The 144179-nt window shown below is 44.8% G+C and overlaps 1 protein-coding gene across 2 annotated transcripts; it reads left to right on the plus strand.

The window, feature by feature from the left end:
- Positions 1-23947: 23947 nt before the first annotated feature.
- RNF13 (ring finger protein 13) lies at positions 23948-90044 on the plus strand. Of its 2 annotated transcripts, none has more exons than XM_073674703.1 (10): positions 23948-24106; positions 35369-35488; positions 36004-36084; positions 53005-53133; positions 65361-65448; positions 78824-78914; positions 81324-81429; positions 82628-82721; positions 83343-83423; positions 88882-90044. In XM_073674703.1, exons 2-10 carry the CDS (start codon positions 35381-35383, stop codon positions 89250-89252), a joined length of 1149 nt encoding a protein of 382 aa, XP_073530804.1. In that variant the 5' UTR covers positions 23948-24106; positions 35369-35380; the 3' UTR covers positions 89253-90044. The 2 variants fall into 2 exon arrangements, with proteins under 2 accessions (XP_073530804.1, XP_073530803.1); XM_073674702.1 differs by having other exon boundaries at positions 23949-24120.
- The last annotated feature ends 54135 nt before the right edge of the window (positions 90045-144179 follow it).

Here is a 144179-nt window from a genome sequence, read left to right on the forward strand (position 1 = left end):
TGACGACGTGTGTAGATGTAGATTTAGCAAGGAATTATGTTTGATCTACTCACCTATATCCTCCTCAAACCCTGAACGTGTGAACATAGTCGTGCACCCTGTTACAGTCATCACGAACCTTGTCCACTTTTAAGGGCTCATGGAGATGTTCGTGGATCTCAGTCCGATCACGGACCGCATTGTGCACACTGGTTGTGGGTCTCCTGACCTGAGCATGACAGCTTCATAGAAATACATGAAGCTGTCGTGCTCCGGTGAGCAGACTCACAGCAAGTCCATGCATTGCTGTCCGTGATCGGACTGAGACTCACGGAAGTCTGCATGAGCCACTAGGTAAATCTATATAAGTTTCCTATCAAGAAGTCCTATGCAGAGAGATCTCTTTTACGTGCTGAACCAGGATTCAGTAATTCACTGAGTTATTGTCTAACACTCTAGGATTAAATTCAGAATTTGTTAAATCCAAGGGATTATAAAGTTGTTTGACTTTTTAGCTTTATTATAGTTTTTATTTTATATTGTTGGAAGTCAAGGATATACCATATAGTGTTATGGGACCCCTTGCCAACCTACAATTATTATCTAAAATATAAATTGTACTGTATGGAGGACTATACAGTACAGACCAAAAGTTTGGACACACCTTCTCATTTAAAGTTTTTTCTGTATTTTCATGACTATGAAAATTGTACATTCACACTGAAGGCATCAAAACTATGAATTAACACATGTGGAATTACAGTTATATGAAAAAGTTTGGGCACCCCTATTAATCTTAAGCTTAATGTTTTATAAAAATTGGTGTTTTTGCAACAGCTATTTCAGTTTGATATATGTAATAACTGTTGGGCACAGTAATGTTTCTGCCTTGAAATGAGGTTTATTGTACTAACAGAAAATGTGCAATCTGCATTCAAACAAAATTTGACAGGTGCATAAGTATGGGCACCCCACCAGAAAAGTGACATTAATATTTAGTAGATCCTCCTTTTGCAAAAATAACAGCCTCTAGTCGCTTCCTGTAGCTTTTAATGAGTTCCTGGATCCTGGATGAAGGTATTTTTCACCATTCCTCTTTACAAAACAATTCCAGTTCAGTTAAGTTTGATGGTCGCAGAGCATGGACAGCCCTCTTCAAATGATCCCACAGATGTTCAATGATATTCAGGTCTGGGGACTGGGATGGCCATTCCAGAACATTGTAATTGTTCCTCTGCATGAATGCCTGAGTAGATTTGGAGCGGTGTTTTGGATCATTGTCTTGCTGAAAGATCCATCCCCTGCGTAACTTCAACTTTGTCACTGATTCTTGAACATTATTGTCAAGAATCTGCTGATACTGAGTGGAATCCATGCGTCCCTCAACTTTAACAAGATTCCCGGTGCCGGCATTGACCACACAGCCCCAAAGCATGATGGAACCTCCACCAAATTTTACTGTGGGTAGCAAGTGTTTTTCTTGGAATGCTGTGTTTTTTTGCCACCATGCATAACGCCTTTTTGTATGACCAAACAACTCAATCTTGGTTTCATCAGTCCACAGGACCTTCTTCCAAAAAGAAATTGGCTTCTCCAAATGTGCTTTTGCATACCTCAGCCGACTCTGTTTGTGGCGTGCTTGCAGAAATGGCTTCTTTCGCATCACTCTCCCATACAGCTTCTCCTTGTGCAAAGTGCGTTGTATAGTTGACCGATGCACAGTGACACCATCTGCAGCAAGTTGATGCTGCAGCTCTCTGGAGGTGGTCTGAGGATTGTCCTTGACTGATCTCACCATTCTTCTTCTCTGCCTTTCTGATGTTTTTCTTGGCCTGCCACTTCTGGCCTTAACAAGAACTGTCCCTGTGTTCTTCCATTTCCTTACTATGTTCCTCACAATGGAAACTGACAGGTTAAATCTCTGAGACAGCTTTTTGTATCCTTCCCCTGAACAACTATGTTGAATAATCTTTGTTTTCAGATCATTTGACAGTTGTTTTGAGGAGCCCATGATGCCACTCTTCAGAGGAGATTCAAACAGGAGAACAACTTGCAAGTGGCCACTTTAAGTAGCTTTTCTCATGATTGCATACACCTGGCTATGAAGTTCAATGCTCAAAAAAACAAAAAAGTGCTTTAGTAAGTCAGTAAAAAGTAGGTAGGAGTATTTAAAACAAGAAAATGATAAGGGTGCCCATACTTATGCACCTGTCAAATTTTGTTTGAATGCAGATTGCACATTTTCTGTTAGTACAATAAACCTCATTTCAAGGCAGAAACATTACTGTGTCCAACAGTTATTACATATATCAAACTGAAATAGCTGTTGCAAAAACACCAATTTTTATAAAACATTAAGATTAATAGGGGTGCCCAAACTTTTTCATATAACTGTATATACTTAACAAAAAAGTGTGAAACAACTGAAAATATGTCTTATATTCTAGGTTCTTTAAAGTAGCCACCTTTGCTTTGATGACTGCTTTGCACACTCTTGGCATTCTCTTGATGAGCTTCAAGAGGTAGTCACCGGAAATGGTCTTCCAACAATCTTGAAGGAGTTCCCAGAGATGCTTAGCACTTGTTGGCCCTTTTGCCTTCACTCTGCGGTCCAGCTTACCCCAAGCCATCTCGATTGGGTTCAGGTCTGGTGACTGTGGAGGCCAGGTCATCTGGCGTAGCACCCATCACTCTCCTTCTTGGTCAAATAGCCCTTACACAGCCTGGTGGTGTGTTTGGGGTCATTGTCCTGTTGAAAAATAAATGATGGTCCAACTAAACGCAAACCGGATGGAATAGCATTCCGCTGCAAGATGCTGTGGTAGCCATGCTGGTTCAGTATGCCTTCAATTTTGAATAAAGACACGGTGGTTGGAACCAAAGATCTCAAATTTGGACTCATCAGACCAAAGCACAGATTTCCACTGGTCTAATGTCCATTCCTTGTGTTCTTTAGCCCAAACAAGTCTCTTCTGCTTGTTGCCTGTCCTTAGCAGTGGTTTCCTAGCAGCTATTTTACCATGAAGGCCTGCTGCACAAAGTCTCCTCTTAACAGTTGTTGCAGAGATGTGTCTGCTGCTAGAACTCTGTGTGGCATTGACCTGGTCTCTAATCTGAGCTGCTGTTAACCTGTGATTTCTGAGGCTGGTGACTCGGATAAACTTATCCTCAGAAGCAGAGGTGACTCTTGGTCTTCCTTTCCTGGGGCGGTCCTCATGTGAGCCAGTTTCTTTGTAGCGCTTGAAGGTTTTTGCAACTGCACTTGGGGACACTTTCAAAGTTTGCCCAATTTTTAAGACTGACTGACCTTCATTTCTTAAAGTAATGATGGCCACTCGTTTTTCTTTACTTAGCTGCTTTTTTCTTGCCATAATACAAATTCTAACAGTCTATTCAGTAGGACTATCATCTGTGCATCCAGCAGACTTCTGCACAACACAACTACACAACTGATGGTCCCAACCCCATTTATAAGGCAAGAAATCCCACTTATTAAACCTGACAGGGCACACCTGTGAAGTGAAAACCATTTCCGGTGACTACCTCTTGAAGCTCATCAAGAGAATGCCAAGAGTGTGCAAAGCAGTCATTAAAGCAAAAGGTGGCTACTTTGAAGAACCTAGAATATAAGACATATTTTCAGTTGTTTCACACTTTTTTGTTAAGTAAATAATTCCACATGTGTTAATTCATAGTTTTGATGCCTTCAGTGTGAATATACAATTTTCATAGTCATGAAAATACAGAAAAATCTTTAAATGAGGTGTATCCAAACTTTTGGTCTGTACTGTATGTGGGACCATTATTCTGTATGGAGAACTATGTGGGGTCCATTATACTGTATGGAGGACTATGTGGGACCATTATTCTGTGTGGAGGACTATGTGGGGCCCATTATACTATATGGAGGATTGTTTGGGGCCAGTATACTGTATGGAGGACTATGTGGGACCATTATTCTGTATGAAGGACTATGTGGGGCCCATTATACTGTATGGACGACTATGTGGGGCCCATTATACTGTATGGAGGATTATTTGGGGCCAGTATACTGTATCGAGGACTATGTGGGACCATTATTCTGTATGAAGGACTATGTGGGGCCCATTATACTGTATGGAGGATTATTTGGGGCCATTATTCTGTATGGAGGACTATGTGGGGCCCACTATACTGTATGGAGGACTATGTGGGGCCCATTATACTGTATGGAGGACTATGTGGGGCCCATTATACTGTATGGAGGACTATGTGGGGACAATTAAACTGTGTGGAGGGCTGTGTGGGGATCACAGTTGGGGCCTTATACCGTGTTGGGGGTCACCATACTTTGCTGAGGGAATACAGTAGGGTTATCATATCGTGAGTGTGGAGGAATTCACTGTGGATGTATCATACTGTGTGTCGGGGGCACTTTTATTGCCATCATACTTTATTATCTGAATTATTTATTAATTCAAGGTTTTTATCCTTTGTTATTACATATTTAATTAGGCCATTGGGCCATATGCTTTTAACTGTTCTTACATAAAATATTATATTATTCCAGTATGCGCCATTTGTGATTATGTGTTTATTTTATTCAAATATCTATTAAAATGTACTTCATTTGTAGGACAATCCCTTTAAGTTTGTTTTCATATGAAAAGGTTCATCGTTATATTTGATGTGAAAGAAAAACTTCCTCAATTGTAGACATTTTTTTAATAAATATCAAGGTTGGCCCACGACTTTGTCCAAGTTTTTAATTTTGGTCCTCTGTGTATTTGAATTTGACATTCCTATTGTACAGGATCCGCAGGTCTATATGGGGTCATTGAATTCTATAAGAGTTCCAAAAATTACAGAGCAAGTGTCCGAGACGGGAATACTTCTTTAAAGAGACATAATAGGTGTACTTTATGAATTGCTATCAGAAAGCAGAAGCAAATAAGCTTATCATTGCTCTAATTTGTATCTTTTTTCATTAATCTGAAAACTTTCCCAGGGCGTTACTTTAATCCTCAATCCCATTGACTGTAGGCTGGTATGTGTACATAAATTCTAGCAGTATAGAATAAAAGCGCACAATAGATGATGATAAAATCGGTAACTGAAATGATTTAGCGCACTGTGTGACAAGCTGCTATTTGTTTCCTTGGGCCTTTATCTTAGTAAATGTAGCCTTATCTCCATAGCTAGGAAACCATCCCAAACACTCTTTCTATTGCAGTTTCACATAGCACTAGAGCTATAGTTTCGTAACAGTAAATATTCACTGACAAAAGTGAACGTTTCATTACACTACAGGAACATTACTGAAATTCTACCTTTTAAACTGATGTTTTTATTAATTAGAATCTAAATCAAAAACGGTCCAGCACACCTATTAGTATAAGTGTACCATGCAGTTGCACATGTACGTTGTGACCATTAAACTAATATAAACAAAACCTAAGATAAAAACAAAATAAGCAAATAGCCTGCAGTAAGTAAATAAATAGCAATAGTGCATGAAAATAATATAGGGCACTTAGTTAACATAATTTTGATTAAAAAAAAAATTAAAAAATCATCTTACCACGTCAAGGTGACCCTATTCGTCACAGTCCTAACCTCTAGTATTAAAACCTTACCATATATCAAATGATGTAAATGTGAATAAGGGCAAATATGACCGAGACCCCGACTAATGGACACCCGCCATATTAAACTAAAATAACCTGATCGTGGGCTATCTGCAGTAAGTAAATAAATAGTAACACATGTAAAAAACACTGACCACTCTTGCCAGCGATTCTGCTGTTCCACATCATCACAGCAGCTCTTCTTCTTCTGGGGTGCTGTTGACAGGGCACGACTGCCGACTTCATACCGCTTGGCACCCAGCTCTCCAAAATTAGGCAGCGGGGTGCCGGCTGTCACTCAGCATGATATCAGCAGTCATGCCCCATCAAAAGAGCAGAAGAGACGCCGCTGCTTTGCCGATGTGATGTCAGCAAAAGTCGCTGAATGGCCGGCAGGAACGGACTCTGACAGCTCTGTGCCAGCAGGGATCAGCGCTGGGCACAATAGGTAGGTAGTTAGCAACTACCTGCCTGTTAGTTCTTAGACCCATAGTAAAAGAAGATAAATAGTCCTGGGTTACCCCTTTTAAAAATTTTTTGATCAAAAAAGCATAAAAGGTGTGCCACTGAAACAAGGTGTACCTAATAAGGATGATCCCTGACTCGAGTATTTCACCTTGCTATGTGCCATCCAGGCCTCAAAATAGATGGGGACAGAGAATGACCCTGACTATGCTTATTTAGAGGCTAGTCAACTGCGCAATTGCAGGAGCACAATATATGATCACAGTTTGTTCTGCCCAAACATAGAGATAACATGATGATCAATAAATTGTATTGTGGACATGATAAGCCACACTGGTTGTTGCCCAGAAAAACAAACATAACTGCAAAAAAATGTAATTTTATGTGAAAATGTACTTAATGTAATTGTGGCGCCCAGCTGCGCTTGGTACTACAGATCCTAGAAGAGTGCATTGATGGAATCATCCACAAGAGGCCCCCATAAACATTCACACATATCCACCTTACACCTCAGACCAGCAGAGGGAGCCCGTTAGGGATATAAATAGGGAAGGTGGAGCTAGGCAGTTCAGTCTAGAGTCTGGAGTGGACAGAGAGAGAAGCACGCGGGTAGCTGTGAAGGCAAGCTAGGCCTCCAGTGGTCCTGAAGCCCAGCTAGACTCAGGAGCTCAAGTGAGTGAGCCTAAGGTGTGCCGACGCCTGTAAGAGCGGTGAAGAGCGGCAAGCTGCCGTTAGTGTGAGTAGCCTAGGGAGGGCCCGAGCATGGCCAAAGGCGAGTAGAAAGTGAGTAGCAGTGGGGGCAGAGGAGCTTACCCAGCTCACCCCGAAGCATATACCGGACACCGGGTCCGAGCTTACCGGGATCTCTACGACCCAGTAAGGCATAACCGGAATCCCTGGAGAACTACAGGTCCCAGGATCACCAGAGAGCTGATACGTAACAGAGCCAGGAGACACATAGGCCCCGTAAGCTGGGAGCGTGCACCCCAAGAGAAGGCCCTACCACAACGTCAGCCGGTGCAGGACAGAGACAAAGTTAGGCTTAGCTTCAGGCAGGTCAGAAACTTACTACACAGAGGCAAGAAACAGGAGGCCCTACACCTGCTCATTGGGGAGGATCCTGATATGCACCCTTCACCGGGATGTGCCTGAATTACCACCAGTAAAAGGTACTGAAGTGACTATCGTGTCTGTCCCCGTTCTTGCTCTGACCCGGCTGGGTCTCGCCAGTCCTGCATCCCCCTCTCCATACTCTACCCTGAGGCCTAGCTCCACCTGTGGGGAGCTATACCATCGAGCTGCCTTATCACCGGCCTCAGCGGACTGCCGCAGCGCTGGTGATTCCACCAGAAACCACAGGTGGTGTCACGAACTTTCATAAAATTAACAAACAATCCCTTTTTAAAAGCTGACCCCAGGGTACGGGCCCGGGAGACGACCACCGCGACATCCCCAAAGGCCAGGCAAAGGCCCGGGTACCGAGTCGTCCCCATCCCCCTGGGTGAGTCATAATTTAATAAGAAGAAGAGATTTGGAGCATGCTTCCAAAATTAGTATAGTGAGTATGCAGGGGAACAGACAAGTCTCCAGTGCAGCATGATATCACCAAATAATATCCCGTCAGGCTTGTCAGAGCAAGAAGAGGAAGTTGTACATGTGAACAGACGTTTGTTACTTCCTGAAAAAAGCTGCATAGGAGTGACAAGGAGGGGGTTTTGTGTACTGTTGTCACTGGTATAGGGGCATTGTCATACTTGCCAACTTCTGTGAAGGACCAACAGCAAACATATTGGTCTTATGCCAAACAGACGTCAGCCCAGCCCTCTAATACACACCAGACCTCCCAAAAAAGAGGTTATTACTTTTTGGTAATTTGATTTTCCAGAATTGATGATAGCCTCAATGAGTGAGAGTCCCATCCCTATAGCTGGACAGGAAACCTAGAGCAAATGAGAATAGAACACCCATTCTTTCTTCAGTGGATTAGAGGGTAGTTACCAGTGAAGCTAACCACCTAAATATTCTCCAAAACAGAAATCTTTATCTTCATACAGTAATTAGAGATGGGCGGATCGATCGCCAGGACTCCGGTCCATCAGTCAGGTCAATATTCTATGGTCACTACTGTAGACGGAAGGCTCACAGATCTCTTACCTCCCGGGATCGTCAGCGCAGCTTTTGATTGGCCAGGTGAGCGTGGCGTCATCATTTTAGTGTGACACAGAGATGATGTTGCACCAGCCCGACTAATCAAAAGCTGCGTTGGGGATCCCGGAAGGTAAAAGATTCACGAGGCTCCAATCCAGCGGTCACAGAGCAATCACCTTCCAATTCCCTCACTGTACTGTAGATTATAGTTTCAGTGGGATTTTTGTATTTTCTTTTCTCTTCAGGTATGGCGGACAAATTTTGATTGGAGATGAGCTGGGCGGATCAATTCGCGGGACTCCGGTCCATCTGCCAGGTCAGTGCTCTGTAGCTGCTGGACGGGAGGTTTGTGAATGGCTATGTGGACTGTATCACACTTAATAGAATTAGGTATGCAGCTCAGCGGACTGTATTAGACATGATAGGATTAAGTACATGGCTATATGGACTGATTTACACGTGATGGTAATACATACATGGCTTTGCAGACTTTATAACATATGCTAGGATTAGATACACAGTTCAGCAGACTGTATCACATGATAGGATTAGATACAAGACTATGTGGACGGTATCGCATGATAAGATTAGATACACAGCTCAGCGAACAGGTTTATATGATAGGGTGAGATACATAGCTCAGCAGACTACATAATACATGACAGGTTTAGATACACAGCTCAGTGGACCATATCACATGATATCATTAGATTCATGGCTATGTAACATAGTAACCTAGTTTTAAGGTTGAAGGAAGACTAAGTCCATCTAGTTCAACCCATAGCCTAACATGTTGATCCAGACTATATCACACATGATAGTATTACATACATGGCTCTGCGGACTGTATAACACATGATAGAATTAGATACACATCATAACGGACAATTACTGTGATCTGAGCGGAGCAGTCATGTCATTGGGGCTGCTCTTCTAAGGTGTCAGTAATTACCGATGAGTGCTCAACAGGTCCAAACATTAGGGCTGCGGCGATAACTTCAACCAGTGACGTGTACTCACTGTTGGATGATGTAACTGCTGTAGCATTGGTGTTTGGATCTGAAGAGTGGGCACCAGTTATTACTGTGAGCTCTACACCTCAATTACGTTTTTGCCAGTGAGTGTTCACCATTTCCGGGAACCATGACTGCGACGGTGACTTAATCCATCAGTGAGTACACGTCACTACCACACTGCTGGTGCCTGGACCTGGTGAGCGCTCACCACTGAATACTGTGATCCAAGTGTTGCAATGACATGACGGCTCCACTCAGATCGCAGCAATTACGGGTAACAACTAAGAAATTGTAAATCGGCGCATAAGACCAGCTACAAGAAAATTGTGCCAGGCTCCACCTACAGCTCTGATCTGGGCACGCCCAGGGGTAGATACAGCCACAGTATAGTAGATAGGGTCAGACTCCGACCGCAGTTTCCTATGCCCTGTAGATGCCGCATTTGTGGTAATTAATAAATTAAGCCTAAAAACAGATATTAGAACACACAGAAAAAAAGGTTCTGCTAAATGAGACCAAATACAAAAGATACAATGAGATTTAGAAAATGAAAAACAAACTTTATTAAAGATCCAGAAAGTACAACCAATAACCTAGGATTATCATCATGTTTGCATACAAAACCTGGGCACTTTAAACCCTTAGTGACAGAGCTAAGTTTGACCTTAATGACCATGCCAAACTTTTGACATCTGACCAAGGTCACTTTATGTGGTATTTTTTAACCCTTCAGTTGCTACACAGGAATTAATGCAAAGTGGAATAAAAAAAAATTAAAGTTTTAAAGTTTACCTCCAAAATCTAGCTTTAGCCCCAAATTTCACACTTTCTTACGAGTGCGGCGATACCCCACATATAGTCAAAAAGCTCTGTTTGGACAAATGGCAGGGCTCGAAGCGGAAGGTGTAATATTTAAATTTTGGAACACAAATTTGGCTGAAAGAGATGATGGGCACCATGTCGCATTTGCAGGGCCCCTACAGTGCCTAAACAGCAGAAACCCCCGACAACTGACCCCATTTTGGAAAGTACATCCCTCCAGAATTTATCCAGGGGTAGAATGAGCATTTTAAACCCACAAGTATGACACAGAATTTGATAACATCAGGTCGACATATTGAAAAAGTTCATTTTTTTCACAAAAATGTTGCTCTAGCCGCAAATCTCTCACTTTGCAAGAGGTAACACCAAAGTAGACCCCACAGTTTTTTATCCAGTTCATGAGCGCGCCGATACCCCATATGTAGTCAAAAAATTCTGTTTGGACATACGGCAGGGCTCAGAAGGAAAGGGGTACTATTTGAATTTTGGAACACAAATTGGCTGAAATAGATTGCAGGCGACATGTCAAATTTGCAGGGTCCATAAGGCACCCAAACAGCAGAAACCCCCCACAACTGACCCAATTTTGGAAACTACATCCCTCAATGATTTTATCCAGGGGTATATTGAGCATTTTGAACCCAAAGGTACTACACAGAATTTGATAACATTAGGTTGTCATATTGAATATGTCGTTATTAGTATTAAGCGCAAGTGCTCGTTACTTGAGTTTGCATCGGGTACTTGGGTATGCACAGAGTATCACAGGTGCTCGAGTGACATGCTCGAGTCCCCGCCCCGCATGTTTCGCGGCTGTTAGACACCCGATGCAAACTCGAGTAACGACTCAAGCACTTGTGCTCAACATTAGTCGTCATATAGTCATCATTTTTTATTTTTTTACTTTTGAAATCCATAACCCCAAGCCTAACCCTTAGCCCAAGCCTAACCCTTAGCCCAACCCTAACTCTAATGGTAAAGAATGAAAGAAATAAAAATTCTAAAATAAATAAAAATGAATCTGAGTAAGGGGATAACACAGGAGGGGCATGATTTACCAATTACTGGCTTTTGATCACTGTGTCTATCACATTGATCAAAAGGAACCAATTGTAAAAATCCCTGCTGTTACCAGGTGTCGGCCGACAAATCTCGGCTGGTGCACTGCGCATGAACCCACTTTTTTCGGGAAGAGAAGGCGGACCTGGGAATGGCAGAGGTACCGGGAGGGGGAGCTTGGGGGACATCATTTCTTTCTCCTCTATATCATGTCAGAAGAGAGAGAGAAATGATTTTAATAGCGGGCACACTTTTTTTTTTTTTAATAACGGCGATCACGTGATTGGGAACTGGAGAATCCGGGCCTGACCGTGTTCTCCAGGGTCTCAGCTGGAGTAGCTGAGACCCCAGAGACTTTCTGACTCTGGGGGGCGCTATACCCTTATTCCAGATTGTCGTTTTAAAACGACAATGAGGGAATAAGGCCCAGGGGCGAACACAGACTGTAGTGGGCCCCTGTGCAAGAAATTTTTTGGGGCCCCCCCCCCTGCGCTTCATAAGGCAACAAAGTTATGTAAACATAACCCCCCCATGTGCATCTCTCGCCCCCCCCATGTGCAGCTCTCATCCCCCCCATGTGCAGCTCACCCCCCCCGATGCATCTCTCATCCCCCCCGTGCATCTCTCATCCCCCCCCGTGCATCTCTCATCCCCCCCGTGCATCTCTCACCCTCCCATGTGCATCTCTCACCCCCCATGTGCATCTCTCACCCCTCCATGTGCATCTCTCATCCCCCCCATGTGCATCTCTCATCCCCATGTGCATCTCTCATCCCCCCCATGTGCATCTCTCATCCCCCATGTGCATCTCTCATCCCCCATGTGCATCTCTCATCCCCCCCATGTGCATCTCTCATCCCCCCCATGTGCATCTCTCATCCCCCCCATGTGCATCTCTCATCCCCCATGTGCATCTCTCATCCCCCCCATGTGCATCTCTCATCCCCCCATGTGCATCTCTCATCCCCCCCATGTGCATCTCTCATCCCCCCATGTGCATCTCTCATCCCCCCCATGTGCATCTCTCATCCCCCCCCCATGTGCATCTCTCACCCCCCCCACTCCTAGTTAATTAATTGTATTTAAGAAAAATAAAACTTGTTATACTTACCCCCATGCGATCCCTGCAGAATCCTGGTGCTCGTCCACGTTGCTGCCACCAGGCTCTCCTGACGTTCGGCCATGTGACGGTGCCACATACATAGGCAGCAGCTTTTGTTTTGGCCAAAAGATTTTTAAAGCCGCCACCACGATAAGGTAGACTCTTCTGGCCGGGCCCTACTCTAACCTATTAAAATTTTCTTAAAATATCCAATTCTCTTTTTAGATATATTTTTATTTAGTTTTCTTTAAGGGAATGTGTCATATACATTTTTTTTTAAAATGACCAATAATACCACATACAGGGAATACCGCCACACCATCACCAGACCACATATTACCACAACATAGTGACCGAATAATACCACACAGAAGGGAGAAAAACTGCCACACCATGACCAGACCACATTTTACCACCACATTACTAATATTACCACCACATTACTAATATTACCATAAGTGTCATTATACACAGGAGCTCTATGCATGGTATGTATAATGTAAGTGTCCAGGTAATCTAGTGATCACCAGTGACATTATACACAGGAGCTCTGTATATAGTGTCAGTGTACAGGTAATACAGTGATCACCAGTGATATTATACACAGGAGCTCTGTATATAGTGTACAGGTAATACAGGGATCACCAGTGACATTATACACAGGAGCTCTGTATATATTGTCAGTGTACAGGTAATACAGTGATCACCAGTGACATTATACACAGGAGCTCTGTATATAGTGTCAGTGTACAGGTAATACAGTGATCACCAGTGACATTATACACAGGAGCTCTGTATATAGTGTACAGGTAATACAGTGATCACCAGTGACATTATACACAGGAGCCCGGTACATAGTATATAGTGTAAGTGTACATGTAATGCACTGACTCACTGGTGACGTCTCTAAGTGAAGTCCTTCAGCTACGCTTTTCTCCTTCATCCAGCACAGACCGCCATCACGTCTTCCAGCCAGGACTCGTCTCTGCATAAAATAACACAGTTATCTAGAGCACATTCCCCAACTTCTACATTATGCAGCTGAATACAGACGTGCATCCACCATCAATATATGGTTAGTTATTATGCAACCTACCATTCCAAATATAAATTGTAATCCACCACGGTGCCCCCATTAACTGTAAATAGGCACTTAATATATAATTTAATTAGAACCTCTACTCTATACTTCCTGCTCCCCGCATTCATTATTTACATGCACCCCCTGCCCCAATTCATTATATCATGTCCGTGCTCTCCCCACCCCATCGTCATTTATCATTTACTCTCCCCCACCCCACATTCATTATGTGCAGATCATTATCCCCTACTCCTAATTCCCCCATGTGCAGCTCATTTTCTCCCAATTCCCCCATGTGCAGCTCTCACCCCCCCATGAGCAGCTCTCACCACCCCCCCATGTGCACATCTCTCATCCCCCTCCCCCATCCCCCTCCCACACATGTGCCCCTCTCTCATCCCCCCCATGTGCAGCTCTCACCACCCCCCATGTGCACCTCTCTCACCCCCCCCACATGTGCACATCTCTCATCCCCCTCCCCCACATGTGCCCCTCTCTCATCCCCCTCCCCATCCCCCCCATGTGCATCTCTCATCCCCCCACATGTGCAGCTCTCACCACCCCCTCCATGTGCACCTCTCTCATCCCCCCCACATGTGCACATCTCTCATCCCCCTCTCCCACATGTGCACCTCTCTCATCCCCCCATGTGCATCTCTTATCTCCCCCCATGTGCATCTCTTATCTCCCCCCATGTGCATCTCTTATCCCCCTCCCCCATGTGCATCTCTTATCCCCCCCACATGTGCACCTCTCACCCCCCTCCCCCCACATGTGCACCTCTCTCATCCCCCTCCCCCCACATGTGCACCTCTCTCATCCCCCCCACCCCATGTGCACCTCTCTCACCCCCCCCACCCCATGTGCACCTCTCTCATCCCCCCCCACCCCATGTGCACCTCTCTCATCCCCCCCCACCCCATGTGCATCTCTTATCATCTCCCCCCCATGTGCATCTCTTATCTCCACCCCCCACACACACACGCACATGTGCATCTCCCATTCCCCCCACTCCTAGTAAATTGTATTTTGAAAAAAACAAAACTTGTTATACTTACCCCCATGCGATCCCTGCAGAATCCTGGCGCTCGTCCAAATCGCTGACACCAGGTTCTCCTGACTTCCGGCCATGTGACGGCGCCGTCACATGACCGGAAATCAGGGGAATCATGAAGGTGCTGCCGCAGAAGCGCAACGCAGCGCTGAGATGTCCCAGACCCGGCGCTTAGCATGGGGTCGGGGGCCCCATGAGGAGAGAGACTCACAAGAGGGGGGCCCCCAACGGGGCTCCAAGGGGGCCCCTACCGGCTGGGCCCCATACTGCAGTCATGCCCTGATGGCGGCCCTGCTGGAGGCTGGAGGGGCCCCCTCTCCCTCAGGGCCCCCGTTCAATGAACCGGCTGCACGGGCGGTAGTTCCGCCCCTGATAAGGCCCCTTAGCGGTCGCCGTTTTAATGCGTATCGGCGGTCGTTAAGGGGTTAAGAAACTAAATAAAAAATAGACTTTCCCTAATCTATAGAACAAACAAGTGAACAGGAGGTAAAATTTACCATAAACTAGGGTTAATGCTTCGCCTCCTAAACTGGGTATAAAATATTATAAGTATCCATATAAAAATCTACATATAAGATTCATGTCACAATTGAAAACTGGAAACCATAGAATTCCATAATAACGGAAACATCCAGAAATATACCAAGGTTAGACACCTTTAATTAGAACAATTTTTTGCCCTTGTACAAGTAAGCAATAGTAGAAACCATGATACAGCTGGTAATATACAAAAGCTGGGTATATGTAAATGGCCTGATTCATCAAAGCTTTTACGCCAATATTCTGGCGTAAAAAGCTTTGAAGAGACATATAATTTTGCCGCAACTGGTGGTTGTGCTAAATGTATGCGACTTATGGTGTTGTTACGTCATTTTCGTCCAGCTCTGACAGTGTGGGCAGAGCAGGGTAGGACAGGGACATTACTACCACCACTTGTCAGATTCATGATGAGCTGCGGCATTTGTTATGCCATAAATCTTACTCCAGCAGACACTGGAGTAGGATTTGTGTTGTGTGCACCACTCGTCCTGCACTCCTGATTCATGAAGCTGCATACGCCTCTTCATGAATTAGGAGCATTTGATTCCAGCCCATCCCCTAACCAAGACCAGCTGTTAACCAAATAAATGCTGCTGTCAATCTGTGATAGCAGTATTTAAATAGAATGAGCGCTGCTGCCCACACTCGACTGCTCCCATCGGTGTCCTGTGACACAATCGCTTAGGGCTGATGGATTGCTGGGGGACTAGTAAAGGCTGAGCATCAAAGGAGAATGAGATTTACAAGATATACTGCAATACTGTAGTATTGCAGCATACATTATAAGGATCAAAGGGACTAAAAATAAAGTAAAATATAAATTAAAAAGATTTTTAAAAATATATCTAAAAAAAATAAAATAAAAGAGAAAAGTTCGAATTACTGTCCACTACTGAAAATAAGTAAATAAAAAAATAAATAAACATACTTGATATTACCACATTTATAAAAGTATGATCTATGGTATAAAAATATAAAATTAATTAAACCAATTCGGTAAACAACATAACAAGAAATAAATCATAAGAAATATGTTTTTTTGGTCACTTCTCCACCCTATAAAATGCAATAAAAACAGATCAAATTATCATATATAGCCAAAACCTATATCAATAAAACCTTCACAAAAACAACCCCTGACCAAGCTCCATCATCGATAGTAAAACAAGAATGTTATGGATCTCGGAGTATGATGACACAAACAAAAATATTTTTTTTTTACAAATTCATGAATTTTTTTCTCCACTTAATTAAAAAAAATGTATACAAGTTTGGTTTCGTCATAATCGTACTGATCTGGAGATGATTCAGAGTAACAAAACATAAAAACCATAGAAGAATTGCATTTTTCCCCAATTTCACTGCACTTTGAATTTTTCCCATTCTTCAGAGCTGTTGCTCTCTCACTTTCTCCAGATGTACAGTACAGTTATATGAAAAAGTTTGGGCACCCCTATTAATCTTAAGCTTAATGTTTTATAAAAATTGGTGTTTTTGCAACAGCTATTTCAGTTTGATATATGTAATAACTGTTGGACCCAGTACTGTTTCTGCCTTGAAATGAGGTTTATTGTACTAACAGAAAATGTGCAATCTGCATTCAAACAAAATTTGACAGGTGCATAAGTATGGGCACCTCACCAGAAAAGTGACATTAATATTTAGTAGATCCTCCTTTTGCAAAAATAACAGCCTCTAGTCGCTTCCTGTAGCTTTTAATGAGTTCCTGGATCCTGGATGAAGGTATTTTTGACCATTCCTCTTTACAAAACAATTCCAGTTCAGTTAAGTTTGATGGTCGCAGAGCATGGACAGCCCTCTTCAAATGATCCCAAAGATGTTCAATGATATTCAGGTCTGGGGACTGGGATGGCCATTCCAGAACATTGTAATTGTTCCTCTGCATGAATGCCTGAGTAGATTTGGAGCGGTGTTTTGGATCATTGTCTTGCTGAAAGATCCATCCCCTGCGTAACTTCAACTTTGTCACTGATTCTTGAACATTATTGTCAAGAATCTGCTGATACTGAGTGGAATCCATGCGTCCCTCAACTTTAACAAGATTCCCGATGCCGGCATTGGCCACACAGCCCCAAAGCATGATGGAACCTCCACCAAATTTTACTGTGGGTAGCAAGTGTTTTTCTTGGAATGCTGTGTTTTTTTGCCGCCATGCACGCCTTTTTGTATGACCAAACAACTCAATCTTGGTTTCAATAGTCCACAGGACCTTCTTCCAAAAAGAAATTGGCTTCTCCAAATGTGCTTTTGCATACCTCAGCCAACTCTGTTTGTGGCGTGCTTGCAGAAACGGCTTCTTTCGCATCACTCTCCCATACAGCTTCTCCTTGTGCAAAGTGCGTTGTATAGTTGACCGATGCACAGTGACACCATCTGCAGCAAGTTGATGCTGCAGCTCTCTGGAGGTGGTCTGAGGATTGTCCTTGACTGATCTCACCATTCTTCTTCTCTGCCTTTCTGATGTTTTTCTTGGCCTGCCACTTCTGGCCTTAACAAGAACTGTCCCTGTGTTCTTCCATTTCCTTACTATGTTCCTCACAGTGGAAACTGACAGGTTAAATCTCTGAGACAGCTTTTTGTATCCTTCCCCTGGACAACTATGTTGAATAATTTTCGTTTTCAGATCATTTGACAGTTGTTTTGAGGAGCCCATGATGCCACTCTTCAGAGGAGATTCAAACAGGAGAACAACTTGCAATTGGCCACTTTAAGTAGCTTACACCTGGCTATGAAGTTCAAAGCTCAATGAGGTTACAAAACCAAAAAAAGTGCTTTAGTAAGTCAGTAAAAAGTAGGTAGGAGTATTTAAAACAAGAAAATGATAAGGGTGCCCATACTTATGCACCTGTCATTTTGTTTGAATGCAGATTGCACATTTTCTGTTAGTACAATAAACCTCATTTCAAGGCAGAAACATTACTGTGTCCAACAGTTATTACATATATCAAACTGAAATAGCTGTTGCAAAAACACCAATTTTTATAAAACATTAAGCTTAAGATTAATAGGGGTGCCCAAATTTTTTCATATAACTGTATGATTCACGAGAAGGCTGAGAGAGTGAAGCCAGCGCTGGTTAGCTTCAGGGATTGCGTGACAAAACAATGTCACGCAGTCCCCGGGAGAGCTTGCGCCGACACCGCCGGTGAGTATAAGTTTTATTATTTTACATGAGATAAATATAAGGATTGAGAAGGGGTTATCTGAGTAGTGGACATCCCCTTTAATAGTTCCATTCCAGTCCTCATCTGTACCACATGACCCGCACCATAATTAGTCACCTATGAATCTAACATTGAGGCTCTCATGAGAATGTACTAAAAATGTGACTTCTGGTCCACATAGAAGACATTGTGGCAGATTTATTAAAATTGACCCTTTATATGCCTGTGTAAAATAAAGGATTATTGCAGTAAATTATACAAAGACACACTCCAGCTAATACACTGTCACTGTCACCTCAATGTTGTGTGATGTTACTATCCCAAGCTTACTGTCTCAATACACCCCCTACACCCATAGTGTTACATTTATATTGGGTGGTAACAGTCAGTGACATAGTCCACATTGAAAACTATGGATACTTGAAGTAAATGTAAAAAAAATGTAGAATTGCGCTTTAAAATTCCCAGGTTGCACAGTATCTGCCTCTTCCTCTTCTTATTTCTTCCTCATTTTTATGATAAATGGAAGTAGGTAAGAGGCTGAAGCTTCAGTGGTTTTGCTTTTCAGTACAATTCTACTTTGATACATAAAAAGTATGGAGCCCAGCCTAAAAGTGGGTTTTGCCATTTTAATAACCCCCACGTTACAAAAGTTGTCATTCGGTAGATCTACTCCCCGTGGATGGAACTGCACTGAGTTATTACTGTCTTAGCTCTGACAAAGGGGTAATCTTTATTCGGCCACGTGCACACGTTCAGTATTTGGTCAGTATTTAACATCAGTATTTGTAAGCCAAAACCAGGATAGGGTGGTAAATACAAAAGTGGTGACATGTTTCTATTATATTTTTCCTTTGATTGTTCCACTCTTAGATTTGGCTTATAAATACTGATGTCAAATACTGACCAAATACTGAACATGTGGACGTGGCCTTAGAGTGAATTTGTCATCGGAAAATGACCTATTGTTTAAAGCTAATTTTTATGTTATGAAGATCTGTTGTTAGTTCTCCAAGATGTTTGGAACAACCTCCCAGCTGAGTTACTTCAAAAACTGTGTGCAAGTGACAGGTGTACCTAGAAGAATTGATGCTGTTTCAAATACAAAGTGTCAGTTACCCAATATTGATTTTGATTCATTTTTTGTTCATTCATTTTGCATTTTGTTAATTGAGACCTTATATCTTTGAAAGCATTCTTAATTTACTGCATTTTTTCAAAACTTGTCTAAAACTTTTGCACGGTACTCTACAAATATAGTGATATGTCGAGGTAGGGACAAATAGGAAGATATCCCTTGGGGCTTGAGACCCCAAATCTTTTAAGACCATGGCAAATTCCCTATATATTGCAACTAGCTATTGAACCCGTTCTACACCCGAGTATATGGTCTCCCATGCTGGTATGTGCTGCCCCCCATCTTGGTATTTGTGCTGCCCCCATCCTGTCCCCCCATCCTGGTATACATGGCACCCCTCATCCCTATCCTGGTATGCATGGCACACCTCATCCCCATCCTGGTATGCATGGAACTCATCCCCATCCTGGTATGCATGGCACCCTTCACACCCAATCCTGGTATGCATGGCACCCCTCACCCCCAATCCTGGTATGCATGGCACCCCTCACCCCCAATCCTGGTATGCATGGCACCCCTCACCCCCAATCCTGGTATGCATGGCACCCCTCACCCCCAATCCTGGTATGCATGGCACCCCTCACCCCCAATCCTGGTATACATGGCACCCCTCATCCCTATCCTGGTATGCATGGCACACCTCATCCCCATCCTGGTATGCATGGAACTCATCCCCATCCTGGTATGCATGGCACCCTTCACCCCCAATCCTGGTATGCATGGCACCCCTCACCCCCAATCCTGGTATGCATGGCACCACTCACCCCCAATCCTGGTATGCATGGCACCCTTCACATCCAATCCTGCTATGCATGGCACCCTTCACACCCAATCCTGCTATGCATGACACCCCTCATCCCCAATCCTGGTATACATGGCACCCCTCATCCCCATCCTGGTATGCATGGCACCCTTCACTCCCAATCCTGGAATGCATGGCACCCCTCACCCCCAATCCTGGTATGCATGGCACCCCTCACCCCCAATCCTGGTATGCATTGCACCCCTGATCCTAATCCTGGCATGCATGGCGCCCTTCATCCCTCATCCTGGTATGCATGGCTCCCTCATACCCAATCCTGGTATACATGGCCCCCCTCAGCCTTATCCTGGTATGCGTGGGGCCCCTCACCCCCATGCTGGTATGCACCCCATCCATCATCCCTATCGTGGTATGCATGGCATCCCTCATCCTAATATGAATGGCCCCGTCATCCCCAATCCTGGTATGCATGGCACCCCTCATCCCCAATCCTGGTATGCATGGCACCCCTCATCCCCAATCCTGGTATGCATGGCACCCCTCATCCCCGATCCTGGTATGCATGGCCCCCCTCATCCCCAATCCTGGTATGCATGGCGCCCCTCATCCCCAATCCTGGTATGCATGGCGCCCCTCATCCCCAATCCTGGTATGCATGGCACCCCTCATCCCAATCCTGGTATGCATGGCACCCCATCTCTCATCCTGGTATGCATGGCACCACTCATCCCCCAATCCTGGTATGCATGGCACCCCATCCCTCATCCTGGTAAGTATGGTACCCCTCATCCCTATCCTGGTATGTATGTTACCCCTCATCCTGGTATGCATGGCACCCCATCCCTCATCCTGGTATGTATGGTACCCCTCATCCCTATTCTGGTATGTATGGTACCCCTCATCCTGGTATACATGGCACCACTCATCCCAATTCTGGTATGTATGGCCTCCTCATCCCCCAATCCTGGTATGTATGGCCTCCTCATCCCCCAATCCTGGTATGCATGGCACACCATCCCTCATCCTGGTATGCATTGTACCCCACATCCCTATTCTGGTATGTATGGTACCCCTCATCCTGGTATACATGGCACCACTCATCCCAATTCTGGTATGTATGGCCTCCTCATCCCCCAATCCCGGTATGCATGGCAGCCAATCCCTCATCCTGGTATGCGTGGCGCCCTCATCCCTATCCTGGTATGCATGGCACTCCTCATGAACCAAACCTGGTATGCATGGCACCCCATCCCTTAACCTGGTACGCATGGCACCCCATCCCTTATCCTGGTATGCATGGTACCCCTCATCCCTATTCTGGTATGCATGGTACCCCTCATCCCTATTCTGGCATGCATGGTACCCCTCATCCCTATTCTGGCATGCATGGTACCCCTCATCCCTATTCTGGCATGCACGGTACCCCTCATCCCTATTCTGGCATGCATGGTACCCCTCATCCCCAATGCTGGTATGCATTACACCCCTCATCCCCCAATCCTGGTGTGTATGGCACCCCTCATCCCCAATGCTGGTATGCATGGTCCCCTCACCCCCAATCCTGGTATGTATGGCACCCCTCATCCCCAATCCTGGTATGCATGGTCCCCTCACCACAATCCTGGTATGCATGGTCCCCTCACCCCCAATCCTGGTATACATGGCACCCCTCATCCCCCAATCCTGGTATCCATGGTACCCCTCATCCCCCAATCCTGGTATGCATGGTCCCCTCACCCCCAATCCTGGTATGCATGGTCCCCTCACCCCCAATCCTGGTATGCATGGCACCGCTCAATCCTGGTATGTATAGTACCCCTCACCCCCCAATCCTGGTATGTGTGGCCCCCTCACCTCCCAATTCTGGTATGTGTGGCCCTCTCACCCCCCAATCCTGGTATGTATGGCACCCCTCATCCCTTTCACGCTGCACACATACTAAAAAAAAACACTTATACTCACCTTTCTTCCCTATGCTCCAGCGCTGCTGTGTCCTGTTCTTCCGGAGGCCAGGGGAGGAGTGCGGCGCCGGATTACGTGCGTACCCATACCGCGCAGTCCGGCGCCATTTTGCTGAAGACACACTGCAAATGTGTCTTCAGTAAAATGGCGCTGGATAGTGCTATACACATGCGCCGATTCCGACACCCTCACTCCTGCCCCGGTCTCCGGCGAGAAGAGAGGCGCCGCGCAACGCTTCTCCCAGTCAGGTATGCAAGTATGGCGCCGGAGATTGCAGTATGCGTTCAGTGTCTACGCATACCGCGATCTCCGGTGCCATACACTCCTCTTACCTGTAACGGCTCCATGCTTTCTTCTGTCTAGAGCCAGACTTCGCAGGCATGTCGCGCTTGCGCAGTCTATAAAGACTTCAGGATTTGAAGCAGAAATTTCTGCAGCACTTCTGCATCTCCTTGGCAGGAAAAATGCTGCAGAAAAAACGTGCGCAGAATACGCAGCGCGCTCACCTCACCCTACGCAGAATACGCACCGCGCTTACCTCACCCTACGCAGAATACGCACCGCGCTCACCTCACCCTACGCAGAATACGCAGCGCGCTCACCTCACCCTACGCAGAATACGCAGCGCGCTCACCTCACCCTACGCAGAATACGCAGCGCGCTCACCTCACCCTACGCAGAATACGCAGCGCGCTCACCTCACCCTACGCAGAATACGCAGCGCGCTCACCTCACCCTACGCAGAATACGCAGCGCGCTCACCTCACCCTACGCAGAATACGCAGCGCGCTCACCTCACCCTACGCAGAATATGCAGCGCGCTCACCTCACCCTACGCAGAATACGCACCGCGCTCACCTCACCCTACGCAGAATACGCACCGCGCTCACCTCACCCTACGCAGAATACGCACCGCGCTCACCTCACCCTACGCAGAATACGCACCGCGCTCACCTCACCCTACGCAGAATACGCACCGCGCTCACCTCACCCTACGCAGAATACGCACCGCGCTCACCTCACCCTACGCAGAATACGCACCGCGCTCACCTCACCCTACGCAGAATACGCACCGCGCTCACCTCACCCTACGCAGAATACGCACCGCGCTCACCTCACCCTACGCAGAATACGCAGCGCGCTCACCTCACCCTACGCAGAATACGCAGCGCGCTCACCTCACCCTACGCAGAATACGCACCGCGCTCACCTCACCCTACGCAGAATACGCACCGCGCTCACCTCACCCTACGCAGAATACGCACCGCGCTCACCTCACCCTACGCAGAATACGCAGCGCGCTCACCTCACCCTACGCAGAATACGCACCGCGCTCACCTCACCCTACGCAGAATACGCACCGCGCTCACCTCACCCTACGCAGAATACGCACCGCGCTCACCTCACCCTACGCAGAATACACACCGCGCTCACCTCACCCTACGCAGAATACGCACCGCGCTCACCTCACCCTACGCAGAATCATAGCTGCATCGCGGGTCAATGTAAGCAGCATTGTCGCTACATGGTAATGCACCAAAACAGCCGGGCGTGGGGATTTACAGGTTAATAACTAATCTGTGTAAATTACTTTTCCAATAACTCATTGTGCAAATAAAGAAATCAGCTTTCATTTTCCACAATAAATGTTCCTTTCCGACCACCTAATAATTGGGAGGTTGTGGACCCTGACAATTACCAGTCCCCCGCCCGCTACATCCTGGGCCCCTGGCGGCAGCACAGGTTGCACCAATGATATGTCCGCCCCGATTTGCGAGGACCTGACACCAGTAGCCCGCTCCTCCTCCTTCATCCCTGACGCTCCTCTCTGCCTATACGACCTCGTCAGTGCACGCACTTCTACAACTGCCCCCTAGCGGTCTGGCGCAGTATTTCCAGTCTCCCCTCTGCTGACCCCGCCCCTCCGGCAATCCATGCTGCTCAGTCACGTGCACAACAGGATGTTCCTTAGAGCTAATGTTAACTGACATATGCAACAACCAATTAGAGCTTTGATGTTCCCCTAGCCAGCCAATCGGAGAGGTCGGATTGCGAGTTCTCCCACATCTTGGTTTGCTGTGGGCCGATTAGTGCTGGCTGCGAGGAATGAGCGGTCGACTGCAGCGGGGGTGTCTGCAAGCTGCATGTCTCCGCTGTACTCGGGGCAGCTGCCATAGAGTTAGCAGGTAACTGTCCTGATGTAAGTGGACTTTCTCCTTTCCGTTTCCTGTATGTAGTCCTTGTCTCCAGGAGCGGGTGTGACACTGCGCTGTCACCTGTGTGCCCTCTGTGCTCCTGTCACTGAGTCTCAGCCGCGTTATGTGCTCGCTACTGTGCTATTATTATCCGCTATGGTGACCTGACACTGTGTATGGGGATCACGTGATCATTGTGCTTGCACTGTATGTGTGGGGGTCACATGATCATTGGGCTGATAGAGAGAGAGAGTGTGTGTGAAGGTGGGGGGTGGGTCACATAAGGGGGCAAGTAACTCTTTACATGTGATGGAACTCATATGCTCCAGTGAAAACAGTTGGTTCAAAAGTGTGAATGCCATGCATTGCAAGTGATCCCCCCCCCCCCCCTGCTTGGCGCCCTCTGCTGTACACTCAGGTGGTAGGGGGGGTTGCTTGGTGCCCACCGCTGGAGCCTCCCAGGGGTGAGGGGGTTGCTTGGTGCCCACCGCTGGAGCCTCCCAGGGGTGAGGGGGTTGCTTGGTGCCCACCGCTGGAGCCTCCTGGGGGTGAGGGGTTTGCTTGGTGCCCACAGCTGGACCTCAATACTGTGTATTCCTGAGTATACAATAGACTAATGCTGGTGGACTCCGCTGGCGATCTGATTGCATATGGTGGCCCACTGACTATCCTTTATTGCTATAGGACAGGGGTGGTAACCTTTTTCTGCCAAGGGCCATTTTGATATTTATACAATCCATCGGGCGCTGTACAAATCGTGCTCTAACTCCGCCCACAAAGTACATGTTGCCGCTAACACTGGTGTGAGGACGTAACCTTTCATTGCATGTGCCTCAGGGTTCAGTAGTGAACAATGTGTGCGTGTGCTCACAGAGCAAGAAGAAATAAAAATGCTGGTGGCCATCAAAACACAGCTGCCGGCCCAAGCACTGTGGTCCCTGGGAATCTGCCCGGGGGCCGGATAAAAGGTCTTCGCGGCTGCGGGCCTGAGGTTCCCCTGGTCTAGGACATGAGCAGGTGCCAGCAGTGCCGCTGGTCTCCCCCTCTTCATGAATATAGTTCACGCTCCTTATCTGTCTATTGTCCAGGGTCCTTGTGAGGGTTCTGCTGGTTCCTGTTACCTCAGACCGGTGCTGCTGTATATCTGGTATTGGGCTCACACAGTAAGATGCCATGCGGTGTACATGTATATACTGGGAGCTTCTGCGGCTCTGTTCTCCACACTGTGAAGTACACTTTATACAGGCCTGGCGGATGCCAAGAAGACAATTCTTTTTGGCTGTCATCAGATGCGCCTATGGCTACATTTTCTTGGAGCACAGCTAGACATTGTAAAAATCAGTGAGCTAGCAGCCTAGTATATGCTCGGCCTAAGGCTGGGGCTACACCGCCACTTTGGTAGCGGCCAGGGATTTTCAGTATAATGTAAGTGAATGTGGTCACGTTCATGTCATGGTGGCAGCGACTTACCTGTGCAGCGTAACCACATTTACTGATCTGACACTGTAATGAAGCAGCTCTGTGACTTGTGTGTTCTAGGGGTTAATAATCCTGGGAGTCCGGAGGCAGACGGGAGGGCCCAGGGAACCACAGACAGGGAGGAGAAAGACCCCCCTGTACAGTTCAGCCCCGGTGCACCGAAAACTTCAAATGGTGATTAAAGGGATTTTTCCATGAGCAAAGTTCATTTTAATCAATAGATCTTAGAATGATAATCATTTCCACAATAGGATATGTTTAAAATGTTCCTGTGCTGAGATAATCTTATAAATGTGCCCCTGCTGTGTACTGTGTAATGGCTGTGTCTGACCATACAGGGACATGGTCTGATCATACCACAGCTCCTGGGCACAGGAGGCAAAAGATTATACAGACAGGATCAGCTGTGATCCCGTGCTGTAATATCAGTATACTCTTTTCCTTCCTCCCCTGCCCAGGAGATGTGGTATGATCAGACCATATTCCATACACAGTCAGACACAGCCATTACACAGTACAAAGCAGGGGGCATTTATAGGATTATCTCAGCACAGGGACATTTTATTTAAAGGGAGCCTGTCATGTCCTGTGTAATATCTAAACTGCCCCCATTGCGTTGTTAGTGAAGCAATGTGCATTGCTAACACACTTTTTTTCATTTAAATCGGCGCTAATGTAATGTGTAAAAACCTCTTCATATGTTTATCATACTTGCTCGTTTAGTTATAGGGGGGTGTGATTCCTCGCATTTAGTCATGGTTGGCGCCACCCACGCCACTTGAATTCTGCTCCCGGCTTGCATTCGCGTCACTATGCGGCGCTTGCGCAGTATGTTATGGCGAGCCGCGCTTGTATCTCTGGGAGCAGAATTCAAATGGCGTGTGTGGCGCCAACCATGACTAAATGCGAGGAATCACACGCCTATGACTAAATGCGAGGAATCACACGCCTATGACTAAATGCGAGGAATCACACGCCTATGACTAAATGCGAGGAATCACACGCCTATGACTAAATGCGAGGAATCACACGCCTATGACTAAATGCGAGGAATCACACCCCTATGACTAAATGCGAGGAATCACACCCCTATGACTAAATGAGCAGGTAGGATATAAACATATAAAGTGTTTTTTACACCTTATATTAGCGCAGATTTTATTGAGAAAAAGCGTGTTAGTGATGCACATTGCATCACTAACCACACAATGGGGGCAGTTTAGATACTACAAAGGGCATGACAGGTTCCCTTTAAACACATTTAACATTATTATTATTCCATGATCTGTTGATTACAATGAACTTTGTAATCAATAGTGGTATAAGTGGCCCCAGTGGCATAATACAGGTGAAACCTCTGTGCACGACTGGTGTGATGGCTTATAGCTAGTAGAATGGGTGGATATTGGCTTCCTTTCTCTTGGAAGCCCTGACCACTGGACCTGCTATTTCTGTTCTATGATGGAGGACGGCTGATCTGCAGTGAGTGTCAGGATCCATTATAGTAGGCTTGAAGTCTTGCCAATGTGTGTGTGCAGCACTAAAGCAGAATGTATGCTGTAAGTGGTTCATTATAATGTCGGATGGGTCTGCATTCATGGGGTTACTGTAAGAAGTCCTACTACTTGCCGAGGCAAGCTGTTATCCCAGGAGACGGAAGAGCTGAGTGTATTGTGTAACTGTGGTCTGGATTCCGTGCCCTGTAATATGGGAGGAAATCATCACATTATTATGTTTTCTGCAATCCATATAGTGTGCTAGTAGTATGTGATGCAGTCAAGTGATTACCTGCGAACATATTGCACTTCTCATGGACCCAAAAGATTCTCCTACATCCCTGAAATGTTCTTACTTTTATGTGAATGCCCATCTCTTTTGCTTCATTATGAAGGAATCTATTCGTTGTGCCGTCACTGTTTATGGACGGTACGCTGGTACCAGCTGGTATGTGCCGACATACATAGTTTTTTTATTCTTTGAACTTTATAGGAATGAATAGTCGGCTTTCCTCGTACAGCTGGACACAGCAGAAACAATATTCTAGCTGGTAATTTTTTTTTTTTAACCCCCTGGGTGAGATTTTGGATATAGGATTTGGAGATTGTTACGGAAGAAGACATAGTTTAAGGGTCTAGTTTGCTTTTTCTTTTCTAGTGTTTCACAATGTAAATGCAGTAATTCTTGTTCCATGTTGCAGGTTTGATAATATCTATAGATGGGTTTCTGCCATCAAAATCTTAAGACGATCTTGTGCATTCCTGGGTGTGTCAGTCAGTCTTTGGATCTCGTCTGAATACTGTATTTTTCTGACTTGGGGATGCCGTGGATTCAAGACACACCCGGGTTTACATAAAAGGAGAAACAAACTGGTGGGTGAATTATTATAGAACAGTTTCACAAGATCTGAGTCTTAGGACTTAGACGTCGCCATTACCACTTATTTAAAATTTTTGACTATTTGGACAAAAGGTCAATATCAAGTCAGGCTGAGCTGTTACAGTGGAGTGTTGGATTAGAGCTACAAGGTAATTTTGGGCATAGAGCATGAAGATCGCCATATAATAATTGTCATTGTTGTCGTGTTATGACTCTAACAACGTGACTATCTCTCCTGGATTTGTGAAAACTTGTTAGAGGCCACCTTGCTATCATAGATGACAAATGTATGTTGCATACCTCTGTGTCTCTCTCATGCAATCTACATGTAAATAATTTTTTTTGGGGGGGGGGGAGGAAACTGGAAAAATTGCAATTCAGAAATGGCCGCTGTGTTTAAAATGACCGACTGCCGGCAGGATACGACCACTGTTTGGTGAACCGTTAGTGATTGGCGGTCATTTAATCCTCTGTTTACACAGGCAGACCAAAGTAAACGATGTGCACTGAGCAATCCATCCAGGCTGCCATTGTTCTCCGCAATGTGGGATCTGTTTACACAGGATAATGCTCTGCCGAAAACTATGATCTTTTGCGGTGTGCAAAGATCACTTCACCGGATGAACAAATGCTTTGCTCATTCATCAGGTGATCGGCAGCCTGTTTACACAGCAAAAGAATTGTGAAATGAGCAGCTTTTCAAGAATGACGAAAGTGTGATGATTGTAGTAGTGTCTGCTCCCGCAGTGTCCCTGTGTGAAAATAAGAATAAAATAATAAAATTCTTATACTCGCCTGTCTGGAGATGTGCCGGATCTCTGCTGAGCTCAGTAGCGGTGTTCTGTCACTCACTGAGCGCGGCTCATTCTCCCCGGCTCCTCGGCGTCAGAGGAATACAGCGGGGGACATCTCGAGACACATGAGTATATGGATTTTATTCTTATTTTTACACAGGTGGACACTACGGGAGTAGACTACTACTACCCTCATCACTGTCCCTGCTGGTGCTGATCGCAGCGCCGGCAGGAAACCATGATGAGGGCAGTGTCCATAACTGTAGTGCTGATTCCCAAGCGCCGGTATGTGTCACACGGATGTCATCCGTGTGGGATGTTTTGTGGACCGTGCATTCTCAAAAAACGGACATATCAGCGTGTGGACCACACGGACACACTGTCCGTGATAACACACTGACAAGTGCGCAGACCCATAGATTTGAATGGGTCTATGTGTGTCAGTGTCTCCAGTATGTGTGGAAACTGTCACCACACGTACCGGAAATACTGACATGTGAAAGAGCCCTTAGGCTGCATTTTCATGGTGAGAGGTTCCCTTTAAGAGTTGAAACTCATGACAGCACAATGGTGTTGGAGGTACTATGTGTGCCACAGTTTAGTGCCTCTGTGGCCAACTTCCTCAACACACTCAACTCAAGAAAGAGGATGTTGAGATAGAAAATAAACAATAATTACATTTTCTTGGTTTCTAAAGCTGAAATTAACTGATCACCGTTCACTTTTTTGGATATATGTAATCTACTGCTTACACAGCATTGTCCTATTCCACAGCACTTTACAGACAAAATGTGAATCCTCCGTCCCAGCTGGCTCTCTTCACATGCAGTAAAAAAAGCTGGAGATAGTATGTATAGAGCTGGCCGGATAATAGATTTCACCATCCTGGCCGGCTCTGTATATAATCCTGTTTTTTAACAAAAATTTGTATTGCGTTATCAGACAGTAGACCGGGTCAGCCGGCTTAGTGCTTGTTCACACACTGTTTTTGCTACGTTATTCCTGTTTGGGGGGGGGGATGCAGTTTTACAGTAGCAAGAAAATTAATTTCTAAAATCTCACTCTAATTGCGTTTTTTTTTTATTAACTGCGATGCGGTATTTAAAACTGCAGCATGTCAGTTCTTTCTGCTTTTTTGCTGCACAATTGAATACATAAAAATGCCACATGGAAAAAAAAACATGCATAATGTGCACAGCTGTTTTCCTGCTAACGCGATGCTATTTTAAATGCATAAAAAAAGTTTCTAAAAAGCATTGTGTGAACATACACTTTTACAGCTGAGTAGATCTAGAGGAGAATGCTTGGCTTTGCAGGCTCAGCCACCTGAGATCAGGCACATACACAGCCACATTGCAGGTATTATTACCTACTCCATGGAGAACCAACCTTATCATACATCATAATTATCTTTATAACCATGCTTTTCTTTAATAATAAATGTTAGTGGCACAACCCCTTTAAGACCGGCTTCTCTAATCGATGGAAAGAGCAGTGGAGTATAATGTGATACGTTTATTGGGAAGCTTGAGCATTTGGATCATTTTTTTACATTCTGTTGTGTCTGTGCAAATCGTAAGTAAATGTTGGGGCATTTCTCCCATCCTCCATCTGCTTTATTATAGGGCTGAGGCCAGTAGATGGATCTACAGAGATCATGGGGAGCATACTGAAACGCTCTGCGAAGCAAATGCTGGTGCAAGTCAGAAGCCAGAAAGTGTAATGCTCTGCAGCTAGAAGTGCACACGAGTCAGCCGCCCCTTATAATGTTTAGGGATGAAAGCATATTCATGACTTCTTCTTAGTAAGGAGGACTTCATTAGGAGCAGGAACAGAACAGCTGACTGAGCAGTTATAGACTGGCTGGCATTAGTCAGGGGTTATCACATAGATGAATCAGAAATCTTGTCCCTTTAGCTTTGAGCTGAGCTGTGTGTCGGTGGACATAAATCTGGCGGGGACTCATTCCCATTTATCCAGCTTACACAGGTAGCCTCATAGGCAGGGCTACTGCCCCTTATGTTTTAAAGGGAACCTGTCACCAGTTTTTTTCATGTGTGAACTAAGACTAGCACCTTAATCAGTACCTGTGCTGCATTCCATAAATTGGTATGTAACCCCCTGACTTCCCCCTGTATACTCTCCAAAAACCTTTTGAAACTCCCCCGTGCTCTATGTAAATCCGTCCGGTAATTGTCCGATAGGCATCCTTGCTGAGGCGGCTATCCCTCCTCCTGGCTTCTGATCGCCATCTTCCTGCTCTGATTGACATGGATGACGCCTCCGGCGTAATCCACATAGCTGTGTGGCGCCCCTGCGGGTTCAGTCGCCACAGAGGTACTGCATCTCACCCAGAGGTGTGGTATCTCACTCTCAGGTAAGGCTAGAGTGCTGCCCGGGACCCACTACACTACTCCAGACCAGCAGGAGGGGCAAGATGCGTCTCTCTACTGCTGAGCCCTGTCCCTGGCTGGAGTTGGGGGAACCATGTAGTGGGTGTGGGTGGAGGAAATAAATCAGGGGAGCTCAGTAAGAAGTGATATAAAAAGAGGGTGGAACAATCTAGAAGGGCTAAGACAGATCAGTCTGAGAGGAGAAGTAGAGGGGGCTGGAGCTCTGCTCAGGAGGAGGATGGCCTAGCCAGAGAGGCCCAGGACAGTCTGAGGAGGAGAGGAGCAGAAGGAAGGCTCCAGGAACGAAGAAGGGATCCCAGGGGGGTATGGGTAGTGCTGGAGGCCACCCGTACGCCCGAATCTGCCAGGCTATGGAGGGATCAAGCCGCAGAGGGGACCGGTCCCTAATCAGTGAGAATTACAAAGTTCAACTGGAAACCAGAGGCTTCTGTACTTTCAGGGTGCAGTTGCCACATCCGCACTCAAGTCGCCAAAAAAGGTAACCACATAGGGTACAGGGAACTGCAGGTTGCCCAGAAAGATCTGAGGATACCGGCTTGGGACATTGTTTGGCGAGGCACAGGGCAAGAAGGGTGAGGGCCAGCGCAGGAAAACGGCTGAGAAGGGCATATTGAACGGGGTCCTGTCAGGCACTCTTGAAACATCTGGGAGTTTGCTGAGCCCCTGCCTGGTGAACGCAGCGTGACGTGGGAGGCTGTAATCCGGAAAGTGCAACCTGAGGAACTTAACAACTGTAAGTAAACCTTGAAGACTGCACCCCACTGTCTGTCAATTATTACTGCTGCGCCATCATCCCCTGCACTACACTGCACCATGAGTGCTACTTCCATAACAGCAACATCTACACTGCCCTGGAGCTAAGCTCTACCTGTGGAGAGCTAAACCAACTCTGCTGCATTAACAACCGCTCCAGAGGACCTGCTCCGCAGCGGCGGCTCCCTTTAGCCGCATACCACAGGTGGCGTCACGAACTGTATATAAAAACTATAAATCACCTTTTGATTGACCGCTCTAGGTCACGGACCGGGTCACCACCACTGTGACATCTCCTCTAGCAACGACCGGCCCGGCAACTGCGGGCGGAGCCTGAGGAACAAGTGCGCGTGTGCCGCGCTGCGGGCGGAGCCTGAGGCACAAGTGCGCGGGTGCCCTTATGGTTTAGGCTCTGCCCACAGTAGGGCAGTGCTAAGTGCGCAGGCGTGAGATTTTGCTCGGCTATGTGGATGACGCAGGAGGCGCCTCAGCAAGGACACCTATGGGACCGGCAGGATTTGCATAAAGTATGGGATAGTTTGAAAAGATTTTTGAGGGGGGTATACAGCAGGAGTCAGGGTTATATACCCCTTTATAGAATGCAACCCAGGCGCTGATTAAGGTGCTAGTCTTGGTTCAGACATGAAAATACTAGTGACCAAGGAGAAGTATAAATTCATGAATAAGGGTCTCCTCAGAAAAAAGGAATGACCTATTGTCAGGGTTTGCCATCACTTTATGGCTATAGGGGTATCAACCTCTGAGACCACCCATAGAAAGATGGGGCTGACATAACTCTGCCTTCACTTTTATTTCTGCTCGCCAGTATTGCACCCATCCAGCCTGCACCACTAAAGTAAATGGGACCCCCACCATTTCTGTTCCTAGTACACTGTATATCCTAGTGATGCGCCATCGCTGTGTAATATGGGAGCACCCCATTAAGGCACATAAAGACTAGAGAAGGACATAACAGAGCTTTATCTAATTCATAGGAATAGCCCTGGCTGAGAGCCCTCAACTGCAACTGGTTCAATAATAGAAATTGATTTTACTTTCCAGCATCTTTTCTCTTGGATGCAATGTGTTGGATTCGTAAATTATCATTTAATTATCGGAAGCATGGAGATGTTCCTAACGAGCGCCGGCCTTTGAACATATGGTCAGATGGCTGCTCTTCATTACATTTGCACCGGTGCTGATACTTGGCTTTTCTGGATTTATTCACAAAGGTTGGGCGTTTATATGGCCTCTTCAGTCTCAAGAATCATTGTGTAGCGCCATTAATTCCCCAGCCAGCACTTTACAGACATTATCGGCACTGTGCCCATTGGGGCTCACAATCTAGATTCCCTATCTGTATGTCTTTGGAGGGTGGGAGGAAACCCTCGTAAACACGGGGAGAATGCACTTGTCTTGTGGCACATATAAATTTGTGCAACTTGTTGTTGCATAACTATTAGCGCTGTAATTAATTATAGAAAAAAAAGCCACTTGAATTGAATTCTGACAAGTGAATCTTGTGACCGGTAACAGAAAATAGAACACGTTGACTCAACTTCATAGGAAATCATTAGATGCGATGTTCAATGCAACACCACGATTTCAATGTCGCATGATATGTAGTCCTATTACTGCTGCAATACAGCCATAAGGTTACATCTACTACATCGGTAAGTGACATGGTTGTCAGTGACAATCCACACTGAAAACTTGTGGTAAATGGAAAAGATTTTATAATTTTATTTATATTTTTAAATGTCAGACAGCAATGTCATAGTCTCTTTTCTTATCTTTTATGGGAATGTGTCATCAGAAAAATAACCTAGTGTTCAAAGCAGACTTCATATATTTGTATTCTTAAACATTTTTGAATTTTTATTTTTTTATTTTTCACGTTCTGTATTAAAAAATGTAATATAAAAAATAAAATAAGTCTTGCAATTTTCACACCTTCCACTAGGGCAATTCTATCAATCCACAGGGACATTGGCAGCAATAGGATCTGACTATCTCTTGTATTGATGCATGTAATGAGCATGTGCAGAGGTCACTGAAAGGAAGGGGGCTGAGGTGACATCAGCTAATGTGATTGGATCCTGCATAGTGCTTGTAATCCTACCTCTGATGATCATGAGACATCTGAAAATTCTTCTGTGAAGAACAAGTGTGATTATTATTGTTTTTTAATATAAATTGATATGGGGGAAAAAAAACATTGAAAGAGGTTTTGAAAAATACATTTAACACAAACCTGATTTAAGCGAACAGACTTTTCACCAATCTGCCACATCAGTGGTGTTATTTCCACAGCACTCATATGGCTTTCTTCCAGCTTCATTAAGATCCATCCTGTTTATTGTATGATATACAGAAGAACATCTGATGTTAGCATTTCATAATCTGTGTCTTGGTGCTCTTACATTGTTATACACGTGAACGTGAGATGTCCTGATAGACCCATTGTCAGACCGAGGCTTGGCACTAACGGTATTCTCAAATTTGGCAGGTTATCCCCTATCTATGGGAACTTCCCTACCGCTAAGATTCCCACTGATCCTGAGAACCAGTGCTCAATATAGCTTTGTGTGATTGGAGCGTTGGTCAATCATACGCACTTCTGCCTCATCTGTTCTTATGGGAGTGCTGATGGCCAAGCGCTGCATTTACCTGGTCCATCTCTGGCAGGTCCATTAAGAATGAATAGTGGCAGTGTGTATGACTGACCACTGCCCCAGTCAGAAGAGCCCCGGTTCTTTGGATCTGTGAAAGTCCAAGCAGTCGGACTCCCAGCACCCGCAAAGTTATCCCTTAACCCATGATTAGGGGATAATTCCAAACCTGATAATACCCCTTTGGCCAGGTAATTACTACAGATGCATTGCCAAGATATTATAATTGTTTGTGTTCAGTGAATAACAAAGTTTACAAAGCGGGGGCTAGTGATGATAAATGTAAGACCGTCTAAGGCCTCATGCAGATCTTATGGTTGTAGAGCTGTCGTAGGTCACTTGGACTTCTATTGGTCTCTACTCTGTGCATTTCATTAGTTATGAAAGTTTTTCTGTTAGCATTTTTTGTCCGTTTATACAAAATATATTAGACTTCTAGGTAGGAATTGCTCTGATACACTGTTCTGCCGTGTGCATAAAACCTAAAGCGGAGTGTCGGACTGCTCCCATACATTACCAGTCTGCTGATCGCTGACGCTACGTGGGAAGCCTCGCCCAACTAACAAATCTCTGGTCTCCTTTTGAGACCTGAGCGTAAACTCGGCTAATGTTACCAGTAACAATGAATTGTTCTTGAGGTTTTTCAGATTTATGTTGGAATGAGATCTTATAATGACATAGAGCAGTACTGTACTGCTTTACTAACTCAACACAGAATTACATGTGCCACAGAAACTGTTGACAGTGCTGATTTATTTTTATCAGGTTCACGTCAAAATGGAGGTCCTAAAAATGTGCGTGTGGTCTGTGAGAAGAGTCAGTCTGTGGGCCGTCCACGTCTTCGCCATCGCTTACCTTCTGCCAGTAAATGCGGACATCATCGCTGTAAGTGAGAGGACCTGTTTTTTCTCTTTCTGTAGCTGTGTGTACGTAGTGACATTTCTACCAGTACTGTCTAATTCTTAAGTCTGCCCTGTTTTATGACAGTCTAAGTTTACACCACCTAGTAGTCGTCCTACTTTGTGCCAAAATTGTGGCGCACTCTTTTGGCATACTATACTGCACATTAAGATACACCCCCTTCTCCAACATGTCACATCCCTTTCCAGGGAGCCCGCACCCCCTAATAAGACAAGGCGTAGAAAGTGTAAGACACATAGTAAATATGGTGCAGGGCATGAAAGAGGTGTTTTGTGTTTTTGTTTTTTTGCTTCTGGCGCATCCTTGATGTACCCCAAAGTACAATGTAAATGACAGACGCATAAACTCACTTGACAGGCTACAAAGCCCCCCTTACTCTCCCCCAAAAAATATTACATAGAAATATTAGTCTATCTTCTTTCTAACTTCTGGAAATCTGATGTCAAGTACAACATCTACAAATAAATGTTTCTCTTTAGCACTCCGCAGACAATGTATCAAAGGCTTTTGATGACCTTCCTGCTCGATTTGGCTACAGACTTCCCAGTGACGGCCTAAAGGTACGTAAAGCTCAAAAGATCCAATAATGGCAGCTAAACATTACTGAAGAAAATGCTAGGGCCTAATTTGTCATTTGTCGATGGTTTCTTTAACCCTTTCGCAACCCTGGGATTTTCCGTTTTTGCATTTTAGTTTTTTGCTCCCCTTGTTCCCAGAGCCATAGCGTTTTTATTTCTTGGTCAATATGGCCTTGTGAGGGCTTATTTTTTGCGGAACGAGTTGTACTTTTCAACGCCATTACTAGTTTTACCATATCGTGTACGGGAAAAAAATTCCAATTGCAATGAAATTGCAAAAAAAAGTGCAATACCACAGATGTGTTTTTTTTTTTTTTTTTAACCACGTTCACTGAATGCTAAAACTGACCTGCCATTATTATTCTCCAGGTCATTACGAGTTCATAGACACCAAACATGTATAGGTTCTTTTTTATTTAAGTGGTGAAAAAAATTCCAAAGTTAGCTTTAAAAAAAAATAAATAATAAAAAAAAAAATATGGCGCCATTTTCCAAGACCCGTAGCGTCTCCATTTTTCGGGATCTGGGGCTGGGTGAGGGCTTATTTTTTGTGCGCCAAGCTGAAGTTTTTATTCATACCATTTTGGTGTAGATCCGATGTTTTGATCGCCCGTTATTGCATTTTATTGCAATGTTGCGGCGACCAAAAAACGTAATTCTGGCGTTTAGAATTTTTTTCTCGTTACGCCGTTTACCGATCGGATTAATTCTTTTTTTATATTGATCGGGCGATTCTGAACGCGGCGATACCAAATATGTGTATGTGGTTTTTTTTTTTATTTTATTTTGAATGGGGCGAAAGGGGGGTGATTTTTAAACTTTTATATTTTTTTAATATTTTTAAACTTATTTTTTTCACTTTTTGCTTGCTTCTATAGTGTCCATAGGAGACTAGAAGCAGCACTTGTCTGATCGCCTCTGCTACATAGAGATGATCAGCAGATCACCTCTATGCAGCAGAAATGGTCCTGTGCTATGAGCGCCGACCACTAGGTGGCGCTCATAGCGACCAGCTCATGACAACCACTGGAGTCTGCAGCATACCCAGGGTTGTCATGCCAACCCATCGGTGACCCATGATCATGTGATGGGGTCGCTGATGGGCAGGGTAAGTGACTCGCATCCGGTTTGTGCAAGTTAAATGCCGCTGTCAGAGATTGACAGCGGCATTTAACATGTTAACAGCCGCGGGTGGATCGCGATTCCACCCGCGGCTGCTGCGGGCACATGTCAGCTGTAATAATCAGCCCTCACTGAACCGTGGGTTACAGCCTTGTGCATACAAATACGGCACAGGCTGTACAGGGGTTAAGCCACTTTTCTTTTTCTTTTTTTTTTTTGCCAAAAACGGAGCACCTGATGCATGAGTTTTGCACAGAATCCAAAATACTGTCTTGTAACCCTTTTTTTTTTTTTTTTGCAACATTTTAGTGCACAAAGTTGCATGTTCTCCTAAAATGTTGAAAAATTCAGGTGTACATAAAATCCCTCCAAGGTGGGGGAGACTGGAGAATATTCGCTCAAACATTTAGCGTCTTTTATAAAGTTGCAATTGGTGAATCGGTCCTAAACATCTGGAATCGCCAAACATCTCCCATAATGACGAACATGAAAATTGAGAGGCAATTACATTAGATTTTTTTATTTTTTTTTAAAGGGGAATTAAATGACAAAGGCTCAAATGCAAAAACACCCAAAACTAGACAGAAAAGGCAAAAAAATGCAATAATGAATTTGGTCCTGGTGTTTTCTTCTGTTTCCTTTTTCGTGATGCACACACTACACGTTTGCAGCAGAAATCCGAGGGTGAATGAGCCTCAGGTTTCTGCTGTGAAAAATACATGTTGGATTTGACACCTGAACACACCAGAGTTGTTCGAGCAAACTCGTGTCTTCTGCTCTATGTAAAGGTGTCCTTTTTTTTTTTTTGCCCATCTTATACATGTGTAATATATAATTGGATACATCCGACTATTCATAACAGCGATGATTCACCACCATCAGTTGGGTCCTTTTTATTCTGCACAGATGGTGATCTGTTTCTACAGTCTGTTACTCTAAGAAGAGTGGACTGAATGGAAAACCCAAGTGAGGTTTCCTTGTCTATTCATGACTGAGGGCTTTAGTTTCTGCCTGTAGTATGTGCAATAACATGTCAGTAATTTTAGGAAAAAATCAGTAAATGTTCTTGGGTGCTCATTACTAAAAGCTGTGAGGTTTACGTATTTTCAGAGGATAGCAGTGCTGATGGATCTGTCTGCCACATGGGGCTGGAGTTTGGGACACTCATACTCGAAGGGCGCGAAGTGTGTTCTCTCAGAACTCTACTATCAATATAATAAAGCAATATTGGGAGTATACTAGCTTGCTGCTTCAACCTTTGCTATTATTAAGTCAGGCTTGTTGTGACTATCCATATTTCAAGTGTAGTGTCTAGAGAATAAAACAATCGGGCATAAGCGCGTTCTTAATTAAGGAAGTATGCTCACCTTTTTAAGAGATGCGCTACATTTTTAAGGCTTTGTCCTTAAAAACTCAACCGCTGCTGTTCCCGTACATATGGAACGGGAAAGACCGCACCGTATCTGTCACGCTGTCTCTGTATACTGGAGGTAGGGGGCCTAAACTGACCCTAAGCTGGGGCCCTGACTAATCCCTCAACCTGGAGGTACTGTTAAAGGTACAGAGGTCCAGGCCGCCAGCGTAACCCCTACCTCCTGAGGATCCCTGCACCTAAGTAATCTAGTCCTGAGAAGGACCCCGATCACAACAAAAGGGGACAAGTAATAATATGCCCACACACAGTACTTAGACGAACGAGACAGTACAAGGGAAAAACCAAAACCACCTTGCATACAAAAACTACACAACTACAACAGAGGGAACACCAACGGGAAAGGAGATAAATGATAAAGCGAGAAAGGGAAAAAACGCTCCAAATACACTTATCTCTGAAACTCCAAATACCACGATCCGCTCTGTTAGTCTGCATGAAATGCTTTCACCGACACTTCCCTAACAGACCAGCAGGCATTTGAAGGAGTCTCACTACAGCAGCATTGATTGCAGCTGGGCGAGGCTGGACCTCGTCTAGCACAGAGAGAGAGAGAATTAACTCCCTCACTGCCGAAAAACACAGCACCAAAAAGTCAGCTGCGAGAAGTCAGGCTGTGTAATCGTGACGATCTTCGTGGCGACACACCCGTGACAGTACCCCCCCCTTCTACGAGGGGCCTCCGGGCCAGGTTTATCCGGGTGAGTCGTGTGGAAGGCCCGAACTAATCGGTCTGCGTTAATATCCGACGCAGGAACCCACATCCTCTCCTCAGGACCATACCCTTTCCAATGAACCAGGTACTGAAGGGACCGGCGATTAAAGCGTGAATCGATGACCCTCGATACCTGGAACTCCAAGTTACCATTGACCACCACTGGAGGGGGAGGTAAAGGTGACGGTACCACCGGCGCCACATACCTCTTAAGCAACGATCTGTGGAACACGTTGTGAATTTTAAACGTAGGGGGGAGGTCAAGACGGAATGCCACCGGATTAATTATAGAACTGATTCTGTACGGCCCGATGAACCTGGGACCCAGTTTCCAGGAGGGAACCTTAAGTTTTATATTCCTGGTAGACAACCATACCCGATCGTTCACACTTAGGTCCGGACCAGACACTCTCCTCCTGTCAGCCATACGTTTGTAACGGTTCCCCATAGTACTCAGATTATTCAGTACCCCTCTCCATACTGAAGCGAGTGATGAGGAAAATCGTTCCTCCTCAGGAACCCCCGAAGAGCCCCCCCTACTGAAAGTACAAAACTGGGGGTGAAAACCATATGCCCCAAAAAACGGGGACTTACCAGTGGACTCGCTCCGCCTATTATTAAGAGCAAACTCTGCCAGAGGTAAGAAAGAAGCCCAGTCCTCCTGGTTCTCTGACACAAAACACCGGAGATATGTCTCAAGCTCTGGTTCATTCGTTCCGTCTGACCATTGGTCTGAGGATGAAAAGCCGATGAGAACGACAAATGCATCCCCCGCCGTGCACAAAACGCCTTCCAGAACTTGGACACAAACTGAGACCCCCGATCAGACACCACCTCGGAGGGTACCCCGTGAAGCCTCACAATCTCCCCAATGAACACCTGCGCAAGAGTTTTAGCATTAGGGAGAGCAGGAAGAGCGATAAAATGTGCCATCTTGCTGAACCTGTCCACTACAACGAGTATGACCGTTTTACCCGAAGACGGAGGGAGGTCCGTAATAAAGTCCATAGACAGATGAGTCCAAGGACGCTCCGGGATCTTCAAAGGTAAGAGGGCCCCAGACGGACGGGTATGTGAGGTCTTAGAGCGCGCACAAACCCCACAGGACGCGACAAAAGTTACCACCTCCTTAAGTAAGTTAGGCCACCAAAACCGACGCGAGAGGAGATCCACAGTTGCTTTACTCCCCGGGTGTCCTGCAAAAACTGAGTTATGGTGTGCCTCGATCACCTTTTGTCGCAACTGATCTGGAACAAACAGTCTCCCCGGAGGTCCAACAGGGGCGTCCCCCTGAGCCTCCAATACCTCCTCCTCCAGCTCAGAGCATACTGCCGAAACCACCACCCCCTCCTGAAGGATAGGAATCGGGTCGTCCGTATTCCCAGCCCCAGGGAAACTACGAGATAAGGCATCCGCCTTTACATTTTTTGACCCAGGACGATATGTAACGACAAAATTAAACCTGGTAAAAAACAATGACCACCTAGCTTGTCTGGGATTCAGACGTTTCGCGGACTCCAGATATAGCAGGTTCTTGTGATCGGTGATGACGGTGACCGGATGGACTGCCCCCTCCAAAAAATGGCGCCACTCCTCAAAAGCTAACTTAATGGCCAAGAGTTCCCTATTGCCGACATCGTAATTCCTCTCAGCGGACGACAATTTTTTAGAGAAAAAGGCGCACGGATGCCACTTACCAGGGGACGAACCTTGTGACAATACTGCTCCCACCCCTACCTCGGAAGCGTCTACCTCTACAATGAATGGTTGTGACGCATCAGGTTGAATGAGTGTGGGTGCCGAGGCAAAACATTTTTTCAAGGAGGAGAATGCTTGACAAGCCTTGTCAGACCACCTAGAAAAATCCGTCCCCTTTTTAATCATGTCTGTGAGAGGCTTAACCATGGACGAGAAATTACGAATGAACTTCCGGTAATAATTAGCAAACCCCAGGAAACGTTGTAGTGCCTTAAGATTCTCTGGCCGATCCCACTCAAGAACTGCCCGCACTTTCCCAGGGTCCATACGAAAACCGGACGCTGAAACCAGGAAGCCTAAAAACTGGAGTTCCTGTACGGCGAACACACACTTTTCCCATTTGGCATACAGTTTATTATCCCGCAAGATCTGTAACACCTGCCTAACGTGCTCCTGATGAGACACCAGATCCGGCGAGTAAATTAAGATATCATCCAGATATATGACAACAAACTGTCCCACCAGGCGGCGAAAAATGTCATTAACAAAGTGTTGGAACACCGCCGGGGCATTAGTCAGACCGAATGGCATGACAAGGTTCTCATAATGCCCCTCCGGAGTGTTAAACGCCGTCTTCCACTCATCCCCCTCCTTCATCCTAATCAGATTGTACGCCCCCCTGAGATCCAACTTAGAGAACCATTTGGCGCCCACGATCTGATTAAAGAGATCGGGAATAAGTGGGAGCGGATACGGATCTCGGACCGTAATCCGATTAAGTTCACGGAAATCCAGGCAAGGGCGTAGGCCTCCATCTTTCTTCTTAACAAAGAAGAACCCCGCAGCCACCGGTGAAGATGAAGGTCTAATATGCCCCTTAGCCAGACTTTCTGAAATATAATCCTTCATGGCCTGCCTCTCAGGACCAGAAAGGTTATACAACCTAGCTTTAGGTAACTTGGCCTCAGGGAGCAGTTTTACAGAACAGTCATACTCGCGATGAGGAGGTAGTTCCTGACACCCTTTCTCCGAGAATACATCCTCAAAGTCCGCCAGAAATGGAGGTAAGACCCAAGGAGTAACCGCACCGATGACTGTGTTCATGCAGTTTTTATTACAGAATTTACTCCATTGGCTTATCTCTCTGGTTTGCCAATTAATAACCGGGTTATGCTTAGTTAACCAAGGAAGGCCCAACACTATAGGAGTGGGAAGACCCTCCAACACGTAGCAAGACAACAGTTCTTTATGTATCGCCCCCACTTGAAGTTTTACGTCATGCACAGCTTGCAAAAAACTTCCCTGACCGAGAGGCCTGGCATCGATCGAGAATATGGGGATGGGTTTAGCCAACTCACTCAATCGCATACCTTGAACCCGGGCAAACCGAGCATCAACCAGATTAGCCCCGGCCCCACTATCCAGAAGAACAGATATCCTCTCAGTTCTCGTACCCACCACCACCTCCGCCGGAACGAGAAACTGAGACGAACCTAGGGACGAAATACCTACTCCCAGATTGCCGTCCACCACACAACCTGGGATCAACAGTTTTCCGACGACTCTTCACTCTGCAAGGGACGGGATGGACACCCCCCAATAAAATGTCCCTTTCTCCCGCAGAAGAAACACCTTCCTGTCTTATGGCGCACCACCGGTCCCCTCCCCCGAAATGATGTCCCTCCTAATTGCATAGGCTCCTCTGGACTGACCAAGGGAACCACCATATGAGGGGACCTTGTAGGAGGTGGAGTCATCACAGGGGGTAGAGTTATCCCGCACCTCTCCCGAAGCCGTCTGTCAACGCGAATAGCAAGGGCCATAGCGGCTTCCAGTGACGCGGGAGAGTCATACTGTGCCAACACATCCTGTAATTTGTCGGATAAACCTTGACAAAACTGGCTCCTAAGAGCCGGGTCATTCCACTGGGTGTCCGTGGCCCACCTACGGAACTCCGAACAGAATTCCTCCGCCGGACGATCTCCCTGCTGAATCCTACGTAACTTAGACTCAGCAAGGGAGATCCGATCTGGGTCATCATATACGAGTCCCAGAGCAGCGAAAAACCTATCCACTGACTGGAGAGCCGGGGAGCCCGGGGGAAGAGAGAACGCCCAAGATTGTGGGTCCCCTTGTAGGAGCGAGATGACAATTCCCACCCTTTGTTCTTCACTCCCCGATGAGCGAGGCCGCAGCCGAAAGTACAACTTGCATGCCTCCCGGAAAACAAAAAACTTGTCCCGCCCCCCAGTGAACCTGTCAGGGAGAGCTACTTTAGGTTCTGGTCCGGCTTGCTCCTGAGGATACAAAACCTTGGACCTAACGTCCGCCAGCTCCATGGACAAACTCTGCAACTGCCGAGCTAGACCGGCTACTGGATCCATGGTAGCTGGAGAAAAACTAAGTGGTCGGTGAAAATGTCACGCTGTCTCTGTATACTGGAGGTAGGGGGCCTAAACTGACCCTAAGCTGGGGCCCTGACTAATCCCTCAACCTGGAGGTACTGTTAAAGGTACAGAGGTCCAGGCCGCCAGCGTAACCCCTACCTCCTGAGGATCCCTGCACCTAAGTAATCTAGTCCTGAGAAGGACCCCGATCACAACAAAAGGGGACAAGTAATAATATGCCCACACACAGTACTTAGACGAACGAGACAGTACAAGGGAAAAACCAAAACCACCTTGCATACAAAAACTACACAACTACAACAGAGGGAACACCAACGGGAAAGGAGATAAATGATAAAGCGAGGAAGGGAAAAAACGCTCCAAATACACTTATCTCTGAAACTCCAAATACCACGATCCGCTCTGTTAGTCTGCATGAAATGCTTTCACCGACACTTCCCTAACAGACCAGCAGGCATTTGAAGGAGTCTCACTACAGCAGCATTGATTGCAGCTGGGCGAGGCTGGACCTCGTCTAGCACAGAGAGAGAGAGAATTAACTCCCTCACTGCCGAAAAACACAAAGCACCAAAAAGTCAGCTGCGAGAAGTCAGGCTGTGTAATCGTGACGATCTTCGTGGCGACACACCCGTGACAGTATCATAGGAATATAGGAAGAATCAGTTGGCTATTGCTCACCACTGATTCTCCAATGCTGCAGTCTCTCCCTAACCTTGTTTTTAGTACTTATTTCAAGTGTAACACTTGGACCCCCTTTTGGTCTTACAGCAGTATACTTGATAGATATGAAATACGGATAATTAAGCAAGTAGTAGGAAGAAGAAAAGTGTTTTGTTTTTTTTCCCCTACTTTGCACTTTTCAACCAACAATAAACTTTTCTATACATAGGTGTTTTGCTCCTGTTTGCAAGTCCGTATATTTGCTTTCACTATATACTTGTAAAGTGGTTTTACCTCTTTAAATACGTCTCTGGGAGTTTACGGTGTCCCAATAACTGGACTGGATCCTGGCAGATTGATTGGACCTTTTGGGGGTGCAGATTTGCAGCAGTTTACCCCTTGTGCCCTCGCTCATCTCTGTGGCCTCACTCTGTATGTACTGTAATGCCTTCTCTCATCTGCTGATGAAAAGGTGTACGTTAAATAGGAGAGACGTCCACTGGGTCACACGGGGATCCTTCCTGGGTCACTGCCGAATAAAAAGTACTAAAGTAACATAATTTGGTGCAAGGCTTTCATTTTACAGAACAGGAGATTGAGCATCTGTTACCCGTGTGAGAGCGACCATTGTGAGTCCTCTGTGTCTCGGGATGGAAGTAAACATGATGTAAGAAGTCAGATGTACAATTGGCATGTGTTTCAGATCAGCTAGGAATGAAAAGCCACTTTATAACAGTGTTTTTTACCCAGTATATTTAACTTTAATGCCAAACGTGTGTGTGTGTGTGTGTGTGTAACAAAAAAAAAGATTATATTCTAGCAGTTTCACTCTCACCTGGTGATGTTTGTTATAAGAAATGTCCCAACTGCATATCCTGGGCCTTGAATGTGTACTATACGTAATGTCACTTCTGACACAACCACATACACCACAATGTCACCGTACGCTCAGACAGTCTGATATAGAATATGCTAAATAGTCCATCTTCAATTCACTTGATTTAAAAATTGTTGCCTTATGCCTGATAAAGCTCCACGTGTGCAGCGGTAGCCGGTCACATGCACGCGCGTCCTCATTGTGCATAAAATACCCTCATGGGGCGAGATGATGTCCCTCCACCAGACCTTGTGGTTGCAGCATCTGTCCCTGTACATCCTTATGCTACATACCAGTGTTGCAATATGATTTGCTTTCACCAGGACAGTATGGTTATAGCAGGATTATGGCGCCACATGGGTGGGGACCCCAGTTCCTCTGTTCTGGAAACGGTGCACTCGGTAGCACAGAACTTCACCACTGCCTGGCATATATTTTTTGACTTTGGTTAAAATACAAATCTGACAAATTGCAAATTATGTACTCCTCCGAGTAAAAAACACAATAGGGAGTAGTTTTACTATCTGCTATTTTTGATATACCGTAAATAAAAATATGACACTGTACACCATTTTTCAAACCTAATAACGTTATGTTCTAAACACATTGGAAAAAATAGTGCACTGTCGCTATACTTTAATTTATATGTAATAAACAGTGGATTTAAATTAAATGAAAGTGGAACCAATTTTTTTTCTTATCTTTTGAAAGCTACTTGAACTATCGAAAAGGTACGAGTATTTATTTATTTTATTTATTTTTAGAGCACCATTGATATCATGATGCTGAACATGAGTTACGTACAAAATGCAAATATGAAACAAGTTTAACAACCAAGGAATTACACAGGTACAGAGGGGAGAGGAACATATAAGTGTGTTGGAGAGAAGATCTTGAGAGGACCTGGAAGTTAGTGGGAGATTAGTTTGGAGATATATGGAGGAGATGGATTATGGATGGCTTTGTAAGTCACTGTTAATAGTTTGAACTGGATACGCTGGGGAAATGGGAGCTAGTGAAGGGATTTGCAGAGGGGAGCAATAGCAATCTGAGAGATGGATTAGTCATGCAGCAGAGTTAAGGATGGACTGGAGGGGTGCAAGAGTGTTAGCAGGGAGGCCACAGAGGAGGATATTGCAGTAGTCGAGGCGGGAGATGATGGGGGGCCTGCACTAACAATTTAGTAAATGATGGTTGAGGAAAGGACGGATTCTGGAAATATTTTTTGAGTTGGAGGAGGCAAGAGCTTGAATGTGCGGTACAGGGAAAAGTGTGATATTTATTGGTACTGGAAGCCATGGGACTTTGAGTTGTCCTATGCCAAAGGAGTAGCTTGAGAAGAGTAAGGGTCCCAGAACAGAGCCAAGAGGGTGGAATGAGGAGGTAATGTGAGAGATGCTAAATGTGAGGTTAGAGAGGTATGAGGAGGTCCAAAAGAGAGCAAGGTCTTTCACGCCAAGGGAAGAGAGGATTTGTACTAGGAGGAATTGTGTGTTGAAGGCAGAGGACAGGTCTAGAAGGAAGAGTATAGAGAATTGTCTGTTTGCTTTGGCAGTAAGTCGTTAGTAATTTTGGTCAGGGCAGTTTCGGTGGATTGTTGGGGACGCATGCCGGATTGTAGATTGTCAAAGATTGAGCTTGATGAGAGATGGGAGGAAAGTTCAGCATGGACATGCTGTTCAAGGTGTTTGGAGGCGAACGGAAGCAGCAACATGGAGCGATAGCTGAACGTAGAGGTTCGGTCGAAGGATGGCTTCTTTAGGATAGGTGTGATCGTGGCCTATTTAAAAGGGAAGGTACCAGAGGTTAGCGATGGGTTGAAAAGATGGTTTATGGCTGCGATAAGTGAGTTGGTGAGGTTGGGGAAGAGATAGGATGGGGTCAAGTGCACACGTCATGAGGTGCGATTTGACGGGGAGATGAGTGAGCTTTCCTGCGGTGATGGTAAGGAAGAAGATTATGAAGGAGGAGCAGTGGTCTTTTATACATGAGGGTTGTGGTGGCTGGGCAGTAAAGACTTTCCTTGTATGATCAACCTTATTTTTGAAACGTGCGGCAAAGTCTTCTGCAGAGATGAGGAAGTTCAGAGGGAGCAGTGTAGGGTGGAGTTATTCAGCATTTAACTGTTTGGGACTGTGGGATAAAGATACGAGGGTTGTGAAATAGACCTGTTTAGCAGAGGTGAGGGCCGATTTGAATATGAATGTTTGTTTTGAGTGCGGTGAAGTCTTCATGAGTGTGATGCTCCCCAACCCTGGACACTTGCCAAAGCTTTTTAGTGAGTTTATTGTGCCAGGGTTGTCTATTGATTCATTGCACTCATGCTCAAGAGGGGCGACCCAGTCAATAGCTGATGCCAGTGGGATGTTGTTGAAAATGGTGGCACTGTCAGTGTGGTGGCATGAAGATATGGAGGACTGTGGTAGAATAGAGTCGGAGAGTATCTGAATGTCTAGGGGTGTGAGGTTTCTGAACATGGGGGGGCAGGGATGAGAAAGTGAGTAGATGGGGGGGGGGGGTGAGGAGGTGATTAGTTGGGGAACAGAGGTGGGTGAAGATGAGATCTAATGTATGTCTGTGTGGATGACTGCAGAGGAACACTGGGTAAGGCCAAAGGATGAAGCAAGGGACAGGAGCTTTAAGGCTGCAGGCTGGGGATGTTGAAATTGCCCATGACGATGGGGAGGATGTCTGCAGAGAGAAAGTGTAGGAGCCAGGTGGGCAATAGTCAGTGACCGGGTCTGGGGGTCGGTATGACTGCCATTTGGAGGTTGTAGGGAGAGTAGATACAGACAGAATGCGTTTCAAAAGAAGGGAGAATGCAGGAGGGTAGTGGTGGGATTGGGTTGAAGGCGCAGTTGTTAGAAAGAAGACCCACTCCTCCACCATTCCTGTACCACAATCCTGATATGGATTTAAAATAAAGCTTGAAGAAATATTATTCTTTGGATGTGCCTATCTGTGTTTTTTTTCTTACATTGGACGTTTAATATGTCATTATTATATCTATAAATAAGAAAATTACTAATTGAAGCGGACCTTTCACCAGGTCAAAAGTTGCCAGATTTTATACTTAGGGAAGCAGCAGGAATAAAGTAATCTGTTAATTGGTTTGTTTCTTTTGTTTTGTTTTTTTTATCCTCCATACGATTTCAGAGATCATTACAATTAGCACTAAGTAAAAAAGCCCAATTATCTGGAACATGTGGTGGATTTAAAAAAAGAGAAAAACAAAATGTAGAATCTTCAGAGGAGCAGTGGGATTAAAACAGAAGCCTAAACTGCCCACTTTTCACTTGGGGAACAGATTCTCTCTCTCTAAAGAAGTCTCATCAAAATTTAAATTTTGTAATAATGAGTGTTTTCAAAAGACTGCGGTCAACTCAACCGTGTGTACTATGTGGAGCGAAAGCAGATTTCCCATTGTCTGCCTATGTTTTTCATGGATATCACTCCACCTATGAAAATCTATGGGGTAGTTCACATGTCCGATTTCCAACTCCCCCACCCGTCCCCCCCAAACTTCCCTCTTATCACACCACCTAGGATTGAGTGGTCTGCACAAAAGCAGGGAAACTTGTCCGATATTGATCCCTGTGTCAGATCAAAACCACCAATGCAAGTCTATGGACCTTGAAAAAAAATCTGATTGTGTAATATATATCTATATCGAACTCTGATGGTTAACCCAGACCCTGACCACCACCCTAGGATAAACTTCTGATCAAAAAAATACAGATTACACCCAGACTTTTTTTTTTTTTTTTCCCTTTGGCGTGTGAATGAACCCCAAGGCCACATTCAGCATCAGTATTTGTAAGCCAAAACCAGGAGAGGAACGATCAGAGGGACAGTATAATAGAAACTCGTCACCACTTCTGTATTTATCACCCACTCCTGGTTTTGGCTTACAAATACGGAGATAAAAAACTCCCCAAATACTCAATGTGTGAACTTGGCCTTAGTCGAAGACATGAGCAAGACTCCTTAGACTTGGGGCTCATTCAGACGTCCATTTATTTCACATACGATAAAACTGTACTAGTTTCAGCAAGGTTTCATCCAATTTTTGGTCTGAGTTTCATTAGTTTTTCTTAGGAGAAAGCAGAGGAACTAGTGTTTCCCAATCTACCAGTCCATGGAAAAAAAATATTTTTTTTACAGACTTCTGAACAACTCCATAGACTATAATGGATACGAGTTCTATCTGTGAAAACCATGGATAGTACTCGTACGAGAAAAACATGCTTTTGAAGGAGTCCTTACATTGAGAATGCCACTTCTGGTCCACAGATCACTGTGTGATCTAGTAAGTCTGTTTTCAGGTCAGATGGACCAGATCTAGTCTAGAGTGGACCCAAATCAGGTAAGACTGCAATCAGTAGATATTTTAATATACTTGGATAAATAGGATGGATTATGGCATAGAAAATTTGATAGGACACCACCGATGAAACTGTGATACATGTGGTGTCGCCTCCATGACACTGCACTGACTCCATTACCGAGACCCTCTCTTATATTGTCTGTAGGTGATGCCTTAATTGCATATCACATTATTTTTTTTTCCTATTGCTGTAGTTTGACATTGAATTGTATACTATTCATATTTACTATATGCTCTAGTTGTCCATATTTTTTTTTATTTTTTTATAATGGATTATTCCAAAAAAAGTTATTCCACTTGAATCCTGAGATTGGGGCTCTGCAACCCTATCCTAAATGGAGTGGAGGTGCACGCTTCATGCATTGTCTATGGGGCCGTCAGAGGTAGCTGAGCGCTGTACTTTACCTTCTCTCTGTCCCAAAGATCTATATGATGTACACAATTTTTTTTCTTTTGGTCTCTTCTTGTGAATGCCTGTTTTCCTTTCTGTTAAACTGGATCCAGGGAGTTTGGGGGAGACAAGTCAATGACTAGAGAAATGCATGCTGGGAAGTGGGTGTACGGGCCTTATAGTGCTGGCAGAATGTTGATGAATAGAAAGGCCATCTCAAAACGGAGTGACTGACAAGTTGCAGAGCATGAGAATCTGTAGAGGTTCCTGGCAGAGCTCACACTAGTATTTGTGCAGATTATTTTACTCTTTAAGAAAAGTCTTGGGCATATTACTACACCTGAGACTTCTCCTGCACCGATCTAAAAAAAACAAAACAAAAAAAAAACGGACCTTGTAGAAAAAAAATCTGTATTCTGACCTAGTAAGGAGATCAAAAAATAAACTGTGCCACCATATATGGACTGCATATCCAAAAATAAAATTATAATGGGAATATTTTTAATTTTATAAAAAAATCTCATGGGTTACGTGTTATGGGCTTCAGCGATAAAGACAAACAAGCATGAGCGCATAGCAGAGCTGTTCACATGTTCAAAATGGAGCCAAATGTATAGCAATGGTAAAATCCTGCACAGCGGAGTTAGGCAATGCAATCAGGTCCATAATAGGAGTCTTACAAAACAGATAAATAAAAAACAGTCATTTGAGATCGTTAAAATTACTATTGCTGTCTGTGATCAGCCAAATTCTCATTTAATATCAGACTATTGTCACATATTCGTGATTTGTTTCCTGTTCCAACGGTTCTAATGTAAGTAAGCCTTAATCTTACCTTTTTTTTTTTTTTTTTCCCCTCTCTGCATGGTCCTAAGGATCATCTTTACCTTTCTGTATGTCCAGATTACATACTGGTGCATTTCACTAAATTAGAATATTATCAAAAAGTTAATTTATTTTAGTTCTTCAATACAAAAAGTGAAACTCATTATATAGTCATTACAAGCAGAGTGATCTATTTCAAGTGTTTATTTCTGTTAATGTTGATATTTATGGCTTACAGCCGATGAAAACACAAAAGTCATTATCTCAGGAAATTAGAATAATTAACAAAAAATACATGCAAAGGCTTCCTATGTTTAATATGTTGCTGACTTGACAGATGTCCAAAAGGCAGTCATTGACACTAAGTAAATGCAAAGTAAATTTTGCATTTCATTTGGAAATCAAGGTCCCAGAGTCTGGAGGAAGAGTGGAGAGGCCACAATCCAAGCTGCTTGAGGGCTAGTGTGAAGTTTCCACAATCAGTGATGGTTTGGGGGGCCATGTCATCTGCTGGTGTAGGTTCACTGTGTTTTATCAAGACCAAAGTCAGGGCAGCAATCTACCAGGAAATTTTTAGAGTACTTCATGCTTCCCTCTGCCGACAAGCTTTTTGGAGATGGAAATTTCATTCTCCAGCAGGACTTGGCACCTGTCCACACTGCCAAAAAGTACCAATACCTGGTTTAAAAACAGTATCGCTGTGCTTGATTGGCCAGCAAACTCGCCTGACCTTAAACCCATAGAGAATCTATGGGGTATTGTCAAGAGGAAGATGAGACACCAGACCCAACAACGCAGACGAGCTGAAGGCTGCTATCAAAGCAACCTGGGCTTCCATAACACCTTAGCAGTGCCACAGGCTGATCGCCTCCATGCCACGCCGCATTGATGCAGTAATTGATGCAAAAGGAGCCCTGACCAAGTATTGAGGGCATTTACTGAACATACATTTCAGTAGGCCGACATTTCGGATTTTAAAATCATTTTTCAAGCTGGTGTTATAAAGTATTCTAATTTACTGAGATAATGACTTTTGTGTTTTCATTGGCTGTAAGCCATAATCATCAACATTAACAGAAATAAACACTTGAAATAGATCACTGTTTGTAATGACTCTATATAATGAGTTTCACTTTGTATTGAACTACTGAAATATATATTAACTTTTTGATGATATTCTAATTTAGTGAGATGCGCCTGTAGCTCTCATTGAGCACTGTGCACTAAATAGAGGTGTTGGCAGTGCTTCTATTGGCGTGTTTGCTGGGCATAACCTCTTATGTATGTGGGGTTTATCTTTCCAATAGCTTCATAATAAGTTTAAAAATTAGATTTCTGGCAAAAATTTTATGACTTTTTGTAGGACAGATTCTGTACGAAGTTATAGTTATTTATGAAATGTATCAAATTTGAAACATCAGTTTTTTCTCTTGACGACAAAAATAGTGGCAAAAGGGGAACATGTAAATAAAAGTGGTTTAGCGCATGTTGTTTTCACTTGTTACTACAGAACAACGATGGAAGTCGTAGTTGTGGTGACCTAAATAGTCAATTGCTCCAGTGTAGTTATTAGTGCATTTGTCCACTAGATGGTGCTGTGCTCCTCCTAACAAAGTCCTGTAACAGGTTCTAATCTAATGAGTAAATACATGTATACTGCTCCAAGTGGGGTTTTTTTTCAGTGCAAATTACTATGTGTGTATATGTATGTGTCATATTAGTGAAAACTAACTCAGATTACTAACAAACACATATACATATATGGTGTGTGTTTTTTTTAGTAATCTGTGTTAGTTTTTACTAATATCATGCTCTGCACAACCTTTTCTTTGACTTTAGGAATCTTTTGATTTTAACTTTACATAATTGACAACTTCCTTGATTATTTTAATTATTTATATTAAGCAATAGCTTTCATTTTTAACAAGTACTTTGCCATTGGTGGTGGAGAAATCTCAATGTTCAGGCTCATCAGTCGAACATTTCCAGCTATGCTGAGAGTTGTATTTTGACTATTTGGGGAGTAGCCACAGGTTGGGGAACTCTGATGTTAATCCATTCCCCACTTCCTGAAGCCATTGTTCCCAAGATCTCTACTTGTCATGGAGTGAGTGGGACCCTTATTCGTCTCCTTGCAGTCATCAGGGTCTTCTTGTAAGGAGCCATGAACCTGTGTGATCACCACATTGACTAGAGCAGGTTTTCATCTTGAAGTAAGCAGTAAAGGTTCCCATTCTCTGACCACAAGCAGGATCCTTGGTAATGGTAAGGAATCAAAAGTATAATAGCGAAGTTCTGCTTTACTGATTGGGAAATGTTCATGGTAGATTTTCCTGATGTCTTTGTTGGAGAATACAATAATTTCCATTTTGGTTTATTTTCTTTAGGGTTTTTTGATCACATCCAAGCCAGAGAATGCTTGTGAGCCCATCGCTCCCCCTCCAGTGCAAAAGGACAACACTTCCAGCGTTTATATCGTCCTCATCCGTAGACTGGATTGTAACTTTGACATTAAGGTAGGACCGGTTGTTGCTTTCTGATCTGTAAGACTTTGTTAACTTAACTTAGAAAGTAACTTTACTTTTACTGTATTCTGGGTTTCAAAATCATTAAACATTGTGCCAAAAACTGACATTGTTGCAAAAATCATAAGATTGCTTTTAGACACTTTGGCTCTTGATATAGCGCCTCTTGAATGCTGCTGTTCAGTGTCTCAGCCCTGAACGCCTCAGATGGGAATAATCCCTCAACTAAAAATAAAAGTTTGCAAAGGGAAACAAGCTGGTATTTTCCATGCACGAAGCACGGACATCTATAGGCAGACAGCTGAGCTTGGAAGCAAACGTGATTCTTCTACTAAGTAGTTGTCAAAAACGCAGCACAGGCAAAGCAATAATGCATGGGGGGCACGCCTACTCTGTAGGAACAAGTCACATGGCTGAAGATTTGTCTCTAACCCTAGGCAAAGCAGAAAAGGTTATCTGCAGAAAATAAGAGATCAGGTCCCCAACACAAACCAAGACGTTACCGATAAAGGGTGGTCCTTTTTAGTCAGTAGTAACCAACTTAAACACAAGCTTGTCTTTGATTGGATGCTGCAGGTAAAAAGGCCCAAATACATTTATTATCTAAAAGTATTTAATGCAGAGCGAGATAACTAGAAGTCATACGGAGTTTAAAATATCCCAGAAAACAAGAGACGGCATCTGTAAAGCAATGGGAATGGAATATGGAATATGGCCACAATCAGCTTCTCGAGGACTGGGTTTTATTTTTTAACCCCTTAACCCCCGAGGGTGGTTTGCACGTTAATGACCAGGCCAATTTTTACAATTCTGACCACTGTCACTTTATGAGGTAATTACTCTGGAACGCTTCAACGGATCCCGCTGATTCTGAGACTGTTTTTTCGTGACATATTGTACTTCATGATTGTGGTAAAATTTCTTCGATATCACTCGCGTTTATTTGTGAAAAAAAAAAACGGAAATTTGGCAAAAATTTTGAAAATTTAGCAATTTTCAAAATTTGAATTTTTATGCCCTTAAATCAGAGAGATATGTCACACAAAATAGTTAATAAATAACATTTCCCACATGTCTACTTTACATCAGCACAATTTTGGAACCAAAATTTATTTTTTTTGTTAGGGAGCTATAAGGGTTAAAAGTTGACCAGCGATTTCTCATTTTTCCAACAAAATTTACAAAACCATTTTTTTAGGGACCACATCATATTTGAAGTCACTTTGAGAGGTCTTTATGACAGAAAATACCCAAAAGTGACACCATTTTAAAAACTGCACCCCTAAAGGTGCTCAAAACCACATTCAAGAACTTTATTAACCCTTCAGGTGCTTCACAGGAATTTTTTGAATGTGGAAGAAAAAAATGAACATTTAACTTTTTTCACAAAAATGTTACTTTAGACCCAATTTTTTTTATTTTCACAGGGGTAACAAGAAAAAATTGACCCCAAAATTTGTTGTGCAATTTCCCCTGGGCACGCAGATACCCCATATGTGGGGAAAAAACACTGTTTGGGCGCACGGCAGGGCTCGGAAGAGAAGGAGCGCCATTTGACTTTTTGATTGTAAAATTTGCTTGAATAATTAGCGGACGCCATGTTGCGTTTGGAGAGCCCCTGTGTGCCCAAACATTGGAGCTCCCCCACAAGTGACCCCATTTTGGAAACTATACCCCTCAAGGATTTTATTAAGGTGTATAGTGAACATTTTGAACCCAGAGGTACGACACAGAATTTGATAACATTAGGTCATCATATTGAATAAGTTGTCATTAGTCTTGAGCGCAAGTGCTCGCTACTTGAGTTTGCATCGGGTACTCAGGTATGCACCATGTACTGCGTGTGCTCGAGTGACATGCTCGAGTCCCCGCCCGGATGTTTCACGGTTATTAGACACCCCAAAAAAAAACCTGCGGGGATCGCTCGTGCATGACAGGCAATCCCCGCAAAGTTTTTTTGGGCCGTGAAGCATATGGGGCGGTGACTCGAGCATGTCACTCAAATACCCACGATACTCAATGCATACCAGAACACCCGATGCAAACTCAAGTAGCGAGCGCTTGCACTCAACACTAGTTGCCATATCGTCATCTTTTTTTCTTACTTTTGGAAAAAATCCTAACCGTAGCACAACCCTAACCGTAGCGTTTATTTTTTACGCCGTTCCTCATGCGGTATAAGTGATTAGACGACTTTATTCTTCGGGTCGGTGTGATTACAGCGATACCAGAATCATATGGGGGTTTTATGACTGACAGCTGTCACACACTAAAAGACGCATTTTTTGTAAAATCTAGTTTTTGCATCGCCATATTTTGAGAGCTATAATTTTTCCAGATTTTGGCAGACAGTCATGTGACGGCTTGTTTTTTGCGGGATGAGTTGACGTTGTGCCATTTTCAGGCACGTGACATTTTTTGATCGCTTTCTATTTCGATTTTTGGGAGGCAGAATAAACAAAAACCAACAATTCAGGAATTGTTTTTTTTTTGTTTGTTTTTTTTATTCTCTTCCGCGTGTGGTAAAATTGATGAGGTAGCTTTATTCTTCGGGTCAGTACGTTTACAGCGGTACCACATTTATATCGTATTTCTATGTTTTGCACTTTTACATAATAAAAGCAATTTTATAGAAAAAAATATTTTTTAGCATAGCTTTATTCTGAGAGCTATAACTTTTTATTTTTCGGCTGATGGAGCTGTATGGTGGCTTGTTTTTTGCGGGACGAGATGACGTTTTCAGCGGTACCATTTTTATTTATATTTGTCTTTTTGATCGCGTGTTATTCCATTTTTTGTTTGGCGGTATGGTGATAAAGCATTGTTTTTTGCTTGGTTTTTTATTTATTTTTTTTTACAGTGTTCACTGAAGGGGTTAACTAGTGGGACAGTTTTATAGGTCAGGTTGTTCCGGACGCGGCGATACAAAATATGTGTACTTTTATTGTTTGGTTTTTGTTTTTTTTATAATATTTATTGATGGGTACATTATATTTTTATTTTTGGTGGATTATTTATTTATTTATTTTTTTTAAATATTTTTACAATTTTTTTTATTTATTTTTTTTTTTTTTTTTCCACTTTCTGATAGTTTTTATACTTTATTACTTTGTCCCACTATGGGACTTTCACTTTTTTTTCTCTGATCGCCTGCATGGCACAGGAATGCAGCACCATCCCTGTGCCATGCAGGCTGTGAGCGCTGGACAGGGAGAAGATTGTTTGGAGATGCACTGCTCATGTCCAAAAAATCTTCCTGCTGTCTGGTGACCCGGATGTTGTCATGGCAACATCCTGGAAGCCATGACAGACAGCGCTGGAAGCCGGAAGAGGAGGTGAGTATCTGCGATCACCTCCCCTTGCCACCGCAATGCTGCGATCGACTTCGATCGCAGCATTGCGGGGGTTAATGTGCTGGGAGCGGTGCGTGACCGCTCCCTGCACATAGTACCGGGTGTCAGCTGTGACAATCAGCTGACACCCGGCGGCGATTGCGCCCACACAGCCTGTGTACTAATACGGGTCTGGCTCTTAAGTCCCAGGGCACAGATGCGTATTAGTACGTCTAATGTTGTTAAGGGGTTAAAGCACTTAGATTTCTACTAAAATGTTAAGACTGCCATAAATACACATTAGATCAGGGGTGGGTAATTAATTATCCCAAGGGGCCACATTAGAGACCCTGACTGTTGTGGAGGCTGAACAAACTGGCCAAACATAATAATTATTTATTAGTATCTTATTATAATGTGATCTCTTACCTGTAGCAGCGAATCAAAACCCATATAACTTACTGCTTTTTGTAAAGATTATAAATCCTAAAGTATATTCAAGAAGTATAGATGTCCCCACGGCACTCGCCACACACAGTGTGATGTCCCCAGAGCCCCTAATATTCTCGCCCCCACCCCTCCCCATACAAGTACTGACCAATAATTTAAATAAAAAAAAATAAAACTTCTCCCCTGACCCTGTTCTTTCAGATGCTCTGATCCGCTCTGTACGTGGTGTGCTGAATCTCTGCACATCAGGCGCGATCTGATAATGTCACCGCACCCACTGAGCAGCGACTCTAGCTAAAAGATGGAACAGGGAGCTGGAGGCTTTCTGATCCATCAGTCTATTCACTGGCATCTGCGTTTTGAAGGTTCAGATACCAGTGAAAGTGAGACCCTGGAAGGGGGGTGTAAGGGGAAACCACTGTATCCAGCCCCTTTTTTCCTCAGGCCGCAACAGAACATGAGAAGAAGCCACATTTAGCCCAGGTCTGCATTAGATTAAAGGTTATTCCATATCGGCTGAATTGGTTTAATGTGTATGGTGGCCTCCGGACTCTCCTGAGTTGTCGGGAGACAGAATGATTTAGCTTTTTGGCTCCCAACAGTGGGTAATTTTGTGCTCTAGGGTGAGAAGATGGTTCTAGAGGCGTGTTATTGGCTTTCTCATAGAGAACACAGGAACAGTTGGAGTGTTCCTGTGTATGGGGGAGTCGGGAGAGATGTGCTTTCAAACAGCTTTTTACTTGCACTAATTGGTCCGAATACACCTGCCATATCACTTGCATCTGACTGTGGAAATCAGGAATGCTAGATTAGCTGTAGATCACACTCTGCATTTGTGCATTGTTGATTTAGCTCTTCAGCAATCATGACTTTTGTTTGTTAAAGTGTTTGATAGCTTCTCCTTAGGACCGGCCATTAATACCTGATTAGTGGGAAGCTGTCATCACCCCCTTATCAGGTGAATGAAGGGGTCACAGGGCCCAAGTGATCTGCTATCCGAATCCCCCACTCTGGTGAACTACGCCAGGGCCAGAAGTGATGTCTCGTGTCAGTCACTTGGCCACTGACTGGCAGCAGAAGTCGGGTGACTCGTAGTCGGGATGTTACATTATTTTGTCTGGTGAATAATGAAAGGGATAGAGAAACGCTAAATAACCAGTTTTTGTTTTGGTTTTGTTTTTTGTTAAAGTTCTGATGGTGAAAAAAAAATACTTTATTTTGGCATTATTAGTAGTCACAATACAATACAATTTAGTTTATTTAAACAAATCCATGCAAAAAACTAATCTTTAGCTTTGACGTCTTGATCCTGCAGCCCTTTATATAGTCAGTATAAGGAAATGGTGCTGACCATGATGATCCACCCTCTCGTCATAGCCGGTTAGCTGGATGACCTTGCCGAATAACGTGATGCACCCGGCTCACCATGTACTATTGTGAGCACAGATTTAATAACCACAGCAACCAATGTTGTTAAGTAATGCTTTACAAGAACCCTAGGGAAAATCTGGTGTGGAAATCCACATCTCTCGGCTTCCTAGAAGTGTGGGAATTCAGACTGTGTATTGGGATTTTGGTGTTTAAATGCAGTCATGGAGCAAATCTCCATTATGTCTTGTACTAAATAAAGTGTCCATAGACTGAGGACATCCTGAAGACGTTCATCTACCAATAGCAAGCATTATGCCTTAGGGGCAGGGAAGAGTTAAGCTGAGCGCGGGTGCCGCAGCGCTGGAGCCAGACATCGGCCCTTTTTAGGTAATCACGTTTGCATTGCTTAATGTAAGATTCCATTACCTGCATGTGAATATCTTTCCCGTAGAGGCTTGTGGTCAATAGCATTCAGCCTCTTGGAGCTGGAGGAATGACTTTCAGCAGACAATTCCAGCTTCTGCCTGTTTTACATTATCTCACTTTACATGAACTCAGTCACCCTGGTTAGTTTGTAAATCCGGTGGCTCCAGGCCATTTATCTGTAAAAGTAATTTATAGACGGACGTCTTCACATTTGTCTGACAGCTGCGCCTGAGCGGATGGGTCTGGATAGGCATGACTTTTTGGTGCGGTGCCCACAGTTGACCCACACACCAGAAGTGGCCACTATGTCATCAATCCTCGGTGGTGAAGTCATGTAACATAAGGTTTGGATAAGAATCGTGTTTAGTTATTTCCTGATCTACTGATTTCACAGAACCTTCCAACCTTGTACCCTGTCCCCAGGTCACTGTAGGACCTTGTTATTGGAGATTACCTATGGCGGTGGCTTTTGTTCAGATGCTTTTCTAGTTCTCATCGCAGTGGAACGTTTCTCTCCCATTGGGATCTTTGGCCTCAGGTGATATGAACAGACATGTTTTCTCCTTGGCGTTGTCTTGCATTACACGTGACAATGTTGGTGACCCTTGGGGACATCGTGCACTCGCGTTGAATTGAGCAGTCTACATCTAATCTGCTGATTTCTCAGGCCTGGCTCTGCTGCCATTGCTCTTTCCGAGGAATGTTACTATTCTAGAGATCTGAGTGGGTGGCACCGGGGGACATGATGTGTAATGCCAAAGATCTCTATTGGTACAAGACACCGGTAATCTGTTTCTATGGTCACTTGAACAATCACTATACCACTGCAGGTTTGCCCGCTGCAGACTTTGCTATTTATATGCCGTTTTTTTAAGCCGCACTGAATATCATACTTAGTCCTGCATTTATCTCATTAGTTCAGAAGTTGGTGAGATATCTGGAAAGCAGGAGCCACTACAGAGATCTATGGCCGCTGCACTGATGGGAGGCATTCTCTCATATACTACTAGGTGTTGAGTCCAAAAAAAAAAAAAAGCCTCTTCTCCAGAACAACTACATTGTAGGCCAACTAGGGGGTGGGGAAATGGGCCCCTCTAAGCAGGGGCGGGGGCAAAGACTGGCAGCCATTTCAATCTTTGCTATGGGACCCTCATTCTTCGATGTGTCTGTATGTATGTTCCCATACGGCAGGTGAGAATGGTGGATCGGACTTTCTGGATTATGGGACTAGATTTGAAAAACACAGACAGCCTTTTTTCCTCTTAAATGCATGTATTTGGGGTTAAAAATAATTTTTTAATTGGGTTTCATTAAAAATTTTCCACCATTTGTCTTTTACAGGCTTTGTTTCCCTGCACATTCTGCTGTAATGTGGTCATAAAATCGGCTGTAAGGATCTCCGGAAAAGATGCACAAATTACACACCTCCCGTTAGACCATGATAGCAGATTGAATGATAGGCTGTCAGTTAACTCATTCTGCAGCCAGCAACAGACAGGACAATGCAAAATTTTTAATGAAACCTAAACCAAAAATTATATTTAGCGTCAATGCATGCATTTTAAGTTAAAAATAAATATATCTCCTTCAAAGGTGGACACCCCCAATAAAGTCAGCATAAGATTTAATATACGTTCTGTAGATCCAAATGGGTACATACATGGAATTTTTTAGAAGCCGCCTTCAGATATACAGTTAATATAACAAGTCTTCATACTCCTGTTAAAATGCCAGGTTTTTATCATGTAAAAAAATCTTATCAAGAAGAATAATTTCAGCACCTTTTCCACCTTTAATGTCGGCTCTAATCTGTATCCACTTTTCTATTGAAAGACAAACTGAATCATTTTGAGAAGGAAAATAAAATTAGCAAAGTTAAAATAATGTGGTTGCAAGAATGTGAACACCCTCTTATAATTGGGGATGTGGTTGTTCAGAATTAGCCAGTCACATTTAAACTCGTGTTATAGGGAATCTGTCAGAATAACCCTCCGAAGTTGCCTATATGGGCAATGGGCATGTAGGTCCTAGAAAGCTGAATTAAAATGATACCCTGATATCTGCGATCCGATGTCTTATTCCAGAGAAATCCATGTATTTCTCTATGCAAATGAGCTGTTAAGATCTATATCCGGCCAACAGATCTTCCCGGAGAATCTGCCTCAAGAGATTATTTTACATGAAAGGAGGCATCGCCAGTGTGAGACCTGTAATGACTGACAGTCTGCTCTCCTGATCTACGTGTCTTATTTGGAGTTTTACTGCAAGAAAGCGTGAGCAAATATTGCCATTTCTAGATGTGCCATGCTGATGGATTTCTAACCAAAAAGACTAAGGTCATAAATTCAAAGTTACTTTTAGTTTTTAAAGATGTGCGTATTTACGCGTCCACGTTAATTCAGTAAATTATATTTCTTTTTCCACCCAGTTTTATTTTCAATTGAATTGTACAGATTATAGGTGACCTTAAAGGTTGAACAAGTTATGAAAAGTTACTTAATATGATTTTATTACATTACAAAAACCTGTAACTTTATCAGGGGTGTGTAGACTTTTTATAACCACTGTATAGTGCAGATTTTTACCGCAGAGGTTTTTTGTAGTGGAAGTAGCCTTACTTTCATCAGCGTACAGACCTTTCTTGTTAATCATTAAACAATATAACGTTGCACTTGACTTTCGTGCTCAGCTCCTGACTTGGTTTTTGTGCAGTAATGTTGTTTTAAAAGTTCTTTGGGTGGGCTATCTTAAGGTGGGACTGTCCATCGGGCTGGCCGTGGAATCTGAGGAATGCAGGCCTTTCCCCACAAACTCCTATTTAAAGACCTTCCTGGAACAGTTTAACTGTTTCTAAGATTTAGGTAGAATACTCTAAGGTATTTTTATGCAATAAAATCTCTTTATTCCTAGAGTGACAACATCTGACTCCGCTGTGTAGCCAGGAAAACTAGAGAGACTGTTTTCACAGAACCAATAAAGCAAAGAGATACGTTAAGAGAAATTCCTGCTATGTCGGGTTTGTCGTGGATATTGCTCCCTATTTGCAACAGAACAGGAATGTGTTGGGTTTGAAAATCTGAAGCAAATACAGGATTTAGAAATCTGTTTACTAGCATCTTGCCCTTATGAGATCGGGCCCTCCTCCAGAGCTTAGTACTTTCCGAGTTTACGCAAAATAAGTTATCCCATGCAAACTACTGTTCTGTAAAAGGAACACTTTAAAAACTTTTTGCAATTTATAGGTATTGACGATACTTTGTGTCTTGATCACTTGCATTGGTGTCAGTGGTGGCTCCCCCTTAATTTTTCTCCAATCGCCATCATTTGTGCACCTCTTGCATCAAGCAGTTCTCACGTTTGTCAGGTGTAGCAAGCACAATGCCTTAATCCCTGGATCTAAAGTAGCTAAAAACTTTGCATAGTCTTCTCTATGTATCAAAGAGGCTAGTCCTTTTGTTGTGATTTGTACACCTTTCACTATAGTTTCTTGCAAAGGTATTCACCCCATTGTCATTTAGTTACAGTATCACGTGTTTAAATATTTTTGTAATCTGATTTGTGTGTGATGCATCAGCACTAAATGGTCAAAGTTGGTGAAGTGAGAAAATTATAGACATAAATTACATTTATGGGATCAAATAACTCAACATTGGCATGTGCACATGTATTCACCCCTTTTGCTATGACGTCCCTTCTGGTGCAAGCAATTATCTTCATAAGTCACATGCTTAGTGATAGCAAGTCCACCTGTGTGCAATCTAAGTGTCATATGGTCTGTCGGTATATACACACCTTTTTTGAAAAGCCACAGAGGCTGCAACACCATTAACCAAGCGGCACCACTGACCAAACACCATGAAGACCAAGGAGATCTCCAAACAAGTTAGGGACAATGTTGTTCAGAAGTACATGTCAGGGTTGTGTTATAAAAATAAATAAAAAATAAAAAAAATCCCAATCTCTGATGATGCCCCGGAGCACCATTAAATCCATTATCCTCAAATGGAAAGAACATGGTACCACAACAAACCTGCCAAGAGAGGGCTGCCCACCAAAACTCTCAGGCCGGGCAAGGAGGGCGTTAATCAGAGGCAGCACAGTAACCAAAGGTAACTCTGAAGGATTGCAGGGTTCCCAAGCAGAGACTGGAGTATCCATACGACCACAATAAGCTGTACAATACATAGAAGTGGCCTTTATTGAAGAGTGGGCAGAAAAAAGCCTTTACTTACACCCAAATTGTAAGGCTCAACTTGAATTTACCAAAAGACATGGGAGACTCCCCAAATGTACGAGGGGCGATCCAAAAGTAATGATAATCAATACTAAACACACTGAATATAGTCAAAAAAATTTTTTATTCTACATGGTCTCCTAACAAGTCTATACATTTAGTCCATCTCTTTTCTAAACTTAGAATTCCCTTTGAAAAAAATTCTTGATCTTGACCCTCAAAAAAATCCCCAACAGCGGTTATCACGTTGCTATTGTCATCAAATTTCTTGCCCCGGAGGTGTTCCTTGAGCCGAGGAAAGAGAAGTCACTGGGGGCTAGATCTGGCGAATAGGGGGGGTGTTCCACCAGTTCAAAGCCCACTTCTTGATTGGTAGCCATGGCAACTGCAGCTTTGTGAGCCGGCACTTTATCTTGGTGAAACAGCACTCCAGCCCGCAGTTTGCCGCGCCTTTTCTCCTTGATAGCCTCCCGCAATCTTCTTATTTGTTCTGCGTCGTAGGAGCCCGTAATAGTGGCTCCCTTCTCCAAATAGTCCACCATAATTATTCCTTCAGCGTCCCAAAAAACGGACGCCATAACCTTCCCTGCTGAGCTTGACACTTTGAATTTCTTCGGCGTCGGTTCGTTGGCTCTTTTCCATGTCATCGATTGTTGTTTAATTTCGGGATCAAAGTGGTGTATCCAGGTCTCGTCCATGGTCAAAAAACGTGACAAAAATTCTCCTTGTCTGCTTGGAACTTTTCGAGATTTGCTATTGAAATGTCAACTCGTTTCTTCTTTTGCTCGTCGGTTAACATTTTTGGCACCCAATGTGCCGAGACCTTTCTCATATGCAATTCTTTTGCAAGGATTCTTTGAATACTGCCATATGAGATCCCTGTGACCTCAGCTACATGCCTGATAGTCACTCTTCGATCGGCCAATACAACTTCTTCAACTTTTTTCATGTTTTCTTCATTGAGGTACGTGGATAGACGTCCTTCACGATGTTCATCTTCCGTCGATGTTCTTCCCAGCTTAAATTCCTTGGCCCAGCGTGCAACTGTGGAATATGGAGGAGAAGAGTCCCCCAATGTTTCCACCAAGTCGCTGTGTATGTCTTTGGTAGTCATTTTTTTCAAGCAGAGGTATTTGATGACAGCTCTGAGCTCGTTTTTTTCCATTTTGATGTTCACTCCTCGGCAGTTCCTATTCAAATGAATGTAGCTCCCGGGAATTGTGGCCTATTTAAGTGATTTTTTTTTTTTTTCCTGGACTAGTGGGTACCTAAGAGAGAAGAAAACATTTTATTTTAATTTCTGTGTGCAATAGAAATAACTGATTATCATTACTTTTGGATCGCCCCTCGTATGGAGAAAGGTCCTGTGGTCAGAAGAGACCAAAATTGAACTTTTTGGTAACCAAGGTCAAGCCAACACAGCTCCTCACCCCAAGAACAGACATCCCCACAGTGAAACGTAGTGGTGGCAGCGTCAGACTGTGGGGATGTTTTTTGGCAGCAGAGACAGGGAAGATGGATGTTGTGAAATAAAGAAATATTCTTGAGCAAAACCTGTTGTAGTCTGCCATTGATTTGAGACTGGGACGGAGGTTCACCTTCCAACAAGACAGTAACACAAAGCATACTGCTAAAGCAACACTCGAGTGGTTTAAGGGGAAACATGTAAATGTTTTGGAGTGGTCTAGTCAAAGCCCAGACCTTAATCCAATTGAGAATCTGTGGTCAGACTTGAAGATTGCTGTTCACCAGAGGAAACCATCACTTGAAGGCGCTAGAGCAGTTTTGCCTTGAGGAATGAGCAAAAATCCCAGTGGCAAGATATGGAAAGCTCATAGAGACTTATCCAAAGCAAAATGAGGCTCTACAAAGTACTGACTTTATTGGTGTGAATAGTTATGCACACTGAAGTTTTCAGTTATTTTGTCCTATTTGCTTCACAATAAAAAGAAAACCAAATGTTCACAGTTGTAGACATGTTCTTTACATCAACTGAAGCAAACCTTGAAAAGTGGTAACAAAACATGAAAAATGCCAAGGAGGGGAGGTGGGCTGAATACTTTTGCAAGCCATTGTATGTCTGAATGAGTGTTTGTCACAGCTCTTTATTAGATTTGGGGTAAAATCGCTCATTGGATTGTCATGAGTAGGTCTTATACTTCTAGATGAGATTTCCTATGTATTTATATTGGTATAAGGTTGTCGTTTATTTACTTCTATGAATTTGAAAATGCATTTGATTAATTTATTATTTGGAGAAGAGCTTCAGAAAATCTTAAAATAAAAAAAAAAACTGCAACAAAACCAGAAAATCGTGTGATAAAACCCAACGTGCATCCTGGTAAATGTATTTTCACTTCTGCAGATGTGAGAAGTGGAAGGTAATGAGCTGTGCTTCTTCCTAGGTGTTGAATGCACAGAAGGCCGGATACAAGGCTGCCATAGTTTACAATGTGGACTCTGATGACCTTATCAGCATGGGATCCAATGACGGTATGTATGCCGCTGGCTATCCTATCACAATGCAGGAGGTTTTCAGGCATTGCTCTTGCTAATTCATTTCTGCAAAGTAAAGCCAAAATGAAGAGGGGAAATATGAAAGTGACATTGGATAGGTCTTTTCTACAGTCACGTTTTGCTAACCTACTCATGATCTAGAAATGGGACTCCTCTTGTATGTTTAAGGTCTCTTCATACAGTGGGGCCATGTCTTATTGTTTGCAGTTTATTAAGCATGTTCATTGAAGGTAGAATAAGCGGTGGCACTCACCCAGACCGGCACAAATCTTTTATTTCAAGTACCTGTTTATTAGAATACAGGTAAAGTACAGTTTTTGACCGTTTCATGTAGTTACTTGGGAAGTTTCTCTTTCTACCACTAGGGGGCAGACTTGTACACATCAATTTTGTGAACCTCCTTGGGAGCCTCATCATGACCATCAATCATGTTTTTGATTAAACCCATTCCAGTATGTAAAAGAAATATACTGTCTAAAAACACACAAAAATTGGTTGAATGGTCTTTGAAATATAATAAGACCACAAGCTTTTGAAAAGCAACACAGAATTTGTTGCCTTAGATTTGTGATTATCCATTGATCCATTACCAGATGACCCAGGAGGTCCCTTCCAACTCTACCATTCTATGATTCTATTGGTCGCAGCTAACACTCTCCCATTGTGACTATAGTGTCTGAGAACTCGAGCTCTTAACCTCATAGCTTGTATGTAACTTATGGTCATTGGGTTCTCATTTAAGGGTATGTTCCCACATTCAGGATTTGCTGCGGTTTTGAGGCTGCATATTTATGCAGCTTAAAACACGCGGCGGCCAGATGTTACAGCATAGTGGATGCCTCTTTCAGACCCGCAGCATGTCATTTTCTCTTGCGGGGCCGCTAGGGGACTTTCCCCATAGATTAACATCAATAAGGAAAATCCACATATGAGGATAAAAAAAAAATGTGTATCCGCTGATTTGCATAATGAGGGCAAAAATGGTGCGGATGTTCTGCAGCGGCGGGGCCAAAGTGGTTCCTAATCGTGGGAGCTCACCCTTAACCTTCAAATTGTTTAAATTAGTCTCATGTCTCTGACCATATGAAAGTGTCAATATATAACGCATGATAAGCTGCAAGTGGCTGAATCCGAAATTACATAGATTTTACACCTATTCCTTTGCAATACATCATTAGCTAAAATTTAGGCCACAGGGATCCCCATGGCAGTACCTGCTTTTTGTGGTGCCACCTACCATTAAGGTGAAGAGGTCCTGCCCAAGGACAAAACAGAGAGAATCAGAAATAAAATCGACGAGAGAAGAATTTCAAACATCGATCCTGCGGAAGTCTCGAAAGCTAATCGAAAACCAACCTTCCGCCCTGCTCCCATTGCAGTTTTCACATTTTTTCTGCGCAAATTTGGCACAGAACCTGAAAGCTTTTCTAGTCTCAGCAAAGTGAATTGGATTCCTGAAGTCTCATGCACACATTTTTTTTTCTTGCAGATTTAAATCTGCAGGATGTCAATTCTTTCAGCGTTTTTGCTGCAGATTTCCCCTGTACTAATGAATTTCAGGGGGGGGGGGGGAGCATCGACAATCCATGCAAAAAAAAGTATTAAAAAAAAGTAATCTATTTTAACCTGCGTTTTTTCCTGCCAACACCTCAGGGTTTGCAGCCGATGCATAGACCGGCCTGGAGTCTCCCGACCCAAACTCACCAGCTTCATAGGCATATACAACCCCTGGCAAAAATTAGGGAATCACCGGGCTCGGAGGATGTTCATTCAGTTGTTTAGTTGTGTGCCATGTCTGTGATCTGCTTTTTTATCGGTCGACCATGACAGCACCACGAGAGAGGGGATCCGCCCACCAAGGACAGGAAACCTACAGGCTTAAAAGGGGGCGGCCCTCCCTCTCGCCTCAGTTTGGTTTCCTGTCCTTGATGGAGGGAACCTATTGCAGGCTCGTGGAAGATCTGGATGGCGACGGCTGTCGAGCAGCGCCCCTATCTGGGATCTGCAGCTCCAGCTTTCTGCCTATGCAAGTGCACCCTTATCTGGGAGAGGCACAGCATGTTTTTGCACCGGATATGCAGGGGAGCTGCGCCCCTATCTGGAGTGGCAGCCCTTTTATCTGCTTCAGCCAGATTGCGCTTTCTGTAGAGCAGTCTGCCCTTGGTTGGGATCCAGATTGCAGTGGGACTGCGCCCCTATCTGGGGTGGCAAGCCCACCATTGCCCTGGAGATGCGAGTTGCATGGGGTGTTGTCCCCATCGACACCTGGCGGAGGTCGGCGCGCCGGGTCTGAGGCCGTCTACGAACCTCCGCCCCGACCAAGAGTGGGCCGCGTTGAGAGGTAGCAGGCCATCGCTATGGGCAGGACCTACCTGGGAGCGCCGGCGGTGTATGAGGCATCCTTGCGCGGGCACGCACTTCCGTCCTCCTGTAAGTCGCAGCCTGATGACGTCACCCTGCCTCGAGGACATTATGTGACCGGAAGTCGGGTTACCGGCATCTGTTTGTTAGTGCGGTATTAACCGCGATGCATGCGTCCCTGAAAAGGAGGAGAAAAATAAAAAAAAAAGGTTCACAGCTCCATTTCCATGCATAAGTGGAGAAGCTGCTGTGGAACTGCGCCCCTGTCTGGGATCAGCAGCTCCAGCTCTGCACATCAATGGGAGCACCTGTTGAGCTGCGCCCCTGCCTGGGGGCAGCAGCTCCAGCTTTGATCGGCGCACTATTGGAGACGCCCCTGCCTGGGATTTACCACCCCAGTATTGCTCAGGCATGGACTGAGGGAGAGGAACAGGCCTGTGACTTATTCCTGCCTCCGAATCCGTACAGCTGGTGGTGAGTGATCTTCGCGAATGTTTACCTTGTTTATGGGGCCCTTTCCTTGTTATGGTTACTAGGAAAGGCTGAAGGATGTTAGCGCAAAACTCAATGGATGTGTGTGCGCTCTGTAAGACCCCATCTGGGCCAAGGGCATCGTGCTTTAAAATTGGTTTCACGATTGAAGCTGGACCTTAGACCTCTAGGCTAAAGTTAGCCACATGTCTGGGCCGCCAGAGCCTCATGATTGGCCTTCAGAATTTACCACAAAAATGAGCCTCAGTCTGCTCAGTAAATGTTAAAGTAACACTCAGAGGTTTTACTGTTGTCCTCCAGTCTGTTTACTCCATCCATAGGACGGCACATGGTGTTAATACAGCACATGGTCTCTGTGAAGGTCTGCTGTCCAGCTGCGTCTCATCAGTTGGCTCCTTCGGGTGGGGCTAGTCTGACAATTGAGATTTACCACCCAAAGGAAGGGTTTATCCTTCATTCAGATGGATTACTCTTTTAAATATAAATCTGAGCGCAGTGCCTTATAAAGCCTCTTTGCGCTTCACAAAGAGCACATCATAGCTCTTTATATCACATCATAGTGCCTCTTGCCACATCTTAATGCCTCATGGCACATTATAGTGCCTCGCCTCATGGCACATCATAGTGCATCATAGCATAGCGCTTAATAGCAAATCATAGTGCCTCACCTCATGGCACATCATAGTGCCTCATTGCACATCATAGTGCATCATGGCATAGCGCTTTATAGCACATCATAGTGCCTCACAGCGCCTCATGGCACATCATAGTGCCTCATGGCATAGCGCTTTATCGCACGTCATAGTGCCTCATGGCACATCATAGTGCCTCATCGCATAGCGCTTTATAGCACATCATAGTGCATCATAGCATAGCGCTTAATAGCAAATCATAGTGCCTCACCTCATGGCACATCATAGTGCCTCATTGCACATCATAGTGCATCATGGCATAGCGCTTTATAGCACATCATAGTGCCTCACAGCGCCTCATGGCACATTATAGTGCCTCATAGCATAGCTCCTCATGGCACATCATAGTGCATTATAGCATAGCGCTTTATAGCACATCATAGTGCATCGTAGCATGGTGCCTCTTGGCGCATCGTAGCATGGTGCCTCAAAGCACATCATAGTGCCGTATAGCGTCTCATAGTGCTTTATAGTGCATCATGGCATAGTGCCGCATAGCGCTTCACAGTGCCGCATAACGCATGTTAGTGTCTCAAAGCACATCATAGTGCCGTATAGCGTCTCATAGCACTTTATAGTGCCTCATGGCATAGTGCCTCATAGCGCTTCACAGTGCCTCATGACATAGTGCCTCATAGCGCTTCACAGTGCCTCATGGCATAGTGCCTCATAGCGCTTCACAGTGCCTCATGGCATAGTGCCTCATAGCGCTTCATAGTGCCTCATGCCATAGTGCCTCATAGCGCTTCATAGTGCCTCATGCCATAGTGCCTCATAGCGCTTCATAGTGCCTCATGCCATAGTGCCTCATAGCGCTTCATAGTGCCTCATGGCATAGTGCCTCATAGCGCTTCATAATGCCTCATGGCATAGTGCCTCATAGCGCTTCATAGTGTCTCATGGCATAGTGTCTCATGGCATAGTGTCTCATGGCATAGTGTCTCATGGCATAGTGTCTCATGGCATAGTGCCTCATGGCATAGTGCCTCATAGCGCTTTATAGTGCCTCATGGCATAGTGCCTCATAGCGCTTTATAGTGCCTCATGGCATAGTGCCTCATAGCGCTTTATAGTGCCTCATGGCATAGTGCCTCATAGCGCTTTATAGTGCCTCATGGCATAGTGCCTCATGGCATAGTGCCTCATAGCGCTTTATAGCGCCTCATGGCATAGTGCCTCATGGCATAGTGCCTCATGGCATAGTGTCTCATGGCATAGTGTCTCATGGCTCTTTATAGTGCCTTTATAGTGCCTCATGGCGCTTTATAGTGCCTCATGGCGCTTTATAGTGCCTCATGGCATAGTGCCTCATGGCGCTTTATAGTGCCTCATGGCATAGTGCCTCATGGCGCTTTATAGTGCCTCATGGCATAGTGCCTCATGGCGCTTTATAGTGCCTCAAGGGTCCTTAAAAATGATTTCAGGGACCTAGGTAGGAAGCTTAGGGCAAGGACCTCCAAGGTAGTTTTCTCAGAAATACTACCAATCCCGCGAGCCACACAGGAGCGCCAACGGGAAGTTAGGGAGGTGAATAAGTGGCTAAAGAGTTGGTGCAAGGCAGAAGGGTTTGGGTTCATGGAGAACTGGGCCGACTTCGCGGTCGGCTACAGGCTCTACCGTAGGGACGGGCTGCACCTCAATGGGGAGGGTGCAGCGGTGCTGGGGAAGAAGATGGCTAATAGGTTGGAGGAGTTTTTAAACTAGAGACGGGGGGGGGGGGGAGGAAACCAAGGAAATAGGTGGAATGTGAGGCAAGCAAGGAGGAAGGGGAGAAGTGAATATAATGAGGGTGGAGAGGGGGGTGGGGATAGTACAGTTAGATCGTTAGAGAAGAATAGGATGCTAAATAACCCCAAAGTTTTATCTTGCATGCTGACCAACGCAAGAAGCCTGACCAATAAGGCGGATGAGCTGCAGGCGCTTATATCGGAGGAGAGGTATGACATCGTAGGTATAACAGAGACTTGGCTAGACGATAGCTACGACTGGGCGGTAAATTTATTAGATTATAGTTTATTTAGAAGGGACCGGAAACAGGGGAAAGGCGGAGGAGTCTGCTTATATGTAAAGTCATGTCTAAAACCCAGACTAAGGGAAGATATAGAAGAGGGGGTCGAGTCCATGTGGGTAGAGATAGAGGGAACTAAAAATAATAATAAAATATTACTGGGGGTCTGCTATAAGCCACCAAATATAACAGAGGAGAATGAGAATCTGCTATTAGGACAAATAGACAAAGTAGCAAAACATAATGAAGTGATTGTAATGGGGGATTTCAACTACCCGGATATTGACTGGGAAACAGAAACCTGTAGATCTCAGAAAGGAAAAAGGTTCTTGACAAATATTAAGGATAATTATCTCTCCCAACTAGTGCAGGAACCAACGAGAGGGAAGGCCGTGTTGGACTTAATATTGACTAATAGGCCTGATAGAATAACTGAGGTACAGATAGGGGGGCACCTAGGTAATAGCGACCATAATATTATCGACTTCAAAATGCCCTTCAGTAGGGTTATCAATAAGGGAACAACAAAAACATTAAACTTTAGGAGGGCGAAGTTTGATCAGCTGAAAGAAAGCCTTCAACTTATTGACTGGGACAAAGTTCTTTAATCAAAGGAATACGAATAGTAAATGGGAAACCTTCAAAAGAATTCTGAATACTCAGTGCGAGAGGTATATACCGTATGGGAATAAAAGGGCCAGAAATAAGAGGAAACCAATATGGTTGAACAAGAACGTAAAAGGGGCATTAAATAGCAAAAAAGAGGCATTCAAGAGATTAAAACAGGAAAACAGTAAGGAGGCACTAATGTGTTACAAGGAAAAAACGAGAACCTGTAAAAAACAAATAAAAATAGCGAAGGAGGAAACAGAGAAGTATTGCTAGGGAAAGTAGATCAAATCCCAAACTGTTCTTTACGTATATAAATAGTAAAAGGATTAAATCGGATAATATTGGACCGATAAAAAGTGAGGAAGGCAAAATCATAGAGAAAGATGAGGATAAAGCTAATCTATTAAATAATTTTTTTTCGACAACTTTCACAAAGGAAATCGAACTAACAGGAGAAATGAGAAGTGACAAACTTAATCCTCCACTAAGTATGACTAATCTAACCCAAGCTGGGGTACAGAAACGCCTCAGTAACATTAAAATAAACAAATCACCAGGACCTGATGGCATACACCCACGGGTACTAAGGGAACTAAGTAATGTGATAGACAGACCGTTATATCTTATATTTAAGGACTCTGTTGAGACTGGGTCTGTGCCACTTGATTGGCGACAGGCGAATGTAGTGCCAATATTCAAAAAGGGAGCGAAAAGTGACGCCGGAAACTATCGGCCGGTGAGTCTGACGTCCGTTGTGGGCAAAATTTTTGAAAGCTTCATTAAAGAGGCAATTACGGAGCATCTTGATGCTAATAATCTTTTAATCCCGAACCAACATGGATTCATGAGGAATCGCTCCTGCCAAACAAACCTGATTGACTTCTACGAGGAGGTTAGCTCTCGAGTAGATCAGGGGGAACCAGTGGATGTCGTGTATCTCGACTTCTCAAAAGCGTTCGATAGCGTGCCACATAATAGGTTGGTATACAAAATGAGAATGATGGGGCTGGGGGAAAATGTCTGCAAGTGGGTAGCTAACTGGCTAAAGGATAGAAGGCAGAGGGTGGTTATAAATGGAATATACTCAGATTGGGAAAGCGTCACTAGTGGGGTACCACAGGGGTCTGTACTAGGCCCAATGTTATTTAATATCTTTATTAACGACATAGTCAACGGGATAAATAGTAAAATATCAATATTTGCAGATGACACAAAGTTATGTAAAACAATTAATACAAAAGAGGACCGTGCAGACCTACAAAGGGATTTGGATAAGCTGGGTAGGTGGAGTATTAAATGGCAAATGAGGTTTAACGAGGAGAAATGTAAGGTCATACATATGGGAAGGAAAAATGGAAGTCACCAGTACTCACTGAATGGGAAATCATTGGGGAATTCAGAGATGGAGAAGGACTTGGGCATCTTGATTGATAGCAAACTAAATTGGAGTGCCCAAAGTCAGGCTGCTGCTGTAAGGGCAAACAGGGTAATGGGATGTATCAGAAGAGGTATAGCTGCAAAGGATGAGAACATTGTTCTTCCACTGTACAAAGCACTGGTCAGACCACACTTGGAATACTGTGCTCAGTTATGGGCCCCAATATATAGAAAGGATATAAATGAGCTTGAAAAGGTACAAAGGAGGGCAACAAAATTAATAAAGGGAATGGAAGGACTGCAATACCCAGATAGGTTGGCAAAACTAGAACTACTCAGCCTGGAAAAGAGAAGGTTGAGGGGGGACATAATAAATGTGTACAAATATGTTAGGGGACAGTATAGAGATCTTGCCCGGGATTTGTTCAAAAGGAGGGATATTACGGTAACAAGAGGGCATTCACTAAGACTGGAAGAGAAAAGGTTTCAGCACCAGCATAGGAAGGGGTTCTTTACGGTAAGAGCAGTGAGAATATGGAATTCACTGAGTGAGGAGACGGTAATGTCGGATTCACTACACCAGTTCAAGAGGGGACTGGATGCATTTCTAGATACCAGGCAGATTTCAGCATATACTTAAAAATAAAATAAAATAGTAGGTTGATACAGGGATTTATTCTGACTGCTGGTTTCAGAGTCGGGAGGGAATTTTTCCTCAGGTGAAGATTGGCCAAATCATTTGGGGTTTTTGCCCTCCTCTGGATCAACTTTAGCAATTACAGAACTAACAGGTCGAACTTGATGGACGCAAGTCTTTATTCGGCTGTACAAACTATGTTACTATAGTGCCTCATAGCGCTTTATAGTGCCTCATGGCATAGTGCCTCATAGCGCTTTATAGTGCCTCATGGCATAGTGCCTCATAGCGCTTTATAGTGCCTCATGGCATAGTGCCTCATAGCGCTTCATAGTGCCTCATGGCATAGTGCCTCATAGCGCTTCATAGCGCCTCATGGCATAGCGCCTCATGGCATAGTGCCTCATAGCGCCTCATGGCATAGTGCCTCATAGCGCCTCATGGCATAGTGCCTCATAGCGCCTCATGGCATAGTGCCTCATAGCGCCTCATGGCATAGTGCCTCATAGCGCCTCATGGCATAGTGCCTCATAGCGCCTCATGGCATAGTGCCTCATAGCGCCTCATGGCATAGTGCCTCATAGCGCCTCATGGCATAGTGCCTCATAGCGCCTCATGGCATAGTGCCTCATAGCGCCTCATGGCATAGTGCCTCATAGCGCCTCATGGCATAGTGCCTCATAGCGCCTCATGGCATAGTGCCTCATAGCGCCTCATGGCATAGTGCCTCATAGCGCCTCATGGCATAGTGCCTCATAGCGCCTCATGGCATAGTGCCTCATAGCGCCTCATGGCATAGTGCCTCATAGCGCCTCATGGCATAGTGCCTCATAGCGCCTCATGGCATAGTGCCTCATAGCGCCTCATGGCATAGTGCCTCATAGCGCCTCATGGCATAGTGCCTCATAGCGCCTCATGGCATAGTGCCTCATAGCGCCTCATGGCATAGTGCCTCATAGCGCCTCATGGCATAGTGCCTCATAGCGCCTCATGGCATAGTGCCTCATGGAATAGTGCCTCATAGGGCTTCATAGCGCCTCATGGCATAGTGCCTCATAGGGCTTCATAGTGCCTCATGGCATAGTGCCTCATAGGGCTTCATAGTGCCTCATGGCATAGTGCCTCATAGCGCCTCATAGCATATATTAGTCCCTTATGGTGCATTCATAGTGCCGTATAGTGCCTATTAGTACCTCATAGTGATTCAGTGCCTTTTAGTACCTAATGGGGCCTCATAGTATCTCTCAGTGCTTCAGGGTGCCCCTGTGCCTTGTAGTGCTTTTATAGGGTGTCTGTACCTCATAGTCCCTCTTTGTAAAGGTACTGGGGAAAAAAAAAAGACGAATTTGATTGAAATCTGGTGGCGGAGGGGTGGATCAAGGCATATTTTAACTGGCCAGGCACCACTGTTCAGGGCTTCCCAGCTTCATTCTCCCTATCATGGAGTTTGATAGTGAACAGCAGCAGCAGCTACTGCAGCAGCAAGTTGAGCAGCCGCCATCTCCACCATCTCAGCGGCAGTTTGGGGAGCCCCAAAAGGTGCATCGCCCGCGTGTCTCTGGTTATGCCCGGTCCTCAGGAAAACTAGGTTCGGCGTCTAAGTCCAGTCATCACGGCTCCAGCAGGATGGACGAATCTGCAGCCTCCAGGGATGATCCCCCGGCTGAGAAGGGTCCTTCCTCCAAATCGGTACCAGCCTTTTGAGCCACTTGGATTTCAGAAGGCCATGGTTCTAAGAAAGATCAGAGAGGACAAGGCGAGGGTCCTTCTGGTCGCCCCCTTTTGGCCCAGGAGGCCCTGGTTCTCATGCCTGAGGAACATGTCCATCTCCGATCCTTGGGTCCTACCAGAAATCCCGGATCTCCTCAGCCAGGGTCCGATACTCCATGCTCAAGCTCCTGGCCTCCACTTGACGGTGGGGAACTTGAGAGAGGTCCCTGTTAAAACGCAAAGGACTCTCCCGAGATCTAGTGACTACACTAATGCATAGTAGAAAACCTGTCACGTCCAGGATTTACGCTAGAACTTGGGAAAAAAAATTTTTAATCTTTCTCTGGTTCTACAGTTTGGTAGGGGAGCTCCAATTAGTAAAATTTTAGGATTTTTACAGAAGGGCCTCGAGATGGGGTTGGCGACAAGCACCCTTAAAGTCCAAGTCTCGGCCTTATGTGCTCTATATAACTGACTTGGCAGGGAATTACTGGATTTCTCTCTTTATCAGAGCTGTGTTGAGATCCAGACCAGTTATCAAAAGCAATTTAGTACCCTGAGATCTAAATTTAGTCCTAAAAGCATTAACCGGTGCACCTTTTGAACCAATAGAGTCGGCATCTCTTAAGTCCATCTCCCTTAAAACAGCGCTTCTAATAGCTCTAACATCAGCTAGAAGGGTTAGTGATATCCAGGCTATGTCTTCATCCCCACCTTTCACTCAAATCCTGGACGATAGAATAATTCTTAGAACAGACCCGGCATATCTCCCTAAAGTAGCTTCCCTTTTCCATAGACTCCAGGAAATAATACTTCCCTCGTTCTTTCCTAATCCAAGAAACCAAAAAGAAGCAGAGTTCCATTCCTTAGATGTTAGAAGATGTGTGATTAAGTACCTGTCGGTCACCCAGGCCTTCAGGAAAGATAGTTCCTTATTTATCTCCTTCCAAGGGCTGAGGAAGGGGCTTAAGGTTACTATATCCACCATAGCTAGGTGGATCAGGGAGGCTATTACTCTAGCCTATGTCTCCAGCGGTGAGGAAGCGCCACAGAGGTTGAAGGCTCACTCTACCCGAGCAGTGGCGACCTCATGGGCGGAGAAAACTGGTGTCTCGATGGAAGACATATGTAAGGCTGCTACCTGGTCTTCTCCATCTATCTTCTATAGGCACTATAGACTGGATTTGGGTGTTTCATCCATCCTCACAATTGGGAGAAGAGTGCTCCAGGCTGTGGTCCCTCCCTAGACTTTTTTCATCTCTGCAATTCTCTCGTGGTGCTGTCATGGTCGACCGATAGTCATAAGTTACTTACCGGTAACGGGATTTTTCGGAGACCATGACAGCACCCTTATATTCCCTCCCTTCACCATATGGGAGCACTCCTCATCTATTAATTACAACCTTTTCTCACTTAGTGGTGTTGTATAAAAATGTTATTTTTATGATTGTTTTGTTATGTCTACTAACCTGGCCGCCCCATTTTAAGCCTGTAAGTTTCCTGTCCTTGGTGGGCGGATCCCCTCTCTCGTGGTGCTGTCATGGTCTCCGAAAAATCCCGTTACCGGTAAGTAACTTATGACTTTCAACAACATTAAAGTCATTTCAAATGGCTACTTTAGGGCTTTAAGAAACACTAAAAGAAATCAAGATTAAAAATGTGGTACTCAGTAAGGGTAATTTTTTTCAGACCAAGCAGAGGGAAAAAATTATAGAATCACTCAATTCTGAGGAAAAAATTATGGAAAAACCCTGTAAATTTTCATTTCCAAAAATAACACCTGCATCAAATTAGATCTGATCGTTAGCCTGCATCTAAAAAGGAGTGATCACACCTTGGAGAGCTATTGCACCAAGTGGACTGACATGAATCATGGCTCCAACACGAGAGATGTCAATTGAAACAAGGAGAGGATTATCAAACTCTTAAAAGAAGGTAAATCATCATGCAATGTTGCAAAAGATGTTGGTTGTTCAGTCAGCTGTGTCTAAAATCTGGACCAAATACAAACAACATGGGAAGGTTGTTAAAGGCAAACATACTGGTGGACCAAGGAAGACATCAAAGCGTTAAGACCGGAAACTTAAAGCAATATGTCTCCAAAACAGGAAATGCACAACAAGACAAATGCAGAACAAATGGGAGGAAACTGGAGTCAATGTCTGTGACCGAACTGTAAGAAACCGCCTAAAGGAAATAGGATTTACATGCAGAAAAGCTAAACAAAAGCCATCATTAACACCTAAACAGAAAAAAACAAGGCTACAGTGGGATAAGGAAAAGCAATCGTGGACTGTGGATGACTGGATGAAAGTCATATTCAGTGATGAATCGCGAATCTGCATTAGGCAAGGTGATGATGCTGGAACTTTTGCTTGGCGCCATTCCAATGAGATTTATAAAGATGACTGCATGGAGAGAACATGCAAATTTTCACAGTCATTGATGATATGCGGCAGCATGTCAGGTAAAGGCACTGGGGACATGGCTGTCGTTACATCTTCAATAAATGCCCAAGTTTACATTGATGTTTTGGACAGTTTTCTTATGCCATCAATTGAAAGGATGCTTGGGGATGATGACATCATTTTTCAAGATGATAATGGATCCTGCCATAGAGCAAAAACTGTGAAAACATTCCTTGAAAGAAGACACATAAGGTCAATGACATGGCCTGCAAATAGTCCTGATCTCAATCCAATTGAAAATCTTTGGAAGTTGAAGAAAATGGTCCATGACAAGGCTCCAACCTGCAAAGCTGATCTGGCAACCGCAATCAGAGAAAGTTGGAGCCAGATTGTTGAAGAGTACTGTTTGTCACTCATTAAGTCCATGCCTCACCATGCCTCAGAGACTGCAAGCTGTTATTAAAGCCAGAGGTGGTACAGCAAAATACTAGTGATGTATTGGAGTGTTCTTTTGTGTTTTTGTTTTTCATGATTCCATAATTTTTTCCTCTGGTTGGTCTGAAAAAATTACCCTTACTGAGTTCCACATTTTTAATCTTTATTTCTTTTAGTGTTTCTTAAAGCCCTAAAGTTGCCATTTGAAATGACTTTAATGTTGTTGAAAAAAAGCAGATCACAGACATGGCACACAACTAAGCAACTGAATGAACATCCTCCGAGCCCGGTGATTCAATAATTTTTGCCAGGGGTTGTATGAGGCTTTTCATTTCCGGTCAGTCCATGCACACTCAAGTGCAAGAAATGCTACTGAAAGGTTGATACTTATTCCCGGGATCATTGCTCTCCTCTTAGCTTGGATTGTCTCATAACTTATTGCCTGATTTTGGTCAAACTTACACTTCATTTTTAGGAGTAGAATACTATTGTTGTGCTCCGGAGGTGATATATTTGCAGTGGAAACTGCAGCTACATTCGCACAATTTAGTGCAAATATATCTGGTGTGAACATAACCTCATATTGCATAAAAATATATAGATTTTTTTTTTTTTTCAGTTGACATTCTCAAGAAAATTGACATTCCATCAGTCTTTATTGGAGAGGAGTCTGCAAAGATCATGCAAGAACAATTTACTTGGGATAAAGGGTAAGGCTGCTCTAGTTCTTTGGCGGTAAACTTGGTGTGTCCTTGAAATATAGGGCTCTTCTATATGGAAAGTGTTCTTCACCCCAGTGTGTGTGTGTGTGTGTGTGTGTGTGTGTGTGTGTGTGTGTATTTAATTACCGTATTTTTTGGACTATAAGACTCATCAGACCATAAGACGCACCTAGGTTTTAGAAGAGGAAAATAGAAAAAAAAATAAGCAAAAACTGTGGTCATGATGCCCTGTTAAGGGGGAGGGGGGTCTGCTGCTGACACTGTTATAGGGGTAATATCCCCCATTCTGGTATATATGGCCCCTTCCTGTTATACATGGCCTGCACCCCCCATTCTGGAATTAATAGCCCCCTTCATCTTCCTGGTATGTATGGCCGTCCTCACACCCATCCTGGTATGTATGGCACTTTCATCCCTCTTCCTGGTATGTATGGCACTCTTCATCCCTGTATGTATGTATGGCCCCCTTCATCCCTGTATGTATGTATGGCCCCCTTCATGCCCATCGCACTGCACAGAAAAAAAATAAACAATTATACTCCCCTCCTCTCTCCTACAGCGCTTTGTGCCGGAATAGTCACTGCTCCCCATGCCGGGACTGCTTCCGTGGGGAGCAGTGACCATTCATTCTCCCTAAAGCTATGTGCCCACGTTGCGGAAATGAAGCAGAAAATTTCTGCTTCATTTCCGCATGTCCTCTCCCGGAAAAATGCATGTGGAATTCCGCAAGCGTTTATCGCGCGTTTTTCACACGTTTTCGACATGCGGAATTGCCTTGCGTTTTTTATTGCATTGTATAAGGCAATTCCGCTTGCGGAAACGCAAAATTAATGAACATGCTGCGGATTTATAAACACTGCGGAAAAATCCGCAGCATGGGCATAGAACTTGCGGATTCTCATTGGGGACCATGGGATGCGGATTACCAAGCGTTTTACAAGCGTTTCCGCTGCAGAAAATCCGCAGCAAAAACGCTTGTAATCCGCAACGTGGGCACGCAGCCTAATAGCGCGCACATTGTAGCCACAGCGGGGCTCCTGCTGCACTTGGCTGTCAGCGTGCCCGCTATTAAAGTCCATGAATATTCACTTCTCCCATAGGCGTGGGGAGCAGTGAATATTCAAATTTTGGAGGAAAGTGCGTCTTGTCCAAAAAATACGGTAATTAATGTTTAATTGTCAGGCTGTGTGCCCACGTAGCATTTTTCAAGCGTATATGCTGCGGAATTTCCACAGCGTAAACGCTTGAAAAACGCATGTATATCCGCACCCCATGGTCCCCAATGGGATTTCGCAAGTTCTATGCACATGCTGCGGATTTTTCCGCAGCGTTTATGCCGCGTTCAAAAATCCGCAGCATGTCATTTAATTTTGCGTTTCCGCAAGCAGAATTGCCTTTGTCCAATGCATAAAAAACGCAAGGCAATTCCGCATGTGGAAAACGTGTGATAAATGCGCGATAAACGCGTGCGGAATTCCGCATGCGTTTTTCCGGGAGAGGACTTGCATTTATGCAGCAGAAATTTTCTGCTTCATAAATGCAACGTGGGCACATAGCCTCAAGAAATATACGTGTCTGTGTGTGAGATAGATAGATAGATAGATAGATAGATAGATAGATAGATAGATAGATAGATATATTTATCTTTATTATATCTCTTGGCAATTTAGCAATTCAAAATCAAGACGAGAACACAGATGTGAAATATATATAAAAATTTTTTGTAATTTAGCCTGCAATCATTTATTTTTAATTTACATCTCCATCCAAAAAACACTTTGACTGTAGTGTTAGATAAGATAAGGAGATGTACTCCTGAAGAAACTACATGGTGAATGTTTGTAAGCCCAGGCTCACACTAGCGTCGGAGCCGCCATTGTCCATCATAGGACAGACCCATTTGTTGTAGGAGTTCCCTTTTGCTATTCCTGTAATGGAACAGAAAGAGAGAACGCCTTACCAGGGCTGTGGAGTCGGTAACCAAACCTCCGACTCCTCAATTTCTATGACTCCGACTCCCTCGTACATGGCTCATGTTTAAGTGATAAATTTACTGTCGCACAGATTCATCTCAGCTAAAAGCCTAGACCCTTAGATCAGGAATAGGACAGACATTTATAGGACATTTCATAACTTTCCCAAATTCTTATCAAAAAATATTCCCCACAAACTGCATTGAATTACTGTATCCAATTTATTATATATTTTAGAAGTTGGTCCATTTTATACTGACTCCACCAAACTGGGCACCGACTCTACGACTCCGACTCCACAGCCCTGCTCCTAACCCTAGTGTGACCTCAGCCCAATGTACTCGGTTCACATTCAGAATAGAGTATGTCTATTGCTTTACTATTCATATTTATACTTGTTTGATTGACTTTTATTTTTGCATAGTGCATACATTGAGCTAATGCCTGATGGAAACCTGCCCTTGGAATACTACCTGATACCATTTCTAATCATTGTTGGGATTTGTTTGGTGCTAATTGTCATTTTTATGGTACGTAGCACGATTATTGTTTTTTATTGTTCAAGAAGGCTACTTACAGTTCTGTATTAGAGCTTATAAATATTCATCCTCCATTCATCTTGTGAGAGGTCCTAATGCAACAAGCCACACCACAATTGTATTTTAAGGCAATGTGCAGTATTTCTAGGCGGGTGAAATCAATGAGGTTTTCAAGTGGAAACAGTTTCTGAAAATGCCAAGGTTTATAAAAAATAAATTCAATAAATAAATAATATATACATCAATACAATATATATATTTTTTTTTTTAAGTAGACTTAATGCTCTTTTATTTATTCCACGATTTATATTTTAGTTCTTTCAATATATTAATTTTTTTTTTCTGTCCTTCTGCATTACATGAATGTCGTTAGTGTGTTAAAGCCTCTTTATTTGATTCCCACACCGGTTTCTCATCTGTTCATGCACAATGGGGCGTCACACTATATATATTATATAATATAATATTTCTATATTATGTAAACCCCCATCCCCCTGTACCTGCCCCTATCTGTAGTTTTTTGTTAATTTTAAATTTTTAAAAAAATGGATTCAGTTCAAACCAGAAACACGTAATAAAGCTACCTCCCATCACCTACAGCTGCGGGGTCATCTCTAAACACCCTTCCTCCACCCTATGTCCAAACCTTTTTTGGAGCATTTTTGTAAGCTTTTTTGGGGGGGGGGCGGAGAGTAAGTTCTTTCCCATTGACTATTAAGTATTGAGGGTCTTCCATGCTGTTTTTGGAGCGGACAAGATGTATACTTTACAATTAGAAATAAAATAGGTCATGAACTGCATTGACACATATATATAAACAGCTATAATTGTATATGGTATACAGTACACAGCATAAAGCATACAAACGTTAAAAATACACTACCATGTACAAAATGTAAAGATTTTAAAAAAAATTTGTTATGTACACATGGATTAGTTTATAGATATATAGGGTAGGAACTTGTGGAGAGAACAGATATTAGAAAAGGTAAAATAAAATTGACACCGTGCAAGTGAAAATAGATGGCACAATCTCCACCTGAAAAAACTACCATTTCCGATTAGAAAATGTTTATAATCTTCTAGTTGGATATTAATTTTTTTTTTTATTAATTTGGCATAGAATGGATTTAGTAGTCATTAGAACATCCTACATTTTATGTATCTGCACGACTTTCTACAAACCTAGATCACAAAATTTGTGCAAGATCGACACCGAGCTAGACGGAACAGACTGCGCAAAGACCAGCTGAAAAAACTACCCATTCATAAATTTAAGAAAGGTAAGAGAATGAGACACGAGCAGTGGAAGAGCATTTCAGGTAAATGGAGAAAGTCCATTATTTTATTAAATTCATGTCCCCCTTTTTTGTCTTATTGAAGCATTTTATTTGATTTGCCATCAGTCACTCTGAAAAGTAGACTTTTATATCTGCTTCAGCAGTGATAACTTGTCCTTGACGAGTCTGAATTAGAGAGAAAGAACTATAATATATTATTATTACATTCTAGTATTTGTTCACTAGCTTGTCTTCTGCACAAGGACGCAGTGGGAGTCTTGGCCTAAAATGACTGGTACGCGTAAGGTTGTGTAGATTTAGCATAGCCTTGACATCTAGAGAGATATGCAAAGGAGCAGCCGTGTCTCCTTGTACGGTAAAGTTGCTGTAAGATTTCCAAATGCTGAACAGCTTAAAGATGTGTAAATATTTACATGCTGCAAGAATTTGCTTCAACATCTGTAATAAATCAGGGCCGTATGGAGGAAAGCGGACGTAGTCCTGTGCAGGAGTCTAGATTTAGCCCTTTGACTTTTACCATGGATTACTTTACAGGTATTTTATGGCATTGTGCACTTATTTCCCATTTTGTTTAATGCTGTATGATTCTGCCTTCAATTACAGGTGATGAATATGATGTGTGCGCAGTCTGCCTGGATGAGTACGAGGAAGGAGATAAGCTGCGAGTATTGCCATGTTCACATGGTAAGAAAATTGGAACTGGACTCTAAATAGCCTGATGAGCTGCACTATATAGACCCAGTATTGGGACACCACATATTACACCTATAAGATATGTATGTATTATATTGTATTGCTCCTTCATCTAGGATAGGATTTGTGAGGTCCACTGATGGATGAAAGGACCACACACAATCTCCATTCTAGTTCAGGGCTCAATCAAGTGCTTTCCACCAAACAATCCTGTCTTTTATGGATCTTGCTTTATGTACTTTGGGAACAGTCATTCTGGGACAGAAAAGGGCCTTCCCTAAACTGTTCACACAAATTTTGAAGCATACAATTATCCAAAATGTTTTGCTATGCTGAAGCATTGAGATTTCTCTTCACTGGAACTAAGGAAACCCCTGAAAAACCACTTTCTAGCATTATCCCTCCTCAACAAAACTTTACATTTGGTACAGTTCAGCCAGGCAGGTAACGTTCTACTGCTTGCTTGGCATTGTGCTTGGTGATGTAAGGCTTGCGTGCAGCTTTTTGGCCATGGAAACCCATACCATGATGCTCCCGGTGCACAGATTTTGTGCTGATGTTAATTCCAGAGGCGGTTTGGACTCTGCAGTCATGGAGTCAGCAGAGCGTTGCTGACTTTTTTATGCACCTGAGCACTCTGTGACCCCAATCTGTGACGTTGCGTGGTCTCTACTACATGGCTGATATGAGTTGATGTAATTCCTAAGCGCTTCCACTATTTAATACCACCTAGTCAATTCTGAAATATATAGGAGGCAAGAAATATTATGACTGGAGTTTTTACTATTGTGGCATCTGATTACAGAACTGCAAACAAATTCAGTGAGTTCTGTAGAATGAGTCTTTTTCACAAATGCTAGTAAAGCCTGACTGCATGGCGAGGGGCTGCATCTTATACACCTGTGGCTAGTGGGACTGCATTATTGGATTACGAGGTGGCTCAATACTTTGGTCTATAGAGGTTTTATATAATGCATGTTTAAATAAACAGACTTTAATATTTATGTATCCTCCTTCATTCAGATATAAGATGTAAAGTAACATCTATACTTCCAATAGTAATGCTGAATCCTGTGTGGGGGAAGGTGGATGTCTATGGCTGGATTACAAATATACATGCCTACAGAGTTGAAGGGAATTTGTCACCTTGGAAAACACTATTTGCCTGCAGATATTGGGTTAATGCTGCATGGTTTCCTTACTGAAAGTGCTGCTATCGGGAGAAAATGAACTAGTTCCCGGGAGCTGCCAGCTCTCAGACATGGGGGCATGCATGGAGGGCCTAGAGCCAACGCTCACGATATTGTGCCCAGCAACATGACAGCCGGCACTGCACAGATGTGCTGCCGGGCGAGCTGTCAGTTAAGGTTCCAGTTCACAGTATAGTGAGCGGTGACTCTAACCGCTCCAGCAAACCTTTATGACTGGCATCCGGTATCTGCACATCCAGTAAGGCGGCCATGCACAATTGTAACGCAATGTATATGTAGCTTAGTCCTATATCTGCAGGCATATAGCATTTTTAGTAATGCTGTACACTAACCCGGCAGTGTATTTAGCAGTGTCTGAACAGAATTGGTCGATACTTCCATAAAAGTCTGACGTTTAAATTACTGCAGTAAAAAGAAACCCCAAAGCAGCGGTGGAATTGCTGTTTATTGCTCTATTTTTGTTTTTTGCCTGTTTTGCTTGTTTCTTTAATTCCACCCTACAAAGTTTTCCTCTTGGAAAATGAAAAAATTTGGAAATGACTGCTGAGGGGAAGGTGTTCTCAATTGAGATTCTGATGAACAAGAAAACCTGTTGTGTCTACAATTCAGTGGGTTGTTAGCCGTTCCATACGGTGAAGCATAGACTTGTATCTTTGTACATTTCTGACTTAGATTTTACAGAGAGGCAGGGAAGTGATGGAAATGTTCAATAACGCATTTATAGAAAAAAGGATGCAAGTCTATTAAGCAGTAGAGTAGTAGAAAAAAAATCAAACTAATCCAATTAAGCTATTAAAGAACTGTGTCCAATAAAATTGGGTAGCAAATTGTAAGTAAATGGAGAATTAGATGGAAATGGGTAAGTTACTTGCAAAACGCTTATGTTAACATAAGGCACCTAATAAAGCAGAACGTCTTTAAAGAAATTATTTGTTTTAATCGGTTGTCTTTATTTCAGTCCTTGCAGCAGCAGGAAAATGTGTTCCTCCTCCTGCCCTGCAGGCAAAGTACGAAGTCCTTAGACATAAATTCTTCATTATTTGCACGCTCTCGTTTTCTGTGGCCCAGAACCAGATAAGTGGTGGATAATAAGAAACCAAGGAAAAATACATTCTTCCAAGAAGATAAAGTGTAATTTAATTTTTATAAACTGGAGTTATGCCAGTTTTAGCAAATAAATAAGACCATGTCATTATTCTAAACTTTCCCTTGGTAGGAAATTAATCCTCATAAATATGAAGTTCCTGAATCATTGAATATTATACAGAGAATTCAAAATTGTCAATAAAATCAACAAACTAATGACAGTCTTAAGTAACCTTGATTTAACAACTACATGCTACCTCATTCCCATACATGAAGATTACATTTAAAGGAAACCTGTCACATGAAAAAGCCATTATTAATCTGCAGATATGGGGCTAATATCCAGGTTAATAGAGTTCTGAACCTGCCTGGCACCTGCACTGAGTCCCACTGTCGGGAGGAAATTAACTTTATTCCTTGAAGACTGTGAGCCCTCGCGGGCAGGGTCCTCTCTCCTCCTGTACCAGTCGCCGTCATGTTTTTGTTCAAGATTATTGTAATTGTTTTTGTATGTATACCCCTTTTCCACATGTAAAGCACCATGGAGTAAATGGCGCTATAATAATAATTCCTCCCGGTAGCTTTCGGGTTTCAGTCATAGGGGTTGTGCTGGCACGGGTTCAGTCACCGTTCTGTGTATAGAGTGATGGCTGTAACCCGCCCCTGGCACTGATGAACAGCTAACTCTAATGCTGATCCTGCTGTCAGTCAGTGCCAGGGGTGCGGTTACAGCCGCCACTCTATACACAGAACGGTGACTGAACCCGCACCAGCGCCACTACCTTGACTGAAATCTGAATGCTGCTGGGATGGGGGAGGGGAGTTAATTTCCTGCCACCAGCAGGGCACTGAGTTAGTGCCGGCGCCGAGCAGGTTCAGAACGTGATTAACCTGCAGGTTAATAGCGTTTTTTTACATGACAGGTTCCATCTAAAGGGAATCTGTCAGCAGGATCTCACACCCCAAACTATTTATACATTATGTGCATGTAGCGCTTTCAAAGACAAGTCCAGCAATACCTTTACATGGCCAGTCTGTTCCTCCATTACTGAGAAATCAGTGTTTGAATTGATGTGTAATTTGGTGATAAAATCATTCTGAAACTGAACCCCACTCTTCCCCTTAAGGTGGCATAAAAATGTTCATACATCTGAAGTAATACTGCTTCCATTATTTTGGTAAATTCTATATACTGATTTACTACTAATTTGATATCGCCTTATGTGCCTTTTGAGGGTGGATGACACTGCGTTAGATCCTCTCTGTAACTGGTTTCCATGGGTTTTTCACGACTGCGTGTGTCCTTCCCGCAACTTTGTACAATTATGTTAAAGGTTATGTTTGTATAATCCCATCTGAATCCCCATGTTTCACTCCAGTAAAATAAAACGCTTATACTCCCCTCCAGTGCACACCCCGTTTTAGTTGTATTGGCACTGACTCTCTCGAGGCTTGCATGACATGATCATGTGAGCCCAATCAGCGCTTTTTTCAGTCTCCTACGGACCTAATTGATATTCGGTGGAAGTGAGAGAGCAACTAGTGTGCTGACTTCCTTCAGGTATCAATTATATTTGTAGGAGAGGAGAGTGAAGCCAGCATTTAATTGGCTGCAATGATCGTGTGACATAACAATGTCAAGCAATGCCCAGGAGAGCCAGTGCCAACACTGCTGGAATGGTGCCAAAGTGGAGGTGAGGCATAAGTGTTATTTTACTGGAGACGGGGACAGAGGGATTCAGAAGGGTTGTCCAAGTAGTCAACCCCCCCTTTCATGGTTTTTTTTTTTTTGCTTTTGTCCAATATTTAGAAATGTTGGTGGGATATTGAGAGAAGAGCTCTTTTAATTTTCAATTACTGTCACTGTAAAGGTCAAAGGGGTTTTCTCAATATCCTAAATACATTCCTCAACATTGAAATTACAACACCAAGACGGAAAAGTTGTGGAATTTTTTGGAAATCAAGGGATGGATTGACATGTTACTGATGTGCAAACGATTTAGAAATAGAAACATGTTTTTAAATCTCTTTATTATTATGAGCGCTACATGTAGAACTCCCCTCACGTACACTCCTTGGCGTGATATCAATGAGGTTATCAATGGTGGTCTAAGTAATGTTCTGCTACGCTGAATGCATTTGGACACATATCATCAAGATCTGCTGTTGGCAGCTCCCTCTGCTATTGCTGACCAAAGACGTCCCAGATGCGTTTGGTGCGAGACAAGTCCTTAGACACTGTAGGCTATACAGCCTGCTCACTGTAGAACAAGCAATATGCGACCTGGCATTGTTGTGTTGAATAAAATGGATCCTGGGGCACTTAAAAGAATTTGTTAAACCAATAATCTGAACATAGATAATATTATATACAGAGTGAGAGGCCATGTGCTTGAGGAATAATCATCTAAGCGGAAACAACTCCACAATGCCTATAAATCCTAAAAAAAAATAGTCCAAAACCCTTTTAAGAGGGCCTACATCCTAATTATTACCAATCTGCCATCTGAAGGAGACCTATTTTTAACAGGTTCTACATGATGATATAAGTATGTTATGCCTTTTTTCAGATTGAAGTACTGGGTTAATTTAAATTAGTGTTATATTATACACATTGCTGTTTTTTTTGTGATTTTCTTTTCTAAAGTACACATGGTTCTTTTGTGCGTTTTACTGATAGAATTCCCTAATGAAATATATGGAGAGTGCCTAAAATATGAAAGCATCAGTATTTTACCAATACTTGATCTGTTTTTGCCCAATTAAAAAATAACAGCAATGAATATAATAACTGATATGTTTTTTCCCAAGACACATTTTAAAGTGGAATCGCAGTTTCAGGTGACTACTCAGAATAAGCTATGGTGTGTACACGTGAGGAATAACATTTTCTGGACATTATTTTGACGGCTGTACTTTCTAGCAGTCTCCCTTTGTGTATGCTCTACCTCTTTATCTAGCTAGATTATCCACTTCTTCATAGACTTCTGTAGGCAGCGGCTGTAATTTACTCCCTCTCTATATTCCAAAACTTCTCTTAGTTAGTACTGTTGATTTTTTATTTCAATTGTATATATTTTTGGGCTAAATATAAATTTGTGATACAAATCTGCTTTATTTGGACAGATATCTAATATTTTTTCTCTTTTCAGCCTATCACTGCAAGTGTGTGGATCCATGGTTAACCAAAACAAAGAAAACCTGCCCTGTCTGCAAGCAAAAGGTTGTCCCATCCCAAGGAGATTCTGAGTCTGATTCAGACAGTAGCCAAGAAGATAATGATGTATCCGAAAACACACCACTACTGCGACCTGTGCCATCTGCCAGCACCCAGTCATTTGGGGCAATATCGGAATCACACTCTCAGCAGAGCATAGTAGAGTCGTCTGAAGAAGATGACGACGATGACTATGCAGATGATGACGCAGACGACAGTGACAGCAGTGATGAGGAGCACAATCCTGGAACTGTCGTGGTGCAGCTGCAGCAAAACCTGGATTCTCGAGAGAGAAATACTGTTTGATTAGTAACTGGCTTCACTTGGGAAAAGTGCTTGCTGTGTTTGCTCCTGTAATTTTTTTTTTCCATCCACAAGCATTGCTGCCTATTCTTAGGTCTTGAGGCTGCAGGCAAATTTAAGGAGAAATGTACAGAATATTTAATTAAGAGAAGCTGCTAGGTAATCAATGCTTTAGTACTCATACTGGACGATAGTGATAAGATATGGACACGACCAAACTATCTGCATGTGGATTTTTTAATTTTCTTCTCTGCACTGGAACTACTCATGGGCTCCTAAGCACAGACAGAGGGGCGGTATTTCAATGTATTCGCTTTGCTATGCACAATGGACATGCTCTCAAACGGCTGTGAGCTCGGTATGCAGAAGGCGGTATGTGACGAGCACAGCTCTCTGCGGCATGTGGCACAAAGTCAAGACATTTTCTAGGTAAATCGCGGGTTTACAATATAGATTGTTACCAATACAATAAATAGGTCAGACTTGTTTTAATTATTTATAATGCAGCCTAGTTGTTTGCTGCTACAGCAAAACATAGAAGTTAGTGCTTATAAAAAAAATTTACAATCTGTTAGGGAAAAAAAAAAATCTCTCTCCGGAAGAGAGTATATTTTATGGTTTTCAACTTTGTATAATTTCTCTGGATTTATGCACTTTGGGCAGAAGCTTATATTCATTAGCTTATCCACTGACTCAAGATTATATTAATGTAGAAAGTCAATATACTTGTGTAAAGTTATACATTTTTATATCACATGATGTAAAGTCTCAAAATAAAAGCTTGATTTCCCACCTGATCAGTTCTGGTTCACCTTCCTCCTCCTGGGCATGTACAGTGGGTGAAATAAGTATTGAACACGTCACCAATTTAAGTAAATGTATTCCCAAAGGTGCTGTTGACATGAAATTCTCACACCAGATGTTGGTAACAATCCCTCCAATCCACACAGGCTAAGAAATTTAAACCATAGGTGTCCATAAATTTTAAGTTGTGTAATAATGGGAAATGACACAAGGAAAAAGTATTGAACACGCTTACTGAAATTTAACTAATACTTTGTACAAAAGCCTTTGTTGTTGATGACAACAGCTTCAAGATGCCTCCTGTATGGAGAAACTAGTCACATGTATTGCTCAATTGTGATTTTGGCTCATTCTTCAACACACTCTTCAAACCCTGAAGGTCCTGTGGTCTCCTTCTATGAACTCTGAGCTTTAGTTCCTTCAATACAATTTCTATTGGATTCAGGTCAGGTGATTGCCTGGGCTATTCTAGCCGCTTTATTTTCTTTCTCTGAAGCCAATTGAGTTTTCTTGGCTGTGTGTTTGGGTCAATGTCTTTCTGAAATGTCAACTCTCATTTCATCATTATCCTGTTAGATGGTAGCAGATTTTTATCAAGAAGGTCTCAGTACATTTGTCCATTCATTGTTCCTTCAATTACATGAAGTTTGCCAGCTCCATATGCTGAAAAACCGCCCCACACCATGATGTTCTCACCTCCAAACATCACTGTTATGGTGTTTTTGAATATGCAGTGTCTTTTGGCCTCCAAACATTGTGTGTACTATGATATCCAGAGGGTTCAATTTTGGTCTCATCTGACCAGGCTATATTCTCACAGTATTTTACAGTCTTTTCTAAAGGTTGTTGAGCAAACTTTAAGCGCTCTTGAACATGAGTACATTACTTTCAGTTTTCTTTGAAAACATTGTACCTGTAGATTCCAGGTCTTTCTGTAGCTCTCCATAGGTTGTCCTAGGCTCTTGAACAATTCTTCCGATAATTTGTTTCTCTCCTCTCTCAAATCTTGTGAGGAGCACCTGATCGTGGCTGGTTAATGTCAAATGATTTTTCCACTTTCGTATTATGGTCCCAACAGTGCTCACTGGTTTTACCCATCATGAGATGTTTCTTGTGTGGTGCCTTGGTAATGAGACCTTTTTATAGGCCATCAGTTGAACCAGCAAATATTATTTTTCACTAAGTGGCAGGATCGCTTTCTAATTACTGATAAATTTCAGCTGGTGTCATGACTTTTTGCACCACTTTCTTCATGTGTTTAATAATTTTTCCGGTGTAATTTCTCATTATTACCCACAACTTTAATTTATGGACATCAATGCTTTGATTGCTTAGCTTGTGTGGATCTTGACATCTGGTCAGCTTTTCACGTCAATAGCACCTTTTAGAAATATATGTAGTTAGAAAATTGACGTGTTCAATACTTATTTCACTCACGCTGTGTGTGTGTGTGTGTGTGTGTGTGTGTATGGATGTGTAATATATATATATTTATACACTGTGTATGTAGATACAGGTGCCTCTCACTAAATTAGAATATAATCAAAAAGTTTAATTTATTTCAGTTCAATACAAAAAGTGAAACTCTTATATTATATAGTCATTACAAACAGTGATCTATTTCTGTTAATGTTGATGATTATGGCTTACAGCCAATGAAAACACAACAGTCATTATCTCAGTAAATTAGAATACTTTAACAGCTTGAAAAATGTTTTTAAAATCCGAAATGTCTACTGAAATGTATGTTCAGTAAATGCACTCAATACTTGGTCGGGGCTCCTTTTTGCATCAATGTGGCATGGAGGCGATCAGCCTGTGGCACTGCTGAGGTGTTATGGAAGCCCAGGTTGCTTTGATGGCAGCCTCCAGCTAGTCTGCATTGTTGGGTCTGGTGTCTCATCTTCCTCTTGACCAGGGCTGTGGAGTCGGTGTAAAATGGACCGACTCCTAAAATATATAATAAATTGGGTACAGTAGTTCAATGCAGTTTGTGGGGAATATAGTTTCAGAATTTGGGAAAGTTGTGAAATGTCCTATAAATGTCTGTCCTATTCCTGATCTAAGGGTCTAGACTTTTAGCTGAGATGAATCTGTGCTACAGTAAATTTATCACTTAAACATGAGCCATGTATGAGGGAGTCTGAGTCAGAGGTTTGGCTTACCGACTCCACAGCCCTGCTCTTAACAATACCGGTGAGTTTGCTGGCCAATCAAGCACAATGATACTGTTGTTTTTAAACCAGGTATTGGTACTTTTGGCAGTGTGGACAGGTGCCAAGTCCTGCTGGAGAATGAAATTTCCATCTCCAAAAAGCTGGTCGGCAGATGGAAGCATGAAGTGCTCTAAAATTTCCTGGTAGACGGCTGCGCTGACTTTGGTCTTGATAAAACACAGTGGACCTACACTAGCAGAAGACATGGCTCCCCAAACAATCACTGATTGTGGAAACTTCACACTAGACCTCAAGCAGCTTGGATTGTGGCCTCTACACTCTTCCTCCAGACTCTTGGACCTTGATTTCCAAATGAAAATTGGAACTCTGGGACTTTGTGGAGTGTGTCAATGACTGCCTTCTGGACATCTGTCAAGTCAGCAGTCTTTCCCATGATTGTGGAGCCTACTGATACAGACTTGGGGACCTTTTGAAATGCTTAGGAAGCCTTTGCATGTGTTTTTTGTTAATTATTCTAATTTACTGAGATAATGACTTTTGTGTTTTTCCATTGGCTGTAAGCCATAATCATCAACATTAACAGAAATAAACACTTGAAATGGATCACTCTGTTTGTAATGACTCTATATAATGAGTTTCACTTTTTATATTGACGAACTGAAATAAATTTAAATTAACTTTTTGATGATATTCTAATTTAGAGAGATGCACCTGTATCATTTATCTTAGTTAGGTAATCCTAGTTAGACGCTTTGTGCACAATTGGGCCTGGAGAGAGTCTCAGTAAAGTGAATATCTTCAGTTAAACTCAATATTAAATTTATCTTCACCAGACAGCCAGATACACATATTTTATTCCCAAGTTGTGGATTGAAAAATCTCATCCACACACAGAGGATAATTTCCATGAGGGTCATTCCACATCAAGTGGACCAGTTTTAAAAATCGTCCCCACTGGACCTTCTCCGATTTTGCTGAAAATTTATAAGGATGTACATGTATGTTTGAAAAGAGGTTCTGTAAATTTTTAGGGCCAGATCTCAAATACATTGGGCACTGTTGACCTTTCACTGGAGCTTCCACCAAGCCTGCGGCTTCAGCTAAGAGGATTTTGCAAACTTTGGCACATAGCCATTAGAGTTCTATACTGGCTATGATGCTGAAATTTGGCATACTAGCTCAACTTTTGCTGCTAAACACGATAAAATTATTACCGGCTATGACAAAACAATATTTCGGCCTCAATTTTGTGTTAAAGTAGCTTGTAAAACGCGTCGCATAAAATTTGCCAAACTTTGCCCATGTATAGCTCAAGACCAAAAACCAATAGTAACTGGTGCTTTTGCCCTGTACACCAAACATCTACATGACTTTGCATTGCTGCCATATCACGGTCAAACCATATGTATTTGTGGAAATATTCACACCCACATATGATGAAAAACTTGAAAAAAATGAATTTGACCTATTTTTAGGTCAAATTTCTCAAAAAGGGTACCCCTAAAATATATTAATTCTGATATCATTAGAAACAGCACATTTTTCTCTACAAGGATCATTGTATTTTTTTTTTGGAGTCTCTCAGTGTAAGAAAAGAAAAATGCCACTGACCATGGTGTTATTTAGGCGCGTAATGCATTGATTGTGTTTGATTTTCAGATTCTTATCACATGTTAGAGTTGTATTGTTGCTAGCAATGTCTATTATAATCAAAAACCTATAAACCTTTTTGTTTATGAAAAGTTATTGACTATTGTTACATTTTAATGCATATATTTATTTTTTAGCGATGGAGAATGAAATTGATGAAGAATCGGCCCAATGATCGATCGGCCTTGCGAACAATTCGAAGTGCCACCTTAAGACATTCACCCATAGCAAGGATGAGTTGAAATTGTTTACAAGCTTTGGATTGGATGAACAGAAATTGCTGCGTCGACGAGTGGGACTAAATTTTGACGAACATTCACAAATCTGTTTACACCATGAAGCTTCATTCTTGACCAAATATGAGCATTTGCAAAAATCGTGTTGCAATCCTTTTGGGAAGAAAGGTCATAACACCAAAAAGCATTTGCGAGCTATCAATTTGTTAGCAGCTGACCAGTTGAACGAATTTACAAAAGAATGATGTGAAGCCTGGCCCGAAGATGTGTGCATCATGTCGAAAAGAATTTGCTAACAGGAAAAAATCAGCTGATCCAGTTTCGTCTGACTCAGATCCAGATGGAATGGAATGTTCTCCTGAAAGTCTAAATTCAAGCTTAACATCCATTGGCATCTCTCCTCTGAAATATCCACGGGGAAGCCAGCGGGATTCACTTGGATATGCAAGGAGAAAGATAAGCCAGGTACAAAATGCATTTTCTAGCAAGATTGCTTCAATTGGAGGGCTTGAGCCGAAAGACATTGATCAAACAAAAACAGCACAGTGCAAAATGTGTCTGGATTACAATCACCTTTTGGCAGATTTGAAGCAAAAGCTGCAGGTGTCCAGTCGGGCAGAAAAGGTCCAAATCTTGACATTGGCACCTAAAAGTTGGTCCATTAAGACTATATCAGACGAATTCGGTGTCTCTGAACGAATGGTCAAACAAGCTCGAAAGCTTAAATGTGAACATGGGATCTTAGCCTTACCTAGAATCAAGTGTGGCAAGAAAGTTTCTGAGCAAGTGAAGAAAAAGGTGCAGGCATTTTTTGAGGATGATGAATTCAGTCGAATGTGCCCTGGTAAAAAAGACTATGTATCAGTGCGAATAGCAGGATAAAAAAAGCAGATGCAAAAGCGACTATTACTGAGCAATATGAGGGGAAATGTTTGTTGCCTATCGGGATCGGAATGGCCCTGAAATTGGATTTTCCAAGTTTTGTGAGCTTCGGCCAAAGTGGTGCGTAACCTTTGGATCTGCTGGAACATATTCCGTTTGTGTGTGTACCATTCACCAAAATGTCAAACTAATGCTTGCAGCATGCCCAATCAATGATGACTACAAAGAGCTCATATGCAAAATGGTCTGTGGAATTGAATCCAAGGACTGTATGCTTGGCCGTTGTGATAAATGCCCGGGTCCTGAAGTTTTAAAAGAATTTCTAGTCAATGTGTTTGTCAACAGTGACCCTGAAGATATTATTGAGTTCAAACAATGGATTCACACTGATCGAGACATGCTTGATACCAAACAACTGACTATAGAAGATTTCATTGAAGAATTGGTTTTGAAAATTTCTAAACTTTGTAGCCATCACTACATCGCCAAGCATCAAAGTAGCTATTTGAAATCGTTGAAGGAAAATCTGAGACCTGGAGAGCTTGTGATCCTTATGGACTTTGCTGAAAATTACTCATTGTTCAAGATGCCATTCAAGGTTTCCACTGGGAAAATAGTCAAGCTACAGTACACCCATTTGTAATTTACTTCAAGGAGTTAAATGGTGAAGCTGCGCAGAACATCAGCTTGTGCATAATCAGTTATTGCTCACGACATGACACAGTTGCAGTCCACACTTTCTTAGCAGTAATTGTGGAGTATCTAAAGACTCATCTATGGGATTCGTCATATCCACTACTTCAGCGATGGATCTGCAGCCCAGTACAAAAATTTCAAAAATTTTCTCAACTTGTGCCACCACAATGCTGATTTCAATATCCGCGCTGAATGGAATTTTTTTGGTACCCGTCATGGAAAGTCGCCCTGTGATGGGATTGGAGGGACAGCAAAGAGGTTGGCAGCTCGTGCCAGTCTTCAACACCCAACTGAAAACCAAATACTGACCCCGGTGGATTTATTCAACTTTTGCAACGAGCAACTGCATGGAATCAAATTTTTTTTGCTGGAACAAGAGAAAATCACCAATTTGTGCCAATTGATGACAAAAAGATTTGCATTTCAAGGGTGTCAAATGACCCATCATCTTTCATTGCCCATGTAGATAGATCTGTCAGATCAGAAATGCCTTTTGTGCCAATTGCAAACCTCCAGCCAGGGCAATACATTGCCTGCATTTACGATAGGAACTCGTGGATTGGAAATATTTCTGAAATTTCAGTCGACGACCATGATGCATTAATAAATTTTATGCATCCTCATGGACCAGCTAGCTTCTTTCACTGGCCTGTGAGAAATGATACATGCTGGATTCCTGAGCAGTCAATCATTGCAATAATTCCTGCACCAGCTGCAACAGCAATGGGCCGACAATACAGCTTCTCTGAACCGATTATGTTGCAAATTCAGCAACAATTCCAGACCACTTAGACTGAACATTATGGCTTGGGAACCAACAAAAGATACCCAATATTAGGCTTGGAAGCCTAGGCAAAGACACCCACCCTCAGGCTTCGGAACCTGCGATAAAGAGACCGCCCGCACGGCTATCGGCCATGGCTCCTAGGCGATGGGGCTGCCAATTCTCGAAAGACAGCATTATTACAATTCTTAATAGGATTATAATACCAATTCTTAGGGAATTGGTTGTGGTATAACCACCATGGACCAACGCAAGGGTTTGAATAGTGCAGTTACCATTCATTGCTTATTAATAAATAACACCATGTTCAGTGGCATTTTTCTTTTCTTAAACTGAGAGACTCCAAAAAAAAAAAAAAAAACAATGATCCTTGTAGAGAAAAATGTGCTCTTTCTAATATCAGAATTAATATATTTTTGGGGTACCCTTTTTGAGAAATTTGACCTAAAAATAGGTAAAATTAGTTTGTTTTGTTTTTTTTAAGTTCATATGTGGGTGTGAATATTTCCACAAATACATATGATTAGACCGTGGTATTGCAGCAATGCAAAGTCATGTAGATGTTTGGTGTACAGGGCAAAGCACCAGTTACTATTGGTTTTTGGTCTTGAGTTATACATGGGCAAAGTTTGGCATAAATTTTATGCGACGCGTTTTACAAGCTACTTTGACACAAAATTGCGGCCGAAATATTGTTTTGTCATAGCCGGTAATAATTTTATTGTGTTTAGCAGCAAAAGTTGAGCTAGTATGCCAAATTTCAGCATCATAGCCAGTAGAGAACTCTAATGGCTATGTGCCAAAGTTTGCAAAATCCTCTTAGCTGAAGCCGCAGGCTTGGTGGAACCTCCAGTGAAAGGTCAACAGTGCCCAATGTATTTGAGAACTGGCCCTAAAAATTTACAGAACCTCTTTTCAAACATACATGTACATCCTTATAAATTTTCAGCAAAATCGGAGAAGGTCGAGTGGGGACCACTGGTCCACTTGACATGGAATGACTCATGAGAAAATTGACCTGCAGTGATATATAATTTTTTTATTTTATTCTGTTTGCAGCATGTCTTTCCCTTATGCAGATTTTTACTGTGAATTTCACCCATTGCAATACATACAGTACATAGAATAAAACCTGTACTGAATCCACATGTAATACTTTGGGATTTTGTTTTTCTCCTTCCCCCATGACGGCACCACGGAGAGAGGGGATCCGCCCTTCAAGGACAGGAAACCTACAGATAAAAGGGCGGTGCCTCTCTCCCGCATCAGTTGGTTTCCTGTCCTTGACGGGATCCTACAGTCCGGAGGAGGCATACCTGCGGGGTGCCAGAAGATGGACGTCGTGGGATGCCAGGCCCGGCCAGTCCGATCCAGGCAGCAAGAGTCCCCTGCCTCGGCTGGTGTAGTGTCCTGATGCACCACCGCTGGGGTCAGTGGGCCTTTAGGGTGTGCGGAGGGGGGTCCAGACGAAGAGGACTGGGCCTGTTGGGGCTGTCGAGGACTGTACTGGACCCCCCTGGTTGCGGAGGTGAGAGTGCGGCGCGGCCCGGCGGTGTGCATTTGAGCTTCCGGGTCTGCCGCGCGGGGCGCCCCTAGATGACGCGGCGCCGCAATGCATGACTGGGTTGCCAGTCGGCACGGGCGTGCTGGGCGCCCCTGGATGACGCAACGCCGCAATGCATGACTGGGTAGCCAGTTTGGGCGGGCGGCGTCCTACAGGTGTGGGGGAGGAGGGGGCGTCGGGTCACTACAGGACTCCTAGTGCCTTAAAAGACAACGAAGGACGCCAGTAGTTGCTCATCAGAGCTCTGGCACGCTGTGAAAGAAAAAAAAAACATATATATATATATATATATATATATATAATATTGAGTGACCAGGAGCTACCTGAGGAGCAAGAGCTACATCCTCAGTCGCCACCACCACCGCCAACCTAACGAAAGAAGAGGCTGGAAGAGACTGGGCGCCAAGACCGGAACAGTGGAAGCGGGGGCTCCGGCAGATCGTCGCAGCGCAGCAAGGACTCCACCTCGGCATCTTCCAGGAGGACTCTCAGTCTACAAAGATGGCTCCACCTCCTGAACCGGTACCCGCTCTTCCGTCTGGTTGGTAAGTGAGCTTCGTAAACTAAAAACATATCCCCTGAGTCCAGGTGTAGCAGTTCTGAGGATAGCGGAGATTCGGACACTTCCACCTCTTCCTCTTCTTCCTCGTCTACAGATAGGGAAATGGCTCCTTCCTCCTCTATCGAGGAAACAGCCTCCTCAAGGCTGTTAGGTCTACCATGGGATTATCAGATCCCGGCCCAAAAAATCCATACAAGACGTGATGTTCAGTGGTTTAGAACAAAAAAAGAATATCTTTTCCACTCAATTAACATGTTCACTCGCTAATTAAGAAAGAGTGGAAAAGACTGGAGAGGAAGGGCTTCCTTTCCCCTAAACGAAAGTACCCGTTTGAGGACCCGGCATGTTCCTTTTGGGAGATAGCACCAAAACTGGATGTCGCCATAGCTAAAGCCTCAAAGAAATACTCCCTTCCATTCGAGGACATGGGCGTCTTAAAAGACCCCATGGATAAAAAGGCAGACACCTTCCTAAAGGGTTCCTGGGAAGCCGCTGGTGGGGGTTAAAACCTGCGGTAGCTGCCACGTGTACGGCCAGGTCACTAATGGTCTGGCTGGATCAGCTTGAATCACAACTGAGGCAAAAAACATCGCGAGACGCAATCCTCGAATCTATCCCAATAATGAAAGGGGCAGCGGCCTTCCTGGCTGACGCCTCGGCGGACTCCGTCAGGTTATGTGCTAGAGCGGCAGGGCTTGCTAACGCTGCTAGACAAGCCCTCTGGTTCAAATGTTGGCCCGGGGATCTGCAGACTAAATCTAGGTTGTGCTCCATCCCCTGTGAGGGCGAGTTTCTATTTGGGTCCGCCCTTGATGACATCTTGGATAAGGCAGGGGACATTAAGAAGCGGTTTCCTATCCTGTCTAACACTGCTTACAGGAAACTTTTCGGAGTAGAAGGTTTATACGTAGAAAGCCCCCTAAAGAACAGGATAGGTGGGAAGAAAGGAGAAGGAAGACCAAGGGATTCCTATTTAACAAGCCCTCCAGTGATAACAGAAAGCCCCCCCAATGAAGATTTGCCCCGGGTGGGGGGAAGGCTATCAAGTTTTCTCCCGGCCTGGGAGCTAATATCCAACAGCTCATGGATTCTGAGCCTAATACAATCGGGCCTGAAACTCCAGTTCCTCAAATTCCCTCAGCAAAATTTGTTATAACCCCCGAAAGGTCTTCAAATGAGGAGCAACTGGCCTTGGAGCAGCAAATCCAGGGACTGGTAGGGAAGGCAGTCCTTCAAGAGGTCCCGGGGGGGGGGGAGGCATGGGCTTCTATTCTCCATTATTCCTGAGAAAAAAAACAGATGGGACATACAATACGATTGTGAATCTAAAAAAGCTGAACAAACTGTTGAAGGTAGAAGCTTTCAAAATGGAAACAATAAAATCTTCCGTAAAAATGCTGTTTCCCGGTTGTTTCATGGCCTTCCTGGACTTAAAAGATGCTTATTATCACACCCTGATACACAAAGACTACCGGAAGTTCCTCAGGGTAGCAGTTCCTATGGGTGGAGTGGTCAAACACTACCAATATACAGCCCTCCCATTCGGCATCGCCATAGCCCCAAGGGTCTTCACCAAAGTTGTTGCAGAGGTGATGGCTCATCTAAGGGAACCGAACACCCTGGTCGTCCCATACCTAGACGACTTCCTGATAATAGGCAGCTCCTTCCTAGACTGCAAATCCCATCTGAAAAAGGTCATGGATTCCTTGACTCGCTTAGGATGGCTTTTGAATCTGGAAAAGTCCAAAACCGAACCATGCCAAATACAGGAATACCTAGCCATCGTGCTGGATTCAAAAGGTCAGGAGTGTCGTCTCCCCGAAGGGAAAATTAAAAAAATCTTAGGCCAGATATCACGGGCAAAGTCCCACCCGTCTATGTCCCTTCGGAAAGCCATGTCCCTTCTAGGTTCCCTGACAGCATGCTTTCCGGCTGTCCAATGGGCTCAAATACATACCAGGACCCTTCAGTGGGAAATCCTGGAGGCAGAAAAAGCCCTAAAAGGGCGTTTAGAAGGGCTGTTAATGCTATCTGCAAAAACCACGCTTTCCCTAGAGTGGTGGGGGAACATAGACAATCTAGCCCGGGGGATTCCTTGGACAATCCCAACACCGCAAATCCTGACCACAGATGCAAGTCCCGGGGGCTGGGGGCTCACCTCAACAACCTGGTAGCTCAGGGGTTCTGGACAGAACGCCTAAAACTAATGTCCTCAAACATGAAGGAGCTCCTAGCAGTAGAGCGGGCACTCCAGGAGTTCATGTATACACAAGGACATCACGTGAGGGTCTTTTCAGACAACTGAGTTGTAGTGGCGTACACGGTCCCATTCCCTAATGCAGACGACAGAGGTCATCTTTCGCTTAGCCGAGGAGAACTTACAATCCCTATCCGCTCCAAACATAAAAGGGATAGAAAATCGCACCGCAGACTTTATAAGTCGGACACAGCTGAAGCAGGGCGAGTGGGAATTAAGTCAGGCAGTTTTTCGGCAGATTGTGCAAAGGTGGGGCCGGCCCTTCATAGATCTGTTCGCCAACAATCAGAACAAAAAAAACACGCTCTTTTTGCTCCCTAGATCCCAAAGGGAACCCCGTAGCCGTGGATGCCTTCATGATCCCATGGAATTACCCTCTAGCTTGCGCTTTTACTCCGACTGCTCTGATTCGAGCTGTTCTGAGGAAAATCAGAGAAGAGGAAGCGAGGGTAATCTTGATAGGCCACTTTTGGCCAAAGAGGGCATGGTTTTCATGGCTGAGGTTATCAATCTCCGACCCATGGGTTCTTCCGGAGCTCCCGGACCTTCTTTCTCAGGGTCCGGTCCTCCATCCTCGGGCGTCAAGCTTACACTTGACAGCCTGGATTTTGAGAGGGCTCTTCTGAAAGACAAAGGTTTCTCCCCAAATCTTATCACCACACTACTTCAAAGTAGAAAACCAGTCACCACCAAACTATACGGGAAAACCTGGAAGAAATTCCTTTCAGTCTCAGGTTCCAGGTTGGGTGGGGAGGTTCCATTGACAGCCATCCTGGAATTTTTACAGAGGGGTTTGGAGCAGGGCCTGGCCACAAGTACCTTAAAAGTTCAAGTTGCGGCCCTGGGAGCGCTCTATAATTTTGACCTAGCTAGGGATAGATGGGTATCTAGGTTTATTAAGGCATCAGCTAGATCCCGACCCATCCCATCCTGAAATACTACACCCTGGGATTTAAACTTGGTCTTTTCAGCTTTAACAGAGGCCCCTTTTGAACCCCTGTCGGAAGAATCCCTAAAAATTCTGTAGGTTTCCTGTCCTTGAAGGGCGGATCCCCTCTCTCCGTGGTGCCGTCATGGGCTCTGAGAAATCCCGTTACCGGTAAGTAACTACGTCTTTTCGTCACGTGTGAATATACTCTAAGTGTAAATAGTTTTTTTTCTTAGGGTGAGCCTTGTTACTGAAGATTTTTGCTGTGGTATTTTTCAATATACAGTTGTTGTAAATTAAATTGGTATGTGTTAGCAGGTACATTTCATGCCATACAATAATATAGGTGAAGTCTGAATGGAATCCACAATAGACAAAGCATGCTGTCAACTTAAAATTTAATTGATTTCTTCAACAACTCATTTTGTTTTTCCTCAACAAATTAATTTGTTTCTAATTAAACATTTCATTGCTTTGCACTTGACAGTGCTTTAGTTGTGGCTTTCACACAAGAACTGCAACAAATCCACCAGATGTCAAAGATGCCTTTACAAGCCTCAATGCCCATGTTTGACAACTCCTTTTAGGCCATGTAACATATATATTATAATATAAAATATATAATAAATATATATATACATATACAGTGTGTCTGTGTAATAAAAAAAAATTATATATATATATAGTATATAAAAAGGTTTTTTTTTTTAAACTACACACCATTCCTTCCTATATTTAGTTCCTTTTTAGTTAGCAGTAAGTCCAAAATAATACTTTCCAGGACGTCCCTCCTGACAGCACCATGGGAGTTGTCCTTCTATCCCTATAGGGACAGCAAACATGAGAGGTTAAAAGACCCCTCACACCCACACCCACCAGTGTCTTTCCTGTCCCTGTGAGGACAGACACAAGAGAAGACGTGTTGGAGCATTAGAGCTTCATGAGCGGATTACCTTGGGGGGGCCATCCTCTCCTTCTCCCTGTCAATAGGTCTGAGGCCGATACCCCCCACACATTCACTACTGTGATAGAACCTCTAGATCAGCATGGATGATATAGGGAAGGCTGAAACTCCTGCTGAGCAGTCCCTGGTGATTGTTAGTGGTCTTTATTTGAACCCCTCACTCACGCTGGTATCCAAAGCTAAACAAACTGTCCTATGTTATACACTAGGACAAAGCGGTAACAGCCACAATGACATCTTCATCAAGGAGGACGGGCAAATCCTCTGGGAAGACAGATGTGCTATATGTAATATTGTTACCAGACGCCTGGGTGAAACAGCTGTGTGACGGTTGCACCATTAAGGTCATTAAGGATGCACAATCTTCCTTTCTTACGGACATGCATACCATGGTTAGAGAAGAGGTCGAGGCCTCCATCTCTAGTCTCTTGTCAGCACAGACATCTCAGCCAGGTCCTCGTGCCAAAAGACCAAGGTGGGAGATGGAGCTGACTTCAGAGGAGGAGGTTCAGTCTATAAGTTCTGACCTAGAAGAGGAAGCAGAGATCACATCTGAACCCCCGGAAGTGGGCAAGAGGTATCTCTTTTCCTCAGAAGACACCGACTAACAACTTTGGGCAGTAAGAGGTACTCTGCAGATTGAAGAAACCCTGAAACCACAGTCGATCCAAGACAAAATGTTTGTGGGCCTGAGGTCAAAGAAGCATCGAATTTTTCCTGTAAACAGCCACATCCGGGTGGTGATTCTGGAGGAGTGGGGAGATGCTGAAAAACTTCTGGTCATCCCTTGAGATTTCAGACTTCGGCTGCCATTTGAACTGGAGGATATAAAGATTTGGGAGGAGATCCCAAAGATCGATGTCCCAGTTGCCAGAATGGCTAAGAAAACTTTAATTCCGTTTGAAGATTCGTCAAGCCTTAGAGAGCCCATGGACAGAAAGGCTGACGGCCTCCTGAAGAGAGCCCGGGAGGCATTGGCCGCAGATATGAAAGCTAATATAGCCGCCACTTCAGTTGCTAGATCCATGCACCTGTGGACCGATCAACTGGAGGAACATTTAAAAGGGAAAACCTCTAGGGAAGACATGTTAGAATGTCTCCCCTTAATGAAGTTAGTGATGGGCTTCTTAGCTGACGCATCTGCAGAATCTGTTAGATTTGCGGCGAGGAACAACTCTCTACCCAATGCCACTCGTAGGGCCATTTGGATGGAGAATTGGTCGGTAGATAATCAGTCTAAGAATAAGCTCTGTTCTATACCTTTTTCGGGGTCAAGGGTATTTGGTCGAGTACTAGGTAGTATTCTGGAAAGTGCCTCTGACAAAAAGAAAGGGCTTACTGTGGATAAGTTAAAAATATATTTTCCCTTTCAGAGGTCCCGCCCCTACCAGAGGAAAGAATATCGGGGTAAAGGTAAAATTGGTCGGTGGAGCTACCCCAAAGGGGGGATAGAGGTAGAGCCCCCCCCCCTCCCTTTGGGTCAGGTTCAGGAGGTAGACAATGACACTATAAGAGTAGGAGGACATCTGAGAGTTTGCAGACTCCTGGCGACTCCTCTTCTAAAATTGGTGGGTACTAAATACTATTTTCCAGGGGTACATTTTAGAGTTAATCCGGGAACCTCTAGAGAGATACGTAGTCACAGACCCACCTTCCAGGAACTACAGAGAATTATGCGTGGTTTGGGAAACTCTAATGCGGAACCATGCCTGTTTAGTAAATCGACACATAAAGACTGTCGGACAACATGGAGACTGTGTCATTTCTTCACCAACAGGGAGGCCCAAAACATCATCTGCTACAAGATTTAGCCGCAATGATATTTTCTTGGGCAGAAAGGAAGGTCTTGTCAATATCGGCGGTCCATCTGGAAGGGTCCAGAAACACAGTGACAGATTACCTGAGCAGACAGTGGATCTGGTCTACCGAGTGGGAACTCAATGGAGAAGTGATTTCAATGGAGAAGTGTTTTCAGCTCCTATGTTGTCAATGGGAAACCCCCCAATTAGATGTTTTTGCAGCCAGAAGAAATGCAAAAGTTTAGAGATTTTATTCTCTCAATCCAGGAGACAATTCAGAAGGGATCGATGCCTTAAATCAGGTCTGGAAGAGAGATCTTTTGTATGCCTTCCCTCCCATAGCCTTAATCTCGACAGTCCTCAGGAAGATCCAAGAAGACAGGGTGAAGGTGCTGCCAATAGTCCCGTTTTGGTTGAGAAGAAGTTGGTTTCCCTTTCTTAGGAGAATGTGCCTGAAGGATCCAATCCTGCTACCATGGAGGAAGGACCTACTTTCCAGCATTTCACCAGAACCTTGAAAGCCTTCACCTGTCAGCATGGATTCTGAGAGGAAGATCCTAAGAGCCAGAGGTCTGTCAGATCAGGTGATTTCAACATTTCAGGCTAGCCAAAAGCCAGTTACTTCAGCCATCTATAAGAAGATTTGGAAAAGGTTTTGTTTGGAGAGTGGCAGTTTTTCAATAGACACTTCCCACCCTGACATTCCAAAGATTTTAGATTTCCTGCAGGCGGGGTTTAATAAGGGGTTAAAACCTAGCACTCTAAGGGTACAGATAGCAGCACTGAGTATCTTTTTCGATTCTCCCCTGGCAGCTCATCCTTGGGTGGCAAGATTTTCTAAGACCATCCAGAGATTAAGACCCATGATAAGGAAGTCTGTTCCCCCTGGGATCTGAATCTAGTCCTCAACGCTTTGTGTAAGACCCTTTATGAGCCCGAAGATGATATTAACATTGCTAAGCTCATGTTTAAAACAATTTTTTTGGTAGCCATCACCTCAGCTAAAAGACTCGGGGAGATTCAGGCCCTTTCAGTTCAAAACCCATACATACAGATCTTCGATGACCGTATAGTTGGAAGACTTTATCCAGCATTCCTGTCTAACGTGGTTTCCTCTTGTAATCTAAGTCAAGAGATATTACCCTCCTTCTGCCAACAGCCTAAGAACCAAAAGAGAGATTCTTCCATTCTTTAGATGTGGAGGCCACTAATGAGTGGAGACAGGACAACAATTTATTCATTCAGTATGGGGGCAGAAATAGGCGGAAAAAAGCTTCCAAACCTACGTTAGCCAGGTGGATAATGTCCACTATTCCCCTAGCATATGAATCAGGAACGAGGCCTACACCTGTGGGTCTAAAAGCCCATTCAACTAGAGCAGTTGATACATCCTGGGCTGAGAGTGCCAGGGCGATGGAACAGATTTGCCAGGCAGCTACTTGATCTACTCGTAGCACATTTTGTAGACATTAGAAGTTGGATACTATGTTGGGTCACCAAATGGCCTTTGGTAGGAAAGTTCTGTAGGCAGTGGACCTACCTTAAATGTTTCATGCTTTGGTATTCATGGTGCTGTGAGGAGGGACATCCTGGAAAACGTGGATTAGACCTACCAGTAATATTGTTTCCAGGAGTCCATCCTGAGAGCACTGTTACTTCCCTCCCTTAAAAAAAAATTCTGTACTATTGTGAAAATCAACATTGTTAAGAGTTTCAATAAATCAGAGTTGCATCCATCCTGGTGTGGTACTTGGAAAATACACTGGTAGGTGTGGGTGGAGGGGTCTTTCAACCTCTCGTGTGTTTCCTGTCCCTATAAGGATAGAAGGACAACCTCCATGGTGCTGTCAGGATGGACTCCTGGAAACAATATTACCAGTAGGTCTAATGCACATTTGTTTTAAGGAATTATATTTGCTATCAAGTTGTAGAACTCTTCTCAAAAGCCGGGGAGCAAAATACACTACAAGTGGTGTTAAAAGGGGGTGTTTAAGATGGACATCCACTTAAAATGTTTATATGAAAAGCTACAAAAAAAACAAACTCCCCAACATTCTCGCTCCTGCTGATTGATCCAGAAAGCCACAGGAGGGGCACACGTTTTGCCTTACATGCATCTGCTAACCATCAGAAGATTTAACAACGTGATGCAGAAACAAAGCAATCCTGCTCTGTGTTTTGTGTGTGGCAGTATAATTTTAGAATTTAATAAAGACATTTACTGTGTTTAGAAAATGAATAAAACAGCTGCTGAGTGCTTGAGAAATAAACTAGCTTGTTAATGCAGTGGCATCTGCTGTTGTATTGTACCCCTACATGTTTTAGCACTATGGTGCTTTTCATAGCAAAAGGACGCTATTATGTGACTCTATACAACCACTGATACCCTGGTACAGCTATTGGTTTTGTGCCCTTTGTTCTAAGGAAATATAGTGAGAATATTAAATAATCTTATAAGGTAGATTGTTTAAAGAAGTTATCCAGCTCCCTCACTTCTTATCGGGAGTTGAGTCTCTACTGATATGACATCGACTACAACTTACCAGGTATTGTGCACCTTCTCATGAGAATAGGATGCATACAGGAGGCTGTAGACACTGTGCATTAACTCCCAATGGGGAAGCCTGAAATGCTGTATAATCCCTTCAAAAGGAATCAGTCACCAGGTTTTTGCTACCTAATTTGAGAGCAGCATTATGTAGAGAAAGAAACCCTGGTTCCAGCGACTTGTCACTTACTGAGTTGCTAGCTGTAGTTTTGATAATCTGCTGATTTAAAATGGTGATTTTATCACTAGAGGACTAGTAAACCTGCTGCAGAGTAATCCTCCATATTCATGAGCTCTGTATAACCACACCCTAACTACTGATTGACAGCTTTCTGTTTATGCACAGTATATACAACTCTCAATCAATAGGCAGGTGACACAGCTCCGCATTCAGATAGCTGGTAAATCTGCAGCAGATAAAACAAGGATTTAATCAAATTTGAAGCAAGCAGCCCAGTAATTGATATATACCTGTAGCTGGAATCGGGGTTTCTGCCTCTACATCATGCTGCTCTCAGATGGCATAGCAAAAAACTGGTGTCAGGTTCCCTATTATGTCATTTGTAGTATCTAAACTGCACCCATTGCGGCATTAGTGATGTTAAATGTGATGAAAAAAATGTTACCATTATTAGGAAGTGGGTTTCCCATACTGTTTGCCTATGCGGTGAATGCAACGGCTGCCAAAAATTTGGAGGCACTCCAATGCCCTTTAAAAGAGACATAGATATGGTAGATATGGTGGTGGAGGATGAGGAGAAGGAGGAGGACAGTAACAAATAGACAAAATCAGGGAGCGTATACCCATGTCTGGGAGTGAGGACAGAGGTGCATGCATGGGGATAGAGTTATACCTCCCCAAAAAAAGACACCATATTTGAGTTTATGTTACGCTGCTATCATTCGGTGGTGTTGAGAAGTCTTGCCCAATCCAGCCCTTGTTCATTTTTATAAGAGTCAGCCTGTCAGCATTTTCAGTTGACAGGCGGATGCGCCTATCAGTTTTAATTTCCCCGACGGCACTAAAAACCCGCTCTGATAAAACGCTGGCGGCAGGGCAGGCTACGACTTCCAAGTCATAGAGAGCCAGTTGATTCCACGTATCCAGCTTGGATACCCAATAATTATAAGGCACAGGAATCACGGAGGACGTTAGTACAGTCAGAAAGGTACTCATTCAGCATCTTCCCAAACTTTTCCCTCCTTGTGAGACTACACCGCACATCAAGGCTTGTGTGATGGTAGGGTATGAGAAAACTGTTCCAGAACTTTGACAGTGTTCCCCTGCCTCTGCTGGATTGCATTTGTGTCTCTCTTGCCTGTACTCCTTGGTTGTCCAACAAACTGTGACCTCTGCCGCCAGCGTTTTCAGATGTGAATTTTTTTTATTAATTCCGCAACATGGGCCTTCTGGTACTACCCTATTTTAGCAGACCTGTCCGCTGCGGGAATAAGAGATAGAAAGTTCTCCTTGTAGTGTGGGTCTAAAAGTGTCACCAACCAGTAATGACTGTCACCCAAAATTTGGAGAAAGCGACGGTCATGGGAAAGACTGCATAACATAAACTCAGCCGTGTGTGCCAGACTGCTAACAATCAAGAATTCCATGTCCTCACTAAGAGAACGACTGACCATGCTCTCCACATCTTCCTCCTCTTCCCTTTCCTCATGCCATCCACGCTGAACAGATGATATGACAGTTGTTCAGGTAGTACCATCTATTGCGCAGGAAACTAGCTCCTGTTCTTCCTCCTCCCTCCTCCTCATTGTCACCCAATCCATGTTGGTATGAGATGAGGCTGGGCTGTATGGAATCACCCTGTATGGTTCCTTGCTCTATCTCCTTATGCTCCGCCTGCAATGCCTCCTCTTCAATTGTGAGCAGCCAGCGTTTCTGGCAATTGTGTTTCATCATCATCATCCACCTCTTGTGACAGTAATTGCACTTTCCCACCGTCGCCTTCTTGTGACCTTAGCTGCTCAAATATTTGGGCATTGCTACACGCGTTCTCCTCTTGCCCTGCTTGAAGCTGGCCGGGCAAGAGACCCGAATCTATAAATGGAAAAGTGAACATCTCTTCGGAGTGTCCAAGTGTGGGATCAGTTGTTTCTTGGCACTCAGCACGGTGGGAGGAGGGAGGATCAGGGTGAGGAATATGCAGTCCAGACTTATGGCTACTGAGACTTGATTGTGTGGAAGACAGGGTGGTGGTGGAGGTGGCAAAGTTACTGGAATCATTATCTGCTATCCAACCAACAACCTTTTGACGCTCTGTGTTCAATAGTAGTGTTCTGCGGTCCCCTAGTAATTGGAACAGGAAGGTCGGGCAAGAAGATGTGGGTGTTTGTTGTGGCACAATTTCAGCTTGCCCACGGCCTCTGGATGCACCATCATCATCACAGACACTTCCCCGCCCCTTGCCATGCTCCTTGTCCATTTTAAATGGAGGACAATATTTCCACGTTCACTGCAAATGACTGAATAGCGGGCTTGTAGTTTACTATTCTTCACAGCAAGCACGTGTGAATAGCTTCACTGACACACTGCAACAAACTGTAAATGGAGTATAGAAATGGCTGAATTTTGACCGCAGTTATATGTGATACGGCTGACGGAAACCACGGTTTTAAATAGCGGCCCTGTAGGTTACTATTCTTCACAGCGAGCACATGTGAATAGCTTCACTGACACACTGCTGCAAACTGTAAATGGAGGACAGAAATGGCTGGATTTGGTCCGCAGTTATATGTGATATGTCTGACGGACAAGCACGGTTTTAAATAGCAGGCTTGTAGTTTACTATTCTTCACAGCGAGCACGTGTGAATAGCTTCACTGAAACACTGCAACAAAATGTAAATGGATTACAGAAATGGCTGAATTTAGACCGCAGTTATATGTGATACATCTGATGGACAAGCACGGTTTTAAATAGCGGGCTTGTAGTTTACTATTCTTCACAGCGATGTGTGAATAGCTTCACTGACAAACTGCAACAAACTGTAAATGGAGGCCAATATTTTCCACGTTCACTACAAATTTCTTGATTTTTATCGCTGTAATATAGAAAAGATCTGGCTGTATTCTGTAGTGCTAACAAGCAAATGGAGCAGAAAAATGGTGTACTCTGGATTGCTTTTTAAGCAAATAATCAGGATTAAGATAAAAAAAATTAGCCGTGGCCCCTGATATCTGGGGCTATGTCTACGGATATCTGTAACAGCAGCAGCAGACAGAACATGCAATGGACCCTCTTGTGCTGTATACACTGCCACAAACCCTGCCTGCCTGCCTAACTCCTGCTATCACCACAGAATATATGCAGCTGGATTAGTCCTCAGAAGGACTGCTAGTTCAGATGAATATATAGATATGTTGTGAAATACCTACACTAACTAATAAACAAGCAAATCTCTTCCTCACGCAGCAGCAGCTCTCCCTACTCTGCCTATTTTCCGGGGTAGACTGTGACAAGCCTAGTGTCACCGCGTCTTAAATAGACCGATGACGCTATGCGGCCAGCCAATCACTGTGATGCCGCAACCAACATGGCTATGCATTGCAGTGCATGGCAAGCAATCCCTGCATGTTCATTGGCTCTCTAAAGAGTGCCAAACATACAGGGCAGGGACCTCTCACCGAGTAGTGGCGAGCACGTTCGCTCATCACTATTAGGAAGTAATAAGGGTTAAAATTTGAGCAGTGATTTCTTATTTTTCAACAAAATTTACCAAACTATTTTTTTAGGGACCACATTTGAGTTATGTATGCAAGATGCGTATTTGAAGCAGAAATTTCCTGAACGTTTCTGCTTCTCCTTGGCAGGAAAAACGCATGTGGATTTTATTGTTGATGCGTTTTTTGAAACGTTTTTGTTCATCAATGAATGCTTTTTGGAGTTAAATAAAGTTATTTGGTGGGACATTGCTTACACCAAGGATTACTGTCAGAACTTGGGTGAGTATATTGGTTAATTTGAATGATTAAAGAATGTCCGTTGTATTTCAAATAAAGTGTTTACTCTGTGTCTGTGTGTTTATTTAACTCTTTACTTTAATTAATTTTGTTCATGAAAAGGTCTGATTGACACCTTGTCATAACCAAACAAAAGAGCTAGATGTCAGCTATTCCCATTCATCCAATCTTCATTAGCATTTCTATTCACGTAGTTTATGCGGCTGCTGTGAGCTGGTATTTTTAGCCTGGGAAGGTGCCATTTGCAAACATGGTCCCTGGCCATAATTAACATCTCACAGCTGGTTCATTAGCTTCTACATCCCACCGATCAGCACTCAGAAGAGATATGGACGCAGCGCATTTTGTTGTGTCCAAAACGCAGTGTTCTAATGCCGCACTTTTGTTGTCAGTACATGTGAATCCACCACATATAATGACACTTCAATCGGTCAAAATCTACAGCAGAGACTAGCATGTCCGCTACAGAAATTGACACGCTGTGGGTGAGTTTGGGTACGTGGCCACGGTCAGGAGCAGCTGCAGGTTTGATGCTGCGTGCTTATGCAGCAGCAAACTCGCAGCGTCCAGATGTTACAGCATAGTGAATGGGATCTCTAGAAATCCCATGTCCACTTTACGTGCATCAGAGACTGCAAATCACCCATGGACACTGAAATGCGGTGCGTCTTTAAGTATTTTAATTAAATAAAAAACACACGGTTTTAAAAAATGTGTATTGTATGCCTCCGCGAAGCCATCAATCTCCTGAAAAAAACGTAAAATAACAAACAACCATATTCCTCACCTATCCGCCGTCAATGACGTAGTCCACGTACCGCCAACGAGTGTCCCACGATGATCCGTGTCACTTCTACAGCAGTGACATCAGCTATCACAGCTTTAGAAGACAGCATTGTATACTGACAGGGGTGTAAAATCACCCCCCGTCAGTATACATAGCTGTACAGGAGGTCATTGGGGTTCATCAGCTGAAGATCAGCTGATCAGCCCCGGTGAGCTCTCACTGCCATCACCCTGGGAACTTTCTTCTGAAAGTGCCCAGGGTGATGTCACCGCAGGTCCTGGCAGCTCAGTACACTGCGGGGAGCGAGCCCGCTCCCCACAGTATACCGCTGCCTGCCGGGAGGAGCTGATCGCCGCTGGGGACCAGGAGGACACCGGGGGCCGCTGGACAGGTGAGTGAAGGTTTTTTTTATTTTTACTTTGTTTTTTTTTGTTTTTTACAGCGCATGGTAGCCTACTTGGCTGGGAAGACTACTACTCCTCCCAGTCATGCCATTCCTGTTGTTATCAGTGGGAGCAGCAGTCGGGATGAGAGGAGTTGTAGTCCTCCTCTCCAACCCGGGTAACACTCGCACCGCGTTTCCGCTGCAAATTTTTGGCCATTGACTTTAATTGAAATGCAGCAAATCCACATATACCTGCTGGTTAGCTGCGTTTCAATGGACCTCAGTGGGCGCAAATTCACTGTGGAATCCTGCTAGAAATGGTCCTGCCGCGTTTAACGCAATGCAAATCCGGAGCGGAAATTTCTGTATCATGTGCACAGCACATCTGGATTAGCATTGCTATTCATGGCAGACCTATTAACAAGCATTTTCGCAGCATTTCGGCGCCGGGAAAACTGCCGCGAAAACGAATCAAAAACACTACGTGTGCACATAGTCTTGTGACTTTGAGGGGTCTATATGACAGAAAATACCAAAAAGTGACACCATTCATTTCTGTACCCATTAAGGTGCTCAAAACCACATTCAAGAAGTTTATTAACCCTTCAGGTGCTTCACAGGAATTAATGGAATGTGGGAGGACAAAATAAACGTAACTTTTTTTCACAAACATATTAATTTAGACCCAATTTTTTTTACTTTCACAAGGGTAACAGGAGAAAATTAACCCCAAAACTGGTTGTACAATTTCTACTCAGCACTGTTTGGGCGCACGACAGGGCTTGGAAGGGAAGGAGCGCCATTTGACTTTTGAATGTAAAATTTGCTGGAATAATTAGCGGACGCCATGTCGCATTTGAAGATACCCTGATGTGCCTAAACAGTGGAAACCCCCCACAAGTGACACCATTATGAAATGACCCCTCAGGCAACTGATCTAGATGTGTTGTGAGCACCTTGAACCCCCAGGTGCTTCACAGAAGTTTATAAGGTTGAGCTGTGAAAATAAATCACATTTTTCCCACAAAAGTGTTTTTTTAGCCCAAAATTTTGCATTTTCACTAGGGTAACAGGAGAAATTTCACCGTGCAGTTTATTGTGCAATGTCTCCTGAGTACGCCGATACCCAATATGTGGAGGAAAACGACTTTTTTGGGCACATGGCAGGGCTTGAAAGAGAAGAAGCGCCATTTGACTTTTTGAATGCAAAATTTGCTGGAATAATTAGAGGATGCCATGTCGCATTTGGAGAGCCCCTGATGTGCCTAAACAGTGGAAGCCCCCCACAAGTGACACCATTATGGAAACTAGACCTCTAAGGAAACTTATGTAGATGTGTGGTGAGCATCCTAAACCCCAAGGTGCTTCACAGAAGTTTATAACATTGAGCCGTGAAAATAAAGAAATCACATTTTTCCCACACAACTGTTCTTTTAGCCCCACATTTTTTATTTTCACAAGGTTAACAAGAGACAATCGACTCCAAAATTTGTTGTGCAATTTTTCCTGAGTACGCAGAACCCCATATGTAGGGGAAGACTACTGTTTGGACACACGGCAGGACTCAGAAAGCAAAGAGTGACATTTTGGGATGCAGACTTTGATGGAATGGTCTGTTGGTGTCATGTTGTGTTTCGAAAGCCCCTGTTGTGCATAAACAGTGGAAACATCCACAAGTGATCCAATTTTGGAAACTAGACCCCTGCAGGAATAAATCTAGATGTGTGGTGAGCACCTTGAACCCACAGGTGCTTTGCAGAATTTTACAACATTGAGCTATGAAAATGTAAAAATTTTATTTTTTTTTTCCACAAAAATGTCGCCTTATGAGGTTTTCATGAGGATAGCAGGGAAAAATGGACCCTAAAATTTGTTGTACAATTTCTCCTGAGTACGCCGATACCCCATATGTGTCCGAAAGCTACTTTTGAAGCATAGTGCAAAGCTCAGAAGAGAAGGACTGCCATATTGGAATTCAGATTTTGCTGTACTGGTTTGAGGGCACCATGTCAAAGTGGCAGAGCTCCTGAGGTGCCAGAACAGCAACCCCCCCCCCCCCTCCATAAGTGACCTTTTACAAACTACACCTCTCAATGAATTCATCTAGGGGTGCAGTGATCATATTAACACCACAGGTGGGTGACAGAATTTTATACCATTGGGCTGTGAAGAAAAAAATAATTACAATTTTACCACCAAAGTTTTGTTTTAGCCAAATCAATTTTTGCTGAATGTAGAAATACCCCATATGTGGCTGTACAGTACTGCTTAGCCACATGGTGAGACTCAGGAGGGACAGAGCGCTATAGTGCAGATTTTTCTAGAATAGATTGCAGACTCCATATACAGAGCTCCTAAATGCTAGAAGGGCAGAATTCCCCCTCAAGTGACCCCATTTTGGAAATTATACCCCTTTGGGAATTTATCTACTGGTGTAATGACAATTTTGACTCCATGGGTGTTTCCAGAAACAAGCAGCAGTGGATATTGCCGAGTGAAAATTACAAACTGCCATTGTAGTGACCAGTAGGTTGTAGTGCCCAGCTCATGCTTCTGGAGACAAGCACATGTAACTTAGGCAAGATTTCATCGCTACAGAAATGACAAACATGTGGACACTAACTGCGGCTTAGGCACACTGGGGCTCAGAAAAGAGGGGGCATTTGGATTTGAGAGTGCAGAATTAGCTGGATTTCTTTTGGGGGGGCGAGGAACCATTTCGCTTTTCCAGAGCCTTTGTGCTACTAGTAATGTGGAAGCCCCATATAGTTCTGATAACAGATGATGGACCTGAGTGGGGACTTACTTTTTTTGTGGATTGAGTTGAAGTTTTTGTTAAGAACATTTTACATAATGTTTGGGATAACACTTGTCTGGCACTCTGCGCTGAGCACTTACATCGGGGTTTCCATATAAATCTCCGAGTGACATGATTCAGATGAAACCCCTGAGGGATCCATCACTATAATGAGGCAGCAGAGTTACTCTTGACTCTGTCTGGCCTCTGTTCACTGGTGTTCATTTTTTTCAGAGGTGCACAAAACTGTGGCCGACAGCACTTTTATGCACGCCTAAAAAGACGAACAAAGCGGGATCACAGGCCAGACAGCATCCACAGTGCCTCCAACTGCCTCATTATAGGGAATCTTCCGACAGGAAGGGGTTCCGTCTGAATCACATATTTCAGAGACATACATGTTTTTTTGTAAAAACTAACTTTTGTATCGCCGTATTTTGAGAGCTATAATTTTTCCATATTTCGTCCAACAGAGTCATGTGAGGGTTTGTTTTTTGCAGGACAAGTTGACGTTTTTATTGGCACCATTTTCATGCACATGACATTTTTTGATTGCTTTCTATTCCGATTTTTGGGAGGCAGAATGAACAAATAACAGCCATTCAGGATTTTTTTTTATTTTTATGCCGTTTTGCGTGTGGTAAAATTGATAAGGCAGCTTTATTCTTCGGGTCAGTATGATTACAGCGATACCACATTTATATATTTTTTTATGTTTTGGCACTTTTACACAATAAAAACTATTCTATAGAAAAAATTATTATTATTATTTTTGCATAGCTTTATTCTGAGAGCTATAGCTTTTTTATTTTTCCACTGATTGAGCTGTTTGGTGGCTTGTTTTTAGTGGGAAAATATTACCATTTTTATTTTCATTATTTACATGTTATTGATTGCGTTTTATTCCACTATTTGTTTGGCAGTATGATGATAAAGCATCTTTTTTTGCTTCGTTTTTTATTTATTTCTTTTACAGTGTTCACTAGTAAACTAGTAGGACAGGTTCCGGATGCGGCGATACCAAATATGTGTCCTTTTTTTTTCATAGAAATATTTATTAATGGGTGCAATATTTTTTTATTATTATTTTTTTTAAACTTTTTTAATATTTTTACATTATCCCAGTTTGAGACTTTCACTTTTTGCAGGCTGATTGCTTACAAAGCATAGCAATGCTATGCGCATGATCTAGCAAGTTTGCTAGCTCTGGTGACCCAGATATTGTCATGACCACATCAGATCACCATGTCAACAATTGGCCACTCGCGATGACGTCAATCCATCTGCTCAGCTGTTTTCCCGGCTTCTATACTTGCCTCTCTCCTACCGTAGCGACTCCTTCTCGGGTGGCGGGGCCGATCATCTCTTCTTAGTGCATAAATTAAATTATATATTCACCTCCTTGCTATTGGTTTAACCAGAGGACTCAAACTCACAATCACAACATGCATCCCAATGCTCACAGGCTGTATGCACTAACCACTGAGCTACAGCCCATAATGATAAACATATGAGATTTTGCAACATTGCAATGAATCCAGTAGCAGAGTTTATAGCTCCAAAATACATTGTATATATAACAGTGTATTTTTATGGTGGCTGTATACTGAGGTGAAGAAAAATATTTATCTTGTTCCTTTAAGGCTATGAGCCCACGATCAGGAATAGCAGCATTTTGGACGCAGCTCACCTGTGTCCAAAACGCTGCGTTCTACATTACAAGCACAATGGATGGATTTATAGAAATCCCGCGCCCACTCTGCTTCTATGTGACGCTGCGTAAACTCGCCAGCCGTGCCGATTTACAAGCTGCAGCACGTCAGTTTCTGTTGAGGAGACGCTGGTCTCTACTATGTAATTTGCACACTAGAATGTCATTAGATGGGGTAACTCTGCATGGTTCAGTGATCACATGCGGATTCACCTGCGTGATTATAACGCAGCGTTTTGGATGCAGAGAGAATACGCTGAGTCCAAAGTGCTGATGTTGCTGATTGTGGTAATGTAGCCTAAAAGTATTAAAAATAATAAGCAACTAAAAAAATTTTTTTTTAGTGTCTCCTCAGGTCTTGAACGCACAACCTTCATATTACAGATTAATGGGAGCTTTAGTGGGCTGAACCACAAGCTCTAGTGGTGCAGTGAAGAGCATTTCATGTACTTGATCTGTACTGCAGAATATGACTAGGCTGATAGAAATACACTGCTGTGTATTTTTATTCTACAGGGAGAATCAGGGTATGTGCCCACGATGTGTACCATCCTGCGGCCGCAACGCTGCAGAATAGCCGCCGGCAGCTTCCGCTCAATATGCAAATGAGCGGCATCATTTTTTTTTCACCTGCGGACTTTACTCACAGAGGTTAGGTCTATGGAGAAAGTCCGCATTGACTGGAAAGACACGCTGCATGTCAGTTTCCGCGGGTGATCCGCAGGAACACAGAGACGCATAGTGGATATGGGATTTCTACAAATCCATCCACGATGATGTAACATCTGGCCGCTGCGGGTTTGACGCTGCATAAACACGCAGCTTCAAACCTGCAGCGGCTCCAGATCGCGTGCACATACCCTCAGAGATTTTTTCATTTTATAAAAAAATAATAATGAAAAAAAAGTTATTTTTGATGCGTTTATTTTTAACCCCTTTCCGACTTTGTCAGTAATAGTACGTAGTTGCGCCCTGGGCCTTATTGACCAGCTATGTATTATTACGCGCGATCTTTAATGCGGACCGAAGTCGCGATGACCGCATTAAATTTACGGTGCCATCTTACCTCAGGGTAGATGGCGCAGTCATCCTGGGGGTGTCGCTGCCCCCCCCCCCCCCCCCCGCTGCCACGATCGCTGTAATTGGCTGTTCAATTCTGAACAGCCAATCACACCATTTCTCACTGTTTCCGGCAATCAGATTGGCTGACACAGTGATGTTCAGCCTAGGATCGGTGCTCCTAAGAGCACCGATCCTAGGCTGTTGCTAGGAGACCCCAGCCCTGGCCCCAACTCGCTATGATTGGTGCGATCGCCGATCACATCAATCACACCGCTCATAGCGCGACCGCGCGGCAACAGGGCGGTCACGGGGGCGGTGACCGGCTTGTGACCTGCCTGTCTCCGCCTCATGACCCCCTGTGATGTCAGAGAAGCCCCCAGCCAGCTCGGATTGGAGCGATCGATTAAGACATTGATCGCTCCAATCAGAGTACCTGAACACAGGTGACAGGGCGGTCACAGGGTGGTGATCGGCTTGTGATCTGCCAGTCACCTCCCTGCGACCCCCTGTGGTGCGTGCCCAGGCCCCAGCCATCTCTGATGTCATCATCGATCGCACCAATCAGAGTACCTGACCGGGAGGTGACCGGGTGGTGACCGGCCTGTGACCTGCCTGTCACCACCCTGTCACTCCCCTGTGACCGCCCTGCAGATCCTCACACTTGGTGAGGATTTCTACAGAGCGGTCACGTCTGATCTGCGCTGTGCTGGGCCTTGTAGTGCCACAGAATTTTCTCTGACACTACAAGACTTTTCTCCTACCTGCTCCAGTGTTCGGTCTTCTGGATCTGCTCCTCAGGTGTCCTGCTGCTGCTCAGGTGTCCTGCCCCAGTCATGCTGCGGTGTCCTGGATCTCCTGCTCTGGTCTGCTCGGGTCTTCGGTCTCCTGCTCCTGCTCCTGAGCCTGCTCCTGATCCTGCTGAAAAAAGAACAGAGAAGACTTTTTGGTAAGTCCATTTCTGTTCTCAACTCATCCACCCCAATCCCCCTCCCCCCTCTCTTTTTACTGCCCTCGCCTTCCTTTTTTTTTGTCACCGAGCGCGTTTTTTTTCGTGCGTCCTGCAGCAACCAAGGGCTGACCAGTAACTACGTCACTGATCAATGTCCGTGCTCACTGTTTTCCAGGATTTTTTTTTGTCACTGTCCATTTTTCTCCCCCCCTCCCACTTTGCACCACCTCCGTGCATGAATCCAGCAGCCGCTGAACGTTGATGGGTGACGCAAATCACCGATCAGCACTCACGCTTGCTACTTTACACCCCCCCCCCCCTAACCTTTTTTTTTTTTGTAGAGGGCGGTCGCGCTGTCTGCCGTGCTGTGCGCCGTGCTGGACCTTGCTGTGCCACAGAAGCCTGTGACACCATAATTGCCACTCCTGCTACAGAAGACATCTTACAGAAGACATCATACAGAAGACATCTTACAGAAGACATCTGAAAGACGACAACTGTAAGTCGGATTTTTTGATCCGTCCTCATCCACCCCAATCCCCCTCTCTCCCCTCTCCTCTTCCCCCCTTCCCATCTGCCTTTCTGCCACCAAGTGCTGATCATTACTTGATCAGTACTTGATCGCTCGACTTTTGTCTGTTTTTTTTTCCATGCTTTCTGCAGCGGCTGAGCGCTGATTAGTGACCACAGATCACTGTTCTGCACTCGTGCTCGCAGTTTTACACTCCCCCCTCATTTGCACCTCATCCGCGCGCACAACCAGCAGCTGCCGAGAGTTGATTGGTAAAATAGTTCACCGATCCGCACTCGTGCTCGCTGTTTTCACCACCTACGGTTGTTCCTTTTTTTTTCCAAAAAAAAAAAGTTCACACCAAGCACACTGACACACACACTCTAAATAAAGTACTGACACACACGCACCACATACACAACAAAAAATGTCCCGCTCATCCCAAACTCGCTATTCAGCGGAGGAGGCATACGCTTTCCTTGCCTCCGACACTGACAGTAAGGGCGAGGATCCCACATTTCTTTATTTTTCTGATTCCTCGTCTTCCTCCTCTTCTTCTTCCTCCTCCTCTTCCTCCTCAGCTGCTGCTGGACCGCCACGAAGACGCCCCAGGATAGAAGATGAACCAGCGCCCCCACTGATGACCCTGTATGGACCTTGCCCCCCAAAAATTATGAGCCACTGATTCCTGATTTCGTGGCGGAATCAGGAATCAAGTTTGACACCACCGGCCTCACAGAAATAGACTTTTTCAAAGTATTTTTGTCTGAGGGTTTCGTAAACCTCATAGTGGGCCAAGCTAATTTGTACACTCATCAATTTTTGGAACAAAACCCCTCTTCATCATTTTCTAACTGGTCTCCTGTAGACGCAGAAGAAATGATGAAGTTTTGGGGCCTGGTCCTTCATATGGGGATTCTGAAGAAGCCAGAACTTCGGCAATACTGGAGTGTTGACGTTTTGTATAACACTCCAGTGTTCCGAATGGTCATGACCCGGAAACGTTTTGAGGCCACCCACAAGTTCTTGCATTACAACGATAATGCAAGGTGTCCTGCACACGATGACCCAAACTTTGATCGTCTTTTCAAAGTTCGGCCGGTCATCGAGCACTTCAACAATAAGTTTGTGGAAGTGTATGTGCCCCAAAGGGACATCTGCGTGGATGAGTCCTTAATCCATTTTAAGGGGCGGCTTGGATTCCGGCAGTACCTGCCCAGTAAAAGGTCCAGGTACGGAATCAAGCTGTATAAACTTTGTGAGAGTACCTCAGGGTACACTCACAAGTTTAGAGTTTACGAAGGGAAGGACTCCCGGATTGAACCCCCTGAATGCCCCCTGTCCTGGGAGTGAGTGGGAAAATTGTGTGGGATTTGGTGCACCCACTGCTGGATAAAGTTTATCACCTGTACGTTGATAACTTTTATACAAGTATCCCGCTCTTCAAGTCCCTCTCTGCGCGATGTACCGCAGCTTGCGGTACTGTCCGCAAAAATCAGAGAGGCCTCCCAAAGACGCTAATTGGGCAGCTGCTCAGAAGGGGTGAGAGCAGAGCTCAATGTAGTGACCACCTGCTGGTGGTCAAGTACAAGGACAAGAGGGATGTCCTTCTCTTGACCACCATACATGGTGATGGCAGCACCCTCAGCACTGTACGAGGTTCCGCTACACAGGTCGCCAAACCAGACTGTGTAGTGGGGTACAACAAGTACATGGGGGGAGTTGATCTCTCTGATCAAGTCCTCCAGCAGTACAGTGCTTTGAGAAAGGCCAAGGTATGGTATAAGAAGCTGGCCGTGCACATCGTTCAGATGGCAATGCACAAAGCTTTCCTTCTGTCACAATGTGCAGGCCAGACTTCTGCGTCGTACCTTCACTTCCAGGAGACCGTTATCAAGGCCCTGATATTTGGCAGCGGTGACGGAGCGGGCCCCAGTACTTCTGGAACTGAAGGACCTCGAATTGCACCAGGCCAGCATTTCCCGGGAGAGGTCCCTCACAGCGGAAAAAAAGGTAAGTCACAAAAGAGGTGCCGAGTGTGTTCCAAAAGGGGAATACGCAAGGACACCACTTACCAATGCGACACCTGCCCCGACAAACCTGGCCTGTGCATGAAAGAATGCTTCAAAAGATACCATGCTTCTATGCACTTCTAAATTAATTTCTGACGTATGACAACCTGACGAACACTACACAACTGACGTAGTGTTCGTCAGGTTGTCATATGTCAGTTGTATAGTGTTCGTCAGGTTGTCCTACACAACTAACGTATAACACTACATAATAAAATTCACAAATCGGGTATCAGTTCCAAAAAGGTGGCACTTATTGGGCATTTCCACTGTTTAGGCACATCAGGGGCTCTGAGAACATGACATGACGCCCGCAGACCATTCCATGAAAGTCTGCATTCCAAAGCATTCCAACATGCGCCCAAACAGTAGTTTTCTCCAACACATGGGGTATCAGCGTACTCAGGAGGAACTGGACAACAGATTTTGAGGTCCACTTTCTCCTGTTACCCTTGTGAAAATATTTTTTTTTTACATTTTTGTGGAAAAAATTTGTTTTTTTTATTTTCACAAGTCAACATTATAATTTTCTGTGAAGCACCTGGGTGTTCAATGGGCTCACCACACATCTAGATTAATTCAATGAGGAGTCTAGTTTCCAAAATGGGGTAACTTTTGGGGGGTTTCCACTGTTTAGACACATCAGGGGCTCTGAGAACGTGACATGAAGCCAGAGGACCATTCCATGAAAGTCTGCATTCCAAAGTGTCACTCCTTCCTTTCTGAGCCCGGCCGTGCGCCCAAACAATGGCTTTCCCCCATATATGGGGTATCAGTGTACTCAGAAATTGCACAACAACTTTTGGGGTCCAATTTCTCCTGGTACCCTCGTTAAATTAAAAAAATTGCGGCTAAAAGATAATTTTTGTGGAAAAAAATATATTTTTTTTTTCACAGCTCTACGTCATAAACTTTTGCGAAACACTTGGGGGTTAAAAGTGCTCACCACACATCTAAATAAGTTCCTTAAGGGGTCTAGTTTCCAAAATGGGGTCACTTGTGGGGGGTTTCCACTGTTTAGGCACATCAGGGTCTCTCCAAACGCAACATGGGGTCCGCTGTCAACTCCAGCGAGTTTTGCATTGAAAACGTCAAATGGCGCTCCTGCCTTTCCAAGCCCGGCCTTGCGCCCAAACAATTGTTTTCCTCCACATATGGGGTATCAGTGTACTCAGAAGCAATTGCACAGCAACTTTTGGGGTCCAATTTCCCCTGGTACCCTCGTTAAATTAAAAAAATTGCAGCTAAAAGATCGTTTTTGTGGAAAAAAAAAGATTTTTTTTTTCACGGCTCTACGTCATAAAATTTTGCGAAACATTTGGGGGTTAAAAGTGCTCACCACACATCTAAATAAGTTCCTTAAGGGGTCTAGTTTCCAAAATGGGGTCACTTGTGTGGCGTTTCCACTGTTTAGGCACATCAGGGGCTCTCCAAACGCAACATAGGGTCCGCTGTCAACTCCAGCGAGTTTTGCATTGAAAACATCAAATGGCGCTCCTGCCCTTCCGAGCCCTGCCGTGCGCTGAAACAATGGCTTTCCCCCACATATGGGGTATTAGTGTACTCAGGAGAAATTGCACAACAACTTTTGGGGTCCAATTTCTCCTGATACCCTTGTGAAAATAAAACATTTTGGGTCTAAAGTAAAATTTTAGTGACAAAAAGTTAAATGTTAATTTTTTCCTTTCACGTTCAATTAATTGCTGTGAAGCACGTGAAGGGTTAATAAAGTTCTTGAATGTGGTTTTGAGCACCTTGAGTGGTGAAGTTTTTAGAATGGTGTCACTTTTGAGTATTTTCTGTCATAAAGACCCCTCAAAGTGACTTCAAATGTGATGTGGACCCTAAAAAATATGGTTTTGTAAATTTTGTTGTAAAAATGAGAAATCGCTGGTCAACTTTTAACATTTTGTTTCCAAAATTGTGCTGATGTAAAGTAGACATGTGGGAAATGTTATTTATCAACTATTTTGTGGGACATATCTCTCTGATTTAAGGGCATGAAAATTCAAAGTTTAAAAATTGTGAAATTTTTGAAATTTTCACCAAATTTCAGTTTTAAATAATAAACATCACAAATCAGCAAATAACATGGACATATTTGGTGTTCCTGTAATTGCAACGACCCTCACAACACAGCGATCAGATTATTTATGGGGATCGGTAAAGGAAAAAAAAATGGCGGAATTTATATTTTTATTTATTAAATCCATAAAAATGTAATAAAATGGTAATGCTGAGGTCGTGTTCACATGTAGCGTAAATGCTGCGTTCTGACTGCTGCTTTTTTTCTGCAGGTGTCCGCACCAAACAACGCAGTAAGGGTATGTGCACACGATGCAGAAATGCTCACTATTTTTTCCTGAGCGTTTCTGCATCTCTCTGGCAGGAAAAAACGCATGCGGATTGTACATGCGGTTTCCTGCCAGGGACATGCGGAAATGAAGCGGTCTTCACTTTCATTTCCGCATGCGGGTTGACAAGCGCTTCCCAAGCGATTTTAGCATCACTTGGAAAGTGCTTGTCAACTTCACACTATATAAATCCATGCAACCGGCATGGATTTATATAGTGTGTGATGTCAAAAAATAAAAAATAAATCTATACGTTACCATCTGATGGCCCCCGGTGTCCTGCTTCATCGGTCCCGGCTGCCGGCAGTGAAGACTGTAGGACCTTCCGACGTCAGCGTCACGTGACCCGTCACATGACTCTGACGTCAGCGAAGGTCCTTCATTCAACCGCGAAGTGCGCGGGAAGCCGGCAGGACGCAGCGCGGGCCGTCAGAAGGTGAGAATATATATATTTTTTATTTTATTCTTTTTTTTTTAATGGTACCTGGGTCTGGATGAGAGTCCTCTCATCCACACCCGGGTACCATCCGCACATTAGACCGCATGAAAAGCGCATCAACATATACAGTGATGCGGATTCCATGCGGTCTAATGCAAGTCAATGGCGGCAAAAGAGCAGCGTTTCCGCAAAATTAATTGACATGCTGCGGATTTTTGACTGCAGCGTTTACGCTGCGGAAAAATCTGCATCATGGGCACAGCACATGCGGATTTCCATTGGGGAACATTGCTGCCCTTCTACCATGCGTTTTTCATGCGTTTCCGCAGCGTTTACGCAACTGCAAAAACGCCGCGGAAACGCATGAAAAACGCATCGTGTGAACTCAGCCTTACAATCTTCTCTGATTATGGCGTCTTTGCTGCGTTTCTTTAAGGCTATGTGCCCACGATGCAGAAATGAAGCAGAAAATTTCTGCAGCATTTCTGCATCTCCCTGGCAGAAAAAACGCATGCAGATTGTGCATGCGTTTTTCCTTCCAAATACATGCGGATTTGAAGCTTATTCACATGCGTTTCTGCATGCGGATTGACAAGCACTTTCCAGGCGATAGCATCACTTGGAAAGTGCTTGACAACTAGGTCACACTGTATAAATCCATGCAAACAGCATGGATTTATATAGTGTGAACCGTAAAAATTTAAACAAATAAAGCTATACTCACCCCCGATGTCCCGGTGTGTGCAGCAGCGCTCGTTCCTGTCTGGTTCCCGGCTGCCGGCATATCGCGAGACAGAGCAGTGAAGGGCCTGCGGTCACATGACTGTGACGTCACCGCAGGTCCTCAAGCGATGCCGGCATTCAGAGAGAAGCCGCCGGACAGGTGAATATAACTTTATTTGTTATTTTATTCTTTTTTTACAGGTACAATGGTACCCAGGTCTGGATGAGAGTCTCCTCTCCTCCAGAACTGGGTACCATCCGCACATAGAGACGCATAGAAGCCGCTTGTAGAAATGTACAGTCGCGGTTTCTATGCGTTTCAATGCAAGTCAATGGCGGGAGTTCCGCTGCGCTACCGCAAAATTAAATGACATGCTGCGGATTTTTGTACGCAGCATAAACGCTGCGGAAAAATCCGCAGCATGTGCATAGAACATGCGGAATCCCCTTGGAGACCATGGGGTGCGGATTACCAAGCGTTTCACAAGCGTTTACGCTGCGGAAATTCCGCAGCATAAACGCTTGAAAAACGCTACGTGGGCACCCAGCCTTATGCATTTTCCTCTTGATACGATTTTTGGGAAGATATGAAGCAGAGTTTTGAATGCTTTTTAACAGTTCAGAAAAGCTTTGATTCTTAGGCTGAGTGCGCACGTAGCGTTTTTCAAGCGTTTACACTGCGGAATTTCCGCAGCGTAAACGCTTGTTAAACGCTAGGTAATCCGCTCCCCATGGTCCCCAAGGGGATTCCGCAAGTTCTATGCCCACGCTGCGGATTTTTCCGTAGCGTTTATGCTGCGTTCAAAAATCCGCAGCATGTTCATTAATTTTGCATTTCTGCAAGCGGAATTGCCTTCTGCAATGCATTAAAAACGCAAGGCAATTCCGCATGTGGTAAACGCGCGATAAGCGCGCGATAAACGCGCAATAAACGCGTGCGGAATTCCACATGCGTTTTTCTGGGAGAGGACATGCGGAAATGAAGCAGAAATTTTCTGCTTCATTTCCGCAACGTGGGCACATAGCCTAAGGCTGTGTGCCCACGTAGCATTTTTCAAGCGTATATGCTGCGGAATTTCCGCAGCGTAAACGCTTGAAAAACGCATGTATATCCGCACCCCATGGTCCCCAATGGGATTCCGCAAGTTCTATGCACATGCTGCGGATTTTTCCGCAGCGTTTATGCCGCGTTCAAAAATCCGCAGCATGTCATTTAATTTTGCGTTTCCGCAAGCGGAATTGCCTTTGTCCAATGCATAAAAAACGCAAGGCAATTCCGCATGTGGAAAACGCGTGATAAACGCGCGAAAAATGCGCGATAAACGCGTGCGGAATTCCGCATGCGTTTTTCCAGGAGAGAACTTGCATTTATGCAGCAGAAATTTTCTGCTTCATAAATGCAACGTGGGCACATAGCCTAAGGGTATGTGCCCACGATGCAGGTTTGAAGCAGAAATTTCCTGAGCATTTCTGCATCTCCTTGGCAGAAAAAAAGCATGCGGATTTTACATGCGTTTTTTCAGCGTTTTTACATGCGTTTATGCATGCGTTTTTTTCAAGCAATTTTGAGCATCACTTGGAAAAGGGCTTGACAAGTTGGTCACACAATATAAATCCATGCAACTGGCATGGATTTATATTGTGTGACCAACTTAGAGGAAATTTCTACTTCAAATGCTGCATCTAAAGTAAAAAAAAGAATTGAAAAGTAAAAAGAAATAAAAAACCTTATATTCACCTCTCCGGCGGTCCCCGGTCTTCTCCAGGCAGCATCCTCTCTCCTCGGTGTCCTGCGGTGTACTGGAAGGACCTGCGGTGATGTCATTTAGTCAGCTGATGGTCACGTGACCATCACCTGACCACTGACGTCTGCGGTCGCATGACTATCAGCTGACTAAATGACATCACCGCAGGTCCTGCACATACACTGTGGGACGCCAAGGAGAGAGGATGCGGCCGGGAGGAGACCGGGGGCTGCCGGAGAGGTGACTATGAATATTTTTTTTTATTTTTTACTTTATAATTCTTTTTTAACTTGCAGGTACCATGGTACCCGGGTTGGAGGAGAGCCTCCTCTTCTCCAGACCCGGGTACCATCCGCGCATTGAACCGCATAACATCCGCATGTATATACATGCGGATATTATGCTGTTCAATGCAAGTCAATGGGCGCGATTTCGCTGCGAAATTGGTTGTGCTGCGGATTTTTCCGCAATGATAATTCGCAGCGGAAATTTCCGCAGCATGTGCACAGCACATGCGGATTATCATTGGGATACATACCAGACCTCTTACCAAGTGATTTTAATGCGTTTCCACAGCGGAAACGCATTAAATACGCATCATGGGATCACAGCCTTATTGTGGAGTTTGGTGCGGATCCTGCAGAAAACTAAAAACACAGTATTTCTGCAACATGTGAACACAGCCTTACAGACAGAAAAAAGCCAGATGTATAATGAAACTACACAAAGATGAGAAAGTTCTGGCGGCTACGATTGTGAATGAGAGAACAAAAAATAATTCACAGGTCCCAACTAGAGATGAGCAGGACACACAGATGACGTCACGCTGCCCTGGGTGATCAAAAGCCACCAGGGACACCGCATGGTTAGAGATTCACGACCTCCTGTCCAGCCGCCAGGTACCATTGACCTGGACGCTGAACCAGAGACCTGGGAATCCATTTGCTCATCTCTAGTCCCAACTGTCCTGGAGACAGTGGACAGTCCTAGATTTGGGTTTATGCCTTGAAGTCTAGGACATCTGCTGAATGTCCCTCATTACCCACGCCCCTCTGACAACAGCTCCTGCCAGGGGAGAAAGAAATGGTAAATGAGCATGGATTGGGGAGTTGCCATGGGTGTGGCCAAAATCTGCCATGGCACACTGCGCCGCATGAAGTGTCCCTCTTTCTGTTCTTCAAAAGTTAGGAGGTATGAGCATGTGAGCAGCATCAAAGTCAGAGACACCACATATGATGCAAATATATGTCATATGTCATGAAGGGGTTAACACTTTTCAACATTTTTGCACCTATAGCTCCCATACATACCTATGTGTCTCCATGGAAACCTGAAACAAAATTCTGCACTGTCTGATTCTCCATTTAGGGTATGTGCACATGTTCAGGATTTGAAGCAGAAATTTCCTGAGCGTTTTAGCCTTTCCCTGGTAGAAAAAAACGCATGCGGATTTACATGCGTTTTTGATGCGTTTTTAAATGTGTTTGTTATAAACGTTTTTGAAGCATTTTTGTACATCAAAGAATGCTTTTTTGAGCTAAATAAAGTTATTTGGTGGGACATTGCTTAAGCCCTTGGATTACCATAAGAACTGGGGTGAGTATATTGGTTCATTTAAATGTTTAAAGAATGGGTCTGTTGTATTTCAAATAAAGTGCTTACACTGTGTCTGTGTATTTGTTTCTTTACTTTAATTAAAGTTTGGTCATGAAAAGGTCTGATTGACTCCTTGACATCACCAAACAAAAGAGCTGGGTGTCAGCTAGTCCCACTCACCCAATCTTCATTAGCATTTCTATTCATGCAATTTATGCGACTGCTGTGAGCTGTTAACTTTAGCCTGGGAAGGTGCCATTAGGCAAACATGGTCCCTGGTCACTACGTCCCCCCGATAATCACTCAGCAGCGCTTTGGACACAACGTATTTATGTTGCGTCCAAAACACGGTGCTCTAATGCTGCATTTTTGTTGTCGGCACATGTGAATGCACCGCATATAATGACGGTCAAAATCTGCAGCGGAGACTAGTGTGTCGGCTACAGAAATCGATACGCTGAGGGTGAGTTTGGGTACATGGTCAAAGTCAGGAGCCGCTGCATGTTTGATGCTGCATGTTTATACAGTGCCAAACCCGCAACGTCCAGATGTTACGTTTTAGTGGATGGGATCTCTAGAAATCCCACGTCCACTATGCGTGCATCAGAGGCAGCGAATCACCCCTGGACACTGACATGCAGCACGTTTTTCAGGACCGCAGCATGTCAAATTCTCTTGTGGAGTCGCTAGTCTCCACAACAGAAATTTGACGACTAGAATGTATTGAATGTGGTAAATCCACATGGTTCAGTGAACACATATGGATTTACCTGTGTTCAATAGAATGCAACGTTTTGGACGCAGCAAAAATTTGCGTCCAAATCGGTGCTTCGTCAGAATTATGGGCACAGAGCCTAAAATTGAAAAAAAAAATGGCGTGGGTTCTCACTTCATTTTTATAACCAGCAGAAGGAAAGCCGACCGCTGGGGGTTGATATTAGTAGCCACGGAAGGGGCCATTAGCCAACAGTGTTCCCTGGCTATTAATATCAGCCCACAGCTGTTTGTTTAGCCTTTACTGGCTAGATTACAGTGGGACCCCAGAAAAAAATTTGATGTGGGGTCCCCCTATAAACTCTAACCAGCAAAGGCTAAACTAGACAGCTGTGGGCTGATATTAATAGCCATGGAAGGGGCCATGGATACTAGCCCCTTCTGTGGATATTATTATCACCCCTCAGCAGTCCCAGAAATGACGCATCCATAAGATGCGCCAAATCTGGCGCTTAGCCTCACTTTTCCCATTGCCCTGTAGCGGTGGCAGTTGGGTTGGGGGTCACGTCAGCCTTGTATTGGCGGCTGACGTGAAGCCCAGGTTAGTAATGGAGAGCGTTTATAAGACGCCCCCATTACTAACCGCGTAGTAAAGTGGTTGGTGCTTTTTCAATAAAAACACGGCCAGAATAAAGTATTTTAATGAAATAAAACACACACGGTTCTACAATTTTTTTTATGACACGCCTCCGTGAAGCCCTCGATCTCCTGAAAAAAACATAAAATAACAAACAACCGTATCCATTACCTGTCCGCCGTCAACGACGCAGTCCACGATCGCCGCCGAGTGTCCCACGACGTTCTGGGTCACTTCTACAGACGTGACATCAGAAATCACTGATGTCACAGCTGTAGAATACAGCACTGCAAACTGACAGGGGTGTAAAATCACCCTCTGTCAGAATACAGGCTGCAGGAGGTCACTGGGGTTCATCAGCTGAAGGTCAGCTGATCAGCCCCGGTGAACTTAACACCCTGGCAACATTCTTGTGAATGTTCCCAGGGTGAGCATTAGCTGATCGGTCACAAGACTGATCAGCTGATTACCGGCGTCAGCAATCAACTGATGGTCACGGGACTGATCACCTGATGGTCACGTGTCACCGATCAGCTGATGGTCGCGTGACCATCGCATGATGGGTGACGTCAGCGCAGGTCCTGGTAGTACACTGCGGGGTGCGAGCCCGTGACCTTGCAATGTATCGCTGGCCACCAGACAAACAGCATCGCCGCCGGGGATCAAGAGGACACCGGGGGTTGCCGGACAAGTGAGTATAAAGGTTTATTTTTTTTATTTTTACTTTTTTATTCTTTTTTTTTTTACTATCGCAGGCACGTGGGTTGGGAAGAGCAGACTGCTGCTCCTCCCATCCATGCTGCTCTTACTGTTATCAGCCAGAGCAGCGGTCGGATGAGAGGAGTAGCAGTCTCCTCTACTGACCCGGGAACCACCCGCAGCGCGATTTTGCAGCGGATTTGCGCCTATTGACTGTGCTTGAAAGGCAGCAAATCCGCATGTATAGATATTATACATGCGGGTTTGCTGTGATTCAATGCAAGTCAATGGGCGTGGAAAAACCGCCTCGGAAACGCATTGAATCCGCATCGAGTGCACATAGCCTTACCATAGAGATGTATTGTTTGCAAAGAAGCTGTAGAACAAAAACAATAGGAATTTTAAATCAAGTTAAATTGCTCATTTTTAATTTTAGCGGCATTGAGAAAAAAAATGGCTGCAGATGTGGATGTGTCCTTTGCAAATATCAAAAATAATAAACAGAGCTGATACTCACCTTCCCCGGGTCCTGCGCTGCCTCAGTCTTTGTTTACAAGCTGCAGCTGTGACATCACGACCACACAGCACCACACGTGACTTCTGCAGCCAATCACTGGGTTAAGCAGGTCTTCTGTTGTAGCCACTGAGCCCAGTGATTGGCTGCAGCAGTCATTTGCACTGTAGTTGTGATTTCATCATTGCAGTCTATAAAAAAAAAAAGACTGGGGCAGCGGCAAAGGGGTTGGTCCTGGTGAGGGTGTGAAACAACTGTGTTTGCTATTTTAGAAGACAGTGAGTCTAGGTTAAAATAAATATGGAGCCTGTACAACCCCTTTAAGGGTAAACATGATGGTAATATGTGCTAATGACGCACCCCCTGGGCCATATTCTTTAGGGGAATACCCGGAGCCGGATCAGATGGGGGTTGTAGTCTCCGAGTGGCTGTGACCCGGTCCGTGCCCAGGGTGTCAAGCTCAGAGTATGTGGCAGTCCTACAGATGTTACAAAGTTCGTTATGTCGACTACGCCACCCGTTGGATTGCGGTCACTACGGCCGCCGCTGCAGCAGGGTCCGCTGAGGCTGATGGTGTTGGTGCAGCTTTAGATAGTATAACCCCCAACGGGAGAGGTATGGCCTCAGGGGGTCAGGTGCAGAGGATGGGGGTTGTGGTGGTGCAGCGTAGATGATAATTAAAGACAGAGTCGGGTTGTGCAGTTCAGGGTGTTTACTTACTGCAGATATTCCGGTCACTCCGGCCTTGAGTGACCACCCGAGCCGTGCTGCGTCCACCAGGTCCTGGATTCAGCAAACCCCCAAACAAGTCCGGAGCGTGGCCCTGAGCTCTCCTTCTGTCCTTTCCTCTGGCCGTCCCCACCAGGGATCCACCTAGGTCCAGCTCCCTCGGGCCTTCTGTTGGGAGACCCTTGGCCTTGGGTTCCCTGACCCTACACGTGGTTTGCCTTCAGGGTGGATGTGGTGGGTGGCCGTGGCAGATCCTGCCCATGGCCTCCGGTCTCTGGCTGAGGTATGCTTTAGCCCCCACCAGTTTGGGATCCGGTACCCTGTTGCCAACTCTTCACCCTAGGGTTGTACTTGGGTTCTCAGAGTTCCTTCTGTCTCCCCCTCTGGGTCTTTCTTGCTCTCCTCTCTCACTCTCTCTGGGCCTGGGGCTGCTCTTCTCCTCTGCTCTCTTCCTCTGGCTTCTCTGCAAAAGGCTGACTTCTCTCAGACTGACCCTGATCTTAGATGGTGCCCACCTTAAATACTCCCTCTATGTGTGAGCTCAGGTGACCAGCACCCAATGAGCTCCTAACTTTACCCAGGCTGCTCCCCCTATCTGCCCCTACACTACTGGGATGTACCACCCCCCTCCCACTCCAGCCAGGAACAGACTCGGTCGTACCTGCACATTTCTAAGTGGGAGTACCGTTGGTCTGCTCCTCGGAAATGGGATGTGTGTAGTGCATGCAGCTTACCGAGCTCAGTCCCACACTCCATCCTTACCCGGGAGTGGAATATCACACCTCTGGGTTGAGGTGCAATACCCCTGTAGCAGCCGAATCCTCAGGGTGCTACATTCCCCCCTGGTAAATCACAGCACGTCCTCGGGCTGTAAGATATAAAAACACCAAAACATACAATTTTTGCATAAACAACATAATAAAAACATATAAAACATATATATCAGCAATAAAACTTTTTTCATAAATAACATTCTCGTAGACTTCTCTTGCTTCTAGCTCCTCCTCCGGACACTGTGCAACGTGTGCCCGGGAAAAGTGCAACAGTTTCTCTAGAAAAATGGTTTTCCTATAAAACCGGTAGGGGGCGCCTTAGGAAGCGCAACTATTTACAAGGGGATATGGCCGCTCTCAGTCCTCGGCCAGGTATTTAGGAAAGGGATGACCGCTCTCAGTCCTCGGTCAGTGGGGTTAAGGGAAATACGGGTAACAGTTCAATTTGCTGGTCCCAACGGGGACTATAATAACAGCAACAGTTCACTGTGCCCCGACGGGCAACTATATACAGCTTCTACTCTGCTGTACTCAACGACGACGTCCTCCTGCTCTTTCTTTGTGATTCACTTTAGCTTCAGACCCGTCCGGGTCCTCTTGCTCCTCCTCACACCGCAGCTCCTCCTCCGTCAGGCGATGCACATGGAGGGCGTAGGGTCCTTTGGCACACTTGTGCCGGGTGAAGGTGACCTCGTCCCCTATATACAGGTCACGACCTCTGTGTCCCTCCGGTAGGTGGGACTCAACGTCTCTTCTTGTCACGAAGACGTCGCCTGGGGTGCGGTGATCTCTGATGAAGCCCCACCCGTGCTGCATATTGAACTTGATCACAGTCCCGGTGGAAGGGGGACCATGAGCTGCACGGGGACTCCTCCTGGCCCGGCTCTTCTGCTCCGCGCTCTTTATTTGGGCTTGTTGTTCCCGGACCCGCCTCTCTCTCGAAGACCTCGAGCTGTTGCCGGCAGCACTCTGCACGCTCCGCTGCAGCTGCCCGGGTCTCCTGAGTGAACCCCATAAGATCTTCTCCGGTGGGGTCCCACTCAAACTGTGCCTCCTCTAGCGGGGGCGAGGTCCTCTTTATGGGCTTTGGAACCGGGATCAGGGGTTCGTCTAGGGGTCTCTCTTTCCGGAGTCGGGGATTGTGAAACTCCGGTGGCCATATAAAGAGCTGCCCATCCGGGCACGTATGTTGGGCGAACAGATCTTCTCCCAGATGCGGCACTCTTGGTTTTATGGGCGCGGTGGTGGTGGCGCCCGGGTTGCCCAGGCCTTGCGGCCAGGCCTGGGGCACCTGGAAAGTGAAGGGCACCGTAAGGACGGCGGCGCCCTGGGCTACTTGGCCCTGCGACCAGGCCGGTGGCTCCGCGGAGGTAGGGGGCGCTGTTGGTATTGCGGCGCCCGGGGGTTCTAGGCCTTGCGACCAGGCTGGTGGTACTTCCTGCTTGGTCACGCTCGGGGTCGAGGCGTGTGACGTCACAGGGGTCGCGGCTGCGGCTTCCGGTTGAGGCCTAGTCTGTGGCGGTGACGTTGCGGTTACGGGCACGGCAGGGGGTACTTCGGGCTCTGCGACGGGGAGCTGGGGCAGGTACGCGGTTTCCCGGTTTGGGGTAGAGACGTCCCCTTTACCTGCCTCCTTTCGTTCGGCTCCCTTCTCGGCGCCGTCTCCGGCCTTCAGTCCTCCTGCGCCATCCTCAGAGGCGGTCTGTCTCCTCGTCTCGGGTGGCGTGCTCCGCTGACGAGTTCTTGTCTGCTGGGCCATCTCACGGCTCCATTCTGCTAACGTCTCTCGCTGCACCCGGGCCATCCTCCGTGCGAGGCCCTCCAGCGCAGTCTGCGCACACTCCCGATCTCGGGGGAGCTGTGCCAGGACCTCCACTAAGCCTAGTGGGGTCGTTGCTTCTAGCAGGCTCCTGACCAACGGGTCGGTGCTGCTCTGCTCTCCTCCCGTTGTCTCCAGCAGGCTCCTGGCCAGCGGGCCGGTGCTGCTCTGCTCTTCTTCCATCTCCGGGTAAGCTTCTTCTGGACTCAGCTCTAGGCTTCTTGTCTCCGGGTGCGCTCTCTCCAGACTGCTCCAGGCGACACCCATCTTTGCTCTCTCGTTCTCAGTCCTCCCACTTCGAGGGCGGTCCCGGGGCCACTTGGTGATTGTCAGCTCCAGGGGCAGTTCTTTCACGCTGACAGACACCTCTAGCATCACAGTCTCTGTTGGTGGGGGCGGTTTCCACTTTTGGCGCCATTTTCGGTCCTGGCCCACGATGGGAGGCGGCCTCTTGCCACCCTCTGGCACGCCCATAATGGCGTCCGCTCTGACAAGGCGGGAAACCTTTGGAAATGGCGGGAATCGTCTCCCAGTGGCGGGAAACTCTGCAGATGGCGGGAAAAAGCTGTTAATGGCGGACAACCGGCGGGAATCGATCTGTGACTGAGTCCGATGGCGGGGACCCTCCGGGACCGGCGGGAGACTTCTTTTTGAGGTAAACTCGTTCTTTTCTTCAGGCACGCAGTACCCGGGTGTTGCGGGCACGTGATCCTGCCGACTACGCCAAAGTTGACGCACCCCCTGGGCCATATTCTTTAGGGGAATACCCGGAGCCGGATCAGATGGGGGTTGTAGTCTCCGAGTGGCTGTGACCCGGTCCGTGCCCAGGGTGTCAAGCTCAGAGTATGTGGCAGTCCTACAGATGTTACAAAGTTCGTTATGTCGACTACGCCACCCGTTGGATTGCGGTCACTACGGCCGCCGCTGCAGCAGGGTCCGCTGAGGCTGATGGTGTTGGTGCAGCTTTAGATAGTATAACCCCCAACGGGAGGGGTATGGCCTCAGGGGGTCAGGTGCAGAGGATGGGGGTTGTGGTGGTGCAGCGTAGATGATAATTAAAGACAGAGTCGGGTTGTGCAGTTCAGGGTGTTTACTTACTGCAGATATTCCGGTCACTCCGGCCTTGAGTGACCACCCGAGCCGTGCTGCGTCCACCAGGTCCTGGATTCAGCAAACCCCCAAACAAGTCCGGAGCGTGGCCCTGAGCTCTCCTTCTGTCCTTTCCTCTGGCCGTCCCCACCAGGGATCCACCTAGGTCCAGCTCCCTCGGGCCTTCTGTTGGGAGACCCTTGGCCTTGGGTTCCCTGACCCTACACGTGGTTTGCCTTCAGGGTGGATGTGGTGGGTGGCCGTGGCAGATCCTGCCCATGGCCTCCGGTCTCTGGCTGAGGTATGCTTTAGCCCCCACCAGTTTGGGATCCGGTACCCTGTTGCCAACTCTTCACCCTAGGGTTGTACTTGGGTTCTCAGAGTTCCTTCTGTCTCCCCCTCTGGGTCTTTCTTGCTCTCCTCTCTCACTCTCTCTGGGCCTGGGGCTGCTCTTCTCCTCTGCTCTCTTCCTCTGGCTTCTCTGCAAAAGGCTGACTTCTCTCAGACTGACCCTGATCTTAGATGGTGCCCACCTTAAATACTCCCTCTATGTGTGAGCTCAGGTGACCAGCACCCAATGAGCTCCTAACTTTACCCAGGCTGCTCCCCCTATCTGCCCCTACACTACTGGGATGTACCACCCCCCTCCCACTCCAGCCAGGAACAGACTCGGTCGTACCTGCACATTTCTAAGTGGGAGTACCGTTGGTCTGCTCCTCGGAAATGGGATGTGTGTAGTGCATGCAGCTTACCGAGCTCAGTCCCACACTCCATCCTTACCCGGGAGTGGAATATCACACCTCTGGGTTGAGGTGCAATACCCCTGTAGCAGCCGAATCCTCAGGGTGCTACATTCCCCCCTGGTAAATCACAGCACGTCCTCGGGCTGTAAGATATAAAAACACCAAAACATACAATTTTTGCATAAACAACATAATAAAAACATATAAAACATATATATCAGCAATAAAACTTTTTTCATAAATAACATTCTCGTAGACTTCTCTTGCTTCTAGCTCCTCCTCCGGACACTGTGCAACGTGTGCCCGGGAAAAGTGCAACAGTTTCTCTAGAAAAATGGTTTTCCTATAAAACCGGTAGGGGGCGCCTTAGGAAGCGCAACTATTTACAAGGGGATATGGCCGCTCTCAGTCCTCGGCCAGGTATTTAGGAAAGGGATGACCGCTCTCAGTCCTCGGTCAGTGGGGTTAAGGGAAATACGGGTAACAGTTCAATTTGCTGGTCCCAACGGGGACTATAATAACAGCAACAGTTCACTGTGCCCCGACGGGCAACTATATACAGCTTCTACTCTGCTGTACTCAACGACGACGTCCTCCTGCTCTTTCTTTGTGATTCACTTTAGCTTCAGACCCGTCCGGGTCCTCTTGCTCCTCCTCACACCGCAGCTCCTCCTCCGTCAGGCGATGCACATGGAGGGCGTAGGGTCCTTTGGCACACTTGTGCCGGGTGAAGGTGACCTCGTCCCCTATATACAGGTCACGACCTCTGTGTCCCTCCGGTAGGTGGGACTCAACGTCTCTTCTTGTCACGAAGACATCGCCTGGGGTGCGGTGATCTCTGATGAAGCCCCACCCGTGCTGCATATTGAACTTGATCACAGTCCCGGTGGAAGGGGGACCATGAGCTGCACGGGGACTCCTCCTGGCCCGGCTCTTCTGCTCCGCGCTCTTTATTTGGGCTTGTTGTTCCCGGACCCGCCTCTCTCTCGAAGACCTCGAGCTGTTGCCGGCAGCACTCTGCACGCTCCGCTGCAGCTGCCCGGGTCTCCTGAGTGAACCCCATAAGATCTTCTCCGGTGGGGTCCCACTCAAACTGTGCCTCCTCTAGCGGGGGCGAGGTCCTCTTTATGGGCTTTGGAACCGGGATCAGGGGTTCGTCTAGGGGTCTCTCTTTCCGGAGTCGGGGATTGTGAAACTCCGGTGGCCATATAAAGAGCTGCCCATCCGGGCACGTATGTTGGGCGAACAGATCTTCTCCCAGATGCGGCACTCTTGGTTTTATGGGCGCGGTGGTGGTGGCGCCCGGGTTGCCCAGGCCTTGCGGCCAGGCCTGGGGCACCTGGAAAGTGAAGGGCACCGTAAGGACGGCGGCGCCCTGGGCTACTTGGCCCTGCGACCAGGCCGGTGGCTCCGCGGAGGTAGGGGGCGCTGTTGGTATTGCGGCGCCCGGGGGTTCTAGGCCTTGCGACCAGGCTGGTGGTACTTCCTGCTTGGTCACGCTCGGGGTCGAGGCGTGTGACGTCACAGGGGTCGCGGCTGCGGCTTCCGGTTGAGGCCTAGTCTGTGGCGGTGACGTTGCGGTTACGGGCACGGCAGGGGGTACTTCGGGCTCTGCGACGGGGAGCTGGGGCAGGTACGCGGTTTCCCGGTTTGGGGTAGAGACGTCCCCTTTACCTGCCTCCTTTCGTTCGGCTCCCTTCTCGGCGCCGTCTCCGGCCTTCAGTCCTCCTGCGCCATCCTCAGAGGCGGTCTGTCTCCTCGTCTCGGGTGGCGTGCTCCGCTGACGAGTTCTTGTCTGCTGGGCCATCTCACGGCTCCATTCTGCTAACGTCTCTCGCTGCACCCGGGCCATCCTCCGTGCGAGGCCCTCCAGCGCAGTCTGCGCACACTCCCGATCTCGGGGGAGCTGTGCCAGGACCTCCACTAAGCCTAGTGGGGTCGTTGCTTCTAGCAGGCTCCTGACCAACGGGTCGGTGCTGCTCTGCTCTCCTCCCGTTGTCTCCAGCAGGCTCCTGGCCAGCGGGCCGGTGCTGCTCTGCTCTTCTTCCATCTCCGGGTAAGCTTCTTCTGGACTCAGCTCTAGGCTTCTTGTCTCCGGGTGCGCTCTCTCCAGACTGCTCCAGGCGACACCCATCTTTGCTCTCTCGTTCTCAGTCCTCCCACTTCGAGGGCGGTCCCGGGGCCACTTGGTGATTGTCAGCTCCAGGGGCAGTTCTTTCACGCTGACAGACACCTCTAGCATCACAGTCTCTGTTGGTGGGGGCGGTTTCCACTTTTGGCGCCATTTTCGGTCCTGGCCCACGATGGGAGGCGGCCTCTTGCCACCCTCTGGCACGCCCATAATGGCGTCCGCTCTGACAAGGCGGGAAACCTTTGGAAATGGCGGGAATCGTCTCCCAGTGGCGGGAAACTCTGCAGATGGCGGGAAAAAGCTGTTAATGGCGGACAACCGGCGGGAATCGATCTGTGATGGAGTCCGATGGCGGGGACCCTCCGGGACCGGCGGGAGACTTCTTTTTGAGGTAAACTCGTTCTTTTCTTCAGGCACGCAGTACCCGGGTGTTGCGGGCACGTGATCCTGCCGACTACGCCAAAGTTGACGCACCCCCTGGGCCATATTCTTTAGGGGAATACCCGGAGCCGGATCAGATGGGGGTTGTAGTCTCCGAGTGGCTGTGACCCGGTCCGTGCCCAGGGTGTCAAGCTCAGAGTATGTGGCAGTCCTACAGATGTTACAAAGTTCGTTATGTCGACTACGCCACCCGTTGGATTGCGGTCACTACGGCCGCCGCTGCAGCAGGGTCCGCTGAGGCTGATGGTGTTGGTGCAGCTTTAGATAGTATAACCCCCAACGGGAGGGGTATGGCCTCAGGGGGTCAGGTGCAGAGGATGGGGGTTGTGGTGGTGCAGCGTAGATGATAATTAAAGACAGAGTCGGGTTGTGCAGTTCAGGGTGTTTACTTACTGCAGATATTCCGGTCACTCCGGCCTTGAGTGACCACCCGAGCCGTGCTGCGTCCACCAGGTCCTGGATTCAGCAAACCCCCAAACAAGTCCGGAGCGTGGCCCTGAGCTCTCCTTCTGTCCTTTCCTCTGGCCGTCCCCACCAGGGATCCACCTAGGTCCAGCTCCCTCGGGCCTTCTGTTGGGAGACCCTTGGCCTTGGGTTCCCTGACCCTACACGTGGTTTGCCTTCAGGGTGGATGTGGTGGGTGGCCGTGGCAGATCCTGCCCATGGCCTCCGGTCTCTGGCTGAGGTATGCTTTAGCCCCCACCAGTTTGGGATCCGGTACCCTGTTGCCAACTCTTCACCCTAGGGTTGTACTTGGGTTCTCAGAGTTCCTTCTGTCTCCCCCTCTGGGTCTTTCTTGCTCTCCTCTCTCACTCTCTCTGGGCCTGGGGCTGCTCTTCTCCTCTGCTCTCTTCCTCTGGCTTCTCTGCAAAAGGCTGACTTCTCTCAGACTGACCCTGATCTTAGATGGTGCCCACCTTAAATACTCCCTCTATGTGTGAGCTCAGGTGACCAGCACCCAATGAGCTCCTAACTTTACCCAGGCTGCTCCCCCTATCTGCCCCTACACTACTGGGATGTACCACCCCCCTCCCACTCCAGCCAGGAACAGACTCGGTCGTACCTGCACATTTCTAAGTGGGAGTACCGTTGGTCTGCTCCTCGGAAATGGGATGTGTGTAGTGCATGCAGCTTACCGAGCTCAGTACCACACTCCATCCTTACCCGGGAGTGGAATATCACACCTCTGGGTTGAGGTGCAATACCCCTGTAGCAGCCGAATCCTCAGGGTGCTACACTAATGCAGCTAAGTAGTGCACCGGTACTGACTTCCTATGCAGCGTGTGCCTTATTCATCAATACAGCTCTTGGCGTTTCCCTGTTGTAGGTCACCGCTACATATTCATAGGAGCAGTGTGTGTATATTCTAGTGAATAATTAACATAATACATAGCTATAACGTCACATCTCCTTTTCTAGACACTTTGCTAATCCCTTTGTGGGGAGAAAGGGTTTAGGTAATATAGTGGTCTGTAATCTTGGACACTTATATTGCTGAATATGCTCCTTATAATAATCAGAAATGTTTTTCCAACAGATAATTTTCCCAACACACTGAAAACTTACAAAGCAGATTCATTACTTTTGGAACAACTTGTTATATGTATCCTTCCCTTTCAGCATGTACTGTGGATTTTGCATACAAGGAATATCTGTGTATCCTAAAATCTATATTTGGAAAAGCAAAAGAAAATAAAAAGTCAATTTCCCCAAAGAACTAAATAAAGTCATCATTAAACCACCTAAATGCAATGAAGGAAAATGTACCATTTGGTACAAAACCGTCCGGCTGTGCTTTTGTCAAGCACAGAACTTGATATAGCTAAATATAGCAACCACATACTGCTTATCCGGAAGAGAAGGATGCCTTGATCTGCAATTCTTTGAGGTCACATATGACATTGTGGTTCATAACAAAATTATATTAATCATGCTAATGCAAAGAAAAGATTTTAATTCATTTAAACTCTAATTAGCTGCTTATAATTTCATTATTACATGCAAGTCTATTAGAAATTACCTGTCATAAAAAACTGCCTGGAATGATGGTATAGAACCAGAGACTTAAAGGTTCTGTCCAGTACTATTGATAAGGCCCCAGTGTATTTTTATGGTGAAAAGAAGTATCTTTGTAAATACCTTGTGCTGCTGTTTCTGCCTATGAGCGGTGCTATAGATAGCTGGATGCTCACAGGCATCATGTGACCCCCCCGCTGATGTCACGTCAAGTGAGGCGTGACATGGTGGATGCTGGGTTGTAGGCGGGGTTACCCTGCGAGTCACACCCAGCATCCATCGCGTGCTTTCCTGATGAATGAGGAGAGGAAAAGAGTGCGGTGGATGCTGGGTGTGACGCGTGGGGTAACCCCACCCACAGCCCAGCATCCACCGTGGAACGCAGAAGTGAGTCACCCCCAGCGGCATCCGGAACTTGACGTGACATCAGCGGATGTCAGAGTCGGCTGCAGCCGGGGGTCACGTGATACCTGTGAGCGGCCAGCAATAGCGCTGCTCACAGGCAAGAACAGCAGCACAAGGTATTTACAAAGAAACTTCTTTTAACCATAAAAATACATTGGAGCATTATCAATAGTACTGGACAACACCTTTAAGATTCCTATACACAGCAGCAAAGTCAACCAAGCCTGCCAATTTTGGCAAGAGTGGTCAACTATCTTATGTGTATGGTGGTCTTCTGACTAGTGATGAGCGAGCACTAAAATGCTCGGGTGCTCGTTGTTCGGGTCGAGCAAATCGTAATGCTCAGGTGCTCGACCCGAGCAATGAGCCCAATGTAAGTCAATGGGAAACTTTGGAAGCATTTTTCCAGCACCCCCTCCCCAGAGCTCCTGAGGGGGCCTAAAAATTGACCAAATCGATGAAAACAGTGCTCAAATGATATGGGAACCACATGGGGAAGACCCCTGGACGCATCTCTGACTCCCAGGTCACTGCTGTGAACAATGCTGTCAGAGTATTACACCACTTTTACGAACTCAAAATAAAGCATACAAAAACGAAGCCAAAATGGATTTTCATGGAAAAAATGTTAAGGAACATTCTTTCCAGGGTATTGACTTGTAGAGAAGGTGAAATAAACAACCGAAAACCAAAATGCTCCTCCACACCTTGGGCTATGTTCACACGTAGTGCTTTTATGCGTTTTTGCACTTTTGCATTGCTTTCAATGGTGAAAAATACATTCACCAGTAAATGTAATTTTAACATTTTACTACCTTATCTGGCCATATGGTGTGTGAGACATGATCAGACACATATTGTTTCATTTATGAAGGAGGAACTCTGAAAGTCACAAAGCCTCTTTTTACAAGTCCATCAGGCGGCCCTTACTATTGGTAGAGGGCCAGCAGTCGTCCCTCACTATTGTTAGAGGGCCATTAGCCGGCTATGCTTTGTTGTTCCCATTATTAAGGAGTGGGTCTCCTATACTGTTATTGCGTATGTAGTGACTGCAAGGGCTGCCAAAAATTTGGATGCGCCCCAATACCCCTTTGAAGAGACATAGAGGAGGGCCTCAGTAAAAATAATGTTCCTATTATAAAGGAGTGGGTCTCCTATACTGTTATTGCGTGTGCAGTGACTGCAAGGGCTTCCAAAATTTCGACACACTCCAATACCCCTTTGAAGAGATGTAGAGGAGGGCCTCATTAAAATGATAGTTCCCATTATTAATGAGTGGGTCTCCTATACTGGTAATGCCCATGCAGTGACTGCAAGGGCTGCCAAAATTGGAATGCACTCCAATACCCCTTTGAAGAAACGTAGAGGAGGTCCTTATTAAAAAATTGTTCCCATTATTAAGGAGTGGGTCTCCTATAGTGGTAATGCCCATGCAGTAACTGCAAGGGCTGCCAAAAATGTTGGACGCACTCCAATACACCTTTGAAGAGATGTACAGGAGGTCCTCATTAAAAAAAAATTGTTCCCATTATTAAGGAGTCGGTCTCCTATTCTGGTAATGCCCATGCACTAACTGCATGGGCTGAAAAGCATTTACCCCTGGGGGATATACATGAACATACTGTATAACATACAGAATGTTGGAGGTGGGCCTCTAAAAAAAATTCCTACGGGCATCATAAACACCCTTAAAAAAATTATGTGGGTGTTGCATGATGGTCACCCTGTTGATATGGTGGTGGAGGATGAGGAGAAGGAGGAGGGTGACATAAAATAGACAAAATCAGGAAGCGTATACCGATGTCTGGGTGTGAAGAGGTGCATGGGAATAGACCCCCATAAAAACCCCACTGGATTTGACTTTATGTTCCACTGCTATCATCCGGTGGCCCAATCCAGCCTTTGTTCATTTTGATAAGAGTCAGCCTGTCAGCATTTTCAGTTGACAGGCGGATGCGCCTATCAGTTATAATACCCCCGGTGGCACTAAAAACCCGCTCTGACAAAATGCTAGCGGCAGGGCAGGCCAGGACCTCCAAGGTGTAGAGAGCCAGTTCATGCCACGTGTCCAGCTTGGATAGTTATAAGGCACAGAGGAAACACGGAGGACGTATGTATGGTCGTCAAGGTACTCCTTCAGCATCTTCCAAAACGTTTCCCTCCTTGTCAAAGTACCCCGCGCATCGAGCCTGGGTGCTGGGAGGGTTTGAGAAAATTGTCCCACACCTTTGACAGTGTTCCCCTGCCTCTGCTGCATCACATTTGTGTCTCCCTCACCTGTACTCCTTGGTTGTCCAATAAACTGACCTCTGCCGCAAGCATTTTCAGATGGGAATTTTTTTCATAATTCTTCAGCAAGGGCCTTCTGGTACTGCAACATTTTATTAGACCTCTCCGCCACGGGAAGGAGAGATAGAAAGTTCTCCTTGTAGCATGGGTCTACAAGTGTGACCAACCAGTGATTACTGTTGCCAAAAATGCATACAGCGAAAGGGTCACGGGAAAGGCAGAGGTGCATAAAGTCAACCACGTGTGCCAGACTGCCAACCGCCAAGACTTCCCTGTCCTGACCAAGAGGACGACTGTCCATGCCTTCCTCCTCCTCATCCTCCTCCTGGTCCTCCTCCTTGTTCTCCCTCTCCTTAGGCCATCCATGCTGAACAAATGGTATGACTGCCTAAACAGTGGAAACCCCCCACAAGTGACCCCATTTTGGAAACTAGACCCCTCAATGATTTTATCAAGGGGTATAGTGAGCATTTTGAAACCAGAGGTACGACACAGAATTTGATAACATTAGGTCATCATGTTGAATAAGTAGTCATTAGTCTTGAGCGCAAGTGCTCGCTACTTGAGTTTGCATCATGTATCGCGGGTTCTTGAGTGACATGCTTGAGTCCCCACCCTGCATGTTTCATGGTTGTTAGACACCCAAAAAAAACATGCAGGGATCACTCATGCATGGCAGGCACGTGGTTCTTTTGGCTGTATAACAGCCGCTAAACATATGGGGCAGAGACCTGCGATACTCGGTGTGTACCTGAGCACCCGATGCAAACTCAAGAAGCGAGCACATGCGCTCAACACTAGTCGCCATATCGTCATTATTTTTTTTCTTTACTTTTGAAAAAATCCCAACCCCAACATAACCCTAGCCCCAACCTTAATACAACCCCAACCCTAATGCAACCCCAGCCCTATTACAACCACAACCCTAACACAACCCTAACCCTAGTACAACCCTAACCCAACCCTAGCACAAC

The sequence above is a fragment of the Phyllobates terribilis genome, unplaced genomic scaffold (genome assembly GCF_046119375.1).
Source record: "Phyllobates terribilis strain yellow unplaced genomic scaffold, ASM4611937v1 Scaffold_3__8_contigs__length_932513732, whole genome shotgun sequence".
NCBI lineage: Eukaryota > Metazoa > Chordata > Amphibia > Anura > Dendrobatidae > Phyllobates > Phyllobates terribilis.

Bases quoted from the DNA above. Each gene is read 5' to 3' on its own strand.
- RNF13 (XM_073674703.1), top strand. From the start codon at position 35,381: ATGGAGGTCCTAAAAATGTGCGTGTGGTCTGTGAGAAGAGTCAGTCTG. The intron at 78,915-81,323 runs GTAAGGCTGCTC...ATTTTTGCATAG, and splicing joins CAATTTACTTGGGATAAAGG to TGCATACATTGAGCTAATGC. The intron at 82,722-83,342 runs GTAAGAGAATGA...CTTCAATTACAG, and splicing joins CATTCATAAATTTAAGAAAG to GTGATGAATATGATGTGTGC.